The sequence below is a fragment of the Tinamus guttatus genome, unplaced genomic scaffold (genome assembly GCF_059628265.1).
Source record: "Tinamus guttatus ecotype Peru unplaced genomic scaffold, ASM5962826v1 Tinamus_guttatus_pri_ptg000226l, whole genome shotgun sequence".
Classification (NCBI taxonomy): Eukaryota; Metazoa; Chordata; class Aves; order Tinamiformes; family Tinamidae; genus Tinamus; species Tinamus guttatus.
Genome location: NW_028288760.1, coordinates 4,946,661 through 5,089,885, shown reverse-complemented (window position 1 = coordinate 5,089,885; position 143,225 = coordinate 4,946,661). Strand labels below are relative to the sequence as shown.

Sequence of the window (143,225 nt, the reverse complement as noted above, 5' to 3'; positions counted from 1 at the left end):
AGGAAAGATGTGATCCAATGAGATAAACAAGCATTTCTTATTCTTTGTGATTGGGCTGACACGAACCCCTCATCTTGAGCAAACATCCTGCTGATAACAAAGCTCATGGGGTACCTTGGACAAGCGGTGGCAGAGAGCAAATTGCCTGAATCTAAAACCCTTGGATTTATATAGTGAGTGAGCTCTGTAATGTCTGTGTATGTCTGGGATATAAAAGCTCCATCTTGTGAAGATACCTAGTAAGATTAGTGGTCTCACAGGACTGGGTCCAAAATCTTTATAAAAATCTATTCTGAGAAACCTAATAACAGCATCATCACCGTCAGGTGCTGTGCTTGTGTGTCTGACATTATTGAGGACCAGCATGTATAACGAAATTACAGTTCTCTTTTGCAGTGTTTTTAGGAATGAGGCTTTTGAGGCCAGATCAATAGGATACATCCAGCAGATCCATTTTATGTTACTGGTTTATAATATTGATGTAGAAAGGAAATAAGGAAGTACCACTGTTTTTCAGGTGTATCAGCTCAGGAACTGAGACCCAAGTACAGTATAGATCTGGAGGTTTTCAGATCCCCTGTGTTAGGGGGATCAACATACCTTCTAATGTTATGACTTTATTTCTGTATATCTAAATATAGACTTTTAAACTTATTTGTTGGTAGAAGTATGAAAATGTTCCCATTGTGGTGGAACAGGAGGATCCCTGAGGAAGGGATCCCTTTCCCCGGAGAGGATACATTCCCCCAGGAGTGTCTAGGTAGATGTAATCTCCAGGGATTCTCATTTTGGAAACTGAATGGTTGGCTTTATAACAGGTCCTGAGGGGATTCCATGTGCTTGGGTCCAGCTAAGGAGATGAAATTAAGCGATGAAGACCCCTCTGTTTCTATCTCTGTTTAGAGCGGGTCCTATCCAGGTGCAGTTACAGGGTAAGGGACACTTTATTCAGTTCCTACAGCTCCATCTGGATAGACACCTCCTACATTGGAGATTCCTGCTTGTTCTTGGTATACTGCATCTAGTTGCTTTCCCCAGCCCACAAAATAAAGCACAAATATTCTTGGTGTTACTTTCTGGAGTCTTTTTTTTTTCCCCCCCCCCCCTTCATCATTGCCATGGGGTCAATTACCAGCAATCAGTAAGAGAAACCTCTGTGCCCTCTTTGAGACATTTTGTGTTGCTATTGCTGAAGTTGCTGTGGGTGGAGGGACCTGGCCAAGCACCAGCAGCATCTGCAGCATGGTTTCTGCTGAGAAGGTCAGCGGAAGACGGACTTCTGGATGTAAAAGCTGACTGAGAACCCCATAGTGACAGACTTGTTTTGCAGATATCAAGATATTTTCATTCCTAACCAAAAGCAAAAATTTCATAAAAGGTTGTTTGAATTGGTAATTCTGTTTTATTCAGAAGTGCTAGGAATTTTAGGTAGATTAGGCACCATCAGAACCATCAACCTAATCTGTCCTTCTAATCCATATCTCTCGATCTACTTTAACCCCTGACTTCTCCTAGTGTTTCCTCCAGAAAAGCTGCTGGTTGCAATCAGCATTTTAGAAACAGTGATGTCAGATTTCCCTTTCTGCTGCTCTGTACTTCTCGAGCCACAAATACTTATAAATTACTGGAAATATCTGAGCAGTGCTGGGGAAATCACTTTGTAGGTGCCAATTGGTTTCAGTACCTATCCTGGTCAATATTAAAAGAAAAAATAGGGAAAATGGAGAAAAAAAAATAAATAAAAACCAGTAAGGTCCTTGGACGTTTCTCCTCACTTGATGAGGTGCAGGGGACAAAGACCAGAGCCAGGCCCAGACACACTGGAGATTCAGTCTTTAAAAGTGTTTTCTTTGCTTGCAGCTAACTGACAAGAGCCACAGGTCAGCAGGTATAACCGTACTTTGAAAACAAGAGGAGGAGCAATGGTGACTTAGTTTTCTCAGCTGCATCTGGTCTCAGGCTGGAATAGCTCTGCTGGGTTGCATCCAGGCTGGCTCCACTTTGGTATTGCTGTGCATGCGAACTGGATCCTACCTGGACCCAGGGAGCACATGGACGAGGGCAATTTCTTTAGAATTTTCCCAGCTGTTTCCCAGGCTCTTGTCTGACCTGAGAGGGCTCACTGGGGATTTGCTTGTCTGCAGCCACCTCCGCTTGGGCGGGATCACGGGCCCTGCGATGACAATCCAGCCCGGCAAACCCCACAGCGGGCGGCCACAGTGAGGTAGGGGCACAAAGCTTTGCAGCGCTGGAGAGCGTGAGCTTTCTTCAGGTGAAGCCCCACAGGTGTCTTGATCAACAGTGCAGCCAGTGACCAACCATGGGAGTCTGGTCACTGTGTGGTGCATTGCAGTGAGGTGAAAATGCAGAGTACAGGCTGGGGACTGATCTTCTGGAGAGCAGCTCTGCAGAGAGGGACCTGGGTGTCATGGTGGATGACAAGGTGACCATGAGGCAGCAGTTGCCCCCGTGGCCAAGAAGGCCAAGGGGATCCTGGGGTGCGTTAAGAGGAGCGTCTCCAGCAGGTCGAGGGAGGTGATCCTGCCCCTCTACTCAGCCCTGGTGAGGCCGCATCTGGAGAATTGTGTCCAGTTCTGGGCTCCACAGGACAAGAGGGATGTGGAGCTGCTGGAGAGAGTCCAGCGCAGGGCCACAAGGATGATCAGGGGCCTGGAACATCTGCCCTATGAGGAGAGGCTGAGGGAGCTGGGCCTGTTCAGCCTGGAGAAGAGAAGGCTGAGAGGGGACATGAGCAGTGTCTAGAAGTACCTCAAGGGAGGCAGTGAGGAGGATGGTGTTCGCCTTTTTTCACTGGTGGCCACCGACACAACTAGAGGTAATGGCCACAAACTGAAGCACCAAAAGTTCCCCAGGAACTTAAAGAAAAAGCAGTGAGGGTGACAGAGCCCTGGAACAGGCTGCCCAGAGAGCTTGTGGAGTCTCCTTCTCTGGAGATCTTCAAACCCGCTTGGACGCAGTCCTGTGCCACGTGCTCTAGGTGACCCTGCGTGTGCAGGGGGTTGGACTAGATGATCTCTAGAGGTCCCTTCCAATTTTAATGATTCTATGACTCTATGAAAAAGCTGCAATGCTCATGGAGGGAGTTACTAAGCTATTTGGTGTCCCTAATTATCGGGTGGTCTCCAGGACCATGCAATTATTCTGGATTCACTCTCTAATTTCATATTAGATAGGAGGTTAAGTGGGTACCTGTTATAAAGTGATACCCTACTTCTGATGCTTGTGTAGTGGAACTCAAGCTAGAAATAAACATATCCAATGGAATTACTTGGCTTTTAGGACAGGAGGAATGACAAACCCTTTTGTGCTCTCACTTGGCAGCAGGATTGCTTGCTTTTCCTGACAGCACTGAGTTGTTTCTCCATGGTGTTTTTAATGCAGCAGCAGACCTGGGAACCTGGGAAGCGCTCGTCAGCAGTTGGTGCTGCCCAGGAGCACTTCCCTCGTCCTTGGCCATAGCACAGGAGGGCAGAGCATGGACAGGCGCTATCTGTAGTTTTGTTTTGGGTATTTACTGTGATCCCAACCGTTTTTAGTGACCTGGTGAGGTGGGGTGTCCACATTCTGGCCACAATGTCATGCAAGGATGGCTCTCCTTGGCAGGGCAGTGCACCCCATGTTTGCAGGTTTCCAAAAAATCAGCTGTGCGGGAAGGAGTTGGTCCATCTACAGGATATACTGGGTGGTGCCGAACTAATTTGCTGAAGTCGTTCATCAAAGCCTTGTCCAGGCAGTACCGATCAGGGTCGTATGGAGCATCCTGGTGGTGAGAAGAAGCGGGTCTGTCCCCCCAGCACCATGGATTTAGCGGGAATGCTGTGGCTGCCTGGGAATGAGTATGTGAGACCTGTTCATCCTCTGAGCAGGAGAGTGAGCAGGTCTCAGAGCGGGCACTGGTGGCAGGTCAGAATGTTTGTCTCCAACAAAGTGTCTGAACTTGCTCCTTGACAGATATTTTACCTTCTGCAACAAAAACATACTTGATAATTGCCGAATATCCTCGGAGGTCAAGCAAGAGAGAGGGTTTTGTCTGAAAGTGTCTCGTCTTTCTCCATCTCCTGCTCTCCACTTTCCAGCATCTCACTTTCAAATGCAGATGCAATGGAGAAAAAAGCATTTTTTGGTTGCAGACAGCAAAACAAGACTATTTTCCAGCAATTCAGGGCTGTTCACACGAGTGTTTAGCATATCCATCTGGACACTGTCGCCGTTCTCCTGCGCTCCCTTGAAATATATGGTTAGTGTTAGCACAGCACGCAAAGCCCCTGAGCCTGGCTGCAGCCCCGGGCAGCTGATGGCAGCAGTGGAGCCGCTGGCCCGTAACCTGCACTCGCTTCTGGATCTGCTGCTCTGCGCGATGCCTTCCAAGAGGCCCGTGATCCGCATCAGTTCTGCAGTGGCTGGAGCCTGGCTTCGGAGCGCTGCAGAGCTCTGCTGTGCCCGGCACCTCTCAGGTTGCCATGGGGATGGACACCAGGAACACAACTCCAGAAATGCTGCTTTTTTGGAGTGCATTTTGAAAAGGATCGTATTGCAAACTACTCTCTGTGGTCTATACTAGAATAAGCAGTATTATCCTCTACTAATACGAATTATCTGGGACCTGCCCTTTGCCCAGAGGCACACAGAGGCAGGTCACAATGTGCTATATGCATTTTACCCTGCATTTAAATTAAGTGGGTGGATATGTCCCTTGTTTCCCTTCTGAGTGTCATGCCCATTTCTGCTTTGGAGGTGTCTCCAGTTTCCTGCAAGGAACAGGAGGTGCTGAGTCACCGCTGCCCTTGCTGCGCCGTTTGTCCCATTCCCACAGAGCATCCTGTCTTAGCCATGGATGTGGAAGATGCACAGAGGTGTTGAGAGCTGGCGAATGTCAAGGATGGGGCTCTGCAGCCTGCAGCACCTGGCTCTGGAAAGGGGGCTGGAGGTACCAAGCAGGATAGAGGTGGGCACCGGCAGCAGACCGGACATTTGCAGCAGTGCTGGGGCCCCTGATCCAGAGAGAGCAGGGAAGATCGAACGCCCTGGGAAAGGGGCTCTTTTGGCTCCATGCGGGTGCACCTGCAGCCCAGGGCGCAGGGCCCGTTCTGCTCCTCGCTGCGGAGGAGGCCGCAGGGCGGCTGGGGCCGCAGCTCGTTCCCCTGGCGACAGCAGCCGCGTCGCTGCCGGCAGCCGAGCTGTGGGCCGGGGGAGGCCGCGATGGCGCCCGGCCCAGGCCGCGCCACGGCTGCCGAACCCGCGCGAGGAGCCCGGGAGCACCGGGCCAAGGGAGGGCTTAAAGGCACCAAAGGAGAGCAAACCGCTGCGCAGCTTTGATGCGCGAGAGGAGGGAATAAATCATTTGTGGGTGATCGGCAAAATAATGGCATGAAAATAACCAGCAGGGTGACCACAAAACCAGACATGTGCAGAGGGTGAGGCTCAGCGCAGCAGCATCGCAGCGTTTGATCAATAGTAGTGCTGAAGTTGGGAATTGCATGCAAAGCTGTCAGGGCACATACAAACCATAAAATCCTGTCTCTGGTTACAAAGTGACAATTGGCAATTTTATTTATTTATTTATTGCACCTTACTCTGACTGTGAAATGTCAACAAGTTAGCACAAGAACATCAGAGGACCTAGAAATCATTAATCAACAATACCTCCAAGCTATTATGCTTATCAAGTGTCAACATAAAAAACGTGAGTAATGATTTTCTACAAAGCACTTCCACAAATGGTTTTAAAAAATGCTTAGGAAATCTCAGTTTTTCTGGAGTTCATATTTTCTCTAGGTGAAAGACTAAAAAATATTAAAGAAAACAGGGCATAGTGATTTTTTTAGTGAAGAGAATGTAAAACACAAGGAAGGGATAGAAGATCTGGGGAGAAAGTCTTTTCCTAGAGCTGAATGACAGAGAGAAATCAATATGACATGTTAGCTGCAAACCAGGGAAGGTTTTCTGCATTTATTTGCCAGGTTCTGAAGCATCTTAAGAATTAAGTTCTGGCTTTGTACGTATGTTCCAACTTCCCAGAGCCTTTGCTAACCTGAAATTTGGTGCACAACTGCAGCAAGAACTTTTACTTTTCCATGCATTCTTAGTGAATTGTGTTTTGTCTAATTTAAGAACATCTTTCAGCTCTTCTGGCCAGGAAATCTAACAGAAGGCATGCATGCATCTGATATTTTCCTGTCACCTAGGGTAATTGCAATATGATGGATGAACATTCAGTGCTTTGCATACATTCTGCTTCTGTTATTCCCTTTTTATGATCTGAAAGTAGGAATTCTTATTAAAATTTTCCACATCAGGAATTTCTTCATTGCATTTGAGATGAACAAATGCCTCAGGAGGAATGGTATGATCACGAAAGGTCAGGGTGTAGTAGCTCTATACAGTATTATCTTAAAAAAAAAAAAAAAAAAAAATAGAGGTCAGGCAAACTTTTCCAAATTCAGATCCCTAGGTAGCCTGTTTCAATAATTTATCTTATGTTTACATTAGCAGTTGAAATTGCACTTGGTTATTAGTGTGCTGTGGCTGTTGAAGCCTGCCCGTTCACGCTCTGAAGGCGCAGCGCAGGAGGGAGCAGCGTGGCTCAGGTTGGTCTCCGCGGCAGAGCGGTGGCCGCGCGTCGCCGTGTCCGCCGGCTGTGCCCTGGGACGCTCCTGCCGTCCGATCCCGTGGGACGGGGCTCCGCGGGAGCAGGGACACGGCTCCGTGCGGCCGGTGTTCGCGATGCCCGCGTGGTGCAGGCGGGTTATTCCCAACGTCCGAGGAGACGCCAGTGCTCCACACTGCAGGACAGTCGGGGATCCTGAGTTCTTATCCTGACATTAAAGAAATGGATTTAATTGTCAGTGCTCTTAAACAAGCGTTTAATTCTGTTCTGTGGGGAATAGAGACACTCTTAAATAATTGAGCGGCCAAGAGATTGGTTATTCCTGTTTTCATTGCCTGTATTGATTTAAGTGTAGTTAATCCTCTCAAATACCCGTGTCACACAAGCCTTGATGGCTCTCTTTAGGGCAATATCGCTCCTCCAGCTAGATTATGTGACATCAAGCATTGTAATGTCACAATAAATTCTTCATGTGGGCTGCTCTTCTCCAGGCCAAGTACCAGATGGGGACTTTGCCTCTCACATTACACTCTTGGTTTTACTAGTCAGAAGTTGGGCTTGTGAATAATTTTCATTAAATTTTCTTTTGTGCCTCATAAAAGCTACCTCTGCCACAGTGACATTAAATAATCAGAAGCCCAATTAAACAAGTATGTGGACATAAAATAAACCAAGGTGTTCCCCTCACTGCAATTTAAATATAGTTGTGTGTAAAATAATCTCATCTGGGACATAACCCAATGCAGGGCTGGTGGAATGGCTTTTACAGGCAGAAGTGAAGATGGTGAAGGAAGAACTAACATATGCATTTTAAAAGCCAGCAGAATTTTCCTCTCCTCTAGTTACCTCCTAGGTCCATCTCTGCCTTGAGTTGCGCCCCGTTGGCCAAGTGAAATTCCACATGTCACTTACAAATGGATCCGAATGGATCCCGTAAATGTCTGTTTTCTGAAACTTCTCTTGGCCATTGTAATAATCTTTCTTTCCTTACTGTGCATTTTTCATGACTGCAAAGCCTTCATGATTTGGCACAGGAGAAGGGGAAATCAGAGTAACAGAGTTCCCTTGAAGCGGAAGATTTGGTACCTGTGTCCATGTCTGCATTTCTGTGGGTTCACATGTGGGTGATTGCTCTGGAAAGGAGCTATTGATTGCTTTGCTTTGCCTGTCTTGTCTTCATTTGCAGTTATCTGTCTTGTGGGTTCCTCTTTTATATGGTTTAGACTTGTTGTGAGAATAATGGTAATAGTCAGCTGGCAAAGAGTTTGCATGATGTCTTTTTTATGAAACTTTGCTCTTTCTCCAAAGAATTTACTGTCTAAATACAGAAACTAATAGCAGGAATCACAGAGTAGTAGAGGTTGGGATGGACACCTGGAGATCATCCAGCCCACTCCTCCTACAGCAGGGACAGTTGGGCAGGCTGCCCAGGACTGTGTCCACTCCGGGTCTGAGTATCTCCAAGGATGACAACTCTAGAGCTTCTGTGGGCAGCCTACCCCAGTGCTTACTCACCTGCACAGTAAAAATAAAGCCTTTTTTTTTTCTTTTCTTTCTTTCTGTCTGTCTGTCTGTCTGTTTTTGTAGCTGCAGGTGGCCCATCCTTTCCCTTTATCTTCATAACAGTGATTAACCAGCAGTAGGAAAACTCTTGTCAAAGTGGTTTTGATCGCTTTTTTGTATCTGAGTTGCACTGGAAAAGTTGCACTAGCCTTCTCTCTACTAGTTCTTCTGCATGGGAGTGGAGAGGTGGGCCTGGACGCCCAAACAAGTGTGGTGTGGGCTCTGCTTGCGTGCGCAGCTGTGCAGATGAACATTGCACTCGTGTGTTTCACCAAGCCCAAGTCAAGTCCGTATTCTGTAGTGACAGACTGTGTGAAGAGTTGATGTCTGTTGCTTATGTGATATGGCTGTTTGCAGCATACTACTACACACAAAGCTTTTCTTACTTATTGACTGCCTCTCTTCTGTGTGCTTGCTACAGTAGTGCCCTATCTCCTCCTGGGTGGTCATAGCAGATTGAGGATCTAATTGCAGATTAATGCGTAGTTCAGATTATTCTTTTCAATGTACATTCAGTCACTCTTCTCCACAATCAATTTTAAGGAATACATGTTGCTGTCAGGTCGTGTCCTTCTTAAGTAAGAGTGTACATACTTGATGCATTTTTAAATGGCATTTTAAAGTAGTTTTCTTAAGATTATGATGGAGACAGCCTGTCAAGAATGCAGTGAGCGCAAGCGAGGGGAACATTCCTGCGGCATTACCAGGCCCGCTGCAGCCGCACACCCAACGCGCAGGCTTTGCTTCATTATGCCTAGAGGTGTAAGAATAGCTGTGAACAGCTAATAAGAATCAATGCTATTGGCGACATCTGTTTTGGTTTTCATTTTTCAGTGTTATTAGTGCTTATTGGTACAAGGCTCAGGAATGCAGCCAATCCCTTTGAAGTAAAGTGCATTGTAAGGCTAGAGGCATTGTGTGCCTTGCTGATGACCCTGTGCGTAACCTTTCATTACAGAGCCCTAATGCATGCGATGGGAGAGGAAGGGCCTTTCTTAGCAGAGAAGACTGCTATTCTGAAAATCCCATTTACCGGCATTTTAGTAATCACTTTGGATTTTAAAGAGTAACCTCAAAACAAATTCTTCACTTCTTTAATTCTTTCAGTGGAAAAAAAAACCTTAGAATGATCATGTGAATATGCCGCTATTCTTTTGGTTATTAATATGTAATAAAAATCCTTAGTCTCTGCATAGTGTGAGTAACCAGACAAAAGATGTATATTTTCCATTAAAAGGGCAAATGTGTGGTATGGCATGTGAATAATGGCAGTGGTACTTCCACCGGTGTCCAGTGCCTCTCCTTAGCAGTGGGAAGGATCATCTCAGATCCTCCAGCCAATGAGGGGAAGCTCTACCTCTTTTTTTTTTTTTTTTTTTTTTCGGAGTGATTAATACAATTACTTAATTGTACTTAAATGGAAAGAATTACAAATATTAGCAAAAATCAAAATTAAAAAAAAAAAATGGGCAAAGAGGGAGATGAGAAAAGTGGCAGTAGTTAGTTGGCCTCAGAGAAGAAACATTAAAGTCTGCATGTAAGTGGAGAAGGATTGTTTAGGATCGTAAAAGATGGAATGATGGAAGGAATGAATAATGGTAAAGCTTAGGCTGGCAATGAACTCCAATGTGAGAAAGTCTAAGGAAAGGGTGGAGAACATCACTAAGGACACTTAGATCAGCTGGAACAAGGTAGAGTAGGAATCATCTGCAAAAATGCCTGTCTTTGTCCACGGGACATGGGAGGTTGCAGCGCCCATAAGCTCCACCTTTGTTGTAGAGCAGGCCACTAAGTACTCCCTGGGGACACAGCTTGGCCTCTGCTGCAGGGAGGATATAATTGCTCCTTGGGAAGCACAAAGCAAGACTTTTTATCATAACCCATGAATTTTGTCAAATTCATGAAAGTGGGTAAATGGAGAAAGTAACAAATTATTTTTAGGAAGTCCTTATGATATTTATATAATTAGGTGTTTAGCATCATGTGAGGCTACACGTGCACAATTCAGCTGGTTAGTCGCCACGCCACGTCTCTATGTCATGTGAGTGTCTGCTGGCCTGTATGTATGCGCTGTAGAAAGTGCTAGGAGATACAGGGAAAAAGGAACAGAGTTGTGTTTGCAAGAGTGTTTGCTAAATGAAAAGATTATATTTCAGTTGCAGAAAATGGACTGGGGGAGAAAATGCAAACTGCAGAGTTCTTATGGTGCCTCCTAGCGTGGTTCACGCAAAATGAAAGTAGCGTTTTTTTTTTATCATTTGCATATGTTACCACTGAGGAAAAAAAAAAAAAAAGGAACCACAATAACAATGGTAATTTTTAAAGAAACAGAACTGTCCTGATTATTTTTTAAAAATTAGATACGCAAGAACATATCCAATATTGAAACATCCTGACACCAGGAGTGGAAGCATTTCTTCTTCTAATAACAATAACAGATGTTTCTGAAAACAAAATTTTGCTCAAACACTCCACAGAGAACATTTTGTTCCTTTTAAGTGACAGAATAGAAATATACCATAGGAGCTGTAAACTTTTCTTAATGGATCATTGCATTCAAATTTCTTCAGAAAAGATGCAGTCATAGCGAAAAATAAACTGTGTACTTTTATAGTTCTTAACAGAACAACCAATATAAAGAGGGAAGCATTGTTCTTATGAGAAGAACTCGTACATACTGGAGCATCATTTGCAGAAAAACATTTGTAAATTCTTTACCCAGCATCTGAAAGATATTTAGAAGGACCTCATCTTCCAAAATACTGGGGATGTCTATGTCCTTTCATCTTGTACGAGACACCCTCTCTATGGCTTTTTGACATAAAGCTGGGCATGGGGGAAGAGGGTTTTTTTAATTTTCAGAATGCTTTGGCCAAATTTGATGACTCCATTTTTGACCTTATATATCTGATATATATCTTATATATCACACGAATAGAGTGACTACCTGATGATTCTTCCATACTTGAAGGATAAAATAGCATATAGAGATTGTTAGAATTGCACAAGAGCACAGAAAATATTTATATTATGCTGAAGAAATACAGATTTATTTAAAAGTTGTTCCCATTAATGAGGGATTCCCAGAATGTCTGAGCAGAAACAACAACAGCAATAAATCCAGGAAGATACTAAGAGTCATCTAAAAGGTTTTTTTATTATTATTATTGTTTTGGGGACACTAACGTATTCCTGTTTCCTAAGACAGGTAGCAAGATTATGGGCCAATATGGATTTGATAATCCGTACAAGAATGCACTTAGATTTTCATCACTTGATGAGTTTAAGGAGAAAAAAAAAAAAAAAAAAAAAAAAGATGGCACATTAGGACAGTGGGTAGAAACGTGGAACAAAAAAAAACTAGCCCACCGTGAAAGTGGAAGTAAGAAAACTGCACATTCTTGTGCCTAGGGCTTCTTCACACCTCAGTATCCTTAATTACGTTCCAGAGTATTTTGGCACTCCTTATATTTGCATTCAGATCTTTCATCAGGAAGTTAATGTTCTCAGAGCAAGTAAGATCTCAAACCCCATAAATCCTAATGTTTAATACGTTAACGATATAGAGATAAGTATTTAATTTTACTTTATGCATGACAGAGAAGCCAATGACAAATAGCACTGAGTAATATTTATGAGTTCCATGCCTGGAGGAATAATAAGCACCTTAAATTATTGTAAATTCTGACAAGGCACACACATTGAAGACTTTATAAAACTTTATACCACGCATGTAACTACAACTCTGTAGTTCTTCCTCTTGCAGTTCAGCTCCCAGTTTTGTCAGCTGGTGCAATCACAAACCAGCATCTGCCCAAGCTGAAACACTTTGTCGGGATGTCTCAATCTCATGTGTGATGTCACCCTGGCCTGCAGATTCCAACTATACATACATATATATATACACTTATACACACACACACGTACCGAAGTGTGCCATGAGGAGAGCAGTCAGGGAATACCAGTTCACCTCGAGCTGCTGCATCTGGCCGTGACGATGATGGTGAAGTGAAGCTTAGGTGAAAGCAAAGCAAAGACTTTTAGCTGTTGGTGATGCCTCTTCAGACCCGCTGAGCACCGGGACCGGGCGCCCCAAGGAAGCTGTCTGGATGTTGCCAGATGTAAAAGGTGTTTCTCGATGCCCTCTTTTAAGAGCATTGTTTTCGGGAAGAACTGCCTGAAGGAATGGGAAGGAACTTGCTGCATAAATTAAGGCTGATTTTTGTTTTTTTTCTTTTGTTCTGAATAGGAGGAGTGCACTGCCCACTTTATTTCAAGTATTCTTTACAATGCAAGCCTGGACCCCCGGCAGTAGCCAACTTGTGGCTGCAGACTGGGACTATGAGACTCGGTTTACGGACACCCCTGCAATGACGCAACAAGGCAGAGGGTTGGGAAGCCTCCGTCCGGAGCCGAGTCCGCACGGATGAGGAGGATGGGCCTCGCCTGGGAGGCACCGCTGTGCTGGTGTTGGGCTCTGCTGGCCCTGCGAGGCACCCGAGGAGCCGTCAGCAGAACTGGGGACGTGGTCCTGCTCTCAATAACTCTCTCTTCCCTCAAGCTATTTGTTAGGGGAAAAAAAAAAAAAAAAGGAAAAAAGAAAAAAAGAAAGGAAGGAAAACAAACCGACGCCCTCCTGGAACAAGTGCTCTTTTCCCTCTCTCCCTTAAGAGCAAGTTGCAAAACCTATGTCTTGGATGGGACCTTTTCCAGCAGGAGCTGAGTTTTGTTTTCTCTCTGTTAATCAGGCGTGGCAGGAAACTGTTACCAGTTGTGCACAACGCATCCAGTTTCTTTCCTTCTCTGTTCCAAAAGTGCTTGGATTTATTAAGGTGCAAAAGACTTTGAGAAATGGGATGTTGAAAGCTTGCCAAAATAAACCACAAGCGATGATGAAGCAATAATGTATTTAACAAAGTGTCATGGAGAAGACAGGCTGCAAAATCTATTTTTTGCGCTATCTAGACTGCACTGTCTGCAGCTGTGTTAAGCAAGAATCCTGAGTATTTACTGAAAATGTACAGAAAAACTCCATGAATTTACCCGTATTTATTTGTTTCACCTAGATTCTGGTCTTGGTTATAGTCCTTTAAATTCTGATGCTAAATCTTAAAAAATATGTTGGACAGATCATCCCGGAGAGCTTGCTGTCTCCTGGTGTCTCTTGGATGAGCCGTTCTGGGCCTTTGGTGGTCCCTGCAGGAGAGGTTCCTGCAGTCCTGCTGCTCGGTGCATGCAGCCTGCACTGCACCGCATGCAGCAAAGCACTTTTTCGGTGGACTCAGTGCAAATGCAGCAGCAATAGTACAGGTGTCACTTCTATCACCTATGACATGCTTCATGATGCTCTTCCGAACCCCAGATGTCCCCAGATTTATGAATAAGCTTTAGAGTGTAATTTCCCATATTTGAAGTAGCATTGGCCACCATTTCAAATGTCTCACTGTGTTCTACTTATTTGTCTCCCAGCCATTTGTATGCTGTTCTTAAAATGTGTCTAATTTAATTTCTCAAGACCTTAGAGGAAGGTTCATTAATTTCCGCTGTGTTTGCAATCTGCAGTGCTGCAGAAATAACAGCCATGTTGGTGGCAGCTGCTCTCTAAAAGCTGCAGTGAGGGAGCTGATGCCGTGGACCTCACAGCTGCACATGATGCCAACATTCCTGTACAGTGTATCCTCTGGATTCTCCTACGTGCAACTTCCCTCCCGAGACTGAATTTCGAAAAATCAAATATAAGTATCAAATAAGTATATAAGTATATAATATATATTGATATATAAGTATCAAAATATAAGTAATCAAATATCAATTTTATCAATATATTTTCTATTCAATTTTTCTAAGTGAGCTGTGGAGACTGTCCCTTGCCAGCTCTTGCTGCATTCTGTATTTTGGGTGGCACATGCACATAACAGCTCTTAGGCAAAGAGCAGCATTCTGTGGTGCCCATCTGCAGCTCGTTGCCGGGCTGAGGACACGCACAACAAAAATAACTGCCAAGTTCAGAGGTTTGTGCAGTGCTCTCTTTATTGGCCCGGGAAGAGGCCCAGGCTGCAGCAGGGAGGTGCCGGGCACAGCAGAAAGGGGACGAAGGCAGCGAATGAGCAGAACGAGCACGGCACGAGCAGAACGAGCAGAATGAGCACGGCACGAGCACAAGGAGCAGAATCAGCACGGCACGAGCACAATGAGCAGAATGAGCACGGCACGAGCACAATGAGCAGAATGAGCACGGCACGAGGCAGCGCGGCGCGCGTCGACGGAGGGACCGGCGCGCTGACGGCAGGACCTGGGGTGCCGCGGCCTGCGAAACCCTGGAAATGCAGCCGAGGGTGGGAAGGACCAGAGCCTTCCCGCTAGCAGGGAACACCGCCACCTGCACGCCACGTCGCGCCGCTCGGCCCCGCGCGCGCGTGCTGTACAGCAGATTATTGCAATTAACACCTAACTCATACAGACAGCAACGCTGATGGCTTAAATTTAATAATACCACTAAATGAATGAGTCTTAACATAGTTGGGGATCTATACTACAGAAGCAATGGTAAATATGAAATGTAGTAATCCAATTAATAACAATAACTTTGATCTGTGCATGAGGGCAAGATGACCTTCACTCAGCGTGTGGATTTGAGGAGGTGCTAAGGAATTTGCTAGAGATCACATAGATCCAGGAGACCCGAATCTGAGTTACCACTTGCTCTTTCAAAGAGCATTTAGAAATTTGCTGATATATTATTGCTCATATTATTAGGTTTTATTATCTTTTGCCAACTTCTTATTTAGCAAAATTACTTTGCCATCCTCTTCCACTTCTGGTGCGTTGGAATCAATGGACATTGCAAAAGCAATAGAAAAGTCAGGACTTTCTTTCTTTTTCTCTTTTTTTAGTATCAGGGCTGTATTTTTCTTTTTTCATGATGAGTTTTGCTTTAGCTTAGTATTTGCGAATGATGAGCTGCTATGTAGGAGGACAGGAATGAAAAAGCTATTGAAAAATGAAAAATTTTCATGAAAAAAAATTGAAGCAGGATTGTGGAGGAAATGGATGAGAGAGCAAACAACAGTTATTTTCAAGGCCTCAGCAGGAGGAGTTGAAGGATCTTCTGTGCTTGGGTTGGTAGAATACTTGCAGCAAAAAGATTTTTAAAGTGTCTTTCAAGGTTTTATTTAATACATGTGTGTGTTTCCTCCTGGTTTGCCAGGAGGAGGAGGATGCTGGCCCTCTTCAGCCTCTCAGGATGATGAGTTTTTGCAGCAGAGGAGGGCTTTTAAAGAGCTTGGGGTGGGCAGCAGTTGGTAGCTGAAAAAAATGTTTAACAAGGCTTTATTTCTTGCTCTCCAACTAATGAAAGTGGTTTTTTTGGAAAGAGAGTTTTCCTGCGCTCCCAAACAAGTGTTGCAAGAGAGTATTTAAAGCGCTGCTGTCGGTGCTTCTAGCTGCAGAGCTAATTAAGTTGCTTTCATGTCTCGGAGGACTCGTGCGCCTGTTCCAGGACGGTGCCAGCGCGGCGCTGCCAAGTCCCGGTGTCAGCGCGTGGGGTGCCGCTCCGCTGAGGGGTAAACGACACTCGGGCGCTGGTAGCTGTTGCTTGTAGCGCAGACCCAAAAAGCTAAGATTGACGTTTCCTGGCAGCAGTTTTGTTGTGGTTAAGTATCTTTTTTTCTGTAGCCAAGGAGAAATGCTCACACAGAATTTGCTTGATCCGCAGCAGTAGAACAGGACTAAGTGTTGGAGGGTGCGGGCAGCAGCCCCTCGATGGCCCTGAGCGGAGCGCGCTCTTCCCGTGCGCGGGCACCGCTCCGTCCTCGCCGCGCTGCCCTCTGCCCCTCTGCTGGGCCACGAGCCCGCGCAGAAACCAGGTGCTGCTGTTATTGTAGTGATTTCAGCACGCCGAGCGGATGGAGTGGATGGCTGCGGGGACCTGCTGCAGACGGACAATGAGTGAATCCTCCCGGGCAGTCGCACCCAGGCTGGGGAGGCTGGTCCCGCTGCATGTGGGGACAAAAGTCTTTTCTTCTGCTCTTTGTTGTGGTAACAAAGCTGGTGGGATGCAGCTGGGATCAGGCCCAGCTGATGCTGGCCGCCCCAGGCCGCGCGCTGGGCCCAGCTGGCGCCCCGCACAAAGCCGGGCCGCGTCGCCGCGGTGCGCTCACCACGGACGTGCGGGCCTGGGTGCGTCTTTGTTTGCTTTGCTCTATTGAAAGCAGAACGGAAGACAGGATAATGCCCCTGCCTGGAAACAGACATGCAGGTGACATAAAAAGGACTATAAAGTGAGTCCGCAGTCCCGGGTCTCTGCTCTGCTCTTGCTCTGCTCCCGTGTTCTGTGATCTCCGTGGGGCCAGGGGGCTATTGCAGCGGCTGTGCTGCCTCGCTGCAAGTTACCACAGAACACATTCATTTCCCTCAAGGAAAGCCCTGGCGTTGCTCAGGTAGCAGACTGCCTTGGCGCAAGGTGTGGAGATCACCCATAGCTCCTGCCTCTGAGCAGGAGAGCAGATAGCTCTGACTCAGCTGCAGATGGAGAAGCCACTCAGGTAAGTTCCTCATGGATCCCCGCACAGGAGCGCTGCTTCCCGCGGTGTTTGATGACGGTGCACTAAGAGCACAGAATAATTTTTTTTGCACAATGTACTTTTGCGGTCACCCTCCTCCCAGCACAGAAGCCAGCAGGCAGATCTCAGCAAGCGCAGTTCTTCCCGATTGTGTCTCAGCTTTAGAGACGTGCAATGTGCTCCTGTCTTGCCAGGACTCACCTTATTGCCTGCTTGCCCACAGGTTGCCCTTTGGGGCTTTGTGACAAACTGCTGAACAGCATCCCCGTTTCCATATAGCATGCTGCTGCCACAAGCTCCCCAGCATCTAGCTGCCTTTCATGCTGTTATCGTATGTGGTGGCTGAACTCCGTTTATTCTGCATAGCAATGTGAGAAACCATCTGTGTGCTCATCGGCACTGATTGCCCAAGATACCATCCCCAGAGCTGCCCTTTCTCAGACCAGAGGAGCTGGAGGAAGGTTGCAATGGTCTTCTTCCATCTTCTCCCTTTTGCTGAATAGCTGTTTTCATGCCTTCAGTGCAGGGTGCAGCAGAGCTTGGTAACCATCCTTAAAGGACTCATTTAAGTTCTATTTACCTATATACATAAATACAATTTGAGATAAATGTTCATTCTAACTTTCCCAGCAGAGATAATCTCAAATTCTGTAACATCTAATGTTAAAGGCATGAATGGTTCCCAGGGCATTTAGTCCCTTAAAATAACACATTTCTTGATTTTTGAGATGTCATTGAATTATTGATAGTTTAGTGAGGTCTATCTGCATATGAATGCTTGTACTCCCTTCATAAGAGATACTCATCTAGGAGCATGGGGAAATTGAATACATATTCAGGGCTCAAAGCAATTCTTGCCTGATATATTCAAACATAGCAGCAGAATTTCATCACCTACCTCACCACTAAATTCTTTTCAGATCTTATCTTTTCCAGTCATAAGCTAAAAAAGATGCATGATACAATATCCTACCAGTGCTGCAGGGGATGTGACTCCATCAGTAATTTGTGAGATAGATGATGGGAGTGTCCCTAACGAAAACTGAGGATGAAATTACTGAGCATAGGGCGAGATGGTGGATCATCCAGTGGCCTAGCCTAGGATTTCCAGAGGGCTCCTAGGACATGGGTGCCAAATAATCCCGAATTCCAGTTAAAATTGTGTGTCTAATTCATCCCCCGAAAAATCATATCTAATCCTTCTAATAGCATGCCTTTCATCTTAGGGGTGGTGACTGCATTAAAAAACTTGATGTTAACTTTGATGTTAACAGAAAAAATGCTATAGGAAAAAATCTGAAATACTTGTATCTGTGCTGACTGGACATACTGAGAAATTCAGTGGCATCCTTGGTGCAGACAGGTTGGCTGGACTTGGCCTGATGGGCTCGTGCTGTATGGCCATGCAGTGAGAGCAGGAATCAGGACATCTGAGGCCATAGGCAATTCTTTTCCACACAGGGTTTTCTGTTACAGCCCTGCTCTTGAGGTTTGTGTTAGTGGTGGCTGAGGAGGGGAGGCTTAAGCTCTGTGGATATAGCTTAGTTTTTTTTCAGTGAAGAGCTGAGCACGTAGTTATTGCAAGAACTAATGTATGCTCTCTCAATGTCTGAATAATGTGAGCTCTGCCTGGCAATCTGACTGACTTTTACAAAAGCCTAGGAAGATTTTGTCCACGGAAGCATTAGAAGAAAGGAAGATATTCTCTGCACAGTAGTAAAACTTTGTGTTGGATTTCCTGGTGAGCTCTACTAAGCACTATATTTTAAAAGTTCCTTTTTCAGGTTAAATGGAACATTATATTTTTAGACTCATGTTCTTCCTGTGGTTCTGTTTGTTACCTAGATGGTGCCTCCTGTTTGTTTGTTTGCCAGCTCCATGGCTAGTGGTTTTTGGTCTCTCTACCATCTTCAGCTTTCAAGTGAGATCACACAGGAGAGTAGGATGTAATTAATGCCATGGTAACATTCTTTATTAAAATTCCATATGTAAAAAAAATATTGGCATTGATTATACAGCATGGTACTTTATAGTTTTTATTGCAACTTAAAACTTTATTTAAAAGACATTTTGAAGGGGACCAACGTTACTACTGTTGTCTAGGCCATCATGTAGTCACACTTTATTACTAGTGAATTATATAAAATGCTTCACAGTGAGTTATTAAAGATAAATTGCTGTCTAATATGAAGTTATTAAACTGTTCAAAATGGAATTTTAGGGTTTTTTTTTTTTTCAAATTAATATCACAGATATCTGCTTTGAACTACATACTACTGCATCTTTTCATTTTGGAGTCAATATTTTTTAAATTTAGATTTTGTTACACCACTGTATGACTTGCTGCTGTCTCGGAGTCCTGTGTAATAGCACGGACTCCCACAGGTGAAGTAAGGCATCAGCAGTGATCAAAGCACACACGCTGCTGCTGCTGGCTCAGCCTCAGTTTTTTGTATCCATGCAGAACCGACAGGAGAACCCACCCCGCGCTTCCTCCCCAGCTCATTGGCCTTGCGCAGAATCCCGTCCCTGAGCAGCACTAATGCTACGTTCGGCTCTGCTAAGCTCCTCCCGAAGCTGTGTCAGGATAAGCCCGCTGCTCGTCGTTCCTCGGGGCAGCGCCGCTCTCCGGAGCGCTTCCCCTGCTCGGCACTTTGTGCGTGGGTGCTGTTGGTGCGGGCAGGCGGCGCCGCTGCCCGTGCGGAGCCTCTGCAGCCCCGCACAGCTCCCCGCTGCTGCGCCCGCTTGGCAGCAGTCTGAGCTAGATGCTGTCCAGACAGACCTGGAGCCGAACGGAGCCAGGGCCGCTGCGCTGAGGAGCAGCGCGAGAGCTGCGGGCGCTGCTGGAGCGCACGGCAAGCGGCCGGCTGGACGGCCACGCGGCTGGGGATGAAACAGACACAGGGGAAAGCCACATGTGTCACCAGCATGTGACATTAGCATATCCACATGTCCGTTTAGCGGCTAGCATGACAGCTCTCGAAAAGTTAGGTATTCTACATGGATGCACATTTCTAATGTGAATTGTTCATCTTGGAACAGACAGTGTAGACTGTATGGTTAATTCTATAAGAACAGAGAGTAACAGAGATGCAGGAGGGCTGCTATGTTCCGGGAAGGGTAATACACAGAAAGGAGGTGCCACCTTGTCCCGCTCTTTGGAACCTGCTCTCCCCTGTGACATGCCCGGTCTGCTTTTGGCCCGGAGGGTGCAGGTCCTGAACGCCTTCCAAAGCGCGTGGGCCTCGGCGCGTCGCCGCAGCCGGGTGAGTCAGCACGGGGCACGGCTGGCGGCTCCAGAGCCGGCGTCCAAGAACAAAACCTTGGCATTGGCAGGGTCAGTAGCTCATGCTGCTGCTGCACAGTCCATTACATTTGAAGATGTTGGGAAGAAGCCGATTAAGGCCTATGATGGTGGAGGACGGGACATTAGCAAATATTTTGCCTGTTTTCGGAAGGGATTCATTACATATAGTCTGATTAGGAGGGTTATGGAAGCCACCTTTGTAGGGGTGCACCATCCAACATGGCTGAGAAGTCCAAGGCTGCTTCTTACCAACAGCACTGTAATATTAATATGAGCAACTTCCTCAGGTCTTGCTAAGCATGTTGAGGAGTTAATGGCTGGATCAAATACCAACTCAGAATTTCCATTCTGAGGCATCAATCTGATGTCCTCGAGATGAGTTATCCTGGAGTCACACTGATTTTTGATGTATGAACAACGGCCAGACTCCCTTACCTTTGCTTTGATGTTTTAGTGCTTTGATACCCACGTCAGTGTGAAATCAAGTTAAAAGAAAAATTTAGAGATGCATATCAGCTTATTATGGCTGCTATTCATAAGAAGCTCTGATAGAAAAGAGTACAGATGTGATGTTTATGCACTTTTTTTAGAAACACCAGCCAAGGGACAAAGGACTCTTGCAAAAATCAAGGTATTAGTGACAAAAAAAAAACAAGATAGGCACCACTATACTTGGAAGTATGACTGTTAGGAGTTGAGTCAGTTTAATAGGACTGGATCACAGATGTCCAGCACACACAGAATGTCCTATTGACTACAGGGAAAATCATAAACAAGTCAGGCTGTGGAGTGGAGCAGGAGGAGCAGTGGAAAAGACTCAGATTGCGAAAGTGCTGGAGGGAAGGCTGCATGGTGGAGGAAGGTCTTGCACTCCCTCCGAACGGTCCAAAGTGTCCCTGGAGACATTACATAGAGATAGAGAGCAGGATTTCCCTTTTACTGGCCACTGTGTTTGTACAAGAAAGACTTGCATGTCTGACCGAGAAGAAAAGAATATTTGTGCTTCATGTATTGGAGAAATTGTTCAGGAACAGTTAATCCTTGTGAAAAGTCTTATCCTGACATGCAGCCAAGCGCAGTGGCTGTGTGGTTATCAGCTGTGTCAGTGCCAGCCTGCAAGCAATAGCATCTTGCCATGTAGCCTGTCATCCAGGCGTCTGACAAAAATCGCAGGGAGTTTCTTCCAAAAGGACCCGGTGGGTCTTAGTGCAGCCCCGTTCCCTGCGTGCCCTGGCCTTCCTCCATGGGACCGTTCGTGTGCGCGCTGCGACGGCTGCGTCACCGTGTCCCGTGGGCAGAGCGCACAGGCAGCGCCTTGGAGCGTGCCAGGCCCGCAGGCCCATGTGCATGCACGGTTTTGTACCTGGCAAGGCAGCCCGTGCCCTGTGCCGGCAAACAGCCGCCCTCCGCATCGCCCAGCCGGGCTCTGCTCAGCCCCTGCTGCCGGCCAGGACCTGCGCAAGTCACGGAATCACGGAATCACGGAATCACGGAATCACGGAATCACAGAGTGCTGGAGGTTGGAAGAGACCTCTAGAGGTCACCTAGCCCACACACCGGGTCACCCAGAGCACGTGGCACAGGGCTGCGTCCAAGCGGGTTTGAAGATCTCCTGCCGTCGGAAACGAGACTCATCACTGAACACAGCCTTGTGCATCCCTTCATGTGTTACTTTTCATGCTCTCAGCAGCAAAGACAAGTCTGAAAGCTAAACCCCGTGAAGACCCAAGTCTACAGGGAAGGATGAGAATCAAAATTCTCATGCAAAATTGGACAAGAAACACCTCCTGATTTCCACATATCTACTACGTTGTTCATGCCATGCCAAGCTCAGGAAGATAAAATGCTGTTTTTTTTTTTTTTTGACATGGTGCTCACATTTTCTTTCCCAAGCCACCCATATAGCCCTTAAATATAAACTTTTCAACAAAAGAATATTTTAGATTCATTAAACATTTCCCTGCCCTTTCTATCTGATTGGAATAACTAGCTCTGCTCTTTGGCAGCTCCTCTGAAAATAAATGTTATTCCGTGAATTGCGGTGCCTATAACACCTTCTCTGATGGGAGCCCACCATGTGGCAGGAAGAGACGTCATCTCTGGAAGCTGCTGCAGGACGTAGCGCCTTGCAAAGTCATAAGATGACCACACTTAGATAATTTTTCTCCAGTTGTATTTACATTTAGCATACAGTAACACTGCATGTGGAACATAGGAACAAATGCCACATGGTATCATGTCAGGGACATCATCTCCATACCAGCATATCACCAGCAGGACCCTGGTATCCAAATAAGTAAGGAGCAGTTGCCACTTGCTATTTAGTGGTAAGATACATGTATGTATATGTATAAATATATATATATATATATATATATGTCTCTAGTCTCCATTCTGCCCAAGATCAGTATCTAGTTCAAACTTGAATCTGGCAAAATGAAAAATGGGTATCTTTTATTTAGCAGGAAATAAAGTGTAAGAGATCCTCAGGTTCTCTGAGCGAGGAAAGGTGATTGCCTTTTCTAATGGCTGTGGGGCAGGAGAGAGACAAAGGAAATCCAGAAAAATGTTTCTGGATGATATTCCTGTTCTGCAAGAGTAATCTGGGGAAATGTTCTTATTCAGATCCTCTTGATTTTATTTTGGAAGTAGTGAAAGAAGTGGTACCCAGTCGGCTCATATAAACATTTTGTTTACTTTTAAATTATATAAAAATATTCAGGTTAGCATTCTACACATTAATAAAGCATTAATGACTGACTTATGTACTTGGTTCAAAACTAACCATTTTTAGAAATTTTTTCCTACCCTTTGGAAACTTGGCTTTTCTTTCCAGTTTGGCAGATTTTTTTTCTCTGGAATAAAAAGTACATTTTCCTTCAGGGTTGCAAGGTATAGTTTGGCAAGCTAAGATAATGATGATTGATAAAATATTATTCCTGTTCATGTTTATCTGCCTAACTTAGTCTGAGGAGGTTTGTTTGAACTCCTATGGTGTAATTCTTGCTTTTGGTACGGAAACACAAATATTCCAGACTTGTGATGCCAGCTGCAGCTTTTGGAAGCTCCTGTCTGGCTGCTCCTTGAGACAATTGCTGCATGGGTCGTTCCAGCAGGAGTGGCACTGTTGTCCTCACCCACATGCAACAATCTCTTTTTAGCTGGATATTTCACTGGTGTAAATGGATAACATAAGGAAAAGTAGTATCCAGTAAAAGTAAGCACTGAAGACTCTGAATGGGTCTGTTTTAGGGTATAGCAATTCTAAGCTGTTCTTCAACCCTGGGCATCTGGAGGGATTGAAGACCGGGTTCTCCCACGTGCTGTTTTAAATGGCTCAACTTTATTGTGTGTTTAGAGCAGATCAGAAAAAAAAAAAAAAAAAAGGGCAGCTTTTTTAATGGAAGATGAAAATCGCTGAAAGTGGTAATAGGTTTGGTGTGCAAATTTAAATAATAGTTTGAACATGTCAGTTAAGGTCCAGAAATGTACTCCGATGCCCTCGGGGGCCCATCTTTGCAGTAGCACTGCACAGAGATAAGGGAGGTACCATGAGAATGAGCTTGTGCTGCGAGACCTGCAGTAATTTGGGATAATTAGGGCAGGCTCTGCACCACCCCGGTGCTCTGCAGACATTCAAAGGAACTAAACTGTCAGCTTCAGTAAGTTCCTCATCCAAAAGACCTTGCTCACGATCACCTATGGAAAAGAGATACTTGCACAGGCAGGTCGTCCTGAAAGCATCCAGATCTATGAAAAAATACTTGAGTACTGAAGAAAAGGAGAATTTTTTAGAACTCCCTGCCAAGCCCCTTGTGATGCAGGCAGGGTGTGGGGCTGTGGACAAGCCTGGCCGCAGCAGAAACGCGTCCCAGACACCCGAGGGCCTTGCAAGCCCAGGGATGGCTCTGCTGGCTGCACGCGTCCCCGGCAGCGCAGTCGGACACTTGGCAGCTCCTCTCCCTGCCCGACACGCAGTGCGGCAGCACCCAAGGGCTCAGGAGCGGCGCTCTGCCCGTGGGGACCACGCTGTCCTCCAGCCAGCCCCGCGAACACGTCAGGGCCCTCTGGGACTGCCCGCGGCATCACTGCAGCACCCGCATCGGACACGTTGCTTTGCAAAACATTTGCTGCTTAATGCTGTCCCCACTCCAGTTCCCGGTTTGTTTGAGTGATGAAACCCTGCACGGTGTCAGCCTGACATGGCTCCTTCCTCCTGGAGAGGACTCACAGGTTGCATTGACGAAGCTGCCAGGTATGTGGAAGGGGAAGGGCTAGGGTTGCGCTCACATGCTCCAAAGGCAGTTGAGAAACCTGAAAACACGGCACAATCTGATGTAAACAAACAAGTTCTGCATATTCTCCTTTCCCAAATATTCAGAAGTCTTAAAAGAATTGGGTGTGTAATTGAAAGTAGCCAAAGGCAGCTTTATCCTGCGCTACCAGCACTTACACAGCCGATCATCCAAGGTTTCACTTGGCAGGTTGACAGGGACTATGCGTTTTCACAGGGGTGAACAATTCTTAAACAAAGCATTGCAGGCTGAGTAACACAAAAAAAACACATTGTCTTGTTGCACTGATTTTTATTTCAACAGGCTGGAAGAGGAATTTCCTTTCTCTTTGTCACGGCCCTGTTGTCAGCCTCTGATATCATACAACAGTTCTCCAGCACCATAAACCTATTCACTTTCACTGTTTGAATCTCACCTACATTTTCTCTGAGAGACATCGGAAATGATCTTTCTCGTGTAAAATCCCTTGTGGTCTTTTCTGTGTCCTCTATAAGCAATTTTAAAGTCATTGTATTGATGTCACAGGACCTCATCACCGGGAGGATCTTGCAGCAGCACTTTGGGGAATGGATGTCCCTTCACTGGAAAATACGGTGCTGGAAGGAGCTGCAAGGATCGAGAAGCGGAGAACGCTTCCCTGCAAACTCGATCACTGAGACCTGCTGCTCCAGGCGGGAGTGCTGGCACAGAGGCCAGAATACCGTGGCGGTTTCCTTGCATGCTAAGACCTGCACTGTTCTCCTACAGGCCAGGGAAGAAAAATCATCCCATGAAAGAAGAGCTCAGGAGGCAACTCAGTAGGCAATGCATTACTGAACACGCTGTTGAAGAAGATGAAGCTTTTATAGTTCTGCAGCTGAAGGAACAGAAAAAAATGTCCTGTGTACCACAGAAATTCAATAGCTCGCTTCAAAAAGTGTGAATTTCTCATCTTTTGAGGGAAAAAAAAAAAAAAGTTGCATTTACTGGCTTCATTCCAGGCTAAAAAATCAAGCTTTTTTTTTTTTAATCCAAATATAACCAGATAAACTGAAACCCCCACAGTACCAGTCGACCCTGTGTCCCGTGCTCTGGGTGTCCCTGCTGGTGCAGGGAGTTGGACTCGAGGATCTCTAGAGGTCCCTTCGACCTCAACCATTCTGTGATTCTGTGAAAGTGCATCTAGTTCACAAGATTTTGCTTTTTCTACCACTATGGCCATTTTGAATCATGCATCTGCATCTTCCTACTCCAAATAATTTAGAGAGAGCGCTCCATCCTCAAGAAACCGTGTGAGATGCTGAGCTTGGCGAGAAAAGGAAATTATCCTGACTAGCCTCATAATGAGCTGGCATTTACCTCAAAAAAAAAAAAAAAAAGGAAAATAAAAAAGAAGGAGAGAGAGGAGAAAAGAAGGACAAAAAAAGGCTCTTCACACAGTCGGCTTGTGTTATGCAGGAAAAAAAAAAAGTGCTTTTCTCCATCATCACTCTTGTGAGCGACAGAGAAGCACACCGACAATCCAAACCATATCATTTACCAACACCACAAATGAATGCATTTCTGGTTCCTTCTGTGGCAAACTTTGACGTCAAGTGGCATTCCCAGCAAGGAGACAAATTTATTTATTCATTAATTTAATATATTCAATAAACCAACCAGCACACAGACTTATTCTTTACAAGTAATTAGAATGTATTACAAGCATACAAATGTGCCTAAGATTGAGAACTTGGGTTATAATCTAATGAAAATATTGTCGCGGAATTAATTTCCTATGTGGTGCCAGAGCCATGGAATAAAAAGTATATTGAAAGCCTTTGGAGACCTACTGTCAACAGGCTAGCACTACCTCTATTTGCAGTTGGAGAAGATTAGATTTCAAAAGCCTGTTCTTTTTCATGCACATTCTAGTTGTCTTACAGGAACCTTCCAATCTTGAAAGATGCCTTGAAAATTTCTGAGTTCAAGAAAGTGAAGAAAAAGGCAATTTCTGTTGCAAATGTCATTAAAATGCATTAGGCTTGCAGAAATGCAATTCACGTGGATTTTTCAGGAACTTGAAGCGCCTCTCCGTGCCAAGCTGCATTCTGTTAACTGCTGCTGATTACATCATTGCAGCGACTGAGCATTACAGTGCGTCTCACTGCTCTTGGCTGTGCTCTTGGCTCCTTTTTATCAGGACTGCAGCAATACAGTGCACCCGCTGTGTGGGGAAGGTCACTGCTGCCTCAGCCCTTCTAAAAATGACATTTCATACTTGCCTAGCATTTTCTTTTTCTTTTAAGAACGGGACACATAATTGCCGTAACTCAAATATAAAGTGTTTGGAGTGAACTGGGACACTGACCAAGGCTATGTTTGCTGTTTCTTTCAGAAGAATAATTGCAAACTGGGGGACAAAATGATCGAGTTGCAGCAACTGCGGCTCAGCCTTTCCCTTGCTGTTGGAAGGACAGACATCGAGAGGAAATTCATATGGGACACTGGCTTTCTAGTTCAATCCACTGATATGGAGGCTCACGCCAGTCCAGCAGAAATGGCCTGGTCTGGATGAATGGAATTCGGATACAGCTGTATCCCTGTGTGAAGCCATGTTTCCAAAGTATCCGTGGATTTGGAGCTGCTTGCCTCCGAACGCACCGAGTGTGGAGGTCCTGGCATTTCTCCGTCTTTAATGGTAATGAGCAAAGGAGATCAAGTTATCCAGGTCATGAGAGCAACTTCTTTAACGCCCAGACACAGGCAAAGCCCCAGTCAGCAGCGGCTTCCCATCGCTGTGCCCTGCAGGAGCCGATGGCCACCAGGAGCCGATGGCCACCAGGTGAGCGATGGCCACCAGGAGCTGATGGCCACCAGGTGAGCGATGGCCACCAGGTGTGCGATGGCCACCAGGTGTGCGATGGCCACCAGGGGCTGATGGCCACCAGGAGCCGATGGCCACCAGGAACCGATGGCCACCAGGAGCCGATGGCCACCAGGTGAGCGATGGCCACCAGGTGTGCGATGGCCGCCAGGAGCCGATGGCCACCAGGAGCCGATGGCCACCAGGTGAGCGATGCCCTGGTTCCTGCGCCGTGGAGGAGAAGGCTCCGGCGCGGCGCGGGGGGTAGGGACGGCGCGGGGGCGCCGGGGGCGTTTCGAGTGCTGGGCGCCCCGCGCTAGCGCTGCCCCCAGGGACGCACGGGGTCCAGGGCCCTGCGCGCGGCGGGGACGAGGCCAGCGCCGGGCGAGCAGCTCGAGCCGGCATCGCCGCGGGCTGCCGGTCCTGTCCGGGGAGGGAGCCCTGCAAAGGGGATGGGTGCGAGGAGGTCGTTTCTGACCCAGCGTCACCCAGATACAGCCAGGGACCTGCTGTCACTTCATCCAAGTCAGTCACGTTTACTTCTCAACATCTGAGAAAAAAAACATCCAAGAATGCAAACAGAGGCGCTTGCATTCATGGATATGGCAAGCCAGATTCAGCAGTGAGCTTTCTGAGAGAGCTGTTGGTTTTTGGGTTTTTTTTTTTTTCCTATTAGATAGATACAAACAGGGAAATTGTGTTCTTCAGACTCTGTCTGGTATCAGAAAGCATCTGCTGGTTCAAGTGATAAATACCGTGTTTTTTGGAAGGAAAATAGCCCCAAAGAATGTTAACTGCAAAATTTGGTAATGAGATAGGAATGGTTTTCTGACAATATGAAAATGTATTTCCTTCTTACTGACTGGTTTCTTCTTTAATATAAATGAATGAGAAGCTGGAATGCTATTTATTTAATAGCGTTTAATGTATGATCATTTTAAACAATGGGGCCATATTCATGATGTTTCTCCTATGTTATTAAAAATATTGATAAAGCACCAGACATTCATTAGTTACACCATTTCCAAGCACACAGAAAAATGAACAAATGTGTTTTCATTATGAGAGGTAATAATAATTAAGAGTGACAGCACCTTATCCTCAGGATCTGCCTCCCAGCAGCAGTTTGGCTGATAAAAAAACAGAAGTTAAGATAAGGCAGCAATTATTAAGACAAATCTTTTGAAGGGCTGTTTGAACTCCGGTGTCCAGCAGATAATCTGATTTTACAAGGTGCTCGGAGGGCAGGCTGTGCGGGGAGCAGTACCCAGGTGCAGGCCTTCAGCCCTTTGCACCGGCATTTTTACCTCTAGCCATTTCCCTGGTTGCTTCTTCTTTTGTTTGCTACAGCTGTGGAGTATAAATCAGTCTTCATTCTGTCTTGCTGACACCAAAGAGGAACACAACACAAACAATGCAGAACACCAAGCCCCAAATGTATTAATCATCTTTTTTTTTTTTCTTTTTCTTTTTTGCTGATCCCTTTCACCTATCTTTTTGGGGAGATTCAGAAACTGCTATGGGCAACTCAGCAGTAATTCTTCCTTCATAAATATTAGATGCATGCAGAGCATGAATATTTGAGCAGCTAACCCTGACTTAGGTAAAACCAATTGCTACTGGCAATTCATTTTTCCGTGGTGACATTCTTCCAACAACAAGCACGGGGGCGCAGGATGATGCAGCTGGAGCAAGTCTGGCAGCAGGCACCTGAGCAGGAACAAAGCCGCTTTCCTGAGCAGCGGTCGGTCAAACGCTGCAGTGCCTCTTCCCTTGCTTTGGAGAGCGTTTGTCCAGACTGACCGGTGCTCAGCACTTACATATGGTCCCCAGGGACTACAATTTAGTCAGTAGCAAGTATTAAAAGGGAAAGTTAAGTGCTCAAGTGTGATTGCTGCTGTGTCACTGAGCTGCCCCCTCCACATCGTGGCCGCGCACGCGCCACGCGCAGCGACGAGCGCGGGGCAGTCGCCAGCCCCGCCTGGGGCAAGGCTGAGGCTGCCACGGGCACACGGGGTTGCTCTGCCCCAGCCCCGGCCGTCGCCTCCTCCCGCGGGCACCTTTGGCTTCAGCCAGATTAACCAGCTGGTCAGGGCAACACGTCTTCCTTTTGGGCCCTCGTGAACTGCTAATTGAGCAGGATGAAGTCATCTCGCTACGTGATTGCTGCAAGGAAACACTCATACTGCGGTGGGGACATGAGGGTGGGGGGCGGAGGGGGATGTCCCTTTTGGTGATACCAGGTTAAGTGTGAAACTGCACCTTTTCGTTTTCCAAAAGAAATCGTAAATTTATGCCTGAAGCATAGAAAAATGCAGTGACTCCAGACCAGAGAATGGCAACCAGTAATCAGATGTGACCAAATCAAACCACGGCTGACATTTATGGTTACACTCCCCAAAGACACCAGCATTTATCTATCCTCTTTTATTGGTCCCAAATTTGCCATTACGGAGTGAATACCTTGCAGTCCCTGGATGGTATGTATATATGTTTGTCTGCTTTAGATGTGACTCCCTACACACATTTTTCCCCCAGAGAAGATCCCCTAGCAGATTGCTCTGGGATCATTATAACCTCCTTGCCCTGCATTCCTACATATGTGTTGGGGTAAAGCCACGTCTGCTGAGAGGGGTTTCTTTGCAAGCGGCTTTCCCAGCCTGCAGTCGAGCGGAGAGCAGGCCGTGCTGTGCGGGAATGCCCCAATAGCCCCGTCTGCCTGCGTCCCCGCTTATGGCTGCGTTGCCCACCAGCCTCAACGGCCTTTTCTGCAGGGTCAGCTCTGGCAGGGGCCCCGCTCCTTGTTCCACATAGATCTACTTTTATCCATGCATTGCGGGTGCCCTTGGCAGAGGGAGCGCCGCCCCGCGGGGCTGCAGCGCCAGGGTCTCTGCTGAGGCCGCACGCTCTGAACGGCCCCTCCGGAGCTGGCGCTGCCGGTCCCGGGCTGCCGGCCCCGCTCCTGCCGCTCTCCCTGCAAACCCCTCCGGCCGCACAGGCCTCGGAGGCAGCGGATCCCGCGGGGCGGCTGGGCCGCAGGCAGCGGGGCCTGGCCGGGGCTGCGGGGCACGGGGCTCCGCGGCGCTGCCCGCGCGCTCCAGCAGCAGAGCGGACGCTCCGGGTCCAAGCACCGCGGATACTGGTGCTCTGTTCTCCAGAACACGGTGCGGTTGGCCTGCCGGGAGAGGCGGGCGACTGCTGTTTGAGTTGGCTCTCGTTGCCTGTGCACAGCAAGCGGAGATGCAAACCCGGCTCCAGGAGCCACAGCAGCACTGAGCGGGTGCTCTGCTTTCCCTCCTTTTAAGAATGGCTCTCTCAGAAAATGTTATTTTCTCAGAACTGCTGTTGCTAAACTGGCAGGTTTTGGTCAGAAATTTTGCACAGGAGACATTTTAGCACTATCAAAAATCAAAAATGTCTATGGAAAACTATGTCTATTATTTCTGCGAGTGTAAAACATCTTTTAGCTGGAAATCTTAAGTCTCTCTTACTGAAAAATAATTTCAATGAAAAGCTTCCAAGGGAGCCTGTTAGGGTCTGCTTTGCCTTGCAGCACAGCTGGCCGGATGAGATGTTCCGTGCCTCACAAGGCTGCCCGTTGCCAGCAGCGGGTGCTCGAAGCGAGCGGCCCCGCAGCAGAGCGGTGCGGCAGCGGCAGCAGAGCCTGCGCATGGTGCATGGCCACAAGCAGCAATGAACGGCTCTTACCTCTGCAAGCGCCTCCGGCTCTCAGGCGTCCATTTAGACCGTGGTGCTGCACCCAGAGATCCTCCCTTGCAGCTCTTCCCGCAGCAGCAGAGCCACTGCTGTCCTGCAGCCCTCTGCTAGCCAGCAGGTGACACGGACATGGTGCGAGCTGTGTCCAATGTGGGAGCTGTGTGTCCATGGCATCAATCATGTGTCCACGGCATCAATCGTGTCCACGGTGGGATCTGCATGTTCATGGTGGGAGCTGCACATCCATGGTCAGAGCTGCATGTCCGCGGTGGAAGCTGCATCCATGGTGGGAGCTGCATCTCCATTTTGGGAGCTCCAGATCCATGCTGGGAGCTGTGTGACCATGGTGGGAGCCACGTTATTGCAGGGGGCGATAGTTTCACTTCTTCTTCCACAGCCGTCCCAGCCTGGCAGCAGCCAGTGAACGTACCTGGGCTTGTGATGGTCCAGTGCAGTACCAGCCTCACTGTAGTGCCAGGTCTTATCTATGTGCTTGGGGATCAGGCCTGGAAAGCCAGGAGCAGGCACGGGGGGAGATGGTGCTGGCTGCGCAGCAGCTCGTGTGGCTCCTTGGGCTCTGCCTGGCGCAGCAGCTCGTGGCCCTGCAGCCGCGGCGGAACCGACCGACCTCTGCGGCGGCCGCGCCAGAACGGCCGAGGGCCGCAGCAAGACGCCTGCACCCAAGCGAGGAGGGCTCGGCCTACGGGCCAGGACAAGGGCTGCCAGGAGAGCCTGTCACCACCGTTCCCACGTCCCCTTGGAAAACAGGAGAGAGCCAGGGAGCGAATGCTCCGTTCGGCTGCCAGATCCCTAGGCCTCCTGCCTGACAAAGCAGCGCTGCCGCCACCACCCGTGTGCAAGCGCACACGCTGCCCTGCACAGAAAGAACTGCACACCAAAAGAAGTTCCTGCATTGTTTACAGGTTGCTTTTATTTACAAATATACTGAAGTGTAATCTCTCTCTCTCTCTCTTTTTTTTTTTTTTTTTTTTCTATTTTTGGTGGTGGTGGTGTGTGTGTGTGTGTGTGTTTCACGTGCAGTTAGAAGAAGCATAATGCATGAGACTCTCATGTATCTTAGCTGCCAGGCAATGGCGGCTGGAAAAAAAATGCAGTGAAATGAAATTTAAAAACACTAATAAATAATTTAACAATGACAAGTAATTAAATAAAAAAAAAATCCAATCTACATACATTATGGTGGTTTGTTACCAGCACAGAGGGAAAGGGGCAGGAAAGCTACTGTGAAAGGCAGATGGGTACGTATGAGAGAGCATATTCATATTTTTACAAGTTAAACAAATTGTAACAGACAGCTACAAAATACTACATTTTGATAACATAAATACAGAATATATAAATATACAAGTAATACAGCCATACACAGCTAAAAAAATAGGGTGTGCACTTAAAAACAGAGTTCCCAGTGTGGAGCACCCGGCAGCCCCTTCGCAGCCGCAGCCGAGCGGAGCAGCCGCTCCAGGCCGGGCCCGGCCGCGTCCCTCGCGCAGGCAGCGGCGCCGATGGCTGCGGAGGGCCCGTGCCGGCCCTGCCGCAGCCAGGGCTCGGGGACGCGCAGCGGGAGCGGGAGGCACGGCCCTGCGCCCGGGAGCACGGGGCCTGCGCCCGGGAGCCAGGCTGCTCCGGCGGGACCTGTCTGCGCCTGCTGCCCGCGGGCGCCCGTGTCTGCTGGGACACCCTGCCCTGTGCACTGTGGTGCCATGGGCTCTTAACGGGCCGGCTTCCCTCTCCCACTGCGACCAACGTCCGAGGTTGCAAGGCTGCTTCCCTTCCTGTTCACTCTGCTGTTAATTTTGAGTGGGTAGTTGGGACAAGCGGCACTGCCCACCCGCCTGGCCGCCAGTGCTCCCCTGCCCGGGGAGGTGGCCTGGCCGCCGGGGCCTGGAGGGAGGCCCAAGGCCGGGAGGCAACGGGCCGGGCACTGCCCCGAGGCCCTTCCCCAACCCGGGCTGCACCGTGGGGCACCCCGGGCTGCAGGCAGCAGCCAGGACTCCTTAAAGACCTGGAACCCTCCCCAGGCCCGCGGCGAGCCTGCACAGCCATGCAGCGGGCCCAAGGCCACAGCCGGCCATCTTGGCATGCTGGCAGCCATCACGTCTTTGACGACAGCAGTTAAAGAAGAAAACAAGATCACACGTCCCAGGATGATGTTTAAAGCTTAGCAAGGGCAACCGCATATTCTACTTACAGCAACATAATTATCCTCCCCACATTATCTGAACACCCACCTGGCTGTTTAGAGTACAGGTCTTGCCCCCGGTGCCGTGGTGAACCTGGTCCGGGGAGGGCAGTGCCGGGGTCCGTTCCATGCCCGCCTGGCGTGCCGTGGAGACGCGCTCCTACCCAGCGGAGCCGGGCCGCTGGCGGGACCGCTCTCCGCAGCGACCATCTCCACAGGCCTCCATGGTGGCTGCAAACGCACCTGCTAATTGCACGAGGAAGCCCGCCAAGGAAGCTGCTGCTTAGCATATTCACACTGAACTCACAATCATCTTTTTTGAACATTATTGAGCAAACACTGAAACCCAATCAATCATCTTTTACTTAATTGCATCTTGTCACCACTTTAGCTTAACGTGTATTTGTTGCTTAGACAAAACAAGATGATTGAAACACTGTGAAGAGCTCACTTGATGCATTTATATTAGAATGGGGTTAATTTCCTAGGGAAAATGATCACTGTAAGGTGCATGTAATAAACTGCTGTCATGACCTCTAGCCTCCAAGCTCCCATATGTGCAATCATTGTTTGTGGTTTCTGTGGAAGTGCCAGATGCTAAGAATTTTTGGCAACAGTATATCAATTTGACTCAGTATAAGATATTACTGTGATATGGCCCATTAAACATTTTACTTTCACCTGATTGGTGACATTTCCCCTGACAATAGAAGAGTAAAACAGAAATCAAAAAGGTCAGAGGTTGCTATATAATCTTTTACTGCAGGTCCCAGGTTAAAACCACAATGATCACACTCCAGTGGGATAATTCATTCAACAAAGAAAAGTGACATTTATTTTACTTTAATGAACTTTGGCCTTTGCCAGATATCACTGGCCCGCTGGAGGTCACTGGCCATGCATTCCTCCCCTCAGCCAGCAGCCGCCCGAGTGGCACAGGAATCATTCTGCGTTACCAGAGGGCTCAATGCGCAGTGCATGTGGCACCGATGCCAGCAGAATATGGGGACAAACAGCTAAGGCAGCATCCTACAACACACCATGGGGGGAGGCGATGGTATGTACAAGTACACTGGGATACAAGAAAAAAAAGATGGCAAATAACCATCCAAAGAGCAACGAATCATGGCTACTTCAGCTACAAAAAGGGGCATCTGATCCTTTCCTTAGAAAGAGGTAGAGTTGGGACAAGGCAGTTCTCCAAAGGGGGTCACATTACAGGTCTCTCATAAGCACCTGTGTGCACTGAGGAGGCCATGCGGGGCCTGCCAGCAGCGGGGAGGGAGGTGAGGCTGCGACTCTGCAGACCTGGCATGTCTGAGATGGTGAAGATGATGCTGTTCTGTGACTCTAAAGCAGCGCGGGGAAAACGGGAGGGGACTAGGTGAATCCCTTGAGATTGATGCTGGAAATGTTTATAATGTGCCATATAAAATGTGCACGCTGCCTGCCCTGCACGCAGTACAGCTCACCTGAGTTCTTTGTAGAGATTTGTTATTGTGCAGAGGGAAACTAGCATTTATTTGGGAACACAAGAGGAGGGAAAACTAACGGCGGGGGAGGAGCAGTCAGTAAGAAAAGAAAATTATTCCGATTGCAGAACATGTCCAGGGGCTCACAGCCTTCACCTGGAAAAGCCACAGGAGGACAAGGTCATTGCAAAAGCCTACGGGTGCAACGGAGGGGCCAGGGGCCTGCGGCAGCCCGAGGAGGGGAGAGCTGCCCGGACCTGCACAGGGACGCGGGCTCCTTGTGCACAGAGGCCCTGCGCTGAGGGGAGCGTCGCTCCGTCACCGCGCGGCTGCAGGAGGGGTTTCCCTGGAGCGCTGCGTGCCCGCGGCTGCACGTGCAGCCCTCGCTCCTCCCTAGCGCTTCCTCGCGTCACACAGCCAAAACACACGGGCTATCTTGCAGGTGAAGTCTGACTTCTGAAGCAGTCTCTAAAAATCTAGGTCCACATGTCCATCCTGGGCAGGAACATGGTGCATTTCCCCCTCGGAGCTGACATTCCCGGCAGCCCCCGCTCCGCCAGGACACAGGGCTCTGCCGGGGCTCCCCGGGCCACGTGCTGGGGCCTGGCGCTGCCCCGAGCCCCCGCGCGCCGCAGCCCTGACGCCGGCCACGGTCAGCCCGCAGGATTCAGCTAACCAACATTTCAAACCTGTTTTTGGCTATTATAGTCAATATATTAAAGGCATTTATTTAAGAAAGGGCCTATCCTGCCAATCTTTCCCCATGAGCTCTATTTTGAACACACCCTATAATTACTGATATTACCCTGGCAAATTTTGCCCACAAAGTTTTCTCTACTAAGAGCCATGACCATACTTGTCTGCCTCTCCACATTATAATTATCACCAGGCAATATTTATAACTACATTATTATTATTCATGATATTTTGTGCCCTATGAAACCTATATGATATGTTCTCAAGCTTCAGCATCTGAAATGTTCAGCCTTCAGCTGGGACGTTGCCTTCATTTAGTGGACTAGCAAACTTGTTCCTCTTTCAGTTGCACTGCTAATAGGTTAGTTGGAGTATTTACCGTAAATGCAGGCGTCCCTTCAGTGTGAAAGCTGCAGAACTTAGATTAGACTCCAGCTCAACAAATCTAAATCTCCCACTGAGATTTCCCCCATACTTTTTTCCCAATTCGAGCACATTTCAGGACTTGTGATGGCTGAGGCTAGAGCTGTATACCAAGATTCCTGCTGAGGCAAGATAATTAACTAAAGGAGTGCTTAATTATTCCAGATGGACAATGGAACATAGTACATTTATGCCTCATGCAAAACATAAATAAACAGAACAGAATGAACAACACTTTTGCCAATCATAGTCTAGACTTGAAGCTTGGCACTGAAATACGTACAAACAAAAGTAAATGTTTTATTCTCACACTTCAAAAATTAAATAAAACTCTGTCTTGTCAGCACCTTTAGTTTTAATTATTTGAGATCAATACTAACCTAAAAGCCTCTGCCCCTAGCATGCATCACCTCTCCAGGGTCATAGACCTTTCCTATCACGAAATCACTGGCTTTCTCCACAAATGTCACTGTCAACCAGTTTCCTCAGTATCATATGTGTAAGGACTATAAACTAATGAGCAGATCTAGGTTATGTAGAAAAAAGTGTAGAAAGGAAACAAATGTTGAACGTCACATTTACATTAACTTCTCACAGTTCAAATGGCAATTTGTCCACGACATAGTATGAATCATGCAGTAAGAAAAGGGAGGAATCTCCAGTTTCTTTGATTTATTTGTCATATGGTCGACTGATGTCAGTATCAGTGGCTTTAAAAAAAAAAGTAAAAAAAAAAAGTTTAAACATCCAAAAGAAAGGACTAGAGAAAGGAGGAAAAGGTCTAACTTTCTGCAAAATCCATTTCTTTATAATGATGAGCTCAAACCAAACCAAAGGCAGCTGAAGAGCAGGATCTTCTATTCCTTCCATGCTTGTCTCTTGGTCTGGTGCAAGCTGCGTAATCAAGGGGAAGGGACTGCAGGATGTTTTTTGTTTGTTTTATATATATATGTGTGTGTGCGTGTGTGTATGCATTTATATATAATGTGTGTATGCATACACACACACACACACACTCACACACACATATATACAAACATCATCTTCCTAAAAATGCTCTTTGCAGTCCAGAGGCAGCAGGAGTCACTGTGAAGGAAGAGCTGGGCAACATATGGCTGTAGAGTCTGCACTGGAAAAAGTCACGGGCTAAATATGCGCCGACTGTTTGTTTTCTTTTATTTTCATGAGGCGAAATAGGAGCTCTGCATAGAGTACAGCCTGTCAATGGGGTTTCCTACTCTAGCCTGCATGGAGTTAACTTCAGAAGAGGCAAGAAAACAGTCGCTCAAGCTAGTTAAAGAGGTATCACTGTCGATATCATGAAAAATGGAGTCGTTTCCTGCAAATGAAACGCACACGTTAAGACGGAGTCTGCGCAGGGAGAAGGACACAGTACATGGGACGCTGACCCGCCGCACCGCAGCAAGGGGATGCCTCTTGCTGCTGCTTTTGCATGCTCACATCGCGCCACGGCGGGGGCGGCCGAGCGAGCGCGGCCCCACGGCAGCAGTGCCGCTGGTGGGAACGCGCCGATACTTGTTTGCACCCCGGGCCCCAGCACAACGGGGAGCCGGGCTGAGCCACGCGAGGCAGCCCCTGCTGCTCCGCGCGCCGGGCGGCTCCGCGGGACCGCGAGCTGCCACGGACGTGGGAGCTGCTCCAAAGCCCGAGGGGCGGAAGGCGATCTGGGTCCCGCAGCAAATAGGGCCGAGACCCATAGCAAATAAGGGTCTTCACTTACACAAAAGGTGGCAAGAGAAGGATCTAAATGTGAAGGAACCCAGGAAGAGGCCCAGGTTTCCTGAGCTCAAAGGATCTCTAGCTGGAAACAAGTTTTCACTTCAGAAAACTCCACTTTTGGGGCTGGTTTGTAGCAGCACCTTTTATTTCTCTCAGCAACTAAAATTTAACTTACTTCAGCTCTAAAGTCCTTGGAAGGACCTCTCACTCAAGCATTTGAGCACTAAGAAAATGTCCCTCTGGTTCATTTTTTATACATTCATTTAAAATGGCTTTGTGTTATAATCTGAACTGGTTTTGAAACACAGAACATGTCTCCAGAGGAGTTTTGCTTAGGAAGCCAAGCAAATTGCAACAAAATCACAAGCCATCTAGTGCCCACTCAAGCTTCAGATTTACTCATGAAATATGCTTGAAGCCTCAGCTCCTCGCAGCGCTTACCAAGCTGCCTGGTGTGCACTGAGGATGAGCACGGGCACAAACCAAGCCAGCTCTCCATCTGGTCTGTGCATGGCGCTCTCGAGAACGAGATGCACGTAGGCAGCTCTGCACTGAAGTGCTCCTGGTCCACAGAAAGGTCTGATGTAACCCACCATCATGGACCAACCATCGTGGTCTGAGAGATCCTCTTAAATTAAGTTTAAATGCCACAGTGCAATTATCCAGAATTAATTATTAGGCACTTAATGTTTGATATGCACTTGGAACCTATCCACTCTATGTTTTGTGATGTGAAATCGTAAAAGCAAATCATCATCTCAATTTTGGGCAGACTATAAAATCACAGAGGAGAAATGTTCTGTGCTGACACATCTCCAGTAGCTCAAGAATGGCTCTTTAACAAATCCATGCATCCAATTTGAGGGATATTAGATGGATGGATATTTTGGAACCAACAAATTACTTCTCTTTATTAAACCACTTTTCAAGGCACTTTTCCCCCAAAGCTTCTAGGAAAAAAGGAAAAACTTGTGAGGGAGATAGAGAAAAACTAGTAGTGTTTATTTTCAGATGTCCTGGACAGTAGTTTAGAAACTGGAGCTGGAGCACTGATGTTGCTTGCTGTACCAGTTATAAGACTTATACTGTGAAATAATTCGGAAGGGTGTCCAGACGTTGGGATGAACTCTCTTCCACCCACTTATGTGCATATGAAAACACACACACAATATTGACTAATTCAACATATTCCCTGGTAAAAATCCCCCCCAAAATAAAAAAGCAGGTTGCTCTACTGAGCCCTTGGTGTGTGAACCAGCACACAGATCCTGCTATTTCTGATGTGGCAGAATGATGCATGCCTTACCATAAGGGTTCATGTGGTCGCCCGGCATTTGTGGCGGGGTAAGACCCTGCTGAAATGGGTCTGTGCCATAACTGCTTTGATCCATTGCTACAATCTGCTGCTGTGGAGGTGCAAGTGGCGTATAAGATGTCATCATCCCTTCCATGCGGTTGGACATCACTTCTGCAAAGCAAACAGCAGGGCATGGTCACTGCTGGTCAATAAGAGGCTGCAGACAGCAGCCGTGGTGGCTCTTAGGGACTGGCAAGTGTAGCGAGCACAGCCAGGGTGTCCTGTTGCTCAGAGCAGCCCTCCAAACCCCACTTCAAGAGCGCAACCCACAACAGTACGCTGAAAAATTTGTGAGTTCTTATAATATCATTTCTGGAGCTCCAAAGGGCTGGACCCCACCTTCCCCAATTCTGTTCATCCCAGACACAAGCTCTTCTACCTCCAGGGCCTGTCGGTGCCACCTAGCACTGGCAATGCAGCACCAGCACAGTCATTTCCTAAGCTGATGAGGACGCCACGTGGAGCAAGTGGCACCTGGTCCTTGGCGGCAGCACTGCAGGACACAGAGCAGCCCCTGTCCCGCTCGCACGCCCCAAGCTGACACCAAGGACCGGGCCAGCTTTTGTGCTCTGGGCAGGGAGGATGACGTGAGGCTGAGGGCCTTGGCAGGAGAACCTCAAGAGCGGCCATGCAGCAGGACACCTGCAGTGGCACCCGACTGCTCCCTTAGGACCTCCAGGGCCCACCGCAAGGCAGAGGTCTGGGATAACCCAGGCTGGGATTGGACACAGAACCTGTGTGCTTCCACAGATTATGCCACAAATTATACCCAGACTTGCGAACACCATACATGGCCATACACAGATGCTGTGCACCCACACGAGAATGGCACGGCCAGAAATCTTGCAGATCCCTTTCCCCTGGCGTTGCCTGCATTGCAAATGTCTTACCTTGTCCTAGTCGTTGAGAGTTTTGCTGCTCCTGCTGCTGCTGATGCCTTCGTGCTAGTTTTTTCATCTGAATAAAAGAGGAAGAACAGAAAAATATCATGGGTTTTAATGGTACAGTTCTCTTTCCTCATAAAACTCTCTGCAAACATCTAACCAGGTAATACAGACCATGTATATTCATGCACACACCACTGTCAGTTCAGTTTTATTCCCAAACATTTGGGTTTCTAGTTAATATTTGCATGCAAAATCTACTCCAAAGCTCATGCTGCTTTGAACACACTAACTTAATGTCTGTATTTGAAAAAAGCCCTTCTCGTGGATGTAGACAGCAGTGCTTGTAAAACAGGCACAGGAGTGGAGCAAAAATGCATCCAGTTTTTGGAAGGTCAGTCCCTGGTGTCTGTGTGATACACACTGCATCTGAAGGGACGGGAAGTCTCTGTGTTGGAGGATGATTTGTGTTTCACATTCGAGAACTTGACAAACAACCTACCTTTGCTCTTTGGTTTTGAAACCAGACCTGGACAACTCGCACACTGAGTCCTGTTTCAGCTGCTAGTGTTTCTCTGACCTACAGAAGGAAACGTTTAATGATATAACTTAAAAAAAAAAAAACCCTGGCATCTAACAAGTTATGTTCAGAAGAAGATGTCTTTATTTACAATAAAATTCACACAGACAGAATTAATTTTTAAAATCCTTGGATTTTTTCAAATACAATTTCATACTTTAGAAAGGCACAATATATTGTCCCAAGAAATACACTTTCCAGATGGGCAGGTGCATGCCACTTTTTGCAATGAGATAAGTGCAGGGTGCAACTCCATCTCTGGGGGCCTAGCCCTTTCCCAGGCCAGGCCGGTGTCAGAGCCACCGGCCTGGGGAAGCACCTACCTTCCTACAGGGCTTGGAAGACACTTCGAAGGACGCTTTGAACGCTCGTCTCTGCTGCGTCGTGAGGATTGTCCTCGGTCGCTTAGGTCTCCTTGGGTCCTTCCCATCATCGCTTCCTTTCCCTTGGGCTACTTGCCCTTTGGTGGGCTTAACATCCCCATCCTCATCATCACTTTTAACTATGGAAAAAATAAACAGGCTATAAAATTATACATGTCCCGCTGAGACATGAGGGCCTTCTCCTTCTTGATAAATACAAACAAATATGTATATACATGTGTAGAGCAAATAGATTATTTGCATTTTTTGAGTTAGGGTCTGCATAACTTACGATTCGGTGATATTACGTGTGTGAGTACCTTGCACTGAAAATCTCAATCTCAGTGTCAAAGATTGACAAGTAAGTGCATATTTAATTCCTAAAAATAACTTTTCAGCTCATTGCTTTTTATTTCATCAGACTATTGATTTTTCTTTCAAAAAACATTAATATAGTATTCTGGAGAATTTCAACATTAAGAAACACACTGTAATTTTGGTATACTCAAAGGCTACATTTGGGGAATTAGCAAATTAGACTTTTAATTCATTTTAGGGTCTGATTATTATGCACCTAGCAATCTAATCACCTTTTACTTTAATAAGCATCTTTTGCATAATGATTAAAGGGAAGTTCAGTCATTTTAATAACCATGACATTATTAACTTTCCAGCATGCCATTTCTAAGGAAAGGTTTGTGAGGATTAATATTGCTCATTGGAGAGTTACTTTTGTGTCCAGTGGATAAATATTTGATTGGAAAAGGACACATCCTCAGCCAGAGCTGTGAAATGGCTTGTGCTCACACAGGCTTTGGGGAGATCTGTGCTTTCACTGCATTAGACAACAGGAGACAAAACATCCCATTTAATTTGTCAACTTGTTTTTCAGGTTTGAGTTTGGCTAAGACAGAGAATAATGAGAAAAAAAAAAAAAAGAAAAAAAAAAGTATCTTCAAGAGCAAGAAACTACTCCTGATGCCAAGGGAGACTGAAACTGAAACCTGTGTTACTTGGTGCTGCTCTGGCAGCTTTCAGAGCAGCTGATCCCGAAACCCACGCAGCAGCGGGGAGCGGGGGGAGCGCGTCCACGGCAAAGAGCCCACGGGTGCCGAGCGGGCCCAGGGCACCCCATGGCCGCGGAGCAGGGCGCGCGGCTGCCGGCGCCCAGGGGCAAGGACGGAGACCACCCGGCACACGGCGCCGTTCCAGGGGTGTCTGCACCCAGCCTGGGCACGGATGGGCTGGCGGCTGCTGGACTCAGCTTGGGCATGGACTGACTGGGGCTCGGGACGGCGGTGAGGTGCAGAGAGCCGTATGCTGCAGGGCACAAGGGACGTTGCACGCCTCAGACAGACTCACAAAGAGCCCAAAGCCTGCAAGATGAGGTGTGAGAGCAAAGGGGTCCTGCAAGCAGAGCATGGCAATAAATAACGCTCTGCTCTGAGAAGGGCTGCGGGAGCTGTGCGTCCTGCTGAGTGAGCAGCGACCTTTGTCTTGCTGCATTCTTGACATGAAAATGTGAGCTTGAGCAACATGGTGAACATGGTTCTCAGATTAGAGATTAGGAACAATTACCATTCCTAGTTAAACTGAGAATAATATATTTTCCTGCAAACAAGAAGTGAACGTTCATGCCATTTGCCCACTTAGTAGAATAGTAATTGTTGATTTTCTTAGACATTTTCTAGGGAAATAAGGAGCAATTATGAGGCTGGCAGCTAACTTTGCACATGCTGTCTCTAGTCCCTGAGTCTCCAGCTCCAGCGAGGTGGAGCAAGGACATGGCAAAGGAGGGTCATGTGCGGAGCCACACCAAGTGTCCCAGCGGCTCCCTCTGCACTGCACTTGCCATGGCAAGAACCAAAACCCATGTGTCTTTCTCTCAAATTCACGCCTGCAGCTTTTCTTAGAGTTATCATTTGTGATTGGCATAGAGACATGCACCTAGAAGACCATACTGCCACTTTGCCATTTTCCTATCTCACTGCTCAAAGTGCAGATGCCTGGACTAGAAGCAAAAAAATACCAGAGTGGATGGGAGGATGCTTATGGATGACAACGCACTTTTGATGCCTAAAGGAGACAGCATGCTTTGATCTGATCCAGCTAACAGAAATCAGTCAGACTCACTCCCTATAATTTTATAGAAAACCATAATCTCGACAGCTTGTTAAAAGCTTTTGTCCTTTACCAAGACAGCAGCAAACTAAGGAAGGGAGAAAGGTTATGGAGGAGAGTGAAGCAGGGGTTTTACTGTGCCTGCTAGGAGCTGCAATCTGCCCCAGCGGGGTGTGCATGCAGGCAGACGGTGTGCAAATGGGAATGCTTTCTGCCAAAAGCTCTGCAAGCCCTTGTGGCTTTTCTAGTTGGGAGAGATGTGGGAGAAGCTCACCTGAGTCTGAGTCATCCGGGCTGACCGAGCTCAACAAATCTTTCTCTTTCTCATAATCACTTTTGCAGAGCAACTGTCCTTCCTTAAGAACAAACTCGTCCCCTTTCCTTAGCTGCCGCTCACAGACGCAGCAGCAGAAGCAGCTCAGGTGGTAGACACACTCCAGGGCTCTCATCACAAACTCTGTCGGGGCGATTTTCTCCATGCAGCCGCTGCACTTGGCAGCAAACAGCCTGCAAGAGGAAGTCAGAGACAACATCAGATCATCCACCACCTGTTTTTAAATACAATAAACTGTTCAATTTCACCACCGACACACATACTAGCACACTGGAGACTTGCGCCCAGAGTCTTGGTGACATCCAAGCACGCGAGTCACCCGAGTCCCAGACCCTCAGAGTCCCAAGCCACCTCTGCCTCAACCGTGAGCAGCACCAAGTTTTTCTATACCTCACTGCTTTGTTCCCCTTCAAAAAGAGGAATAAAAAGCAGCTCTCAACCTGGACAATGTTGTTCAAATTAATATTAATTCACATTTCAGAGGAAAGGATGAGTCACAATTTTTTTTTTCTTTCTTTTTTTTTTTAATCAAGCGCGCTGATACCATCTCTTACAAGCCACCCTGAGCTGATATCATGACTCGCTGTCCCAGCACCTTCTGTCTCCAGGGAGGTGCAGGGATGAGCAGTGAACCGGCGCTCATGCCGAGGAGGGGATGACGCACACAGTGCGGGGAGTGGATAAGAGGGCTTTTCTGTGGATGGTGGGTTATTCCAGAACAACCTGTCCCCGAAGACAGCACAGTGCATTTTAAATGGTGTGAAACATCCTTTGGCAGAAATAGGCTGTGATACAATCAGCCAAATTACCACTATAATCACGGGCTCTCGAATACGCGCTGTAATCCAGACTAGCTCTTATTAAACCTTCACAAACCCCTCTTTCATCTATCATTAATTTTCTAAGATAAAGTTTGAACGATGCAGGTTAATTTTATTTTGCTTTTCTAATGGCAATGGGGAATCTCCCTAAGCGAGGTTGCAAGAGGAGCTGTTCCAAGTAAAGATGAACAGTGAAGATATATCCCCGCATCACAAATGGGCTTGGTGATTTGAAATTCTGAGTCTCTTATGACAATACATCAAAGTGCAAGGTGCATTAGTATTTACATTTCTGCAACACAGTGAACCCGGCTGCACCGCTGTGCCTTTAGGATGAGGTTCTCTGACATTTTTGTGCTCAGAACAGTCGCTTTTAGAGAAAAGGCCGACACGGCCTGTTTGGGAGCGCACAGCCTGTGGTGCCATGTCCCCAGAGGCGCCATTTTGTCTGCCGAGCAGGAGCAGCAAGATGGCGGCCACCGCGTGCCGGGAGGGCTGTGGCGTCGCGGGCAGCAGGAGGGAAAGGCCTCCGTTTGCATACGGAATATAAGGAAAGGCCAAATGCCCAAGAGCCTGTTTTTTTCTGCCTGTACCTTTGACCTAATAGCAGTGATCTGCACTGTTGCCCGGTGGCTGGGACACGTCTTGCACCATCCCCGCACACCAGAGCTGCTGCTCCTGGCACACAGGCCATCAAACAAGATGAGGCCTTTGGGCACTCACAGTCACCACAGGGAAAGAGAACATTTTATTTCCGGCTGTCTACTGCATTTGTCTACTTTTTTTTTTTTTCTTTGCAAACTTTAAGAGAAAGGAAAATGTGTTCTTTATACTACAACTTGCAAAGTTCACAAAAATATTACAATGCTTTAGCTAGAAAATTCCAACGCAGCAAATATTTTTATGTATACATAATAACATATCTGATAGGATTAAAGCACCAAGGGGAAGAAAAGAGCAAGCATTTTAACCACTTTGAAATGTTGTTTCTATTTAACTGCTTCAACCTATTTGAACGAGCTTAATTAAGCCTGCATCTTTTGCCTGAGGAGCGCTGTTATGATGGAGCACACTCAGAGAAGCTGAAGATCAGCAAATCCGGTGCGGGATATCCGCCTCTCCAGCGCTGCCAGCTCCTTCCCAGCCGGGCAGGGGGACCAGCCGGGCAGGAGCCGCCGCTGGTGCCAGCAGGGCCTGGACTGGCAGCTCCTCCGGCCTCGCTGCAGCGAGGACAAGGGCGGTTTGCCTGGAAACGGGGCCAGGGCCAGGGCCAGGTCTGCGGCACACGGGTACACGGGAGGCTCTGAGAAGAGCGGGCCGGACCCCTCATGGACAGGGACACAGACCGGGGGCATGGCATTAGCCGAGACCACTGCTGTCCCCATCTTCTCCCAGGCAAAACTGTCCCCAAGCCAACCACAAAATCTGCCATCCACCAGGAAAGTCAAAGCACAAATGCACTATGGTTAACGGAGGAAAGCACACGGCTTCCCCGCTTTCACATTTCTTCAGTTTTTTCAGTTGGGACCAGGAACACAATTTCTTCAACTGACACAAGGAACAGACTACCTTCTTTCTCCTCAAGCTGGTGCTGGGGAGGGCAGTGTTTACCTCAGCAGCATCTTCTGCGCATACTGCTTTATCAAGTGTTTTTTTCCTCAAAATAAAAAGTGTAATTTTTTGGCAATTGAATACAGCCAGAAAGATGATGCTTTCCTAGCAACGCTATCAAAGGCAGTCTTTTAGCTATAAAGAACTACATTGCCATCAATGCAGTGTTAACTTGTTCAAGTTAGCAGCTGTATTTCTGATGATACCGCACAAACGTCTTATTGTTAATTTGTCCTTTGTTAACACAACAAAATGCCATAATCCACACTCAGATGCTCACAGCACTACAACATGCACTTACAGCACACACTGACAGTGCTAAGTGGGGGTCTAATTCTCAGATTATGAAATCTTCATTAAACGTATCTTATAAAGTGTTTATTGTCTCTTTTTCAGCTTCCAGAGAGTAACCCAGGGTTATGCACTTTTTTTGCACAAGGCAATCTCACAACAGGAAACTAATCTTGACAAATGACCAGACTTTGATATCTGTGATCTAAACCACTGCTCATTAGACTGTTCATTTTATAAACGAATGGTAATAAACCTGTTGAGAAGTGTAGGATAGCAGGAATACTTTACAGATCACCCCTTTGCAGGTTTCAATCAAAGCAATAAATTTGAAGGGGAGCATGCAGATATTCTGTGCTGAGACAAAGACTCTGTCTCACACCAACCACATTTAAAGAAACATTTTTTTTTGCTTTCTATACATTTTACAAATAATTTGCATAACTCTGCCTTTTTGCCCCCATGGCTGATTATCTCCAGCTCTCTTAAGTTAATGTCAAGCCTCAAAATCCTTGGACTTGTTAAAGTATGCAGAGAGTGGAAATCAAATGCCTTTATTAGAAGCCCCGGGAAATCTCTGACTCCTAAGCACAACGAAAACATTCCAAAGAAAATTGTTCAAAGAGGACAAAGGAGAAAAGCAGAACAAGAAAACCTTGTTTTGAATCAATGATTGCAAGAGTTTTATAAATAAATTCTGTTGCCTGGACAATTCTGAAAGACAACTCAATAGGTTTAGGATTTTTTAAGTGTGTTTGCCTCTATGCCTTAAACACTTAGGGGATTCAGCTGAGCTTGGAACAATGGGCTGCTTTGTTCATTTGAGTATTTGTAACGATCCCTGCAAAGCAACGTTACAGTACTAGGGAGCAAAAAATATGCACCACTTAAAAACGGGTGAGCTTACCAAATTATTTTTGCATATATTTTAGAGACAATGAAATCACTAAGACATGTGGTCCTGTCTTTAAACAGTAGATGAAAACGTTCGCTAGCGGAAAAGGCCATAAAGATTTTATTTGTTAGGATATCCCTGTGAAGTCAGGCTGCATCAGTAATCCTTGCAAACACAACCACAGCTACATGATCCGTCGTGCCTTCCTGCATGGGCACAACCATCTGGTGTTTAATATGTACTACTGATTTATTATCTCCAGCGCAGTTATCTTGCTGCAAGCTTGACCCTGCGCTGCTCCAGAGAACCGCTGCTCTGCTGTTTACTCGACAAGGTCCTGACAACCGCCCTTACCTCTGCTGCTTGCCCACGTCCTTCATTTCCTCCTGTTTGCAGGCAGATAGATTCTAATTGTTTTATTATAACTAATTTAATCTGTGCTGAGAGATCTCGATGTGCAGTGTGAAATTTGCTGTTCATATTAAGTGTGGTTCAAGAGGTTTGTTAACACAGGACAGAGGTATAAAAATAGACCAATTCAGTCAATTTCTTTATTTACTGGACTTCTGCAGCGAATCAGTAAATAGGAGGTTATTAAGCCATGCTTGATATACGCTGGAGGACAGATGCTGCTGTCTAATCTCAGTGATGTTTTTGTGCTCTCTTCTGTGCAATTCTGACATTTGGTGCTGCAAGAAACCACAGTAAATACCTGGTTTTCCTGTACGTGTGCGATATGCAGAGATGGTGGCACCAGCTCTGGTAAATCTCGTGAGCAATCTGAGGTCTGACACTTTCCTTCCTGTCACTGTCCTGTACATAATGTCCCTCTCATGCCCGCGTGTCCCGCAGGCAGCCCGCTCGGCGCTTGCCCAGTACAGAGCATTACTGAGGTAAAATATATCATGCTTTTCACACAACTGAGTTTTATTAGGAAAAGAAATTATTACTAACAAATGACATCTGTTACTTGTTCTTCAGGAGAAATTTGGAAACTTCCATGTTCTTTAGATGACACAGAATGGATAAAACACTGTGCATGTTTTTGTTTTTTTGGGTTTGGGGTTTTTTTTTCCAGTATAGGATTTTTGCAGTATTTTACAGCTCATGGGTGCATATAAAAAAGAAAAACTGTTGCCTGGTTACACTAAATTCTGAACATTCAAAACATCTCAAATGCACCAAAGCAAAACAGAAATATTATAATTTTATGGTTTTCAAAAAGAAGAAACCCTAAAATAAGAAACAATTCATTTTAAATATTTTCCCTGCAGAAAAAAAAATTACATACTTTATTAAAGCCAATTTTATAGCTGAAACTTCAGTAAAAGCCAGCTAATTCTCTTCCACAGCGTGTTAATAAAACACGCACAAAAATCAAAAGTTTCTGTAAAAGAAATGGAACACGCAGAGCGGGGCCCAAGCCAACCCCGTTGTGCCTCGAGGTCCCGGGTGTTTCCCAGCTTCCCGAGGACGCGGCCGCCCGGGGAGGCTCCGCGCGGACCCTGCCGGGACGGGCGCGAGGCCGAGGCCGCCGCGCGAGGCCGGGGGCAACGACGGCACGAGCCGGCCCGTGTCTGCCCGAACAACCCGGGAAACGGGAAACGCAAAGTGCGGAGGAGTTCTTTGCTTCGAGCAGAATGTGACAGAGCGGATTCTCTTCTTTGCTTAATTTTCAGCCCCTAATTGACCGCTTTGTTCAACCATCTTCCATCACTGCCATGCAGCTCTATTTTATAGCATTTTTTCTTACAACACTTTGATGGAAAAATTTATGAAGAATCGAATTATTGCTGTTAGAAGGGAATTAAAACAATTTTTCATTTACAAAGTCACTGATATTGCTCTACTGTGCTCCACCTTTGGGAATCCAATTGCTCTTCCCAGCTACTCCCATTCCTCTTTATAGCATGGCAATTGCACTATACAGATTATGGCTGCAATTTTCTCCTAATCTGTTCTGGAGCACAGAAACTGCTGTAGAAGTTAAGGGCTCCAATTGCATTGATAAAGTCAGGGCTGCAATTAGGAACTCCAGTGAATTAACAAAATATTATTTTTGTTTGTTTGTTTGTTGTTTTAGAATTATATTTTTAGGCACTGTAAACATTTGGGAAATCAAGTTATTTTGTTCGTAAATTAAAACTTAAGGGGGGAGTGGAGGGTGGAAGCATGCTTCTACCATTGCTGCTTCTGTATTGCTTTAAATTGCATCCAAGTTTCATAAAAACATAACACATGATGGGCAGTTTCCACTTCTGCTGGAGAAACTCTGATGGGCAAGTTCACTCCCCTATCGAAACCCCATTTTTAAATGTTTCTTTCTTTGTGTTTATATCCAGTTACTTACACGTGTTGCACCGAGTCCATCTCGGTTCCCCCCTCGCCGCCGGCGGCCCCGTGGACGTCCAGGGGCTGATGAGGAATCCCATCCTTCTTGTTTGCTACGTGCCACGCTGCATTTAAAGTCGCCTTTAACTTCATGTTGTCAACAACCCAGTGAGATTCTCCTAATATAATTTTTATATGAAAATTCCCCCCTAAAGGCCCTGTAAGTGGGGAAATTGTGCCGTTTGTGATGCACTGTTTGGACTTCACTTTTAAAGAAAAAAATAATTGCGTGTCGCAGCAATTCAAATGCAATTTCTAGGTTATTTCTCGGTTGGCAAGAATGACTTAGGGAAAGAATTTATACAGGGCCTTTCTGCTCAACCAGGAACATTAAGAAGAAGAAACGTTATTTGCTGGTATAAAACAAAATAACTTCCTGTGCCTGCTGCAGTCGCTGTGCGAGAGCCGGTGCCCAAACCCATCAGCACAGCCAATTTAGCAACTGATTTGCAAGGAAAAGATACCTTAGTCCTGTGGTGTTAATGTCTTTGCAGTGGGGGGTCTATTGCCAGCTTCTCCAAACTCATCAACACAATCTATTATTAATACCCAGAAAGGCTTTATAGTATCTTTATTGCACGAGGCAATGAAAGCTCTGTGGTGTAATCTGTTATCTATATTGCAAAAACATGTGAAATAAAACAAAACATAGACACTTCATAAACAAAATGTTTCATCTGTTACATCTCCCCGTCTCTCCTATATATAAAGCAGTAGGGTGCAGGAAAAGCATTCAGAGAGATTTGCTGTTAGATGTGGGACCATCTTCTTTCTAATTTTATTTGTAATGTGACGAACTTTAGACTGGGAATGAGAGTTTTTGCTGCTTTTCTCAGAGATGAGAAAGTTTGGGTCTCTGCATAATTAGGCCACATTTAATTTGCACAGCCGAGGGGTTTAGCAGCAAAACGCAGCACAGAGGACTCCCAAGGTCTCGCTCCCAAGGGAACACCGATGGCACGGGTCAGGCTCCAGGCGGATCCGCCCCGCATTGCCGGGGTGAGAAACGGAGAATTTGTCTTCCCCTAAGCAGGAGCAAATACGAGCGCCCACTGGCATTTCCCTGAAGGCAGCTATTTCTTTGAAAACCATTCAAGAACAGGATTTGAGCGAGAGCTGGGTCCAAAAGCCAACACTGCACAGGGAAAGCCCAGAAGCGCCCGCACTTAGTCCCCAGGAATAAAATAGCACCGCCAGAAATACGACTTAATAGCAAATAAGCAACCACACATTTTAAAACCCACGCTGCTTTTGTTTTGAATAACCCGATTGTACAAAGGTGGAAGTGAGAAGGGGCAAAGAGAGCAGTTTTGTTTAATATTTGAGGTTCATGTTTGCAGTGCAGCCAGAATAAAAATAAAAAAAAGAGCTAACACCCTGCCCTGTGTCTTATTTCCCAAATGCCCTTTTATTTTCTCTGCCTGCTGAAAATAAATTGTTCTTTTGTAGCACTTCTCTTTTCAGTCGGACTGTCAGCTATTATTTTTCTATTTCCTCTTTTTGTCACTTTGCATTATTTTTGGTGCTGTAATTCCCATTTGTTCCCACTCCTATCTTCCTGTCTCCCATTGTTCCGCTTTTTAATCCCCCGTTTTACTCTCCTTGGGCCCTTTCTGGCCGGCCCGCGGGGCTGGGGCGCATACCCCGGCGCGGCGCCCTGCTATAGCAACCACCCTCCCCGGGAGAGCACCGCAGCCTCCTGGGCGCAAAGGCCTTTCACAGGCCGGCAGCAAAGGCAAATCCTTCTTCAAGGAACAAGGAGGATTAGCAGCGAGCAGTGGGCTGCAGACTTAACCCTACCCCTCATTTCTTTGGAGCACCAGCCGCTCAGAGCCCTGCTGTGATGTACAATTAAACAGAACCAAAAAAATCCTGAATGACACAAGAGCCGGATTGTGTGGAGGTTTAATTCCACTTTAATACCTTTCCAAGTTCAGAACTCAAAGATAGCAATTTAACCCATGAATCCCCATCTGAGCATGAAAAGTTGTTGTTTGTCCTACAAAGGTCCCTGCTATACTCTGCAGCAAATCATGGTCTATTAGCCTGACTTTTAATGGATGAAAACTTCTTTTTTCTCCCCAGTCCTCTCACATAGCCTCTCTCTACCGTCCTTCCCCCACAAAGTTGGCTCTTCTTGCAGCCAAAGAGCCATCGGAGGCACGGGCCTTTGGGCAATGCTGGGATGCCCTTCCCATAGCAGGAAAAGGGACACTGAAAGCAAGGAGAGCAGGAGAAACGCAGGCAACTGCGTGAGCCTGGCAGTGTCAAGAAATGGATGTTTATCCTTGTGACGTGGATGCTAATGCCAATGTTATTAGCATTATGTCAATTATGCATTATTAATTCTATGATTCCAAATACATAACTCTCTTTATATAGACTTCTTAGAAGACTCCAGACATGAGATTCATCCTTTTTATGTTAATGACCAGACTAGACTATTTATTCTAGTGTGGACTAATATGATATTTGCTCTGCAAATTGAATTCTTAGATTAATGGGAAAATGCCAAAATCTGCAAACTTCAGTAAGGCCAAATATGGATGACAGAGTGCTAAAGACTTCGCTATCAACATCCGTGTTTGCATTCAGGATTTGGTACACTAAACCCATAAAGATTTATCAACAAGCAAGGCTCTATAGCATGTCCAGACCCTCCCTGCTGCCTGGAACATTAGCATAGGTTTCAAGTTATTTCAGCAATTAAACATATATCACACAAGGCACTTCCACATTTGTGAAAATGAAATCCCATTAGACACCAACAACATTATTAGCCATGCAAAGAGGATTATTCCCTTAAGCTTACAAGACTGAAAGGTTTTTCTAAACATTTTATTAACTTTTTCAGGCTTTTTTTTAATTAGACAAAAACTTGTAAGTAGGTCAAAGCTGCAAAATACTACTTAGTTTTTGACTATATTATATATATTTTATATGAACGGGCATAGAAAAAAAATAGAGATGCCTGGTGTAGAGAAAGTGTAGAAAATCCTCAGTACATCATATCAGTACATGATTTCTTTCTTCTGATAAGAAAATTTGTACTGCTTAGCATTGCTCTATAAAAGCACAGAAATATTTCATGGAATTCCTGAGAGTTGCATTAACATTTCAAAAAGTGAGGTGTGTTGTTCAGTATCAGGCTAAAAAAAATCCTGCTCTGATCACCCTATCCTTTCTTCAGCATTCATGCAAACACTTGCTTGTTTTGTACGGCTGGTGCAAGAATACTTGCTGGATCGGAATGAAGTTTGCTCACCAGCAGCTCTGAGGTTCATGAGATCATCTACTCACATAAACGTAGGAGGAGAAGCTGCGTCAGATTTTGCCTCAGATAAGTAAAATGAAGAACTCCCTCTCATCCCATCTGGAATAGGACTGGGCCCTTGTTCACAGACAAGAACACTAAAAAATGCCTGGCTCCACTGGGACGACTGTCCTAGACCTATTTTCTACTATTTGGTTTAAGGATCCCCACCTCGCACTTTTCAAGTGGTGTCAGCAGTTTCTCAATTTGCTGTTGAAAGCAAACGATTCCTTTTTGGATCTCACGTCCGCACGACATCGCGGCTGAGGAAGGCGCTCGCGCTGCGGATCCTGGGCGCAGGCAGGGCTGCGGCTCCCGGCTCACGGCCACCTGCGCCGTGCGCTGGCCAGCCAGGCGGTCACACGCACGGGACATGGGCACTTTATACATTTCTCTTGTGCTCATTTCACTTACAATAGGCATTAAAATATTTAACATTGCTTCTAGCACTGCACAAACGGGCAGGAAATGTAGAGCTCGGTGTACAAGTTAATGAAATATGGTTGGGTGAACATAAGCTCTTCATTGAGACAGTAGCTGTTACTGCTGCCGTTTCTTTGTACCACTTTATGAAAGTCATAAACTCTCCAAAGGATGGCGTGAGCTGTTTCACCCGGACAGTCTTTGACTCTCTCTCACTACCTGCTGGTGCAGTTAGAAAGTATGAACTGCCTTTGAACAGATTAGGACCAAGTTAAAGTGTGACAACATCTTAAGCTTTCTCCACATGTTGCCAATGATTTCCAACTAAAGATGTTACCCTCATCACTTCTGCCACAGTGATAAGGATCTATAGCCCTCTCCTTGAGGAGATAAAAGCGGTTTAGCTGAAGCATAAAGTGCTCTGACTTGCTAAGCTGAGCGGCTGGCTGTCCTGACCAAGCTGAATTTTTCCTCTACAAAGCACAAAATCCTTATCATTAGGGACTTAAGCTGCTTTTTATTTTGAGACAAAAAGAATACTGTTTATTGGCATCCAACTCAAACCAGCTGTAAACAGTTGCTTTGATGAAGAAGCAGCTACAACCCCAGTATGCCTGGAGGCACATACCCACTGAGTGTCAATCATTAAAGGAAGAATGTAAGGTGTATACAGGGTCACAAGGAGGCCAGGGGACATTTAAAAGACCTCAGGGATCCCGCATAGCCCTGTTTTCCTTTAGAATCAAAAGGAGTTTTTTCAGGCTATTCTGCTGCATGACCTCTGTGGTGGCCAGGCTCAGCCCCAGCCCCTCTGCCGGGAGCTGCAGCGCCAGGTTTGTCTCCCCGGCACCACTGTGGAGATGGCACTTGGATTTGGCCTAAATGCCTCTGGCTCGAGAACGCTGCACTTCCTTATCTATTATCTTTATACATGTACATTATTATTTATGTATATTAGAATATACATATTTATATTATTTTATTCATATTTTGCATTCTTTCACCAAGAAGCCCTTTACCGGCTGTACTTCCTATGCAAGTTAGGGATGCCCCCCAAGCTATTTTGGTGTGAGAAGTGCGAGGTTGCTATGGTATTAAAAAAGAAACAGCAGGAAGATAAAAATAGTTAAAAGAATAAAATCAATTTGAGAATCAACGGTAGCTTTGTCTTGAAACACGTCTCTACATTTATAAATCCTACTATAATCAGGTATGTGCCAGGTAAATACCCAAATCTGAGGACAAGAGTCTCAACACTGCTCGGACAATTCATGGATTCTGATTACAGAGGAAACATACAAATCCTGGCCTCAGAAAAGTAAGTTTAAAAAAGGAGTAGCCTTGGCAGATGAAATAGCTCTGTTGTTCATGGGTCCTTAACTTTTTGGTTGCAATAAATAAATAAATAAATAAATAAGAGCGCACTTGCCCCAAGCAGCAGTGCAGGCCCCGCTGCCTCGTCCACAGCGTCCCCCGGGGCAGGGGACACGGCGCTTACAGCTCTGCCGGCACGAGGGCTCCGGCTGCCTTGGCACGCGGGGCAGAGGGAAGGGGCCGCTCCACAGGACGTGCTGAGGATCTCCACGGCCCCTCGCAAGCGCGCAGGCCGCAGGCCGCGTCCCCGGGCCGAAGCGGGGCCTGCAGGAGGCCGGGTCTGCGCAGGCGGCACGGGGACGCTCGCCATGCCGGGCGAGGGCTGCGCCGTGAGCACGGACAGGCCGGCCGCTCGGGCGGGCGACGCGCTGCGAGCCCCGGGCTCGGACGGGCGCCGCACTCAGCACGCGCCCCGGCCACAGGACCCCGCGGCACCTGCGAGCCGAGCCCTGGTCACCGAGCGGCACCTGCAGCGCCCACCGCTGCCATTCAAGAAAAGCAAGTGACCTCTCCGTTCACGGGAAAGAGCTCTTCAAATCCACATCAAAAGAGGACATAAAGCCCCTGCCCCGGCCTCCTCGGGTTTCCCTGAAGAATCTGAGGTTTGTGTGTACTTAGGGCCAGGTGGTTCAAACAGCTCCAGGCGCTGTTTAGTTGTCAAGCGCCTGTTCTCCACCCAAAGATGACATTTTCAGAGCAGCCTTAATTCCAGCTGCCTCTAATGCTTCTAAGGGAAAGAGCATCTTCCACCAGGGATATCAGGAGAGGAGACTGGGTACGCATAATATTAGACCCAGATACAGTAAAGGATCTTCATGTCCCAAATGCCTAAACTTGAAACAAGAGGAACATTCTCATCCACATTTGAAAGTCGATTTTGGAAACACAGAAAAAGAATTTGAACCAAGTTCTTCCACCCACTTAAAAGCCTTACACTGACCTCAGTGTTTTGTGCTAGATGCTGGTGCCCAGAACCGCAATGGTTTTTAGCGCTCAAAGTCCCAGTGATTTCAGCCTCTCAAAGGGTCCGAAGCTTCAGACCCAGGTCTGATGCCTGCAGCCTGCACGTGTGCAGAAGCCCCACGGCCCCGCACCAACCTCACTGCTCTCTGGCCCAGGAGCTCCCCACGGCCTCTCCGTCTCCTGCGGCGAGGGACACGCAACGCCTGCTCCTCAGCATGCCGGAGAGCATTCACAGTCACCTGGCTCCAACGGCAGCGTTAGCGCTAGTGAGCGCCGGTGTCACCACACAGTCACCTAGCTCCAACGGCAGCGTTAGCGCTAGTGAGCGCCAGTGGCATCACACTGTCACCTAGCTCCAACGGCAGCGTTAGCGCTAGTGAGCGCCAGTGGCATCACACGGTCACCTGGCTCCAACGGCAGCGTTAGCGCTAGTGAGCGCCCATGTCACCACACAGTCACCTGGCTCCAACGGCAGCGTTAGCGCTAGTGAGCGTCGGTGCCATCACACGGTCACCTGGCTCCAACGGCAGCGTTAGCGCTAGTGAGCGCCAGTGTCACCACACAGTCACCTGGCTCCAACGGCAGCGTTAGCGCTAGTGAGCGTCGGTGCCATCACACGGTCACCTGGCTCCAACGGCAGCGTTAGCGCTAGTGAGCGCCAGTGTCACCACACAGTCACCTGGCTCCAACGGCAGCGTTAGCGCTAGTGAGCGTCGGTGCCATCACACGGTCACCTGGCTCCAACGGCAGCGTTAGCGCTAGTGAGCGCCAGTGTCACCACACAGTCACCTGGCTCCAACGGCAGCGTTAGCGCTAGTGAGCGTCGGTGCCATCACACGGTCACCTGGCTCCAACGGCTGCGTTAGCGCTAGTGAGCGCCGGTGTCACCACACGGTCACCTGGCTCCAACGGCAGCGTTAGCGCTAGTGAGCGCCGTGTCACCGGAGAGCTGGCGCTCGCACCGCCCTGCCCTGGCTCCGAGCTGCCTGCTCCATCTCTGCTCCACCCCAGGACACTCCAGCTGCTTTAACTACTTACAGTACTTTGTGTTACACTTTGAATGGAAGACAAAACACAGCAGAAGTTTACAGGATTGTAAGGCTGCACAACATATGAACAACGCTTAAATAGATAATATGAAAAAATGCATCTCCGCAATTCATCCTGTTAAGAAATTTTCCTTCATAAAGCCTCATAAAATCTTTTTAAGAAGAGACAGTAGTTCATCTTTATTGTCACATTGATATCTTTATAAACTTACTCCAGTGATCCATAGGAAAGGCAAACCAGACAGCTCTGTATTTATGTGCATATTTTAAAAGCCTCTTATATTTAACAACTGCATTTAGCTGTGTTAACTGCAAGTTGCAGTAATAAAGGCTCTGCACACTTAGATGCTAAATTAAAAAAAAAAAGTTCTGCTGTTCAATAATACATAGATGCTGTTTTTTTCATTACTCTTTAATATCATTTCCATTTAGTTTATAAATAATTGTAGCTAGCTAATGAAACGAAATAAAACCTGCCTGCAACCCATTCCCTAGAGCAAACTAAACTCCTCTTTTTAAAGCTTCTTAATCACCGCCCAGTTCTTACAAAATTAGCATAGTAATGGGCTTTAAATTGAGCCTCTTTGTTTTTTAATTAAGCTCCCAGCAGGTAAAAATAAAACAGATTATTGAAGAATATGCCAACACTAATAGCCTGAAACTCTTTTGACAATTAAAAAGATCCCATGTTAACCCTTTTGAGGAATCCTACATGCTAATTAGTCACTTCGAGGCCCAAATTCATCAATATTCCTTCTGAAAGCCTTGCAGAGTTGAGAGACGCAAGGACGCGCGCGCCTCCCGCGCCAGCTCTGCAGCCCTGTCCCGGAGCAGGCGGGAAGCGCTCGCGGGGCCTTGGCGGCACCTCCAACACAGGACGGGGCTGGAAGGCCCTGCCGCGGAGCCAGGGATGGGGATGGTGGTGGGGAGAGGGACGATGGCGATGACCACGCACGGACGGCGCGGCCACGGGCCCCTTCCTGCAGCAAGGAGCGGGCGCCCGGCCTGCTGACAGGCCCGACGCGCCTGTTCCCCTCCCGCAGCAACCCCGGTGCGGAGGCAGAGCCAGGGCGGCGCGAGGGGCCGGGAGCCCCTCGGAAGCCCCAGCACGGCGGCAGCGGCTCTCCGGGAAAAGGCACCGGGCCGCAGGGGCAGGCTGCAGAGGACAGAGCACCGCTGCTTAGCTTTCGGCCAGCATTTGGAAAGCGCTTCCCCAGCCCTGGTTTTCTTCCCAGCCGGCTCGGGAGGCGGCGTGGAAGCACTGGCTGCAAGCCGCTCGCTCCCAGGCCGCTCCTGCAGGAGCGCCGTGTCCATTCCGGAAAACAGGATCAACAACGTGAAAAGGCCGTGCACTTCTGAGATCGCTGATGGCTCCACCACCTCCGGAGACCAGCAATACGTGGTGGTGAAGGCTCCTGCGTCGCTCCGGAAGCTGCCAAGCCTCAGGCAGCCGCAGTAACCACTGTCAGTCTGTGCTTCCAGCTCAGCCTGTGCTGCCGGGGTCGGTGATGGGATCTGAGAATGCGGTGGGACTTAGGGCCAGGCTCAGCCATGGGCATCTCCCACCTTCTTTCATAGAAGCACTGGGGACACATCCCTTAGGTTTTCATTTCTGAACATAAATGACATTTCTTGCGTGTTCTTTTTAACTTTTTTCTTTTTAATGGAGAAGGGACACACTTTGCTCATATTAGGATATAAATTCACTAGACAAAACCACGGTTTGCCCCCTGCGCACTGACCCCATGCAGCATCTCTGCACAAATAAGTGTCACCAGCAGAATTGCTCAGAACCATGCAAGTCCATCCCCAATGGACTATCCTCAATGAAACACTCCAGAGGGGATGGGATGCAATTTGTACGGGAATCAGGGAAGGGGGTCTGCAGGACGGTGAAGATGATGCCTTAGTTTCCCAGCAGCTCCTGGGTCCGGCAGAGCCTCTGCTGGGCCTGAAGGAGAGACATGGAGTGCGGGAAAGGCGGTTCCCCTGGGACGGTCTTGGTGACCTTCAGGGAGATCTTCCCTTTAAAGCAGGAAGCTGCAGTGCTGAGAGCAGCTTGGGGCACTTTGAGCGCATGTGGCCGAGAGCAGCTGGAACGGCAGCACTCGGCACCGGCTCCTCCGCGAGGTCCGACAGCCCTGGCCGGGCCGCGGGCTGGGGAGCGCCCCGCGCTGCGGACGAGGGGCCGCTGCGGAACGGCGGCAGCGCCTGCGGCAGCTCCGACCCGCTCCGCACCAGAACGGCCCTGCAGACCGTGGGTGCCGATTCCCTGCTCCGCTCAGTGCGGCCCGGGAGCTGCCAGGTTGAAACGTGTGCGTGCTGCTGGCATTGCTCGCCGTGTGCCGTGCCACACGAAGCAAGCTCTCCTAGGAACCCTCACTAGTGCAGCGTTTTAAACACCTGGGTCCCCACAGCACGTCCTGAGATCGTGGAAATACCAAACCAGCCCGACACCATGGTACATTGGAAAATACTGCTCCCATTTTGACCCTTTTTCCAGTCCCAGGGGCTTTACTTCCCATATGAATATTTGTCCTCTGTCATGGTAACAGTCAGAATAGCAGAAACTTTCTTACATGATCCCTAGCTGGTTTTCAGCTATTGCTGCAGACCAGACTGCTGAGAACCTCTCGGCTCAAGCTCTGTGTGCTCAGGCTGGTATCTCCACCAGCGCCTGACCTTTTACAAACGGGATCCAAGGTGACCTTTTACTATTATTGCAGCAGTAAATGCAGTTTTTCAAGGAATTCTCACTAGAGCATGTTTTACATTAGCAGTTGGTATGCATCCGGAAATCCACCTTCTCTGCTGCGCGGGTTTATTAACGCAGCTATCTCTATAGAGATGTACGATTTTATACGAAGCTTGCACGAAGGCAGCGCCGTGGCCGCTGCGGCCAGCGCAGCTGTCCAAACAGCGCCCGTACCTGCGCGGGGCCGGCGCCTGTTTACCCGCTGCCAGCAGAATACACAGCGGTAATTCTTCTGGATTTCATCACTACCCCTTGTTTTATGCTTCACATTCAACCTCCCAGGAAATCAGAGAAAGGCATTATTTCCTAACAAAAATATCTGTCATCCGATCACTGCTAGCAGCTTCCACTTTTTCTTTTCCGAGTAAGCGCTTTTGTTTAACACCTCCTCATCGGCAGTGTGCTTCATGCTAGAAAACCAGCAACGTGCAATGTGGTTTCCTTGGACAAGGACTACCCAGCACTTGTGTTGCTGCACCGTCCTTTGTCTCATAATGAAGCTCAACTTAATGGCTGCTCAGCAGATAAAAATAAAGGCTGCACAGGGACTTCTCCTTTGCAAATTAAGACACTCAACACATCAAAGTGTCCGTCAGGATCCAACTCTCCTGGCGAGCGAAGGAAGGGGCGTGCAGGAGCCCATTCAGGAGCTACCAAACCAAACAATAAAAACAACATGAAAATACTGACCCTTGGATTGTAGCAGGCTTTCCAGCGTCCAGGTATTGGGAAAGAAAAGTCTAAAGCAGATGGTGATCAGAAACCAGCTAACTGTGCCACAGATTTCACTTCTTCACCACATCTTTCCTCCTGAACCTATTTTGTTCACTAAAAAACACGTCCATGCTAATCCACACACTCAAAAGGGGGCAGAGAATTTATTTCTGCACCGTGCATGTTTCTATCGTTTCTGGACACCAGCTGTGAAGCCTCGTGGGATCCCAGAAGCGCCAGCACCGCTTTGCTTCGCTCCTGCTCCACCAAGCAGGGGTGACAAAAGCCATTTCCCCTGCCACGTGGGGATGAGCGGGTTCCCCCGGCTGGAGGGGCCTGCTGGGCGCGCGGCTGCAGACAGGCGGCAGGTAAGAGACATCCTACACCTTCGGCAACTGCAACTCGTTTGCTCGCCCAGCAGTGAATGAAACCTGACAGCGGCAGGGACACGGAGCGCTCGGGGCCGGCCGCGAGCTGCCTGCGCTCGCCGCTCTGCCCCACGTGCTGCCCTGGCGCCGCTCGGCCCGTGGGGACCCCCGGGACGGGGGCGCCGGGGGCACCTGCAGCTGCTCCTCCGCAGGGCGCCCTGCCGTAACGCGTGGCCACATCCACGGGACGGCCAGGGACAGCGCGCCAGCTCTCCTGGCCAGGAGACCTCGTCCCAGGGCTGCACACCGTGGCAGCCTGCGCTGGTTGACGGAAGCAGAATTTCACCGTTGACTAAATTTATGAGCTTTGATGAAGCTTTCATGAGGAAATCCATACAGTCAAAAGAATTTGGCATGAAAACGCTAGGAACAATTGCTGTTAGCCACTCTTCCCTGCTCGCTGAGCCCCAGGAAGGACTGTACAGGAATGGGTGTTGGCAACAGCCTAAGCCACCACTTCCCCAGCACAGGAGATGCTGGAGGACAAGGACTGTGGGCAGCAGCGCCAGGGCTGCCTGGGGAAGCTCGTGCACCCTGTGAACACGTGAACAGCTTAACAGCGCGCTGCTCCAAACGCGCCCGTCCTGACAAGCGCTGCTGGGTTTAAGAGAACTCCTCCCTGGAAGCCACCAGCCAGCACGAGCGCTGAAATCAAACGTTCCGATGTGCACCGAGAAGCCTCGCTGATGATCAGACAGGGCTGGAGGGGAAGGGGAGCACCCGGCTGCCATCCCACAACCACACGAGCCCCCAGCTCGTCACAGCTGATGGGGCGTGCACGAGAACAGCCTGTTTCCTCTTGTTTGTAGATTCATGAAAACTTTGCAAAATTTTTCCAATAAATTTGATCAACAACAAAAAAGGCAAAATCCCTAGCCTTTCTTGATAAGGTTCTGCCCCGGGTTCATTAAATCACGCTGCAGGGGGATTAGCAGCACAAACGAGAAAGGTGCCGAGCGGCGGCGGCGGCTCCTGCGGGAGCGGGGGGCCGCGGAGGCCGGGCCGGGGCTGCCGTCCCGCTGGCTGCGGCTCCGCGGTGGAAGAGGGCCCCGCGCAGCCCCTGCAGCGGCTGCTGGGCTCTAACTACACTGCACAGGGCCACCGCGCGACCTTGCAGGCTTCTGCTGCATGGATCTATTCAGAAGGAACCTCAAACTCCTTATTGCCACATCAGACTCTCCCTTCTCCTCTCCTTTCCAGCTATGCTCCAGCCCGTACAACACGGACCCTGACGCAGCGCTGCCCGCGGGTGGCTGCGCTCTTTCCCTTCCCCGCTCCCACCGTTTCGGTTGTCTCCCGCTCTCCAGGGCTGCCCGGTGCCCAGCACAGCGAGCCAGGGGGTCAGTGCACCGTAACAGGCCGAACCGTCGCTCAGGTTTCGGCAGGCAGCGAGCACGAGAAAGCAGCGATTGCTGCACGGGCTCTTGGAAGAGCACCCGGCGCCGCCGCAGGGCCAGCCCCGGCAGGGACACCCGCACCGCGCTGAGCCTGCGCCAGGCTCCCTCCCCTGCCTCTCCTGCCACGATCCAGCTTTGGCCGCCGGCTCTGGATGTCTTCTGAGCAGCTGCTCCAGCCCTGCTACTTGGAAACGTGAATTAGAGCACCTAAGTGCAAGCACAGCCCTGCAGTTACCAGCTAAATATCCCTCTGAATGCAAAAGCGAAAGAAACAAGAAAGTATTTTTTAGGGATCTTATTAAATGATTATTAGTTGCAGTGCTCAGTGTATTTGCAAATACCAAACAGATTGGGCTGGATGAATCTCCAGGCTCGTCTTTCTGCTACCCACCAGAATTAGAAGTATGATATACCTAATATAAACCATATTTCTCAAACCCCGAAGTGGTCTAACAGAGCAGAGAAGCTTGTCATCCTTTAGAAAACATTTCTTTTTGTCTTTTATTTCTATCAAAATTCACAAGCTCTAATAAACAAACTGAAAAATAAAATGCAAATGTGCTCTTGGTAACACATCTATTTGCCTCTAACACACATTTTCTGAAGCTCACAGCAGCCTTGTTGTCCTGCATATTGCAGAGATGTGTTTGCTACAGGTATGTAACCTAAAACTGTTTGCGAGAAACATCCTAAACTTGTCCCTTGCTGTAAATGTGACATCTTTACAGCACATGCTTAGCAAATGAAAGCCCTGGGAAAAGGAGGAAAGTCAGGATACCTCCCATATAACTGATTGTAAATTCTTGGGCACCAGGTTTATATTCTTAATAACCTACTAGTTAGACTTAGTGTGTCTGTTCCATCTAAGTCAATTTAAATGAGGTGTACCAGATACAGTACATAAAGTGTTTCATACTTGTGGAGATATGTTTAACTATTGTTTCTTTAGGAAAATCTAATAGCTAGCTCCATTTAATCACTGTCAGATGTTCTGCATGTTGCAAGTGGTAACTTCCCTGACACAAACTGCTTTTAATCAGGAATCTCCAACATCTCTCACATATATCTTGGTCTGCCTTTTGTGAGACATTAAAATGTTTTTGCAGTATTTATTTTTTGCTCATGCTACCCCTGGTTTACTTTTTGCTTTACTGGGTACTTGGAGGAAAACCCTACAAGGTAACTCCTCTTTTTCCTGAAAAAGTCCATGTATTCCATGGGGTTTTATAAAAATTGACTAAAAAGGGCACGGCAGCAGCGCTCTGCATCCCCTGCAAGGGCACTGAGGCTCCCGCTCGGAGCCCGCCTGGCTGCGGCGGCTCCGGCCCCGAGCGCGGGAGCCTCCGGACGCAGCGCTCGACTTCCCCGGCTCCAAAAAGGCAATCAAAGCCGCCCCCCAACGCGTGATTAAATACACGCAGGGGATAATCCTGCCTCCGAAAAGCTGGAGAAAAGGTGGTGCCGAGGCGGGTTTGAAGTGGCCTCCATAATAGAAAAGGACGGTCCCTCTCTGTGCGCGCCATGATTTGCTCTGGGATTTCTGCAGTGCCCCGTAAGCCTACAGGATATTGCAGCAGCTTTTGTGTCGCTGGTGACCCAGCTGCTCGTTATTGAAAAATTCCTAGGCGAGATGCGGAGGGCAGGAGGCTGACCCCGCGCCGTGCGGATGATACTGTCTTTCAAAAGATATGGGATTAAAGGCCGGGCAAAATCTGGAGGAAAGCTATGTCTGGTTTTCTGTGTTTTCGTTGTCTTTTGCTATATTGGCCCAGAGAGGGATGTTTGTACAGGATTTAATTAGTTGGAATCAGGCTGAGATTATTGTTGAGACTATTTACTCAGCAAAGCTCCAGTCTGAGCCAGAGCTCGCAACGAGTCTGAATGCGAACGCCGGCGCGCTGGGCCCCGCCGCCGCGGCCGCCCCGGGGCTGCTCCTCGTGCCCGCGGACGCCGGCGCTCCGAGCGGCCCCAGAGCAGGTGGCCATCGCCCGCAGGAGGCGGCGGAGGGTCCCGGCGGTGCAGGGGCTGCGTGGGCAGCTCCTCCGCCAGGGCAGCCCTCACGGACAAACCGCTCCTCGGGATCCTCCGCAGGCACCGGGGGTCCCGCTGCCCGGGGAGCTGCTGCTCCAGCACTGACTTCTACCCGTCTTGAGCAAGCTCCTGGCTTGGCTCAAAAGCCTCTTTGTGAGCAAGCATACTGTCAGCATTTTTCCTTTAAAGACACATAACCCGAAGAATAAAGAGAGGTCAAGATTTATGCCTTTTTGGCACACACGTGGTCCTGGAGGCTGCAGGCAGATGTGCTGCGAGTCAGAAGCCGATGGCAGCACCAGGACCATGGTCATTTTGTGTGACCTGTTGGCAGAGCCACCGTGCCGGCACGCAGACCAGCTGAAGGGCTCAGGAGCAGGGCAGGACATCTGAACAACGGGAGGACAGCAGACAACGCACGGGAACCTCTTTCACTGGCGATGCTGCCGCACGCCCGCATCTGTGCGGCACCTTCACGGGGACCACGTGCCCGTGCAGCGCGCTCACCGAGGGCGGACACCTCCCTGGCAGGGGCTGCGGGGAGCCCCGTCCGAGGCTCCGCTGCGGAGCCGTCAGAGCGCAGCTCATCCCCCCGGGCACGGCCACCAGGGCCAATGCTTTCCGTGATTACTATAAAGAAAATTGTTTTTGCAGACAGGACATGAAAGACGCGAGCTGCAGATTACCACCCAGATTAGCATACAAAAATGTATATGAATTTCTGATCAGCAGGAGGCTTCAAAGGGACCGGGGCAGATTAGCAGGTGTTACGTGAAAAAAGAAAGGGAGCTTTTGTGCTACAAAGTTGCGCTGGCAAAACAAATATGTCTTTCACTTTGAAGAGCAGCAGGAATTTGTGGTCATCGCCATGGAAACGCAGGGCTGCGGCGCGCAGCGCGTGCGCAGCCGGGACCCGCTCCCAGGAGCGCTCCTTGCTCCCCGGAACGCTCCTTGCTCCCAAGAGCTGGCGAGCGGAGGAGCCGCACGAGACCCTCCCAGACGTTCCCAACCTCCGCAGCTCCCTTCTGGGAATACCTGGTTTCACAGGTGCCCTGGGACGTGGGGACCAGCGCTACCGTCACTGGCGTCACTGTACCTGCACGTGGGCACCGGGAAGCCCCGGCCAGCAGGACCCCGGCTCCATCCAGGAACGAGGGCTGCGGGATGCTCTACCCCGCTCAGCCACATCCCCATCCCAGAGGAGCGCCCAGCGCAGCCTCCTCAACGCACCATTTCCTTGTGGTTTTCTTTCCGCTGGAAAACCCACGTGCTGTCAAACCCCTCTGTTGGTGCTCAAGTCAGAGCGGCCCTCGCACGGTGCCGCAAAGCGAGCACGGAGGCGCCGGCGGTGCCACGTCTGCTCCAGCGCCACCAAGGAGGCGCGAGCACAGCAAGGCCACCGAGCACCCCGCGCCTGCCGAAACACCCGCCCCGGCCGCGCGTCTCGCCTCAGCTTCCACTGCTGCTCCCACGGGAACTCCGGCTTGCTCCCAGCCCTGCCCACCTCGGCCTGCTCCCTTTGGAGCCGCAAGCACGTAGCAAACTCAGCAAAGCTGAAGCGCTGCCCTTTCTGCTTGTTGGGCACTTAGGAAAAGCAGCACGGTGCTGAAACTCAGAGAATTGGTTCTACCAAATGAGCTAAAACTGAGCTAAAAACACAGGATTTGCCACAGATATGGACTGAGATTTGATAGCATTTAGTTTAGAGAGAGAAAAGACTGTTTCAATCACAAACTAGTCACATGCCTGCATACAATCAGTAAAGGCAAGTCACACCTGCAGCATGCTTTAAAATAACAGTCTTGGAAGGGTATTTCACATAGGCCATGCACTTTTAAATAAGTAAGTCATATCCAGGTAATCTGGGGAAGTTTGGTGGGGAATATTTCTCCACACCACGGCTCCTTCAATGATGAGCATATAGGAAGTGTAAGAAAACATGGTTTGTTTAAGTGCAGGAAAAGTATCCCTATGTCCATACTCTGTTTGCATTCCTGGTATAAAAATGCTTAATTTTGCACTTAATTCTAGGCTAGATCTGACATAATAAAGCCAACCAACTCCAAACAAGTGTGCATCACTTCAAAGCATAGGTTAGAGATGCCCAGCCAAGATTATGCTGAACAAATAAAGATATTTTATGGCTTAGATCTGGAAATGGGGGGAATAACTTGCAGTTGGACACTGGTCTTACACCGTCAGTTATGTAAAGCAGCCCAAGACGAGGCAGCTGAATCTGTAACACACAGAACACAGACAAGTGCGGTCAATCTCCCGAAAGCATTAATTTATTATCAGAGATGTCACGCCTACACAATGGCCCTATTGTGGCTTCATTAGGTAATTTCCCTTGAAGACCAGCTGTTTGCGGCCGGTGGGATGAATAATGGGGAAGAGGCTGAAGCGGCCGGGCCGGGCGCCCCGGGGCAGCCGCCTGCGCCCAGGTGCCGCGCGGGGACGGCCACCAGCGGGGACGGGGACGGCCACCAGCGCGGGCCAGGGCGCCCGCGGCCGCGCTCCGGGCAAGCCGTTATCCCTCCCTCCAGAAGGGCCGCTCCGCCCGCAGCCAGCACCATCCCGATGACAATTATTTAACTATAACCGACTATGGCAGATTATCTGCTAGCCTGTTGTCTTATTTTTTTTTTAATTTTACGCAAATACACCATTCCCCTCTCAAATGATTCCTCTGAGGGCTACATCTCCGTCACACAAGTAACGCTGCAATTAAAGTGAGTTAAATTCACCAATAAGCAGACATGCACCATGTGCTGCATGGTTGCTGCTCATTATGTTCGGGACATTAATGTTCACAGTTTGTCAAGGCTTTTTATGCCGCAGCCACCTAGGCTGGAAAAAGGGAAAAAAAACAAAACCAGAAACAGAAAGGGAAGAGCCTTGTGTTGGCTGTGCCCTTTGAAGCACATCCCCAGGGGGAAGGGCAGGTGGGCCAGGTCCAGGGCAGGGACCGCGCGGGCGCTGCCGGAGCGGGGCCGGCCGCGGGAGCCGCCGCTTTTGTTGCCGTTTCTAAAGGAGTCGGGGCCCACGGGCAGCTCTGCTGCGGATCCGATCAGCCCAACTGCGGAGCTGGTGCGCGTGGGCTGACAGAAGGCATGAAATTCATGGAGATTTGGAGGAAAAAAAAAAAAAAAAGAAAAAAAAAAAAAAAAAGAGCTCCTTTGCCTAGTGATTACTCGGGCTTTGAGGGAGGCAAAGAGCAATTCCTGATCTAACAAATTGTCTTCTGCAAAAGTTCCTGTTGCTGCTGTAATTCTCTTTAAGCTGTGATTATATTAACATTTTTAATTAGAATCAATTTCACAAAAACAACAAGTCAATGAATATACTTTAAATAATATTTTCTATAATGAGGGTGACCTACATGGCACTCGAGGTGATCTGATATTAGAACTGCTAATTATTAAATATATTGTTTTCTAGGGGGAGCCTCATGCAAAGCAAATATTTTAGGAGGTGTCTTCTACTTTATCAATGGAGCGTGTGGCTGCGATCAGGACATTGTCCTCATCTGCCCGCAGAGAGATTGGTGTGTGCTGAAAACCTGCAAACACCTGCGGGCTCCGTGAACATTGTGTGTGTTTGAGCATTGCCCCAAGCATCCTGATCTCCAGAGCAGGGGTCCTGCTTCCCCCAGCCACCTCCGAGAGCTGCACACCTCTGCACTTCCACTTCAGAACAAGGCACGGGAGCCGCTATCAGGATCGCTACTTCCCTGCCTCGCTCCTGTGCTCCGGGGCTGGGCGACTTCAGCCTTTAGCCGAAGCGTTAGAAATGAAACGCCACGGAGGCCGAGCAGGACCAGGGCTGGCAGACGGGCGGACAGCAGCTTCCCAGAGCCATGGGGTAACTCCCTGGCGCCGCGCTCCGCTCCGCCGCCCCACGGAGCGCGCGGGACAGGCCCCGCGCTTGAGATTTTCGCCTGCGGAAGCGTCCAGGCAATTAACAAAACCTTGTCCAGGGTTTAGTTGCAGAATCTGATTATTATTCTACATTTATCTTAACCGAAGTAGCTGACAAATAACTGCAAAATAATGTGATAAAAGCCATTTATAATGCCAGGGTATTCCGGGTCCTTCTCCCTAACTAGTTATGACAAGGTAATAATGCTGGTTATGCATTTGTCTGACTTTAAATTGGTTACTTACAGCCATGATGGATGAGGGGAAAGAACGCCTTATTTTGAAAAGCAGCTCTTGATTTCTGATCTTATTTTTGCAGATAATGAATTATATCTAATTAGTAGGTTCCAAATCTAATCAAGAGGTTGAGATGTTGACCCAGAGAAAACCAAAGCGGGTGAGGAGAGCTGCTTTTTTGTTTGTTGGTTTATCTTAAGCAAAGAACGTTTCATAAGCGCAGCGTCGAGAGGGTCCTGACTACACCACAAAGATGGAACCAATTTTAAAATTCACTGTCTGTTCCCGTTAGCAGTTTATTGAAACTCGTCTCCACAAATGCATCCTTGCATTGCAAACTCCCTGTCCACCATTACACGCTATTTATTTTATTTTATTAGCAAAAGTATGGAAAACTATTGTTGTTGTAAGCAATTTCAGGATCTGAGTGAAAGGTGTCATCTCAAATGCCATGAAATAGTCCATGAGTTAAGAAAAATTTCCACCAGAATTCCTGAGAAATAAATGATTCTCGAAACCAAGGAGCCTGAGTGGAGAAGCACTACCCGAAACAGATCACCAAATGTTTTCCAGTTTTGCGTGGCAGAAGCTGCTAAGCCAAGCAAACAGGAGAGTCACATCTCTACTCAATCCACTACTACCGAGACCAGAGTATCCGAGCACAAAACCCATTCCAGGAAACACTGGATTAGCGGGTCTTGCTTGTTATTTCTCTGTCCTTTGCCCTACACCTGAAGCTGCAGTGTCTTTACCCCACAGCGTGACCCATCCTCGCAGTGCTGAGGGGCACGGGCAGAACGCGCCGTGTCCCACGGCCCGCACGAGGCGGCAGCGCTTGGTGCGCCCGAGCGGCCGCGCTGCGTCCCGAGCCCGGCCCTTCTCCCAAGGGGGCAGCTGCTTCCCCGCACCCAGCGCCCAGGCACTGCCCCAGCAGCTGCGCGGCTGCCTCGAGGTTTGCGATGCCCTTGTCCAGTTCTTCAGATCCCCGCACAGAACGCGGGATGAAGGAGCATCGCTGCAACTCGTGAGCGCGCCCTGCACTGCAGCAGCAGCCACGATGTCGCTTACTGGGATTTCTTAACTGAGGGCCTTAAATGAACTCTACAGCATCACGGGGTAGGCCACAGCAGCTCAGGTCTTCAGGAACCAAAGCAAAGGGATGTCACTACAAGGGACTACGTTGCTGCATTGCTCAGCTTTTTATTCTAAGAGGGGCACCTTCAAAAACCCTGCCCGTTATCTGTGAACGCTCCCTAAAGCTGCACAAGCAGCGCGGTTTGGCTCCTGGCACCGTGCGCAGCTCGGCTGAGCGCTTGAGGGCAGCCCCGGGCGGGCAGCGAAACGACAGGTCCTGCACCGCGTCCTTCATCCAGGGAGCAGAGCGACCAGCTCCAGCCCTGTCCCTTCCTCAGGCAGTTCCAGTTTCAAGGAGTTCGCTTTTAAAGCCAGACGGCTCTGTTCAGCACATTTATCTACTTATTTATGTATTTCCAAAGATTGCCACAATATTTACTCTGTTATTACACTCCATGTGTCAGGTGCTAATGGTCTGTAATTATCTTTGAAACTGGATTTGGTGTCTCCGAGTCACCCAGTGCAGACACGTCCCGGTGATGCATGCCCGTGTCAGGGCAGCTGCTAGGATCTCAGACAAGAAGCATCCTTCTGCTCCTGCAATTTGCTTGGAAAACACCTGCCACGGAGACTCTGCAAAAGCAGAGCAATAGTGAGCAGCACCTAAAAGCAAACCAACCCCCAGCATCTCAGAACATATGCAAATCAACTTCAAAATATTTTGGAAAACTAGCGCAGAAAAGCTGTCGTTAATAACACTTACATTCAGCAGCTCGCACTGGACTGCATTAGCCTACATGAAGTACTAGAGCTGCTGCTTCTTCCACAAAATAATTTACTTCCCAAGTCCGCAAAACCAGAGGTTCCTGAGCAGAACAGCCCGTGTCCCCCGAGCGCCCACGGCCGGTCCCCGCGGTCCTCGCAGGAGCACGCGGCCGCGCACGCGGGCACCGGGGCTCTCGACGGGGCTCGGCGCTGCCTCCCCGCAGACGGATGCGGAGGGCGCTCGAGAAAGGCAGCTCAGGCTGAAGGCAGCAATTAAATGGTAATTAGGGCTTTACTTCATCTTGTGATCGATAGAGGCTTACCGGCCCGGACTGCATCTTGTCATACTCTAATAGGCTAGAGGAGATCCTCCACTCGAGTCTGGAGGATTTTGTCTTATCCCAGGGGAGATAACCTACTCATCAAGTCATGTCCTGCCCGCGGAAGAGCCGTGCCACGTTGCAGCCCGGGATGCTTCCCGGCTCGGCTCTGCTCGTGCCTGGGGCTTCCTGGGAGCAGGGGATGGCGGGGGCTTTTCCTTGGCGCTTTCAGCCCTCCAGCACCTCCTCGCCCAGCGCAGGGGCCGGCCGCTCCGTCCCCCCCTCGCACCCAGCACGGACGCACGAGAGCGTCTCGGGGATGAAGACTCTCGCACCGTTAACCGCTCTCTGCTCCCGAGCCCTGATGAGCGTCACCAAGAGGGTGCAACCCCCGAGCGCAGCTTCCAGCGCTCGGCCTGCAGCTCCCTGAGCTCCTGCGCTCGTCACTGTCACCTGGGCCTTTGCAGCCCCAATTACTTATTATAAACAATTCAGTTTATCTTTATCAGAATCATTATCTAAATTGGTTACATGACACACACCGTTTTCCTAACTGCACCCTTGGGAAGAGCTGCTATAAAACCTGTGATTTTGTCCTTTGTAATTACCCCTCCATGGGCTATAAAACATCGCACTGGCGTTTAACCCAGGTACAGCCGGCACATCCCACTGCTCTGAGCGGGAACGGGGAGCTCGGGGGCGCAGAGACGCGGCGCGCGCGGGGCCTGCGCCGCGCTGGGCTCCGAATGCGCCGGCGAGCTCGTCGGGACTGCCCTTTCCTTGTGCAACGCGGTGACCCGGCAGCGCCGGGTGAAGCGCAGCCCGCGCGGGCATTCGGGCTGGAAACGATGAGGTGTCACAACAGCAGCTGGCACAACCATACTCCCCATGCCGTTAATTTTCTCTTTCCCGTATCCTCCACATTTCCTGCTCTAAAAATGCTGGCCAAAGCTCCCCTGTTGCTGACTCTTGTTTTCCTTGCTGTTGTAAGAATTCCTCCATGCACGGGATCCCTGGCCCGCCTCGCGCGGTGCCGAGCCAGCAGCTCTGCCCATGATAAAACAAAACAGCGGGCAGCGAGGAGCGGAACGCGAGCGCCCGGCCCGGCCCGCGCGGCTCTGCGGCCGAGGCGCTCGCTGGGCTCGCCGGCACCGGCTCCGCTTTGCCCCGCGCTGCCGCTCGTCACGCCTGCCACGCGTGGCTGGTGCCCGGTGCCTGCGGCGGGTCAGCGCGGGGGCCGCACAGGGGTGTTGCGTTACGCGACCCCGAGGCTTCGGTTACAGAGTGCACATTGTCCCTGCCGGGGGCGCGCGGCACGGTATCGAGTTCGCCACATTCTCATTTGGGGACTTTGATCCTTCCTGCTGGAAAGGAGCTGCCTGGAATTACGCTGCGGAGCAGCGGATCGGCACAGCGGGTCCGCGCGGAGGAACGCCAACGTCGCTGCTGGCCGCCCGCTGCTGGAGAGCCGCGCGGGCACAGGGGGCTGCAGCCCACGCGCGGCCGGCACCCGCACCCGCAGGGCCCGGCCCTGGGCTCGGGACGCGGCGCCGCTGCCCCCCTGCTGGTACTGCTGCCACCGCCACCTCGGCGGCTCTCCCGGCTCACCCCAACCAGGCGGGATTTGTGCCCCATGGGACAGGGCCATCCACAGCATCATCACGGCCACGGCCTCTGCCACCAACCTGCCCGCCTCGCCAGAAAGGGCTGGAGCCCCCCTCAAAACTGTTATCACCCCTCATGAAGTATCACATCCCTAACTGACTTTTCCTATAGGAGCCCCTACATTTGCTGCCTGGAATATATTTGAAAAATGCATTTTCCACTTTTTTTTTTTTGCATTTACATCTTTGCAACATTATTCAGTAACCTTCATAAAATAGTTTTTATGGTCTGACAAGCCATGATGTGCACACCAGCATATTCTTCCCCACTGCTAAATCAGGAAGAGTTTATATATAAATCTTGCTTGTTTGTAGCTTATCAAAGAGTAGAGATACTCAAAGCCAGCAGGTATCAATGGTTCCAAATTTAGGCTTTTATCATGATTGTAGAACCCAGTCATAATCCAGACTGGACCCTTAGAAGCTGCTGCAACACAAATAGCAGGAGGAGTGATGGAAACCGGCTTTCCTTTTGCTGTGTAACCGGTATTTTATTACTTAATGACTGCCAGCCTCACTCCTGGTTAGTGCAACGCTGCAGGTCAGCTCCCAACGCAAAGGGCAGCTTTTTGCCCACGCAGCATAAAAACCGCACGACGCAGCGCGAGCGCAGCGCGAACGCAGCCGGCTGCGGTGCCCGCGGGGGCTGCCCCGGCCCCAGTGCGGTTCACCGGCGCAGGGCGACGCGCGGCAGCGGCGCGGGGCAGCGCGGCTCCTCCAGCTGGCCCGAAAGCCACCGCGAGGAACGACGAGGCCTTCGCTGATTTTCGAGCGGCTCCACTTCGCTGCACTAGCGATTTTCTGCATGCAGCAGTTTCCCGGTGCACTGCCCCGCGCCGCCTGCAGCGGGCAGGGAGCAGCCCTGGCCCGGGCCAACGCGCCGGGCAGCCGTGACACGGTGCAGCTCCCTGCGGCACCGCCGGGGACCGGGAGCCTTTCGGGTGCCGCGGACACGGCGGGTCCACGGGAAGGAGACACTGGCATGACATCCCATTCAATCTGCATTTTCATCCTCTTTCCTCCTTCTTCCCTTTTATCTTTAAACCTTCTCTTCTCCCCACTCCTTTCCATAATTAAACCGGGGATAATAATGGCCGCACTGATCTCAGAGCAGTTTAAATAACTTTGGGGTCAAGAACAGGCTTTTTGCACAGAATATGAAAGACAGGTATTTCAGTGACTGCTGTCCCTCTTCTCCCTCCCAGTCACACACGAGGAAGCCCAGACCACCGGCCTGTGCGCGGCACATGGAGGGTCCTCACACGGCCATGGGGTTTTTTCCAGGGTAAGGAACGGGGTCAGGCACGAGCAAGGGGAGGGATCAGGGAAAGGCCTGGTGCCACACAAGCTGCATCGCACGGGCGGTACCAACGGCCTGTAAAACAAACCTCGGGACAATGTGCTCTATCCCACTTAATTTTTTATGATTATTATTAAAAAAATACAATAATACAAATGCATTATTCGTCACTGGAATATTTCTCCTTAACTATTAAATTAGACCCCCTAGATTAAGTCACGTGCAATTTTCAAAGCACTAGAGCCCCCTTGGACTAGAGCCCCCCACCAAGCAGCCCTGCGCCTCCGCCGAGGGATCCGTCCGGCGGCTCCGCAGGTGCCTGGGGGAGCCGCGCGGAGGCGGCGGGAGCCCCCGTCCCGGTTCTGTCCTGGTTCTGTCCCGGTTCTGGCGTTCAGCCCACCCGCCGCGCTCAGCAGAGCCTTGGCCACCGTGCAGGGAGCCGAGGAGCCCATGGCCAGCGAGCCAGGAGCCGTGGAGCATGCGGGGCTGGGGGGCCTTTCTGGGCTCTCCCCTCCGAGCCATTTATTCCAACTGCGCTTCCCTTAATACTGCTGCTTCCTCTCTCAATTTCTCCCCAAGATGCAGGATACACCTCCAGACAACAAATCCTCCATTTCTTGTCATCTTGTACTAGACAACTTGACTGTACAGCTAATTAACCAGAACCTAACTACTATAGTGGAGGATGTGAAGGCTGCCTTTATTATATACATAAAAATGCCCCTTCTGCAAGATTTTAACAGGCCACCTCCCCTTTGCAGCAAGATAAGGTTCGGGCCCAGGAGCACCCGAAAGGGAGACAAAAGCGCACACGTGAGCAAAGAGCTGCTGGCTGGGAGCAGCCGCAGATAAAAATCCCTGGAAATGTCATCGCGCACCATGTGTAGATACAGCTGCACCCATATCTCTAAATTACAAATGATAATGAGGTGTAAAGATTTTATCAGACACCTCGCCTCCTTGAGAGGCCTTTGTGTGCTGGCCAGTGCAGTCTCGTATTAGGTGGCAGGAATTTTGTTTTCTTTCCTAAGTGGAACATCAGATTACACAGGTCTTATTTCACTGCTGATTGCGGTCGTCCACTTAACATCTTGACAGATACTCCGGCGTGGAGCAAGGCTGGTGGCGCTGCCGGTGAGGTGCACATCCATCTATCATCCGCTAACAGATCACTTGGAGGGCTCGGCCTTATGTCATTAGCTTGCCTCACTCCACAACTTGGTGCCTCTCCTAACTCCTGCTAACTAGGTTTCTCGACAATTTTGCAGCAGAACGTTAGCTCGAGTTGCTACAAACAAAAGCATCAACCAAAAACCCCGAGACTGGCTTTCTCGTAGGCCAAAGCTGGAAAAACCTGGTTGTTTTCTGGCACATGCACGGGCGAGGTGTGGTTTTGGTGCTGGCCTGTTTGCAGAGCGCTCCTCCGAAGCGGCCGCCGGCAGCTTGGCCTGCGCGCGGGGCCCCAGCCCGGACGGGATTTGGGATTCGAGCTTTGGGGCACCATCTGGCCAGGTTTCTGCGCAGGCTCCGCGCGCCCAGCGCCGACGCGCTGCAGAGCGGCGCTGCAGCCGGGGCACCCGCGCGGCCGAGCCCGGCGCGATCCGCGATCCGCAGGGAGACGCGGCCCCTGCGCGGAGCAGCCGCCCGCGGAGGCAGCCGCGCTCTCCACCTCCCTGCGGCGCTTTGGCACCTCGCTCCAGCTCTGCTCCGACTTATCTTTGGTCAGCTTTTCTACTCGGTTACATTAAATGAGCAGCTTTCAAACCTCTCTAATCTTCCTCAACTCCTAACCACAAAGCAAGCTTGAGCATCAGTAGTCACCAAGATTTACAACGCGATGGGCCTGGCATTCGCGTCTCTGCTGCGAGACGGAGCCGGCGAGTCCCCTCCTCACCGCGGTGCCTGCAAAGGGGCCGGCGCGACGCTACCTGCGCACGCCGGCCCCGCCGCACCGCTCCGCGCCGGAACGCGCCTGCTCCTGTTTGGAAAGCACTCGCTAAAATCATTAAAAGCTACAGATGAAACCCTATAAAATAGATTTGTGTTTCCTTGTCTCAGCGTACTCCATCTAATGAAGGGCATATACTTCTTAATGTAAATAGATCACACTTACACAACGCTATTCTAAATAAATCTGGGGCTAATGTAGTTTATGAGATACACTGAGGAGGTTAAATTGTTTCTGACTAGGTGGTTAATTAAAGGATTTATTTTGCAATTGCAGAGGACCCATAACTCATGAGTTACTGCACAATAAAAGCGTTGTAGATGTGTAAAATAACACCAGGATTAACTCCCCCAAGCCACCCAGCCCCGCGCAGCTCGGATGTGCCCCTTGTTTGTGCCAACAGCCAAAAGTCGGGAAATTCCACCAAAATCTGGCTTTAAAAAACACAAATGGATGTGTCTGACAAAGCGGCTGGCTCAGGGCTTCCCCAGCTACGTCTGAGGAAGGAAATATATGGAGGATTAATTATCGAGTGAAAGGGGTCTGGCACAGAGCACAGAAAGTCTGATAAGAGTTTTTTATGGATGTTTCTCATTCTGTTTCTCTGTCAGAGGCTCCGGAGGATCTCTGAGCTCCGCAGCAAAGCCGGCACCAGAAGACATATAGTGCTTGCATTTGGCTTGGCAAGATCTCACATTTGTTTTGCCATTTCCGCAAAGCAATCTTAATGTTTAATGGAAAGTGACAAAGAGGAAGTGTGAAAAAAATAGAACATGGATTTCCTTTTAGTTAAAACTCAGATTGTTTTGGTCCTTATTAAAAAAATGATTTTCCTATATATTTAGCCCTCTAAAATCCATGCCATCCGGCTACCAGCATTAATGATGTTAGGGTGAATTATAAAGAGAAATCAAATTTTCCATAGCATTTGAACGCCATTAAAATGCCAAACAATAAACTACCAGACTGCAATTAGATCAGTGGAAATATCAAACACATTGCGGTATAAAATCCATAATTACATTTAGTGCCTCGGCTCCCAGGGGACAGGCTGCTAAAGATCATCACCGTGCCACATATGAGAAGCTATTGACAGAACGATAAAAATCGACAGGCTAACCAAATAAACACCGCAGGCTTCATTAAATATTCAGCAACTGAAATTTGACTGTGGCGTGGCCGGAGGGCCGCGCGGCAGGCGGGGACGGTCCCCCGCGCCGGTGCTGCAGGCGGGCGCCGCGCTGGGACATCAATAACGTCCCTGCGCCGACAGCGCCGTCCTTCCCGCACGCGGGATCGGCCTCGGCCCGGGGAGCCGCCTCCGCGGCCCCAGCTGCGGAAGTGCCATTCCCGCCACAGCGCGCGTTTTCCAGCGAGGGCGCGAACATCCTGCCCCGGCGGTGACGGAGCCGCGCGCCTCGTGCTCAGGAGAGGCAGGTGTGCTCGGAGCGCCCGCGCGCGCTGGGATGGCCGTACTGGGCATGGAGCTCGGAGCGCCCGCGTGCCGGGACGGCCACGCCGAGCGTCGGGCACAGCGCGCATCGGAGCGCCCGCGCACACTGGGACAGCCACGGTGTGCTCGAAGCACACACGTGCCGGGTGGCCATGCTGGACATGGAGCACGGCGCGCTCAGAGCACCCGCACGCCGGGGTGGCCACGCTGGGCATAGAGCTCGGCACGCTTGGAGCGCACGCCGAGCAGTGGGTACGGCGCGCTCGGCTTGGGCGCGCTGCCGGCGGGGCTCGACAAGGCGCCCCAGCGCCACGGGCAGCAGTGCCGGGCGGCCCAGCCCTGCACATGGGGCTGGTGTGGAGGGACCAGAGAGGACAAGACATCTGGGCAGAGCTCAGTATTCCCAATATCCCCCTTTTATTTTTTAAACAATATAGGCCTATTTCCTAAAATTCCAAATTCCAGAAATAATTCCCTACATCCCCTCTGGACACCCTTCAGCCCATCTGCAGGATCATGCACTTGGTCTGTCACACTTACTGCTACAGTGGGAAGAACAAGGAAAATCCGCACATTTCCTCTCCCTGTTCCTACAGGCCTTGAGCCTAAAATTAGAGCAAATAAAATGTATAATGCATGCTCTGGAAGCACCCAATAGGGTTATAAGCAGCCATTCCCTCTTCATGGAGAAAAAGTTTATGTAAATGACTGATGACAGTGTTATTGTGTGAGGAATATCAATGGAGTAATTACAGTTACATAGCTTGCTGCTGCACTGCTGCTCCAAGCCTGTGTTAATTTTTCACACCGCTCCCTTGGGAAAGATCCGAGTGTGCTCCTAAGAGCAGAGCTAATAATCGGAGCTCTGAGCCACTGCCGCGGAAACTAGCCCCAAGGTCTTTCTGAGCAGACTGCTAAACACTGACTGTCTCCCCGGAGAGGGGAGAACAGAGATAAAATGATTAAAAACTGCCAAATTGGACTGGCAATCACTTGGCTGCACTGTCAGCCCAAGACAAGACAAATCTCAGTTATTTTTCCTTTTGTGAGCTGGAAGCAGGCAGCACAAAGCAGGGTGGCTGCAAGCAGCGCCGCATCCCAGGTCCTCGGGAGCACCGGCATCGCCCGCGCGGACGCCACGGCAGCACCGGCTTGGACACCGGAGAATCCAACAAAAACCCTTCTAGCTAGGTCTTCCGAGACCCTTAGGAGCCAATTCCGCTTGTTTGAGCGCAGAAATAATTTTAGGACTCATCAGATCAGACTCAATAGCTATGTCTCATCTATAGGAGCAGTTGCTATAGTTTAAATGCTCCTGGTACTCTTGCCCCTAACACTTGGGATGCCTGACATACCCTGACCAGTCCTATACGGTGAAAGGCAGCATAGGGTTAGGTAGTGGTAATCACAAATTAGGTAATCACACCTAAAACTGACATATGGCATCGAAAACATACTTTAAAGAAGTCAGCTGAGAGATACCTCGCGTGTGTGCGCCGAGAGGATACCCCAGGCCACATCTAATGGTCACTAGAACAAAGTATCACTCCTATTGGGTTGCGAGAAATGCCCCAAACTGAACAGAAAAGGGAGCCGCAGGCAGCAAACAGCAGCAAACAGTGGCTGCAGAGCAGGCTTGGTGCTGCAGCAAACACCTCGAAAACAGGGATGTCAGCGCTTCCCGGTGAGGGGATGCAGAGCTCTTCCGCCGTCCAACAACGTGTGAACGCGCGTCAGCGTGGCAAGGTCACAGGGCAAGGGCCAACGCGCGCTTGGCCACCTGCCCAAGCGCCCGACGAGGCTGCACCAGGAAACCCTGCGTTTTCCCCGCGTGCAGCGAGAGCCCTTGTCACATCTGCTCCCGCAGGACGGCTCTTGGAAGCCTCTGCTGCAGTGGCACCACCGTAGGGGTTTCGGTGCTGATCTCAGCTCCGACGCTCCCTGCACGGGTCCGTGTCACCGCGTGGGGCTGCCAGGGACAGCGGAGCCTCCTGCCTCCGCGCGGCGCTGCTCCTCCATGGGCCCAACTGCTCCCTCTGCGCGGTGTCTGCCGGCTCCTCAGGGCCCTGCACAGAACCGGCCTCCTGCATGGACGGCAGCTGAGACCAGGCTCAGCCTTCACGGCCAGCAGAGACGTGGCTCCTGCGAGCGCGCTGCTTCGGGAGGGCGCACGCCAGGGCAGGGAGGCAGCAGCCCGGCACGAGGGCGCTTGGCTGCTCCGTCCAAGGACAGCCCGGAGAGGACCGAGCCCAGAGCGCTGTCCGGAGGTGACAACACGGGGCTGCAGGGACCGCGGCCGGAGACAGCGTGGGGGATGCGTCCCCTGGGCTCCCCAGGCTGGGGCAGAACAACCACGGACACGTCCAGGGCAGAGCACCCTGCAGGGATGTGATAAGCTTTGATTTGTTTCACTGATGTCTCATTTTTAACAGACTTCTGAACCATCTTGGTGCCTCGTGTGACATGTTCTGCAGTTTCAGGCCCTGCAGGACCGCCCCAGCTTTACTGGGGATGTGTTGAAAGGGAGTGTCCACCCCTAGACCCTGCTTTTCACGAGGGCACAGCGGCCCAAACCCTCCCCAGCTATCTCACAGTGCATCTGGCACAAAGCAGCAGCAAAGTCACCGACGGCTCTGCAAGGCACCGTTGCTGCATCCCAGCCACGTGCCAGGCAGAGCCGCACTTGCTCCTGCTGCGGAGCTGCAGGGGAAGCCGCTAGCAGAGGCTCAGGAGAGCCGGGGCCGCACGCACAGCCCCTTGCCACCCCGCAGCTCTGCGCCCACGTTACTCGGCTAAAGGCACCTGAACAGCCAAAGCTGCGTCCCGGGAAGGCCCAAGGGAGGAGTCCTCTCCTAGGGAAGCACAGGGGCACCTCGGCGGCTGCAGCCCTGGCTGGCACACCGGGATGCGGCCTTGTGCTTCCAGCAGAACAGAGACAGCCGCCTTGGAGATCACGACCTTCCGCACCCAACACACACGTTCCGCTCACTGCATTTGTTTGGCCATTTCAACCCTCCCAAAAAGAGTCACTAGAATTTTAACAACTTTCACACATAAAATATTCCCTTTTCACACACTGAACGTACAGAATCTACACGCACACAAGACTCACGCTTCGAGAATAAGTTCACGAGCGGAGTTACACTGTAAACAGAAAAACAACTTTCCACGTCAGCTGCTCCAGGTCCAGATGCGTTCCCTGTTCTGCAGCACACCAGACACATATGATTAGAAGGAACATACCAGGTATTGCAACTATTAAACTGTTAGATACAATTTACAATGGCCATAACCCACTTGTCGTTGGTCTTTGCTAAAGTTAACCAGAGGTTTGTCCGGTATTTAACAGCCGGGGGAACGAACTGGCTTCAAGACTTGTTGCACAAGAGTTTGCACTGTTGTTTTGCTCACTCGTAAGCTTTTCTTTTAACTTGGTTTGCTCAAGGTAAGAAAAATTGGAGGCTGACCGAGACGGGGCTTCCTGGCTTTGCTCCCTTTGGTACCAACTGCCCAACTGAACCATTTTGTTCACACTTGGAGGTGCCTGGACCCAGTAGGGATCTGTTCTGCAGAGCTGGGGCCTGCAAGCCTCCCGGGGCCGCGTTATGCATCGCTTCTCGAGGCCGCCCGTGCGCTGCAGCTCTCGCCCGGGGCCGCGGCAGCCGGCGCGCAGCGTCCGGGTTGCGGCGCGCGGCCGACGCGCTCCTGGCGCAGCTGCACATCCCGCGGCCCCGCCGCCCCGTGCCCTGCCGAAGCACTGCCCGTGCATGCGCTATCCTCCTTGCGACGCCGTTTGGCTGGGCCGCTTGGGGACCGGGCGGGGAGGTGCCGACCTGGTGGCACCAAGGCGGGAGGAGCGCTGCAGCCCGCGCACCAGGGCCAGGCCGCGCGTGCAGGAAAGGGGCCACGCGGCCCCGGGGAGCGGGTGCCGCCGTGCCCGGCCCTGCCGCCCATGGATGCTGCTTCCCGACTCCTCCGCGCGCACGGCGCCCGCTGCGACGCCGCCGGCCGCCCCCGGCCCTGCCGGGCTCCGGCTGCACGTGCCGAGCAGCTCGGGTCTTCCAGGAAAAATGCCATTATTAAAATGAGCTTAGTAAACAATAATCATAGGAATAGTTAATAAGCACAGCCTTTCTGTGCTAAGTAGGAAATTAGATCCACTGCCCCATTACTGTTTTGAGTGAGAAAGCAATGATGCCTTTAATTATGCATGGTCTGCTTTATTTGAACTGTGCTGGCTGTTGTGAGGGAAATAATCAATGCAAACGCCTCCCGAGGTCGCTCCCGAGGCGGGCGCAAAATGAACTAAGTGAGCAGAGCACTGCCTATAATCATATCAAGCAAATCCCCAGGTACCAGCCCTGGAATCACACACATATGATTTATACACTCTCAACAACTCAACACTGACACCCCGAGCCATTTTAACAGCAGAGCTTGCATATTGCTTTAAATTCTGATCTCCACATGACAAGTCAAATTTCTGAAGTTGGAATGAATTCTGTGCATCTTTAAAGTGAATAGAACCTATACCAAACTCAGTGGGAACCTTGCTTAATTACAGAACACAGGATTCAACCCATTTTTTTTAAAAACAGTTCCTGTTGTATGGTTTTTAAGCAGGGCTTCCAGATGCAGCTCTTCAGACTAAAGATGCTCCTAGCAGAAGGTCAACAAAAAAAAAAAAAAAAAAAAAAAAAAGAAAGCAAGAACCAAACCACGGTCTAGTGAGATGGAAGTCCAGTCTGGAGGTGTTTTCCTTTAATTTCTGCACTGCCAGAGTATTTAGCCTATCAACTTTGATATGAATTTGTTTGTGAAGCTCCCCATTTTTATTTTCCCCCCCCGTCAGGGCTCACCTTTGTAGACATGTTTTATCGCTGCAGGAATACCAAGAATATTCGAGGCCTCTGCAGGAGCCCCGTCCTGCCCCGCGCTCCCGGCTCCGTGCCAGCGGCGCTGCCCGAGGCCTTGCCATCACCGTGCCACCCCCGGCACGCGCCGCCGGCACCGAGCAGTCCTATGGATCAGGAGGGGACAAATCCCCACTGCTTTACATCCCCGTGAACCCAATTGCTTCAGTTTGCAGCCTGTACATCACACCTGCCAGGGAAATAGCCCTGCCGCTCCCTCACACGCAGCCCCGGTCCGTGACGGATTTGGCAGCCAGACTCGGGTATCCAAGTCCCGGTTGGCGCACCGGGGCACACACACGGAGGCGGCACAGCGCTCCTGCACGCTGCCATTCCTCACAGCCGCTGCCTGCAGGAATTCCTCAGGTGCAGCCCAAGGAGCACAATTGCTCCCAGCCCATCTGCTGCAGCACGAAACCAGGGCTCTGCACTGGACATTACCTCCACTGCCATGGAGGTGGCAAGTCCCCAGCAGACCCAGGGCCCTCTGGAAAGGTAAACGTCTGCAGGGCAGGACCTGCAAAGGAACAACGCTCTGCACATGCACGGGTCGGCCCTGCGTGGCCACCGGCGCTGGGTTCACAGCCACGTCCACGCTCTCCTGAGCGGGAATGGCCGTGTTGGAGCAGGCCTGGTCGCCAGCACGCAGGTGTCCTCCTCACCGCACGTGCATGCGGCACAGGACGCTACGGCAGCAGTTTTCTGCTGCTCACACCGCCCGTCTCCCAGCGCTGCGCTTCGCTGACCTGCAGGCGCGCAAAGCGAGGAGGCTTCTGCCCTGTCGTATGTTTTCCTTCGGCAACAGCTGCCTCCCCAAATAACTTAAAAACTGCTGAGCTACAAAGTTTGCATAAATTTCTCTCCACAAAAATCTTCCTAAGCTGTCCCATGCAAGACACTGCTCCAAAATGCACAGTAAGATTTTTTTTTTGCTCACATCTGAACTACCACCGTGTTTGTTCTGCAGAGTTTTCTGAAATCAAGACACTGCTAGTGAAGTTACCAAGACAGGCTTATAAAGAAGTTCCTTAGTACACATCTTGGATGTTTGTGCAAGGACATCTGCTCTGCACTCCAAACACAAGATTTCTGCAGGTCCTTCATCCATCTGTTAAAAGGAGTTTGATCTTCCACAGAGACGTGCACTGGCGTGAACTTCACCCTAAGGAGTTAAATCAGCTTTTGTGATGGAAGCTCTCATGATAAAAATAGATCCTCCTGGTCTCAAGGATTTGTTTAGTGCATGATTTAAGGAGGCTTATTGAACTGTTCTGAGCAGTTTGTTTTGTTGCACAGAAAAAGTATTTGTCAAAAAAATTCTTTCTTTCACCAAGATTCATTTGAATAGGCTCTGCTGTGCTGGCCACGTATGGGAAAATGCTAAGGTCTCCTTTTCATACTGAAAAGCAAGCTTGTACTCAGCATTTCTGCTAAAAATAAGTAGTTGCCTGTACTAAGAGCAGATGTTGATCTATAATTACTGTACAGAATCCTGTAACTGATCTCTGAGCATGTTACCATAAATCTTTAACGGTAAATAAGTCAGAATAGAGGTATCTGGGATCACGAAGAGGCGGCATTTCACGCAACTTCAAACTTTTCCATTCTACAAGCGGAGCAGCTAGCTCCAGCCCGTGCCAAGAAATCCAACAACAGGCTGTGGTTATTATCTGTGTTCACGGCTGGATCTGACTATTTAATGCTCTTGAAGCTGAAGTGCTGTAAACCCGATGCTAGAAAAATACATCCATCACCATGATTTCTGTGAGCTGGGCAGAGTTGCCTATCAGGTAGTTCAAGATTATTTGACTGTGGAAACACTACTGTATTTATTGATGTTTATGGTGGCCGTTCCTGGTCATCTAGAAATAAATTGCAAACAGGATTGACAGCGAGTGGCCAGGAGCTTGGCGACCCTAGAAGCGGTGATGGGTGCCAGCCCTGAGCAATGCAGGAAGGCAGTGGTGACCTCCTGCCCACCCGGCGGCACCAGCACAGAGGATGCAACGCTTCCCATCGGGGGCACTGCCCCAACAGCAGCTTCTCCGAGATGGACCTCACGGGAAAGCACCATCAGCAGTTTAGGGCTGATCACCAGCACAAGCAACCACCACCCAAGGCGGAGACAGTCCAGGAGCTCTAACAGGACCTGCACCCTCCCCTTGCCCGACACAGCGCGAGGCCAGCGGAGCAGCCCACCCGTGACAGCGTCTCCTCGGGCAGGATCCGGGGTCGCCCAGCCACACACACGTGCACACACACACACACACATCTGCACATGCTCACGTTCTCCGGTTCTTTAAAGAAAATACAGGATTGCACAAGCGTCATGTATTTTAAGCTGATACACTGGGGAATTTTCAGACCAAAAATGCCTTAACCAGAAAACTGCATTTTCCTTGCTCTAAAGAACTCAGAAGAATTCATATACAAATGATGACAAATACTTCATTCAAAGAGCCAGTGACTCCCCGAGCAGAGGGAAGAGGGCCAGCGCGAGCAGCCAGCGCGGCTGCATGCAGCTCGCCCCTCTGCTTCGAGACCACAGGAATTGTTTATCACGGAGACTCTCCCAGCCTAATTGAAACCAGCCCTGACTTTTGAACCTGCAAGCACTAAAGAAACTTTAAGTGTTTTCTCCCACTGAGATTTAGCCTATGGGGACTGCTCATTGCTCACCCCTCAGTCATTTTCAGTTCATTTTATCTCCACCTTGAAGGAAACCTTAGTCTAAAAGATGTCTTAACAATTCTCCGATAAAACATTATATTCATAGGAAAATAACATTCAAGACTCTATTGCCCATATTGCATCTTTCTAGGGTTATTGATACTAAGTTTGAATCTATACTTCAACAGCCCATGTTGAATAGGATCTTGGTGGTTCACACTTGTAACTTGCAGCTTAGGGACTTCAGCAACATGCAGCCTGTTCTCACTTATGACTTTCCCAAGCACCTAGAAACAGGAATTTGCACAAGGAATTGGAAAGAGAGAGGTCAGCTCACCCTTGAGCTGGTTTAACCTTTACAAAAGGTAGCCAAGTCCGTGCAGTCCCGGGCAGGTATGCTGCCTGCCCTACACACCGGCAGGAAGGATTTTTTTTCAGTACACAGCAGCATTTGGATGCTGCAGCAGGACACCAACGCATAATACCCTCCACAGAAAAACAGGCTGGAAAAACAAGACAAGAAACACGGGCTACTGCCAACACGCAGCCCAGAGCCTCCTCGCGATGGCACCGAGATGCTGCCGTCACTGGCCCTGGCAGCCTGACACCCCCAGCTCCTCGCAGCCCCCGGGACACCACGCGGTGCACTGCGGATTAAGTCAGGACAAGCAGGCAGGCAGCAGCACATTTATCTTCTCTGCAAACATCAGTTCCAGGAGAGATTCCACAGATAAGACAAGTTCATTCAAATTCATTCATCTGAGAATAGAAACCTGAGCCAAAACTAACATACATTTTATGCTTATTTACAGACCACCAGAGACTAAAGGATTCACCAAGAAGCTCACAGGTACCTTCTCCGCGGCGGCAGGGAGACACCAAAGGCTCCTCGTCTGGGAGGTCGCTCCACCCGCCGTGCCGGGGCGCCCGTCCCTCGCCGGAGCCGCCTATGCCATGGAGCATCCAGCAGCAAGGCAGGCGCTGCCTGGACGGGCGGCTCATGTCGCTGCAACAGCAGTCAAGTAGCCACCGGCTCGCAAGCCAGGAGAAGGGCTTGCTGCCCAAGCAAACAGAAACCTTCCCCGTGTTCCTGGAACGCAGCACCCCATGGAGACAGCCGCAGCATCCCACACTGATGCTGCCAAACGCTCTGCGGAGGAGCCAGGGCTGCGCACAGATCCTTTTTAAACCTCTGCAGAGCCCAGGTGAAGCCCATGACGAGCAGCTGCAGCCTCAGCTGCGCCCGGGCAGCCCGGCAAGAGGCACGAGTGCCTTGGGAGCTTGGCTCGAGGGCAGCCCTGTGCTGCAGCCACGATAACCTGCATCTCCCCTGCCTATGCTCTGCTCTTGGCGAAGGTCAGCTCCTTCCTCCCCGTCCCGTAGGTAAGAATGCATGCAGCCATGTCTCTGCTGGAGCCGGTGGCACCATCTGTGGTTTGCAATAAGACATTTCCAGCTTCCTCTGGTGCCATCCCCAGAACCGTGTCTTGGTGCCGCGGCTTGTGGACAGGTCATGCCACACGTGAATGAGATAGCAGTGATGTTCTTGAGCGAAGGAAGGAAGGAGCAGGGACTCGCTCAGCAACCCTGTACAAGGAACCCCTCTAGAAAGAAAGGGCTGACTCCCTTTTCTACTCCAAATGTGACACACTTTTTCACGGCATCGCCTCTTCCAAGCCCTGTCCAGTCCCAGGACCTCTCCAGGGGTCCCGGCTGCCATGCGGGAGAACACAGGGGGATGAGCAGCATGTGGCGGCTGCTGGCCTGGGTGCTCACACACGGGTATGCGGCCGGTCTCCAAACACACGGATACGGCTGGGACGGGGCCATCACGGACGCCACGGTCCCGCTCGTGGCACACGCACGGGGATAGCGAGGCCCAGGGCCATCCCCGGCGCCCACGGGCGGCAGCGCCGCGTCCTCCGCCCCGGTCCGCGGGAGCCCCGCGGCACCGCTCCGCTGCCTCCCCTGCTCGCAGGCTGCGGGTGCTCCCTGTGGTGGAGCGGGAAGGCTTGGGGGCTTTGGATGAGCTCCCGGCACGGGAAGAGCCGTGTCAGCACGGCACCGTGCCCGGGCTGCGCAAGGAGTCAAGCTCACCTGGAAGTGGGATGGGGGCAGAACTGCTTGGGAACTGCTTATGGCGGCAGCCAGGCCGGAGCCCGTCCCGTCGTCGCTCGTACGACGGGGTCGGCCCAGCACCACGACATGGCGGCAGTGCCTGCGTCACGCACGCAGGGCAGCCCCGCTGGGCACCGATGCCCCGGCACAGGCCGGCGCGCGCCACCCGCCCGCCGCGGCCCCGCTCCGGTGGCTGGGGGGACGAGGCGCTCGCTGCCCTGTGCCCGAACGCGCGACGTGTGCGTGCCCGCCACGACCGCGGCCCCAAGGCCTCCTCAGCCGGGGCGGCCCTGCGGCTGGAGCCGGGAAGCACTCTCCATTTATTAACATCATCTTCTTCACCGGGCCTTACAAAGCTCGTGCCCCCCACGGCCGCTCCCCAGAGGTCTGTGCTGGACCGCGCTCCATAAACTTTGCACGGGTCTTGCCTTCTGTGGAAGTGTTGTGGATCTACCCTGACGTGAGGCAAAAATTTGGCTAGGAGATGTGAAATTAGGAATCTAACCTCTACAAAGTCCCGGCATAACACAAACCAAATTCAAACACCAGACACAAAATATTTTCTTTTGAAAATTCTTGCATTTTTAAAGCTCAAATTCATTCCAGCCCATGTGACTCTCGTTGGCAGCCAGCTTAGCACTGCTCCCTACTGTCAGTACTAAAACAAACAGAAATTTACAGCCCTTTCTCCTTTCAGAATCGTCACAGAGCAAATTACTCAAAACAAATAATATATATGTTGATTTACCCCTTTCCTGTGGGTCTGGGGGTCTCCATTTATCCGTGAGGGTGGCCATAGCACACGCACCTCTTGGCGATCTCTGTTGCTTATAAGACTTTTCTGTATTACCCTTTTCTTGTGCAGTTTTTGAATTCTAACCCCAATATCTGTACCACGTCACAGAATTCTGTGCCAGTACCTTGCTCTGCACAGCTCTGCTCCTAGCAGTACTAACACACACTGAAAAATGTGTCCTGAAGAATAAACAAAAGTTAGTTTACTTGCTTTTTCACAAATTTGTGCACAAGTGAAGTTTAACTGCCAGGTCTGTTCAGAAATGAGATGCAAGACCATAAGCAACAGATAAAAAGCTTAACAATATGAGAAAAAAAAAAGATTTTTTCAGAGGAATATTCAGTCATTCAGGATGAACGTCCCACCATTTCGAAGGAGTCACTTCTGCTTATTGGCCAATACTGGCGATATATATTTTTGTTGGGAGCGGCAGGATCGAGGTCCTCCTCCCCAGTGCACGTTGTGGTGCTCAGCAGCTCCGGACCCAGCTGCTATCCGATCACCCCGGCAGGAACGCGGCCACGTGCATGGCCCAGGACAGCGCTGGCTCCGAACAGGAACTGACCCCTCACTGACAGTCCTGCTTTTTTATGAGAATGAGTTCATAAAAGATCCCGCAGATCCACCTAAAGCTCCTTCCTCTCCGAATTTCCTCCTGACGCAGCTCATTGAAGTCCCAGGATGGCCTTTATTAGAGCATGTGCTGGGGCTTCAGATGCGGAGCGAGATTTTGAAAGGCAGCATCTGTCTCCGCAGGCAGGAAAGCCCTTTTGTTCACATATTGCCCTGCCGCACATAGCAAGGCGCTCAGCTCCAGCCGTAAACGCTTGATCTTCCCTAGAAAGTCTCTACTTTCACTTATCAGCCTGACATCTCACAGCGGGGCCACCGGCCCGGCCGCGGCGCTGGCTCCAGGGCTCGCAGGCTGGAAGCAGAGCGGGGCGGCAAGGTGGCCGGCTCCCTGGGACCCTCCAGCGCAGTTCAAAGTGACATGTTTCAAACAGCCCTCTCCTCCCTACCCAGCGCCTTCAAAGCGCACGCGGCTTTATTGCCTGGAGCACGTCAAGTTTTCATCCCGGGACTCGCGGCGGTTGCTCCCAGCCGAGGACAGAGTGCAGCCCTGCACACACATCGGCATCCTGCTCCTCCATGGCTCTTTTTTTAAGAAGAGTTTAAAGCCGATCCAGTTGCTCGAGTCCATGCTTTGATTTTTACCATGCTGTTCATCCTTGCAGCTCTGCTGCCAGAGCTCTCATACAAGTAATTTTAAGCAGAAATGCGGCAGCCCAGAAAATGAAAAAGGAAAGAAAAGCTCCCCAGCGCTTGGACTCCGCAGCATAAGACAAAACTTCTCTGAACTAGAAAATGAGTTAGCACATAATTAGGGGGTTTCCCAAAGAGACTGAATAATTCATGGAAAGTTCCTGACATGTTCCCGGCATGTTTGGTCCAGTCACGCCTTTGTGCAATGCTCACTCTGACATCACAGCGCCAGGAGACGACGTTTTCAAAGAAAAAACACTTACTGTGAAGCCAGCAGAGTGGGAGCTCCAGAAACTGCTAAACTTGGAGCGTTTTCCTACATCGTTACTTTATAAAAGGAAAAGGAAAACATTCCTGGCTGTGTGCAATGTGTGCTGGAGTCACAGGATCCTGCTTGTAACAACTCCCCGTCCCCTCGTCGCCGCTGGGATGAGCCGCGCTCGCGAGGAGGGAGCAGCGGCGTGCGGGGAGCGAGGCCCGCGGCAGCCCCCGGCGGAACCGGCCTCGTCCGTCACGGCGCTGCGGCCCCGCGCGCGGAGCCGCGGACAGCGCCGGCCCGGGCAGAGAGCGAGGGGCTTCGCGCGGCGCGAAGATGCGGGCCCTGTTTATCTAATGGTTGGAAAGTTTACAAGAAAACAGCAAACTTCGTGCTGTGGTTGTTGAACTGGAGTAGTGCTTTACTAGAACCAGGTTTTTTCGGTAATTTTGCGGTTGTAACAACTATTTTCTTTACATACTGCTATAGAAAAGGGACTCTTTTTAACTTAATTGAAGACACTATCAAGAGTAAATATACTGGGGCTTTTAATAGAAACAGTATGAGGAGAACATTCAAAGCTAAATAATCAGAAGCAATTTGTGTTCATGAGCAGAATGATGTGTCATTTTTTTCCCTTGCAGCGCTCTGTACTGAATCCGTTTTGAGACTGTGGCAAACTTTAAACCTATCTTAAAATAATGAACAGCAGTGAGGGTTGAAGATAGTTTGAAAAATACGCTGGAAAGAGAAAACATATGCCACAGAGTGTGGTGCAAAAGTCATATTTCATGCATGACTTTAGAGAATGTTAATAAGGATTAGAACCATACTTCACCAGAATAACAATCAGTCAAAGAAGTGTAATTAATTTTTCTTTAGATCTCTGTTAGACAAAAATACAGGAGAGATAGCGTTGTTGCCTATAGATTTCACTCTCGCTAAGAAATATAGCCGCTACACACACGTCATAATTGCACACTTAACTGGAGTGTAGTACAAGACTCATTTGCTTTATAGTTGCTGGTTTTATAATATTATGAATCCAAAAATATTTTAAACTTCAATTTTTTGCTTTGGCCAATAAATATGATTAAGATAATACATCCAAAAACATATGTAAGCTGTGTACGCAAGACATATGGAAAACAGATGTGTTCTTAATTTACATATGACCTAAAAAACCAGCTGATTACCAGAGATGGCACTCGGGGCCGCCTGGCGCTCTGCTGCCAGCTCAGCACCCTTCCCCGGCCCGCGGATCGCTCCGAGCGAGAGGCCGCGTCCCCGGCACGGCGGCGCGAGCGGACATGGAGACCGCTCGTCTCCAAGGCGGTTGTTTGGAGCGCTCTCTGCAGAGCTCCACGCGTGCGCGCCGGCACGGCCACGGCGCCCGCACAGCCCCGCTCGCTGCCGCTGCGCCAGTCCCGCCGAGCCCGTGTCGCTTCTCCTCCAAAACCACAATGGAACCAGCAAGGGCCTTCTTAACTGCGCCCTCAAGATTCAGCTTCTCTAGAGACCGTGCTCTCATCTTTTTTTTTTTTTTTTTTTAGTATAACTGATAAGAAAACAGTAACTTAGCACCGCTTATAAAAGGCAATGAAAACCTTAGCGTACGAGGCTGCTTTGAGGAATAAGCAAGCAAGGCGCAAAGTAATCATGTTAGTTACTAACATCAAAATTGGGCTGCAAAGGGGACCACAGAAAGAGGAGATTCCTAATCCATTTTTAAAAGAAAAAAATAATTTTCTAGCTGTTTGCTGGGAAGAGATGGTTCAAGTCATGGGGGAGAGCGTCAGAGGGACACGATAGCTGTTCCAAAACAGCTAATTGAGCAAAACGTTTGTAAATAAAAATGCGTCTTTTTTTAGGCAGACGTTTGTCACAGCTAGGAAATCCTGCTCTCGCGCCAGGCTGCCGCTGGCAGCAGCCCCGGGCAGGACTCCAGCGCGTCCCACACCGCGATGCGGCGCGTACGGGGCTGCCGCTGCCCTCGCGGTTCACTGCGGCCTCTCCCGTCCATCCCCGCCCTGCTGCCCGTGGTGGATCCTCATCCGCTCGGAGCAGGACCAGGAGGTCCCGTCCCGCTCCATCCCGCGCAGGACGTGGGTGCTCTCCTGGGCACAGCACTGGGAGAAGGCGGCACGTGGAAGGGAGCACGGATGAACTGCAGGGTTAGGATGCTGAGCAGTTCCTCTGCCTCCTCTCCTTCCCCAGGATTCTCCTTCCTGCATCCCAGCATCCCTCCTCTTCTCAGGAGATGCGTTCCCATCAGACGAGGCAATGGGGCACGCAGCTCCGGGACCCGCAGCGCTGGCTCCGCTCCTGCACGGCAGCGCTCCCGCAGTCCGGCTCTGCCCGCAGTGCTCATCTCCCTTCTCGCAGCTGGCCAGGATCCCACCTTGCAAACCTACCCAGCAGGACAAGTAGTTCTCTCTGCGATAAACCCTAAAGACGTGACCCTGGGAGAGGGGGCCCCCGTATCGAGGAAAAGAAATAAAGAACAATCTATGGGAAAGAAGCCAGGCTGTGGGCTGGTGGGGGCACTTCCTCGGCCTCGTGATCCAAACCATCTGCACCGCCTCGCTGGCCACGCGGACCCCGCGTCCCTCCGAGCCGGCGTTCCCCGGCCGCGGCCTCGCCGGGTCACAGCCCTCGCACACAAATCACGGAGCCCAGGGAGGAGGCCGAGGGCCCCGCAGGAAGATCTGAAATCCAATCCCCCCAGGGCTTTTCTTTCTTTCCCCTTCTTTGGCCCAAACAAGAGCTATTTTTCTTTCAATGAGCACGTGTTGGCATCCGCTGCTGCTAGCACGGAGCAGCTCTGGTGCTGGGATGCGGCTGTGTGTGCTGGATTGTGGCCGAGGTGTGTCCCAGTGCGGTCCCGGAGCGTCCTGGAGCATCCTGGAGCACACGCTGCATCGCACGGCGCCCAGGAACACAGACCGGCTGGTTTACGCTGCGTGATACCTGCCTGGGAGCCTGTTTTTAACTGTGCTATTGCCCCTTACACACAGAAGGTGGAACCCAGGAGATTGGCGCTCTCCAGAACTGCTTTCCAAAGTCGTTTTCTCTGAAATACCCCTGGCCGCTCTGGTTTGCACGTAGTCCTTCTGCAGTGCTAAACGCAGCCCGACTCCTGCTCCGCCGTGGGGATTTCTTTACCGGTTTGATGCATCCGGGGCTGCTCGCTGCCCACCAAGGCCTTGAGCCCAGTCACGCTCCAATGTCTCGCCCTCTGCCGTAGCTCGGCCGATCCATAACTGACCTTAAAAGTCTGCAGATACTTCAGTTGCCCCTTCCCCAGCCGCATGGATCGTGCGGGCATTTCAAACTGCCTTCAGTTCGCTGTGCGCAGCCCCGTCCTCACCGCAGACCGACGTCAAAGCGAACACGATGTGTGACGGGGCTCCGGCCGACGGCGTCCTGCGGAGGAGCAGCTCTGTGGATGGGTGGATGGAGCACCGGCTCCCGGGGGCTCGTCCCGCCGCGGGGTTTGCAGAGGCACCGCGGCCGCACGTCCAGGCACCGGGGCTGCGCGTCCAGCACTGCACGTCCTTGCTCCTGCTGCATGGCCGTGGCCACCAAGGCTATGGGGGACACGAGCAGGACCGGGGCGCAGACGGGCCTGGCCACAGCACCCCAGCACCAGCCTGGGAAAGGGCCACGGAGACGCAACCGTCCCCGGAGAGAGACCCATGCACCAGGGAGGAGCACGAGGACGCCAGGAGCCAGGGTGGGAAAGGGGAATTCCAGAGAGATAATTTCTTGAAACACTTAATTAGCACTGGCTTCTAACATTAAAATTACTAAAAAAAAAAAAAAAAGAAAAGAAAAGAAAGAAAAAAAAGTAAAGATGAAAATAAAGAGGTGCTGGACGCACCTTGCTGCCGAGAAGCGCCTGTTGAGCTGGCTCCTTGAAAATGACTTTAAGGAAGTTTGAAGCACTATCACTCCCAATAATGCCAGGCTGGATGAAAGGAAAATAATCTTAAGACTTTCCCCTTCCCTTGCTCTTGATTACAGCTTGGGAAAATATTTAACATGAGAAAAAAGTAATTAGTCTGTCTCCCAGGATGCAGCACTCTCCCGCAATTGCCCCGACTCTGTTCCAAAAATTGGAGCAACCAGTACAAACTCCATGAATCCACCAAGGAGGCAACTCTTCAAATACTTGTGGTTTCCCACATTTTCCAAGAAAAATAAAAAGATTTATAGTTTCTCATGTTAAATCTGAGAGGCTAAACTTCGAGGGACATACTTGCCCACCTGCTGCATGTGTATTAGTTCTAGCTGAAGAGAAGTCAATAAAAATGGAGAAAGAAGAATTTGCAGGGCTGGTTAAAGTAATAAGATTTGTTTCAGAGCATCTGATCTTTAGACTAACAGACTTCCAAACAGTTGGACAAGTAAATAAAGCACCGCAGGGAACCGCTAGTTGAAATAGGTTTCCGCAGGGACAGGCACAAAGGAATTCCTGCAGCTAAGAAAGGGCTGTGGCTATGAAACTAAAATACCAACTATCAGGGTGAACGGCTGACTTGTACAGCACTTAAGAGTAAATTCTGTAGGTATCCAGGCATCAGGGGCTGCGTAAAGTTCTGTCCGGAGCTTCAGAGAATATTAAACCCATTAATAATTACCACTGAACAACAACAATATTTTGCACTTCACGGTGATCCTGCGCTTCTGAAAAGGGAGGTTGTTTTTAGTACCACTTGCTTCATTTTATGGATGGAAGACTCGAAAAAAAATAGTGCCATATTTCACTGTATAGTGCAGAAGACATGAAGCAAAGAGAAATATCTGCTTTAAGAACCTTATTTTCTTTAGAGAAATAAGAGAGAACCCCAAACAAAAGCAGTTGAAGCCCAGACTGAGCGGCACGTACGCGGCCCGCCCGGAGCGCGGCAGGGCGGCCAACGGCAGCGAGCGCGCGGCGCGGGCGCGCGGGGACGCGTACAGTAGGCAGCGCGTTCCGCTCCAGCAGAGCAGAGCGCGGACGTGAACAAAGCAGGAGATGTCCCATGTTCATCCCGCTGCCAGGGGGTGGAGGTGACACTGTTGTAAGGTGCCATCTGACCAGGGCTTCTTTTCTGTGCTTGACATGAATAAGGGGATTAGGACGGGAGTTTCCGCGAGCTCACTCCACGGGACAAAGGGCCCCGCGGTTTAGTGTCACAGTGCCTGATAAAAGTACAGGAGGCTGTCAATCAGCCGCACCACGGCACTTGTGTCCGTGACATAATCTTATTAGAAGATAAACCAGCGAAATCCTTTTCATGATGAAAAGTTACATTTAATTGCTCCTTTGCTCTGCTTTCCTTTCTCTTGTTCATTTGTCCATTGAGCCCGGTTAACGCGGCACAGGGGCAGGGAGATGCGAGCCCGCGGACCGACACCGTGTTCATAACGAATCAGCGCCCTTGCAGCTGCCAATGGATGCCTTGGAGGTGCAGCGAGAGTCACTTGCAATCCTTTAAACACAGGGTCAGAAGAATTACTGCATTAATTAGCAGGCGTTCTCATGCACCAGGATAAAGTTAAATGTTGTGTCACTTTTTTTAATGCATAAGCAACTTGACAAAAAGAGGCAAAAATTGCCAAGCTCGGTCTCTGCGCAACAGACTAAAGGGGAATTTTTTTGTTAAGGCTTGCTAAGGAAACAATCCATATTAACTGCCTAAAAAGGATTGTTTCACTTGTGACTAACTTCAGGTTTGCTTCCTTTCTGTCCCACAAAGCTGATGCCCTTCTGTTCCACAAAGCTGAGCCGCTGCCCCAGGGAAGCTGAGGGAAACCACCCGGCCTTGGCTCAGCAGCGCCGGTGTCCCTGGGGACGCAGCCAGCCCTCGGGAGCCCCGTGCCCGGTGAGGCAGGAAGGGACCGTGAGGTTGGCACAAGGCTTTGGGACAGCGCGGTGCGTCGGGAGAGCTGGACGCCCGGACACGAGCAGCCCTGCACGGTGCCGGGACGTCCTCTCCTGGGATGCTGCAGGTGCAGGGCGCACACGTGCACGCATGCGCACGACGGCGTGCACGCATGCACAAGTGCATGCCCACGAGCGCAGGCACATGCCCTGCCGTGCGCACACAGGCACACGTGCGCGTCCTTGCCCAGGCGCAGCAGGGACGCGCATGTCCTCGAGCTGCAGCCGCGGGGCCTGGCCCAGGCCTGCAGGGCCAGCTGCAGCTCGGTGCATGCGGCACCCTGCCGCAGCCCTGCAGCCTGACATCCAGGCTGCCACGGACAAACCAGGGCGACGGCTCCCTCACTGCCATTAAACACCCCCAAAACCTCTGCCTGCAGCACTGAGGATGGCTCTGTCCATGCTGGATCAGCCGACAGGGAGCAGCAATCCCAACACCTGGCAACGCCCAGAGCAGTGGATGGGTAGTAAGCTCAGAAAAGTTCTAAAGCTATTTTCCAAGTATTTTTCAATTTGGGAAAGGAAGTTTGGATTTGATCTTCTTTCAATAGGATGGATCCAGCAAGGGCTGAATTTAAGGTCAAGAAACTTGTTCTGCAAATACCAGGGTGGACATACAGACAAATCCGGTCTGTCATTAATGGCATAGGTGTATTCTCCATAGCCCCAGAGCGCAGGTGACTTCACCTTGCTGACAGCTACTGAAGAGACCTGCTATAGCAAGGAAATCCACCACCTTGCTCCAGCGGGATCACTGCCCAGCCTGGCAGCTTTGCTTCTCAAAATATGCATACACTTGAAAATCATCATATGACTGTTACAATTAATAAGTGACAAATTTACATTCTCAGTAAACTACTGGTGTCATTGAGTGGCTCTATGGAGCTCCACCAAAGCCAGCTTTGCATCAAGCACCTGAGTGCACACATTACCCGAGAAACGTAGCCCCACAAACGTGAAATGCTGAAGGAAAAAACAAATTCCATTCATTTTGAACATGCTGTTCTGTATTCTGTCCAACTGCCTATTTGCAAACAAACCATCAGTTTAAAACAAGCTGAAATGTTTGGAGAAGTTAAATATCTAACTATTTCCCTTAACTCATTTGTTTTCTTGGAGAAAACAAATCTTACAAAATTCTTGAAGATAAAACCATTATCATGTAAGGTCTAAGAAAAATTCTGACAAGTGTCCTAATCTGCTTTCTTAATTAGGAATTTGGATGCAGCATCATAGCAGAGGAGGAACAGAATAGTTGATAGTAGAACAAAAGCACTGACATATAGGATTTTAGATTGGCTAAATCACTGGTAGCTGGTAAATTAGTGAAAGGACTACTGCTGGATTTCCAGGTTGCTATTGATATGTCTCTTAACATACCACGACACTTTAGCCATGGAAATCCAACTCCAGCTTCCAGGAGACAATTTCCAGACATTTCATATTTCTTTATTTTTCATATTTCTTTTCAAGGGGGAAAAAAAAGTTAATTTACCTGAATTACTATTTTCTCTAAAAACAACACTTTTTGTATTATGCATATTTACAAAGCCTGCATTATGCTTTCCAATCAGTAATCACACCCAAGGACCACTCCATACCTGCAGGTTCTGCATTAGAATCTGGAGACTCCCATAGCTAGATGGAGGAAACCAGGCTAGAACATCTGCACACAGGCTACTTGCTGCAAATCTGAATTTCCCGTGAATTTCCCCCAAAGCCCCGTGCTCAGCTCCCGGCTGGCTACTGGCGAGACGCGTCGGCTGCAAACCTGCGCTCATGGGACCCGGCAGCAGCAGCCAGGGAACAATGGCGAGAGAAACACGAATTTATTTTTACTGATCAAGCTTGCTCAGATGCAAGGAGCCATGAGGAAGTGCTGTCAGCTGCTGCCGAAATCTAAGAAAGTGGCCATTCAAGCACAGTAGGCCCTTGCAAACAGCTAATCCACGCAGCTGCAGTAGTTAAAGCAAACACAGCACCCTTCACTGCCCCATCAATTACACCTCCCCGAAAAAATTACACAAACTTTGCAGAATTTTTCAGAGAGAAGATGAATTCTTTTGGAGGCTTGAGGTCAAGACTGGGCTGTTTAAAGTATATTATTAACAAATAAACATTTATTGCAAAAAAACCCTATAGGCCTTTGGGGAGGAAAACGGTGTTATTTTTGGCATCAAATGACACAAGCCATTTATGACATGAATGGCTATCACCAACAGACTGATGAAATGGCAAATGTCTCCCACTTAACTTCCCCTGGCTTCCTGAATAAACTTTTTCAAATACTTTTTTCCTTCTGAAATGGCAATAAACTCCATGTAATTTTGGTTTTCTCCCTGTTCCAGCTACTTCAGGATCCGTCGCTGGGAAGGGCTGGCAGAGCTTCCAGAAGGAAGCCGAACCTCCCCGGAGCCGGGCCGACGAGCACGCCGGGGCCGGACCCGCAGCGCTGCCGGGCCGCAGCGCCGGCCTCCCGAGCGCCGGGTGAAAAGCTGACGTTTCACCACAAATGCACTAAATTGGATGTTACCACCCTTGCCACTGAACACACCCGCCCGGCCCACATGTGAGCTGAATTTCTAGGGAAAACACTTCAGCGGGAGCGGGTCCAGCTGCGCCGAGCACGGCCCTGTCCATCTGCGACGCTGGTGCTGCCTCCGGTGGGACCGTCCCCACCGCAGCTCCGGGAGGAGGCTGGGAGGAGGCCGCGGCCGGGCAAGGCGTTCCCGGGAATTGCCTGGGATCCCCGGGCTTCTCCCACGTGAAATTAATGCAGGCGCCGTCGAGGCTCATTTTCTCCACACCCACAGAGCGCGGCCGGGGACAGGCCCGGGCGCGGGCAGCAGCCTGACGCCGGGACGGGGCGCGCGGGGCCGCCGCGCCGGGGACACCGCGGCCGGGCTGACCTCTGCTGCACCCGCAATTCCGCACCGCTTCACACCCTGAAATGAAAGAACCCCCATCTTCTGCATCTTCCCTGCTCTCCTGTCCCCTTGCGGGTGCACGACCCACCAGACGCACGTGTGGGACACGCTGCAAACACGGGAGCCGGCGCAGCAGCACGTGGCCACGGCAGTGCTCGTCAGCCCCGCGCCACGTTCCAGCACGGGCAGGTGGGAGCCTTTGCGCGCAGGTCAGGAAACACCGATAAATGCAACATTGCAGTAAATCATTTCTAAAAAATGAAAGCGAAAAGATCATTAAAACTATGAAAAGACGTATGTATATCCTCCTGAGTGCCGAGTCTCCCGTTTGCATGTAATAAAAAACAGACTTTGACATGCTATAAAATTAGTAACCATACAATCGCTCCAGTACTTTTCCTCCTAAGATTTTGGGTGACGCGGTCACAAGGCACACAACGTGCACACCGGGACCTTGGACACCCTGGCTTGCACCGATCTCTGCTCGGAGGATTTTGCTCACTGTTTCTTGTCTTTCTTTTTCCTTTTCCTTCCTCACTCTGGACTCTAATCATTACACATCAGATGCTGGCCGTGGAGGAGTGACAATGAAATGTCTGTGCATCCTCAGCACGGTCACCAGTGTGGAGAAGCCAAGTGGCTCACAGGGGACCCCGCGTGCTCCGTCAGCAGAGCAAGGACACGTGCTCGCTCGCACCGAGGACCCGTGTGTCGCTGTTGTGGAGCCAGGACACGTGCTGCTTCCTGCAGGGCTGACGGATGGAGCAGGACCCCATGGCGCGCGCAGGGCCCCCGCGGCGGGGAGGGAGCTGACCTGGGCTCCCCGTGTCCCACCGCGCGGTCCACGCAGAGGAGAGCCCGGCCTGGCGGCCGCCCTCGCTACAGGGCTCACGGAGCAGCCGGCCCGTGCGCCACGGACGAGCTCCCGCAGCTCCCGCGCGCCAGCCGACCTCGCGCGGCACCGCGGCACGCCGGGGAGGCGGCTCCACGGCCCTCCCCGCGGGAGCCAGGATCTGCCGCTCGGCTAACGGGCCGGGTACCGGCGCGGACGGTGCCGGCTGCCCTGCAGCCCAGGCTGCGCCTGCTCCCACCTGAGGGCACCACGACGATGCTGCGCAGATCGCGAGAGCCGCGAGCAGCCGCCACGACACCGACAAACGCCTCCAAAGAGCAGCTCAAAAAGAGTATCACTCTTTCCTTCTCCAAATGCAAACTAGCTATCATAAAAATAACCACCCATAAAAGTTACAATTACAAAAAAAACCTTACCCATTTAAACTCTTTTTTAAAGACCTTTACTCGTGCTTGTTTTGTTGTTGTATTCAGTCCATGCAGATTCAGGCTGCGCAAAGGGCCAAACCCGGGAAGCCAACCTTGAGCAAACACCGGGGGGTCTGGTCCCCAGCACGTGCACACAAATGCCACCCGCGCTTCCTGGGCGCGCGCATGTGCGCTCTTGTACGTTATAAATAACACACTGATTGCAGTCAAACCAGGAGCCAAATCCTATCCTTTGATGAGCAGGGATGACTCCCATTGAAGTCAACAGGAATTGCATGTTCACAAGTTCATGTCAACATTTGCAGAGGGTGATTTTGTGCATATTAAAAGGCATGGTATGTTCTGGAGCAAACTAAATGACCTCCATGCCAAGGGTTGTCTGTAAACATGGCGACTTGCTATAGAGGTGTCACACACAAACCTCAAAGAGTCCTCAGCCGTATATCATTCCTTTTGTGTTATGCTGATATTGGAAGGCATTTGATCAATTTGTGCAGTAACAGTCCTGCCTTATCTATGCTGCAGATCAGTGTACAGTTTCAAAATGAACAAAAATACCAAACTAGAATTAATCACATTAGCAGTTCTTCTACTGCAGTGCAACCTTGCAAATGTCTACTTGCTCAGTCGCCCACGGCAAATAGTTTTTGAAAGGTGAGTAAAATACCCTAAGTTCTATGTGAGCATTGCGATAAGAAGCGCACAGGGAGGTTTTAGTCGGCTAGTAGATTCCCATCTCAGTCCTGAAAAGCTGTTGAAACAGATCCTAGGTTCCCTGGTAACACTGATCTCAACGTTTTATCTTCTAAAGACACCGTATACTTAATGTTGCATACATTCATTTTAAGTGTTTTACTTCTACATAATCTGCATTAAAATTGCATAATTTGCCACACATGGTGCTTTCTGCTTATAAGGTATATTGGCAGCCTATTTAACATCCAATAAATGGCAACGGCTACACATAGAATCTGTTCGCTTGGAAGCAGAAAACACTTGTTGTCATTAACTTGCCCAGGAGAAGCAGCACCTACGCTGCCAAATGGCTGTTTTGAGACGTGCTGGTCGCGTCGCGGGGACGGACCCCGTCCCTCCCGCGCGGCAGCAGCCTGCCCTTGCTTCCCATAACGCTGCGCGATGCCCGTGGCTGCTCCGCGCTCCGCGACTGCATTAGTCATAGTGATTGGACAAGTTTGTCAGGATACGTTCAAAGCAATTTCAGACATACCGAAAAGTAAAGCAATATTTCACGAGTGGAGTATCAGTCTAGCCAAAGCAAGTCCAGGAACTTGGAGTGAATGTAAGGTTAGTAGTTAATAATGAAAAAAGACAATGGCAAAGATCTGCCTCAAATTTATCTTGAATTTAAAGAAGCATCCAGAAACAGTGAATAATTTGCCTGAACAAGGCAAGCAAGATTTAGATCTATATTAGCATGTGTGTTATGAACACCAAAAAGCATTATGTCTAAACGAAAGAATGCTTGTTCCACCTTTAAATTATTATAATTTCTTTTTATCTCTTATGCTGCTTTAACTCAGAATTCTAACCTTTCTTTCAACATGCATCTTAATTGATATAAAGTTATTCACAAAATTTTCACATAGCTACTAATAGAGAAATGTGGTGCTTTTTCTTTCCCTCAATATTGTCAATGTTGTTACAGCTCCCACTGTTGTAAAATAAACTTATTTCTCAATAAATTTTTAAAAATACCTTAATTGAGAAAACACTTCTGCCTTCTACAAAATCTGACATTTTTAATCAGAGATCAAGTTTTAGCTAGCAGTTCTAGATAAAGCATACCACAACCATAAAATCTGTAAAGTCAGTGTTCAATAATCATTCCCTGCCCACTTGATACAGTTATTACAGTTCACTTACAGCAAGGAAATTTCCGTTCTTAATTGCACCCACCTAAATCAAAGTAACTCTCTTGATTTCAGAATCTGCTTGCCAGCTAACTTAGCTGTCAAGGTTCACGTCACATTGTTATACGTAACTAATCTTATCCTTTGTTTCAGAATAAATGTGGGGGTTTTATATTTTGTAATGAACAAGAAACTGTCATTTCATTATGAGTCAATCTCTGCCTCATGAGTAATACAATCATCCCCAAATCATGCCAAAAAAACTTTCTACCACACAAAACCGTCCAAGAGTAATGCTTGTAATGCTTGGTTTGTTTACCTTTGCTGGAGATCACTGTGCAATTCACTTCAGAGTTTTTTTATTTACTGACTTGCTTTCTTAGCGCACTTGAGCAGTAACATGACATACCACACAAAAGAAGAAAAAAAAAAAAGTGATCAAAAATAATTGCTTGCCCTGCTTGTTCTGTCCTTACGACCTGATACATCCGTGAGGGAGGATATCAATATAGGCTTTTTCCGTTATGCACTAGAGTTTAAAATTCACAGTCTTTTTGTGAGTTTGCATCTTATGCAACTCGCAAAATGGTCGGTGAGCCTAAGCAACAGAAAATCACTTTCTAATATTATCATGAAATCCTCCTAGTATATTTGCACACCACATTCCTACAAAACTGCCATGAACACTGAACCGAACAGGGATTGTGCAAACCAGGCACAAAATGTACGTGTCTATTTTCCAGCCTAATAATGATAAGAACAAAACGAAGCGTTTCTGTGACCCTCCTTCCCCCGCACGCTGCGCTGAGCGGTGAGCAGAGCTCCGGGAGGGCCTTTGCGCGCCCGGGGGCGCCGTGTCCCCGCACGCACCTCCGCGCCCGTCCCACGGCGCGGTTTTAAGAACATAAGTCATTACACGGCCGGCCCCGGCCCCTTCCTCGCGCGCTCCAGCCTCCCAGGCTTGCACAGGGAGCGTGGAGGAGACCACGCTCGGCCTCGGGATTTACAGTGTCTCTCTATTCCTCATTCCAGCACAAGGAGATATTTAAATAAATTGAAGCAAATTCTTGTTACAACAAGAAGAACATTAGCGAAGAAAAGCAGACTGAGTATAAATAGTATTCTTGTGAATTTTGTCTGGGGTAAAAAATAAAAATCTTTTTTTCAATTGGGGTCATAGCTCCATTACATAAAGAATATTCCTTTTTCCCTTGAACATTTCTTCCCAACTATCTTGACTAAATTAGGGCAGCCTCCAATCATTACTAAACGCCCCCCAGTTTTCAAGGCCACAACGGCCATCAGCATTTTAAGATGCATCTTGCTCTACAAGCTACCCCACATGGAAAGCAAGCAAGAACAGTATGTAGTCATAACTGAAATGCAGTAATAACATAATTAGTCTAAGTAGATACATTGCAATTCATCCATTTTATCACAATACATTATTTTTTTTAACAGGAAAAAAAAATGTGATGGATGCTTTTGAATTGGTTCAAAAGTTTAGGCCAAGAAATAATAAACACAGTTTCCTAACAGAATACAAAATGTTCCTGTTCTTTATACATCTCAGTGAATAATATTTTCAGAGCATATTTCACATTTATTGGTTATTCTTTCTAAGGTTGGTAGTTAAGGATTATAAATTATCCTCATATTAATATAATTGCATATTGTCTACATTGTGCAAAGGTCCTCCCTATCATTTTCTGTCACGGATTGGTGCAAATCGTATTTTGCTATTGTAACTGCTCTGCGCAGCAAGGTCTCGGTGCAGCCTGCACGAACCAGAGGGTTTCCTCGGTCCGGCCGCGCCGCGGGCAGCGCTCCCGCCGCGCAGCCCCTGTCCCCGCCGCGCCGCTGCGCCGTGGCCGTCCCCCTCGGCAGCGCTGCCGTCCCCGCGGCCGCCTCGAGGGCCTCGTGGGGCTGGGGAGCGCGGGGCTGCGCGGGGCTGCGTGGGGCTGCAGCAAGAAGTGCCAGCACGCTTCAGACACTTCTGAAAGCATTTTTAGTGGATGACATAACTCTGATCATTACTCCATGTCCTGGGCATGTGCTCGTGCTGCTCCCCTCTCTGTTCCAGGCAGCGCTGGGCTGTTCCCAGTGGCACGAGTCCCGGGGCCAGCAGGAGTGACGGGCAGGCGGGTACCCGGGCCCGGCGCCGCCGCGGGCGCTGCAGGGGCTGGCGCTTCCCCTTGGAGAGCTGCAAGGAAAGCTGAGCTCCGGTGGGCAGGGAGCCCCGCTCCGCGCGGCCGCGCGCTCCGCCGCCTCCCGCATTCCTCAGCCTGCTCCCGCGGCCCCAGCGGCCACCGAAATCACACACGTCCACCAAGAGCAACCTCTTGTTTCGTCCTGGGTGTAAAGCTAATGCAACTGAGATCCAGCAATCACTATTTTACTGATGTGAAAGGATTTCCAAAATGTGAAGAGGCAAAAATCTCCATGCTGCAACAAGACTTCCCAACACTGCCTCTGCTTTTTGCTAGGTAAACGCTGCTCCTGGCTGACTGCATGCAAAAAATAAGTTCAATCTCTAACAAGGAAAGGCTCAAGGATCAGGACAGTGCAAACAAATACCAGAAATACATAGAAACTTACTGCTCATAGCATGCCATATTAACGCTAAAACAATGTCTAACATATCCTGAAACTTTTAACAAAAAGCTATATATTCCTCTTTCTTGCCCTAAGCAAAACTTAAAATTAATTTATGAAAAATTATGAAATATTAAGAGTAATTCTTTGCTATCTTATTCCTTGAATAAATGATACTTTATAGTCTTTATTTTGAAAGCTACATTAAGAATATAGATCTTTTTACAAATTATATATTTCTTACATATGAAATATGTAACCTGAAACAGTTATCATTCTCAGCACATATTTTTTAAAAACATCAGCAAGAACTAGGGCAAATGGTTATATAACACTAAGTAGCCAGATAAAAACGAAGTAGAAAAGTATAACTGAAAAAGAGAGAGAGAGAGAGAGAGAATATACAGATGGGAAAGAAAAGTAGTATTTGTAATTACTAATGTTTTATACCAGAAGGCACTGCTTAGAGTGCTACAATAAATAAACTCATTTAAGCAAATAACATGAATATTACTACTGCAACCCCCCTATTTTTGATAAGCATTCATTCAAAAGATTTCAGTTCAACAGAAGGAAAATTTCTTTTAAAGAAGTGAGTGCAAGTGTAAGGTGCCAAACACCTTACAGCAATGTGGCAAAACCCTCATTAATGTAAAAGAGTCTCTGTGTGAGTTAAGATTTAGGGTCTTGGTGCCATTGTATTACACACAAAAACCTTGCAATCAAATATACCTGCGACCCTCAATATCTACAATTTTAGCAAAATAAATTCCTTTCTGTAAGATGAAAGATCAGTATCTTCTCGCACAGAGATTTGTTCAATTGCCTTGTGCAGCAAGAGTCTCAAATACATGCACACGGAGACGCTGGTCCCACTGATGCAGCGATGATATTTTTGTGATAAATTGCATTTATCAGGCACCTCTGACTACTTCAAACTGAGCTTGGGCCACTAATCCATCTCCCCCAGGATTTATTCTAACATTCCGAGCACAGGACTAGTTTCAAACAGCTAACGTTTTTTATTAAAAAAAAAAAAATAGAAAAATGTTTTCACCCTTCCCCCTAATGTGAAATGCCCTCATCCTAGGATGGGCAGTAATCACTCCTGACCCAGTGAAAGGTTTAAGGTCTGATATCTGACCCATCAGGAGCTTGCTTTCATTAGAAAGACGAGACATCGGTTTTCCAAAGATATACACACAGCACTTGATTATAGTCCTGGGAGTTCTGGAGAAATCTGACCTTTAAATTACATTACTGCACACAGAAAAATCTATTTAAAGCAAATTTCAGTAACTAAGATATTTAAGTAATATTCTGAAATCTCCTTGTTATTTTTTTTTCAGAGATCTGGACCCCCGATAACAAAAACGCATCTAGTTTTCCTGATGCTGCTCGTCAGTCTGCACTGGGACGGCTCCATCCCCGAGTTTCGAAGCCCCCTCACTCAGCACAGAGGCGTTTCACAGCCGGCGCGCGGCGGCGAGGGCCGAGGGCTGCCCGGCGCGCTGGGAGCGCTCGCTCGGCTGCGCCGCGGCTCCTGCGCCCTCCGCGCCGAGCCCCCGCGCTGCATGTGCGCGCGGAGCTGCCTTCTACCTGCGCGGCCATAGAGGAGCATTTCGCTACGTCCCAAACTTGGCGGCTGGGGAAAGCACACGAGCAAACACCGTGAGCCCAGCTTCACGTGTTTTCTCTTTCAGGTTAATAAAATTTCAAAGAAAACAAATTCTGGTTTCCCGCGGCTGCTGCAGTCCCGGGCCGCAGGGCTGTCAGTCGCGGGGCATGCACAGCAGGTTGCCATGTCATGTCACGCGAGGTGCTGCGATGCAACAAAGCCGAACATGGTGATATCTTTTTATTGCTCGTCAGCCTGGTTACCCCACTTCCCCCTACTGACGGGCACCTTTGATACTGCAGGACATTCGGCAGAGGTTACAATTCTACCCTGAGTCACAAAAGTACTTTTTTTTTTTAACAAAGCAATAGGCTATTTTGTTGCCTTCTGAGGCACAACAGGGCTTCCTTTATTTTACAGAAGCTAAAGGGAACACCTAAGGGCTACACATATTTGCAAAAGGCATAAATATTTGCAATTCCAAATAATGCTTTTTGGGGTGTGCTAAAGACTATCCAAAATTCTTTCATAATTAACCAAAACACCTAAGTTACCCCTAGCCATTTGAGAAGTTTCACTGATTTACCACTATAACTACTAAAGGGAGACTTATTTTATGTAAAAGTAAAACATGGAGAATGTGGAAATGCTCCATGCACTGGTGTGTGTGAGGAAGCACAAACACAGCTCCCGCCACGGCCTCGCGACGCAGGACGGCAGCAGCCCGTGAAGCCGGACTCACTCCATTTCCGTGCGCGGCGCCCAGCCGGGGAGGGTTCCCGAGCGGCATGCTGGTCAGGGCTGCAGCACGAAATAACACGTTTTGTTTTAATTCCTAAACAGGGGGACATTTATCTAGGCCACTTATACAAGAGTTATAACCCTAACAATATTTATACTCAGCATGTCATGTTAGCATTTACTACCAGTTTCCATGGAGATGGATTTTCATGCTGTAGCTATGAAATGCACATTGTTGCCACTAAGCCACTTCAGGCCTTTCTGGAGCCTGCTGAATGCCTGACAAAAGTTGATGCAAACCAATAGTTGTTGTTCTTTGTTTGTTGCCAGACTTCTAGCAGAGCCACATTATGTCGCAGTGATTGAAGTGCCCGTGTTCGCCCCCCGCCTGGCACAAAAAGGCTCCTCAATCTCGGTGACAAGCATGCAGCGACCTTCGCGGGGAGGCCAGGCCGGCGCGGGGCAGCGGCTCCGTCTCGGCCCGGGGCGGGCGCAGCGCCGTGTCCCCGGGCAGGGCCCCGCGGATCCTGCGCGCCCCGCTCCGACGGCGGCCCTGGGGCTGGGGGCGCCCGCGGCAGCGCGGCGCGGGCGGGCGCGCAGGGGCCGCGGCTCCCCGCGCTGGGGCCAGCCCCGCTCCGCGGCTGCGGGCCGCGGCTCCCCGAGCCCCAGGGCCCGGGCCGGCCCTGGGGAGGCCGTGTATGCACCTCCGGCCTGCTGCGCGGCGAGCCGGGCCGCGCCGCGGCCCCCCGACGGCGCTGCGGGACCCCGGCGCGGCTCGCTTTTCGGGAAGGACATTTCGACCCTCGGCGTTATGTCACTCCCGCGCCGGCACCGCTCCTCCCGCATCCACGGCGCCCGGGCAGCCCCGGGCCCGCAGCGGGGCCTGTCCCACCCCGCGGGGCTTGGGGCACCTTGGCGGGGGCAGCTGGGCAGCCCGCCCCGCTCAGGAAGGCGCCCGAGGCGCGCGGAGCGGCGCGGCGCTGCCGGGGCTTCTCCGCCGCCGGGCCGGGCGGAGCGGCGCGGGGCCGGGCCGGGCCGGGCCGGGTGCACCGAGGGGCTCTTACTGTTGGTAGTCCTGCTTGCAGTACAGCTTGCGGTCCCGGAAGTAGCAGCTGGTGGTGAGGGCTTGTTGACACACCGCGCACTGCAAACACTCTTCGTGCCAGGACGACTCGTTCACTCTCATCAGAAAGCGATCCGAGATGGGCCGCTGGCAGCCTTCGCACACGGCCTGGTGCTGACACTCCGAGCCTGGGAACGGCAAAGCGCGCTCTGAGCGCCGGCACGGGGCCCGCCGCCTCCCCGGCCCGCGCCCGCCCCGCTCCCGGCTCCGCTCCCCGCGCCAGGCCCCGCTCCGGGCCCCGCTCCGCTCCCGGCTCCGCTCCCTCGCGCCCGGCTCCCGGCCCCTCTCTGCTCGCGGCTCCTCGCCCAGCCCGGCGCCTCTCCCGGCCCCGCTCCCCGACCCGCCGAGCGCCCGGAGCCGGCGCCGGCCCCGCGTTTCGGCGGGACGAGCTCCGCCGTCTCTCCCAAGTCGGCACCCCGCAAGTGCCGGTCAGGAAGGTCCCCACGGCGCCCGCTGCCCGCGGCAGGAGCGGCGGCCGAGCAACCCACGCGGGCTCCGTCCACGGAGGCGCCGCGGGCAGCGCTCGCAGCACGAAGCTCTGCTCGGACAGAGCCGAGAACCGAGTAGCAACTCACCCAGTAACACTCCTAACGTGGCCGGCCCCGAGCGCAGAGGGTGATCTTCCATTTTAATACCGTCCAGCATCTTTGAGCAGTCCGACGAGCCCCGCGAGAAGCACCTTTCCAGGGACTCGGGACCTGTTGCGATATCCATGGGGCGGGCGGCGGCCGGGCGGCGGCGGGAGCGCTCAGCCCCGCGCCGGGCCGCGCGCTGGGACACTCTGCGGCGGGGAGGAGGGAGTCGCTTTTATTTTTATCTGGGAGACATGAGGAGCGTTTCCTGCCTGCACTTCCAGAGACGGGGGGCAGAGGAAGGAGCCGGCGCCGCTGCCCATGGGGGCAGTCCGCGCTACACAGGCGCGCACATGCCGCGCACACGACGCAGGGCAGCCCGCGGTGTCACCTGCTCGCCGAGGAGCGCCGGCGCCCCACGCCCTGCGCGGGGCCCTCCCGGGGCCGGGCGGAGCGGCGGGCCGGGCCGGGCCGGGCAGGCGGCGGGGCTCCCCGGCGCTCCGCAGCCGCTGTGCCATGCGGCGTCCCGAGGAGCCGCGCCGTTTAGAGCAGGGGCCGCGGCGGAGGAACACACCCCCCGGCGCCTCACCCCTCCTCAAACTTGCTGACATTTGAACTCCATTGGTGCGCGCCGTATCGCTGCGCCGCGGTGATCCGTCTCCTCGACGTCAAATAGTGCCCTGGCCCCGGCGGGCCCCCGCAGCCCCCGGAGCACGGCGGCGCCCGCGGCGCGTCGGGGCGGCCCCGGCCCCGGCCCGCGGCGGCGCCCCCGGCCGCTCCGCACCGCTCCGCGCCTCTCCGCACGGCTCCGCGCGGCCCCGCACGGCCCGGGCAGGGCGAGGAACGCGGGGCCCGCGGGCAGCGGCGCGCGGCCCCGATCCGCTCCCGCCGCGGGTGCCGCTCGGCGGCCGCCCCGCGCCGACGCCCGACGGGGCGGCGGCGGCCCCGGCCCGACGGCGGCTCCTGGCTCCCGCCCCGGGGTACGTAGCTGCTCCGCTTCCCCGCCGCGTCGCGGGCAGGTGGCGGCGGGGCCCGCGCCCGCGGAGCCGGCCCCGCGCCGCTCGCTTTGTCCCGCGCTCGACGGCGCGGCCGCAGCACCTGGCGCGGAGCGGCCGCGCCACGGGTGCGGGGGGGCCCTGCGCGCCCTCTGCCCCGCGCGCGAGCGGCCCCGGGGCGCGTCAGGGGCTCCGCGCTGCCCACGGGGACGCGGGGGGCTCCGGCGGGGACCCTGGAGGCGCCCTCTAAGCCCCGCTGAAGGCGGGGGAGTGCGGAGGGGATGAGATGGGCTCTACGGTCGGTAGCCCTCCCTGCATCTGTATTTGAGCGTGGAGGTGCTGGATGTGTGCGTATCTGGATTTATGTGAGCAATTTGCATGTGCAGAAATATAGAGATTTGAATCTGTGGCGCTCTTTTATTTGCTACTTAGGAAACAGAACAAAACTAAAAAACCATTACTCGCCGATTTCACGTGCTCGAAGCAGAGTCCCTCAATCCCGCATCCAAGTCTTTCCTTTCGTTTCACTTTTCTTGCCGATTCCGTTTTAAATTTAAATCTAGAGAAAAAAATCTGGAAGGGTTCACTGAGGAGTTTCTTAATGTTACCCATGAAGTGCTGTTACCGTGCCGAAGGAAGAAGTTTATTTTGTATTGCTCCCAAAATATTGATATTAAATAGGCAGGACAAGTGTTCACTTGAGTTACTTAACGCTACTATTTTTTTCCTCTCTCTTTCTGTCTTTTAAGATAATATTTACTTCAATGCTTTTTCATACTAAAACGTCCCTGAAAGAAATTCATTATTATGTTTTAGCTAAATATTTTGGAAAGAGTTTTCAGTAATATAGATTATTATTATTATTATTTGTTCTGGACCATGTAACACTGAAATACTTCGTAGGTAATACTGAAAAAATAATATATGATTATTTAATTCTGAGATCAAGATAAATGTTGCTTAGATTTCAGAGTTTAATCGGTGGACAAAAAGCTTCTCGTTTGCATTAAATTTTTATGTCCTGTTCATATTTTCATGTAAAGATTCAGTGTACTCCATCACACAGAACTTATTTCAAATTATCTTCTACAATTGCGAGGATAATTAGATCTCCTCTTTCCTCGGTGCAATCATTTTCGTAATTTCCCGTTAAAAAGGAAAAAAAAAAAGAAAGTAAAAAAAAAGAAAGAAAGGAAGGAAAAAAAAAGACAACCCTGTGCGAGGGGGCAGTTGAGAGGAGCAGGAACCCGCCCAAACTCGCGCCCACAGCAATATTTCAATCTGTGTTCGTGGGCTTTTATTCACAAATATCACACCAAAGATTTGTTGCGTCTTGCCGTGTCTGTGTACGAGCACTGCCCGGATAATTACCATCCCTGCCTCTTACCGGCAACAATTCGATGAGGTGTTACAGTCGGTTTATAAAATGCTTTTAACGAAAAACAAAATACAATTAAAACACCCACGCGCAAAACCATCACAGAAAAAAAACCAAAGCAAGGCGAACGCAACCCCACCGCCCCGCGGCGTGATTCTAATTCTGTATTTATTTGCAAGACAAGTCTTTTTGTTTCGAGGTGTTTTGTTTTAATTTTGAGACCTGAGCAAAAAAATGCGTCCGGTCAAAATCCTCTCCCTCCCGACCGACGCGAGGCGGTCTGGAGTGGGGGAATAAACAAGGCGCGATGTGTTCGGCCGGGGAGCTCCTCTGCGGTGAGGTTGTGCCCGGCGCCCGCGCCAGTCCGCCCGCTGGGGACGAGGGGACGAGGGGCGGCTGCGCCGCGACGCTCTCGCTCTGCTCCGTGTGTCCGACCGAGCCGCACCGGGGAGCACGGCGGGGGCTCGCCTGGGAGACCCCCCCTCTGTGGGTCTCGAGTCGTGTGCGTGGAAAAGGCCCCCTCCGCGTGTGTGTATGTGCGCGCTTGGGACAACGAGAGGCCTCGGGCTGCCCGAAAGAGACAAGAGGAAGGCGAGAAACTCCGCGCCCTGTGCGCGCGCGGTGCCCCCCGCTCCGCTCCTGCGTGGCACTGCCGTCGGGTGCACGCACGCAGTCCTCACTGCGCGCACACTGTGCGCTCCGCGAAGCGCCAGCGCGCAGCCCCGGGCGCAGGACGCAGCCTGTGTCCCCATGCACAGCGCACACGCCCGCGTCGCGCAGCGCCTGCGGTGCCGGGTGCTGTGTGCGCAGCCCGCGGGGTGCGGAGCTCGCTCCCTGGGGCGCGTATCCTGCGCTGGGCAGTAGTGCCAGCGGCCCCGGGTACGTGCAGGGAGCTTCCGCGCTGGGACGCGGAGCAGTGCAGTGCGTGCAGCGCTGGGCGCGCAGAAGCTGTAGCCCTGCGGGGAGCAGCGCCTGCTGCCCCGGCGCGATGTGCGCGGACGCTCTGGATGCGCTGTGCCCTCCTCTGCGCGGTGCGCGCTAGGTCGGTTGCGGAGCTCGCTGCGCCGGGCAGTGCGTCCCGCGGGTGCGGAGAGAGCCGTCCCGCGGGGTGCGGGGTCCCCGGGAGCGGGCGCGGGGCGCTGCGCCGGGGAGAGGCGCTGCGCCTTGGTCCGCGGCGCTGCGCGCTGCTGCGCGGCGGAGCGGGCGCATCCTGCCCCCTGCCGGTGCTCCGCGGCAGGGCCGGGGGCCGCGCAGGGAGCGGGCCGGGTCAGGCGGGGCGAGAGGAGCCCGCGGGCCCGAGCACCGCGGGTACCGGGCGCGCCGCGGCTCCGCAGGGCCTGCGGGATTTTCCTGTGGGCAGCGGCCCCCGGCGCGGGAACCCTCCGCGCACAGCGGCTCCGGGAGCCGCGGCCGAGGACGAGCGACTCCGGTCCCGCCTGCGGAGCCGCACCCTGACGTGCAGCCGTCGGGGGCACCTATTCACTTTGTCCTGTTTTGTGTCCATCCACAGCTCGCCTCTAAGAACCGACTTCTTCGCAGAGGCCGAGGCACTCCTCGTTCGCCAGCGGCCACGGCGAAACGAGCGCTGCTTGGGGACTAGAGCCGCCCAGGCCTGAGACACGAGCGCCGCGACCTGCCCCGGCGGAGAGAGGCCGGGCTGGGCCGGGCACAGCGACGGCGACCGAGACGGGCGGCCTCGCCCTGCAGCCCTGCGCGGCCCAGCCCGGCCCCGCACTGTCCCCGACCGGCTGCAGACCCCGCGCGCTCCGGCTGAGGCCGCGCGGCTTCGCCCGCCCATCGGGCGCAGGAGCGGAGAGCTCCTGTCGGGGCGCTCGGCGATGAGTGACTGAGCCTGCGCTCTCCCTACCTCGGAAGGACAAATGTAAGCGGGCTGCAAAGTGTAGTTACTAATAACAATAACAATAAATTATTGGGCTGTTGTTCGGTAGCGCAAACAAACGAGCGCGGCGAACCGCGCGCTGCCGCCCCGCGCCTCGAGCCTCTCCCGCGGGGGCCGGGCCGGCGGCGCAGGTGCCGGTAGCAGCGCGGCCGGGCCGCGGAGGAGCCTGCGCGGGCGCTGCCCCCCGGAGCCGCCGCCGACCTCCAAGGGCCCGAGCGGCGACGGGCGCCCCGGGAAGCCCCGAGCCGGCCCGAGGGCGCGGGCCGGCAGAGCGCGGTCGGAGGCCGGGCCGCGCCGAGGGCGGCGAGCACAGAGCCGGTATTTTAATTAAGCAGGGTCTCTTTGATATAGGCGGCCTGATGCTATCTCTGCGCGCTGTTCTCTCCACGGCAGCTTTTGGGTAGGAAAAGTGCTGAGAAAGCTGGATCTGCCGGGCTGAACGAGCGGCGCGGCGCAGCGCAGCGCCAGAAAGCCCCGGGGAGCCGGGTGCGTTGGGCCTGTGCGCGGCGCGCTGGGAGAGCCCGCCCTGCCGCGCGGCGCTGCGCGCCGGGGAGGTTTTCGGGGGGCCTGAAGGAACTAGAGTCAATTTACCATGATTAAAGGCACAAGCAAGGAGGCGCCACGCATTTACATGCGCCTTCATCTTTTTTTTTTAAGTGGATATTTGAGGGCAGAGCGGCAGACTGAATAGACTCCGCGTCCTCTGGAACGTCCCACGAGCAGCGCCACGGAGTGAAGGTCCCCGACCCTTCACCGCGGTCGCTTCGAACACTGTGCGATGGGCTGCGCGGGCCGGAGCGGAGCCGCCTCGCCGCCGCGGCCTCCCTGCGGGCGCTGAGTCGGCCCCGCGGAGGCGCCGGGCTGGGCGCGGACGGTGCCGCGCAGACGGCGCGCACCGCTGCCCTCCCTCCGCGGGGAGCCCCGCGCCGCCACCACCCGGCACGGCCGAGCCCTCTGGGCCTGGGGTCTCTGGTGCGCTCGCTGCGTGCAGCCCCTTCCCGGGCGCGCGGTACCTCCGCTGCCAAGGCCCTGGCCTGGGTGGGGGCTTCAGTCTAAACCGGGATACGCGCAGTCCCCGCGGCCCCGCGTCCCTCGCCCGTGTTGCTGCTCTCGCCCCCGCAGTGCTGCGCGCACGGGCCGAGGGAGCGGGGCGGGCAGGGCCTGCGCGGCGGGAGCGCGCTGCCGGCCGGGGACAGGGACAGGGACACAAACAGGGACAAGAGCACGGACACGGGCCCGCCGGAGCCGCTCCCCAGGGCGGCCGGGTGGGCGGGCTGGCAGCGGCGTGGCGCGCACATGTGTCCCCGGCGGCGCCCCGGTGCCAGGTGCAGGGCTGGGGGCAGTGACCGCCGGGCTCTGGAGGCTCCGCGGGCTCACCAGCCCGGTGGGGGCGGGAGTCCTTCCCCAGTTCAGGGCAAATACCTTCATTTCACTGGGAAATTTAACCTCTCCTTGGAGTTGGATCCATTATACGGGTTTAATATCCGCTCTTTTACAGCTCAGCGTTGTAAAGGCAGCAGCCAGGTCTGTGAACTCTGACATGTGCACCCGGGGGGTGGGGGAGCGGGGCGCGCCGCGAGCGCAGCCTTTCATCTGGGGGCCGACAGCGCTGGGGAGGGGACGCGCTGCCCCCGCAACCCTCCCGCGCCGCGGGGCCGCGGGGATGGTCCCCGCGCTGCCCGCTCCTCCCCCGGAGCGCCCGGGCCGGGGCTCCCCGCGCGGGGCAGGCGCGGCCGGGGCGGCTCCTGCGGGAGCGGCTCGGCACGGCCCCGCTCGCGGCCCGGAGCTGTCTGTGCTGAAGGTTCCCTCGCGCAGGGACGCGCTCGCAGCGAGCCAGGCACGGACGGGGCGGCCGCCTGCGCGGAACCCCGAAGCCAGAGCCGGGCGCTCGTCAGGGTGGCCCGCGGCAGGACACAAGGGCCAAGGTGGCGCCGGCTCCCCCGCTCCTCTCCCGAAGCCGGCAGGTGCGTGTGGCCACCCGGGCAGGCCGCGCCGTGCCGTGCCGGGCCGCGTTAGCCCCGAGCAGCGGCCGCTCCTCTGCGCGGCGGCCCCGGCTGCGCGGGCGGGCGCGCAGGGGCGACCCCCGCGAAGGGCAGGACAGTCGCCGGCTCCTCCACGCGCGACAGCCTTTCTACAACTTTAACTGAGAAACGACAGCAAAGCCGCCTCTGCAGGACCAAACCCACCACGCCGAGCGAGCGGGAGCTCCCCGGGCCGCGCGGCCACGAGCGGGAGAGCGACGTCCCTTCCCCTTCCAGCCAAACACCGAACCGCGAGCGGCCCCGCAGCCCCGCGCGGGCCCGGGCGCTGGGCACGTCCCGCCGGTCCCGATCCTCAGCGGCAGCCCCTCGTTACGGGCAAAGGTTCGTTCCCGCCGCTCGTTGTACCGCAGCGGACGGAGCTGCCCCCTTACGCGGCCGCAAGTGCCAGCTCTGGCCGCCCCTTCGCAGAGTGAGAAAAGAAAAATAAAGTTGTGGATAGAATTTTGCATGCAAAATGGTAAACTTTTTTTTAAAAATCCTTTTCTTTTGGACTGAAGATATTAATAGTAACAAGAAAATAATCAGAAGGTGATTGTGTTATATTACCTGCTTGAATTCTGTCCTCTGTGGCTGTCCTTAACTACCTTTGTAAATAAGAAATAACACCAGGAAGTATGAAAAATATCAAAAATTGTTCAAATAAATAGTGCCATGAACCTTGCTGGTGAGGGCTGCCTTGAAGAGCAGGGCCGAGGGCTCCTCTCTGGTTTGTATTAGTGATTATTGCACTGTCATTAAGGAATGCAGGAGGAGAAGCATTTGCTTCAGGACTCTTGGCACACAGCACGCGGTGAGTGGGGAGCAGCACGGAGCACAAAATAATGCTAAACCAACTTGGGGGGGTGGATCCCAAAGCAAGGGGAAGCACCTTATTCCCCATTTCTCTCATCTCTCCTGGGCCCCTCCTGTCTCTTAGTCGGTTCGACTTGGAGCAGTCTGTTTCCAAACCCATAGCACACAGGGCATGCCTGGCAATTTGTCACCAAGACTGGCCATGTGATGTAATTCCACAGCCTGACATGTTCTCACCTGGTGCCAGCTGATCACACTAGAGATGCACACAAAGCTGCGGGCTCTTCTGGCAGCACTTTCTTGTCCTCTCTCTCCCTTGCATGTCTGTGTTTTTATCCAACATGCTGGATGCTGGCAAGACACAGCTTGGAGCAGCCCTCAGAGGTCTTTATGAGCAGCAAGGGCTTTGATCACCAAGGAGCAGGACTACTCTTTATTGAAACCAACTGTCCTTGCCCTGTTCCTCCCAACTATCTACCCATAATCCTGCCCCACTCCAGACAACCGTGAGGAACATGAGCACACGGCCATTTTTTTCCTTCCATTATCAATAAGCCCAAAGCTTACTGTTTCTTGTTATCTCAGAGTGTAAGTGTATCTAAGCTCCATCGTGGCAGCTGATTAAAGAGCAACCCCTTCCAAAGGTGTTTTCCTTAAAGAAATCCTCTGATCCCAGGGCATGAAGGTTATCAGGAACAATAAACACTTGCACCTTTAGCCTCATTTGGACAGTGACAGATGAGCCAGTTCAACGCTTTCCTGCACTACAGATTTGCTCCTCTAATTATTTTATCATTCTTACTTTTGGTCAGCACAGAGGGCTGCTAAGGCCTCACGTTGCTCTGGGCAGAGCTGCAGGGCCTGGGCTTCAGCTCCACTGCTCGCTCTGGTCGTGGGTATCTCACCTGTGTGATAACATGGAGAAGTCAGCGCACAACAGAGCTGGTTTGGCCACTTCTAGCCCGAGCCTCTTTTCCATTGTTCCTAGACACAAGTGTCCCCCTAGAAATTTCTGAGATATTTTTGAAGTGCAGTGTTTGTTAAAAAAGCTGGGGGAGAATCCATGCCCTGGTGTGCAATGCTTTCTTTGCTCTCTTCTCAAGGTTCTTTTTCTTCCACTGTGTGTGGAAGAGTGCTATCAAAAAGCCTAAGAAAATAATTGACTAATTAGTAAAATATGGTTCTAGGAAGAATAAAATACTGCTGCTAAAGTTAGGAAGAGGCAGCTGTGGAGTCTGAGAGAGTTCGACCTTTTAAGCACTAGTTGCTGAAGAGAAGATGAAGCGCTGCACGCTGCGGGCGTCCTGCAGCCAGGCCCTGCAGCCATCTCCGCTGTCGGATCAGCCGCTTCCCCCAAAGCGGCCGCTGTTCTTTTGGTGCCCAAGGATCCCTCACCTGAGGGGTCATGTTGGCACTGGGTTCCTCGCAGCCTTGCATGGGCTCTGGGCACAGCTCTGCAGGGAGCAGAGGGGGGCAGAGGTGGCCAAAACGCCAGGGAAAGGCTGGGAGAGCCAGGAAACAGGGTCTATAAAGGACAAACGACGGGTAAAGAGAAATTTCCAGGATATTTGTTTTCTTCTAGCAGGCGAGACGCACGCGGCAGCAACTGATGCTGAGCAGAGCTCATGACACACCAAAATCCACAACCAAAACCATCCTCTGCCACTTCTCAGATATAATTACCTTAGGAAAATGAGCATTTCCATTTCAATTACAATTGTTCTATGAGAGACAGATGTGAACTGTTAAAATGTTTATAACATGGTTTAACAGTAAAAACAACAAATATTAATGAAATGTTTTTCACTGATGGGATTTGAGTGGCATGCTGTATTAATTACAGGCCTTTCACCTCTGAAATGGCTGCTCTAATCCTGCCAGGGCCCAGGGAAAACAATTCAAAACTGGTTTATGTATTTTACAATGATATAAGCTTTTTTTTTGGGGGGGGGGGCTGAATTACAGTATTGATTCCCATACAGTAAAGTACTTTTACAGGGACCATCTGCCAGCACACTGACTCTGGGTAGCATCCTGCCTTTCCAATGCACTAGAATATCTGTGAGCACACCTATGCACACAGAACATCAGTCCGACCCTTAATTCACAGCAAAAACTACAACAGTGACCACATTTGTACAGCCTTACTCACCCAAGGCCTGTAGCTTCTTCTCTCTTTACCAGCAGGTGGAGACAAGAACTCTGGAGTCCTTGCTACTTTAGCAAAAATAATGAAGAAAAATAAATAAATAAGTAAATAAAATCAGTGGAGTGCAATTCATTTCAGTATCTCTAAGGTGAGGTGCTCAAAACGCATAATTGAAAAATAAAAATAAAGACACAAGAGTGGTTTAAACTATGTAATTCTAAACCAGCCTCTTTTTTTTTTTTTTTTTTTAATTTAAAAAGATTTTTTTTGGATCAAGCAGAAGGCTCAAGAGCTTTTGCAGTGCCAGGGCAGGGCGCTGGTCCGAGGTGCCCACAGGAGCCCAGGGAGAGCCCTGCTCCCCGCAGCAGGGCATCCCCAAGGAGCCGGTGGTGCCGGAGGAGCCGACAGCCACACGCGCACCCGGAGGACACGCGTGCGCCTGCACCGTGGAGCGGCTCCGGCAGCGCGAGCCGGGCGCTCCTGCCCGGCGGGCCCAGCACAGCCGGCACCGGCACCGCGGCAGCACCCAGCACCGCAGGGACTGTCCCGCACGGAGCCCCCAGCCCTCCCTGGAAGGGGGAACGGAGCAGAGACACCTGCATTTGGGTCGGTACGTGAGCAAGGGGCAGCACCTCCAGCCCCCCTAGCCCCCAGGATCCACCAAGCTAATACTCAACTCCTTACCTGAAACAAGGCAGCAGGAAGAACAAACACATTAATTAGCAAGAACAAGAAAAAAAGGAAGGGGGGAAGGTAAGCACAACAACAGAGACAAATAATTAAAAAATAAACCCCACAACCCCTCCTCACATCCCAGGGCTGGCTCTTATATAAGGAGGACTGCACAGGTGACACTGTTTGCCCATGCTTAGAGCAGAGGAAGCCAAGGTGGGGCCTGATGCGATCGGCACAACCTGTGCCCCGGCTGAGTTAAAGGAAATACTCTGACAAAGCGGATAATGAGGAGGTCCAGGTCTTCCACTGATGTAGACACACTAACATTCAAAACACCATAGCATATCAAGTAATCTAGCCCTAGTGTTAAAATGTAAGTGAGGAGAACAAGAAAGATAAAAGGATAATATTTTGAACCATAAAACACATTTCAGTCTATTCTGCGTGGTCTATGGCAGGGCATTTTATGTGATTTGGATGTATCTCCACTAGTACATTAAAGTTTATTGGCCTTGAAATAATGGATGCATCACTGATGATAGGAGACTTGGTGTTATACTGTCAATGCATACTTTATTTGATGTCTGCCTTAAATATGCTTCAAACTTCTGAGCTTCATACAGAGTCGGACTGTAGGCTTTTCCTGTAATTATTTGGTGTCTTGTTAACATTTTATGAGCATGTCTGTTTAAATAAACTTATTTGATGTGCATTTATTTTGGCTGTAGTTGGCTGCATAGGATGGATGTGCTTGCTTTTCTCCTTGTCTTTTAAAACAAATCAAAGCAGCTGAACAATGCAATGGCAATGGAATAGATTGAAATATACACTTTATTTCATATAACAACAATACAGTTGAAATCAAATAGGCATTGTTTATGAACATTTACTATTTATTAGTTATGAGTAGAGCATTTGGATAATTACAGCTATAAAGAATGGGTATTTTTGCTAGTTACATTGATTGAATGTTGTATTTCAGCACTACAGGTGTAACTTGTTTGCAGTACTGGACTGGGGAAAAAGCCTGGAGTTTTAAGGTTTTTTTTTTTAATGCCCTTCTATACCACTTTTATTTGTCTCCTTTTAGAGAAATAGAATATCTTCAGAATTTCTTAACTATTTGCATGAAAAGACATTATTTATTCTGAATCACACCACCAGCCTCAGTCGAGAATGAGGACCAGACACGAGTGCAGGAGTTGGTGCCTCCCTCCCATTACCTGCACTGAAGTGGTCCATTCTCAGCCCACTCTGGGCAGGTAACAGCAGAAGATGCTTGCAATAATATTGGGATATTTTATTTCTCTGTTCTTTGAATGCGGGTGTTCCTGGGGAAGTTTTCAATACTTGATCTTGAAAACAAAATAAATACATAAATAATACGGAATCACAGAAATTGGCATTCTGCCTTTCTTGCTCTCCTCGCAGTGCAGGACACCAACAAAGGATTAACACAGGCGCAGGTGTTCTCACTGACCACTAGGACGTACCAGCCTCCAAAATGAACCGCGGCCACCGAGAGCCACATTCAGGAAGGGCTAAAAATCAAGACATTAAACACGGAAATATTCTCTGCGTATTGGAAGCACAGGGAGTGTTTAACACCATCTCCTCTGCCTGCTGCCACTTTGGCTCCAGGAACAGCACTGCACACAAAGACTTTTGTGAGAACATGGGGATTTTCCTAGGTTTGGTCCCAGAAACAGGGAGATGATGTAGTGCAAGGAAGATACATATTCTCACATATGCCTTGGGCAGAATGTTACTGTTTTGCCAGGTCTCTCCATAAAGCAGGCTGAGTGTCGATGCGGACGTGCCCTTTGGCTCTGGTGCGGATGGTTTGATGTGCAGGCTCTCCAGGCAGGGAGCTGTACTGTGCCAAGTCTTCGCTTTCCCAAAAGTCAGTTTTTCACTGTCTAGCGCTGTCAGAGCTAACCCAGCGATTCCCTGTGTTACTTTCCGAGGAAGCAAATGAGGGATTTTGCCGATGAGGTCAAAGCCAGAGCCAGCGCTGCGTGCGGAGGCCGCGCGTCGCCTTTCCCTTCCCCGCAGCTCCATCTGCTGATGCTGCAGCGGATTGCACGGGGCTGCGTCGCTGCGCGCGCGAGTCGGCTGCTGCGGCCGCCGGTGCTCGCTTCGGGGATGTTCCTTCGAGAGCCTAGAAAAGAAGCTGCCATGCAGGACAGAGAAGTGCTGGGCATGTTGCCCCAGGGGCGTTTGCATCTTGAGCGTGGAGGGAATGCCAGGGATGATGAACGGGGACAGTCAGCATCTCACTGGCAAAACACATCCTGCAGCCATTCAATACCCGTCACAGGTCCACATCCTACGGGAAAAAAGTCTGTCCTTGTTTGAACTTGAGCAAGTATCTGGGGACAAAATACTGGAATGCTTATTCAGCAAAAAGTTTTAAAGCCAGGTTCCTAAAAGTTCACTCAATTCTCTTAAAATTGTGAGATCAAAAAAGTGATGTTTCCATTTACCTCCCGCACTCAGAGCACTGAGTCACACCTGCACTAAACCCCCAGCATTGCACATGGGTCATGTTCACTCTTGTGAGAAAGGATAAATAAGACCAGAGTGGGCTGACAAACAGCTGCAATTTTGCCTTTCATTTTCACTATGGAGGTGGTGCTTTGAGCTCAGATTTTGCAGAACCCAGTTAGAAAAACATCGTTGTTACAGGGTAGGGGAAACAGCTTCAACGGGCGCAGGCCCCATTGACCTCCCGCTCCGCTGTGGTCCCCTGCTCCGGGCGTTGGGCACATGCTGCAAGGTGAAACTGGCCCTGCTCATGTTGCACTGATAGCATAAATAGCAAAGTCTTTTCCCTTTTGGTTTAAATGAATCCTTGCCACTTAAGTTCATGTTTATTTTTATAATATGGACTCTATGTCGTTTATTGCTCCCAAAGGGACCCCAAATACCACAACGGTTATGAGTGAACCTGGGAATATGACTTCTGAATTACTTGTGATTTATCCTGCTTTGGATGCGCATAATAACCCAGCTCTTGCAAAGCCTGCTTAAGGCTTTTAATTATTAATTCCTGTACTTTGTGTGGCACCGTGTGACAGTAATTGCTGCTGTGGGTGGGGATTGCTGTATCTGTGCTTCCTGGTCGCAGGAGCATCACTGGGAATTTCATATTTCAGGCTAACTGCTAAAAGCTCTGGGATGGCCTGACCCCTCCCCAGAAATGGACCAGGCGTCGTTGAAAAGCAGAGCGTTTGCAGCAGTGTCCGGGTTTGGGCACGGGACGTTCTGGCCCTGCTCCGAGGAAGCTGTGCGCGGCGCATGGGAGCGGGAGCGCTCGGGAGCGGCGCTGCGGGAGCCGCTGCGGGAGCCGCTGCGGGAGCCGCTGCAGGCGCCGTGCTGGGCCCCGCTGCAGGAGCCGCTGCAGGAGCCACTGCGGGAGCCGCTGCAGGAGCGCTCAGGAGCTGCTGCAGGAGCCACTGCAGGCACATGGGAGCGGGATCGCTTGGGAGTGGTGCTGCGGGAGCTGCTGCAGGAGCCACTGCAGGCGCATGGGAGCGGGATCGCTTGGGAGCGGCGCTGCGGGAGCCGCTGCAGGAGCCGCTGCAGGAGCCGCTGCAGGCGCCGTGCTGGGTCCCGCTGCAGGCGCCGTGCTGGGCCCCGCTGCAGGCGCCGTGCTGGGCACCGCTGCAGGCGCCGTGCTGGGCCCCGCTGCAGGTGCCGTGCTGGGTCCCACTGCAGCACCGTGCTGGACCCCGCTGCAGGTGCCGTGCTGGGCCCCGCTGCAGCACCGTGCTGGGCCCCGCTGCGGCGCCGGGCGCCCGGGGTCGCTGCTGCAGTGGGGAGCCGGCTGCGGGGCCCTGTGAGCCGGGCAGGCTTCGTGCAGCCCCGACCGGCAGAGCCGGGTCCAGCCGGAGCGGCTGCCGGAGCAGCTCTGCCTCCCTCCTCTCCCTCCCTCCCTCCATCCTTCCCGGTTACGAAATCTGTTTGAACTAGGGAGAGAGGTGAGGAAGTGAGACCTTTCGGAGAAGCCACATAGATGTTTGTTTTCCTTGGGGGTTTATATCAACACTGGTCTTGACATTTTGCCTCTTATTATGTGTGGCTCTTTAAAGGGTGAAATAATATTTTCTTTTGCTTGAGAAAAGGACAAAGTTCAGGCAAAGCGCTCAACCCAAAATGATTTTCCCCTTTCCCAGCAGTTTACACGTCTGCGCGGTGGCCCGCGCAGGGCACCGCTCTGCAAGCCCGTGGAGCGCGAGGGGACCTGCTGCCACCGCTGCCCGCGGGGACCGGGGAGCTGCCCTGGTCCCGCGCCGCCCTGGCCAGACCCACGCTGAAGCGCAGCACGTGGGAGCCTGTGCTGGCATGAGGAGCATGAGGAGCAGGAGCACAGGCAGGAGCGTGAGGAGCATGAACACGAGCACAGGCAGGAGCATGAACATGAGCACAGGCTGGAGCACGAGGAGCACGAACATGAGCGCAAGCAGGAGCATGAGGAGCATGAACATGAGCACATGGAGGAGTGCTAGGAGCATGAACATGAGCACAGGCCGGAGCACAGGCTCGGATGCGAGGCGCGTGCTGGAGCCCTTCCCTGGCGCCGCCTCCGTGTGCGAGACCTTTGCAGCGCTGCATGGGTTTTGGTGGCTTTGTGCTCTCCAGCTCTACCTGGAGCTCGGTGGTGCCGACGCTCGGGGAAACAAAATATTTTTCAACTCGAGAAGCTTTGGTTGTTCCTTATTGGTGTGAAATTGTCACTCACCTCTGGATTAGGGGAGGTGAGCTGCTTCGACTGCCCTCGGCAGATGGATCCGAAATTGTGAAAGTTCCTGGAATTTGGGTTTGGTTATGCTCATTAGAAAGCTAAATAAAATATTTTAATTGTTAAGCACTAATTACTGCAGATCCAGAGCACTGGATTATAAACTCATTGCATTACCCACTTGCAGAATTATTTTACGTCAATATTTCTCAGCAACCTCGCAAATCTGCATAGGGCGAAATCAAGTCAAAACAGACCCAAATAATAACCTGCAAACCTCTGATAGTGATTTTTTATTTTTTCTTTCCTGCAGCTGGTGCATTTCCATTTTGGATATGTGTCCTATTCGCTGTTCTCCCTGGGATCACGTCTCCCAGCAGGGCCGGCAGCGACGCGGGCAGGACGCGCGGACGAGGGTCGGGGCAGCGCCGGGCAGAGCGGGCGCGCGGGCACCGCGGCCGGCCCCGGGACGGCAGCCTGCGCCGCGCCGGGGCTGCCAAGCAGCGCCGCGTCCCCCCTTTCCCTGCATCCACGGGGAGCAGGCGAAAAAAGGGCATTTTAAGAAATGAGGGGCTTGAAGGACACCCTGAACCGAGAGGGAAGCAGGGAGGGAGGCAATACGGCCCTGGTCTCCCCCGACCATATGGCTTTCACCCTGAATATTTGCTATGGAGAGTATAAATAACGAGGACTTGCTCTTTTAGGGGTTACCCTGTGTTTCCTAACTTTCTAAAACCCCCTCCAGGAAGAAATTGGAACCGACAGGGCTGAATTGTCCGATAATAAATTTATCGAGATGTTAATGATCATCAGCCGCTCTGTGTCCTGCCTGGCAAAATCACGACAGCTCTTCCTATTAGCCGGAGCTGCTACCCATTTAGGGCTTGCTTTGAAATTTTATCTTTCCATCTTGTTTTCTGTTTCCTCCTTTTTTTCCTCTTTTGGAGACCTCATCTGTTTGCCAGCGTTCTCTGATCAACATCGCCCATGTGGTTCCTATTAGGGCCTGATGTGTCTAGCCGCTTTGCTTCTCCTGCCCTTTTAAGTGGTGTCAGTCTCTTTGCTCTGCTACCAGTTGCCTTTTATCTCCGCAGTCCCCGGCGCTCAGTGCACATCATTACCCAGCGCTTGAACCGCGCGGGCCGGGCCGCGGGGCAGCGCGCCGGGGCGGCCGCAGCACGGGTGGCTCCTGCGGGTGCCGGTGGCTCCTGCGGGTGCCCGTGACGCGGCCGTTCCCCGCGCGTTTCCTGCATCCCACGAGCTCTCCTCGGGCATGAGAATTTGCTGGACTTCAAACATGTCGTGTCCTTCGCTGCCACGGGTTTCCTCCCAAGCTCTTCCCCTTCCAGCTATTCCTGCCCCACATGCTGGAGGCGTCCGAGCTGTTGAGCTGTATTTCGCACTGTGTTTAACTCAAACGAGGATGTTGGCAGAGCAGCACCAGAGCTTGATCCATTCCCAGCCACCAGTGCCTTTATCCCACAGGGCCCAACGTACACCTGAAGTTGGGCTGAGGCCACTGCCTCTGGTGCCATAAAGGTTTAATTCCCATAATGGGAATGTTATTACCAAAGAATGCTTTTGGCAGCACACCTTCCTACAGTGCCCCTCCATGTGCAATAGCTGGTTTTGGACAGAGACGGCAGTGAGCACACACGTGCCCTTTCTGCCTGTTCCCGGCTGCTCCTGGCAGCAACCGGATACGGCTCCCGGGTCGGCGGCTGCTTGCAGGGTCTCAGGGAGCAAAGCAGGAGCTGGGGGGCGGCCGGTGCTCCTGCTGCAGCCGGGCACAGCTGTCCTCTCCTCTCGGGCACGCCGACGGGCGCTGTGTCTGCAGTGCAGGCACTGGAGCCCCTCGGCTCGCGGGCGCCCGCGCGGGCGAAGCCGCCGGCGTTCGTCACGACGTGCCATGGGCAGGCGGTGCGCGGCGGCACCGGCTCTGCGGACACGTCGCGGGACCGTCCTCATTTCTCGAGTGCAAAGTGAGTGATAATTGCACAAGAATTCAGCCCCATAGGCTGCAGCGGAGAGGTGTTCCCACTGGTTTTCCAAGGGTATGGAAAGGATTTCCTGCAGTACGGTTCACTCAACTCGCTTTTCATAAACTGGTTTTCAACAGCATCATCCAAAAGCCATTAGTTTCATTGTACGCATTGTGCAGAGTTATTTAGTAGGTCAGAAGGAAAAATCTAAATGGGCAGGTGCTTTAAATTACAAGACGGTGGAGGTGGCTAATGAGAAGTATTGGAAACACAGGTAACCTCACTTTGGGCTGGCAGCGGGTGCTGCAGCAATGGGGCAGGAGACACCAAGACCCCTCAGGAGCGGGAGGACCAGGGGCTGCTCCTGGACGCCGCGCGCTTCGGAGCCACTTGCTCCCTCTTAGGTACCTGTAGCACGGGAACAACTAATTCCATGATGAAACTGTCCTGTTCGTGTGACACGGGGGAAACCCTGATGCACACATAGCTCTGTGGAGGTGCAACGGTTGTCCCGTGGACACCACGACATTGCTTATTGCAGTCTATGGGACACAGGTGGGCACTGGCGTACGCAGCGTGCACAGAGACAGCCTGGCTGGTCCTGAAAGCCCAGCGGGAATTTCCTCCGTGCTTTGTTAGAGCCTGACCCTGCGCGATGGGCGCTGGGCAGCGTGACTTACAGTCACTGCAGATTCCAGCTTGTTTTCTTCTTCCTCCGCATCTCCTCCCGGTGTGCATAGTTTGCATGCCAGGGGATCATCTTTTTCGCCTGCGTAATTTTCTGTTGTTTGCTTTGCAGACTCCTTGCGGACATGAAAAGATTGAACAACTTGTGCCCATGTGCCAGGACCCAGTGAAGCGAGTGCTGTGGGAGCAGGAGGTACCGCGGACCTCAGCCCAGCCCGGCACATGGACCCGTGTGCAGATGCTGTGGTATCCACGGCACGTCCCGGGTCCTCCTATTTCTAGCAGGGAATAACTGGAAGAGTCTCTAGGATGACTCTGGTTTGTGGAGCACAGCATTGATGCCACCTGCTAATGAGGTGCACTTGGAAGCAGATATTGAGCCCAGGAAAAGCAACAACCTGTGGCATCAAATGCATTGAGGCAGAATCTGACCTGGAGTCTGAGATTCTTAAATCTAAAGGATCTTAGATACAGCAAAACAAAACTGGCCTTTTAAATTAGGGAACCACACTGAAACGCCTTTTCCTTTCCATTGGGCTCCTGATCCTGCCCCCATTTCTATCCCAGGAGAAACAGACCTGGTCGCTGCTGTCCGGGAGAATCTGCAGTGCAGTCTGGTACCACATTCCCCCTGAGGAAAGCCAAAAACCACATTTCCTTCCTAGCAGCTAACTCTGCAAACACCTTTCTTGCCCTAAGATTTGAAGATTCCTAAAAGGCCCTTCGAACAACTTTCCCGTTTGCATTTCCAAGCGAAGCGTACTCCAGATCCTGCGGGATCTCCAGCTTTGCACCATGTGTCCGGTGCCACCGCAGGGACTCGGCCCCCTCGGCCGCGGGCGCCAGCAGGTTTCCATTACACCGTGCGCCAGCGAAATGCGGGAGATTACGGCCGGCCCCGACGCTGCCCCGAGCGGCATCCCGACATGTCTCGCACTGAGCCTAAACCAACACGGGATCATACATGTGGTTCAAATGTTTTTGGCATTTCTCTTGCGTGCTCGCAATGTTTGTACTACTAAACCACAGCTTCCTTCGTGGGGAAAATAAGAGGAGCTGGAGAAATATCTAATAAACACAAGCAGAAAAAGCGCAACCTATCTCACAGCCTGCTGGTATGCAACTTAAGCACTTAAGCTGTCTGGGAGAGCCAAGTTCTGAATGTCTGCGCTGGTCAGCCCCCAAGCTTCCCTTGCTTTTACTAATGTTTTTATTAATTTATCATTTGCATCTCTGCAGGTTTACAGAAGGGAGCTCAGTTTGCTCCTACATGCATGCATCGTGCCACTTGAAGAGACAAGTGATGGGATAACACTTTTCTTCATGGAAAATGTAGAACATCTCAGCAAATTAGCTGGCTGTTTGCAACACGCCAGCTGCAATGCGCAGAGGAGGACGCTGCTGCGGCGGCGTCCCCGAGCTGCGCAGGCTTCACGGCAAGCAGCTCCGAGCCGTGGCAGCTCTCTCCTTTCCTTTCCTTCTCTCCTCTCCCTGAAGGAGGGGAGAGGTGCCAGGGGCTGAGGGAGCCGCGGCTGGAGAACAGGGGGTCCTCTTGCCTGGGCTCACTGCGACTTTGGCAGGCGGCTTGGCTAGTTTGTTATTAAACACTGCATTATCATATTGATTTTACTGCAGGAAAGCACTTAGTTTTTAATAAAACATTGATCTATTTATAAGTGAACTTAACAACTAACATCCCTTAAACACTGCTGTCACTTCTGGTTTGCATTTTCACACACCCAGCCTCACTTTTTCAGTTCTCCCATCCCACTCTGGCAAAGGCGGAACTGGGAGCTCCCAGAAGCAGATGCAGGAGTGACTGTTCTCCCCTACGATGAACTAAGAAAGGAGAAAAGCAGGGAAGATGCAGGGAAAAAATGAAGCTCTGCAGCAGGGAGGATGCAGCGCCATTAGGCTTTGCCCTCATGCAACCTCTCCGGCCGGGCTGCCGCGACCCTGCTCCGTGTCCGGGCGCTATCCGGGCGGGAGCTCAGGCCAGGGCAGCGCTGCTTCCCACTCGCTCCAGGGAGGCTTTTCCCAGGCTGCCGAGGAGCCGGGAACGCGGTCCCGCTGCTGCTGCGAGCACGAGGGAGGCCGCGCAAGAAAGCGGCCGCAAGGGTCACCAAGTCTCGCACACCGGCAGCACTCTGCTGCGAAAGTCACACCTACAAAATTTTATATTCAAAGGATTAAGAGGAATTCACGTCCGTGAAACTCCAGGAGAGCCAATCTTGCTGCTTTATGGCATTTAAGCGTGAGTTTTCCATTCTCGTGATGACTTTTTCTTGTTTGCAACCAGATCTTGAGCCTGCACTGAGCTGCTCCGTGACCATGTAGAAACGTCACCGGCACGTTGGGACTTAGCGTGGGAGCTGGCCAAGGGACATGCGGCAGCTCCGGCCCCAGGTCGCTGCTTCTCCATGTGCCTTGTTCCAGAAGGCCCCAAAACAGAGAACTGCTCATTGCCTCTAGACTGCAAAAACTGGTGTAGCTTTTGGGCTGTGTTCAGAGCCCTCAGATGGGGTTTTGCACATGAAGCTAAAGTAAACCTCAGTTCCTAAAAAAGGATCAGCTGAAATTGATGAATTTTGCCTGGTTTCTATCCAAAACCTCAGAGCAACTCAGGTTGTCCTGAAACCCATGCAGGTTGCCCAGCAGCTCACCTGGTTTCCAGTTTCACTCCTGGCTTTGCAGGAATTCCCATTAAACCTGCAGTGGATCCCTTGTAATGCGCTATGTATAATACTTCTGCATTTTGCCCTTTTTATGTCTATCCCTTGCCAAATTGAAGCATCTATAAGTACTGGAAACACTTCAATTATTTAAGAATAAATGCACAGTGGAGAGTCAATTAAACCAATGACGTGTTTTTTGTGTGTGTGTGTTGTAAGTGTTACCATTTGGAAGCAATTCAACCAAAATTCTAGCAAAGCCCTTCAGAGCATATTGAACTGATTTGAAGAGTTTGCATCCCAAAAATTTGAAATTTAAACAATGAAAAAAAGAGGTTAAAAGGCGCATTAATCGTTGTTTATAAATCACGCCCTCAAATGTTAAGCAAACACAGCGCCTTCCTCGCTGGCAGGGGAAGAGGATCCGCGCGGCCGAGGCACCGGAGAGGGTCCCCGGCCCGGCCGCGCCGGGGGGATCCCAGTGCCGCCGGGACGGGCGCCGAGGAGAGGGCTCCTTGCCCCGCTCCCCGCTGCTGTCTCGCTCTCCAAACCCGCCCGGTGCGGGCAGCGCGGCGCACCTGGGCACACGCGTCTTCCCTCGCGTGCGCTCAAGGAAAAGCGAGGGCTCGGCTCTCATCCGTCTGAAAACAACAATTTCCGATGGAAGATCCCAGCCCTTGGGGCCGCTGCCCCTCCCCGGCAATTTTCTCCTGCTTGCACAAATGGAAAAAATTGGGGCAGCCCGCAGGCTACTCATACTTCTCCAAAGGTTCTCTTAAAATAAAACAAAAAGCAAAGGAATAATCCCCCCAGGGACACTGCACATTGAACATGGAAAACCCATCAGTGCCTCCGTTCTCAGCAGGGCTCCACCAGGCGCATCCCAAGGGAAGGGGCCAGCGCAGAGGGCAGGGAGAAGCGGTGGCACCTGGAGCTGGCGGCCGAGGGCTGGCACGGCAGCCCCATGGCACAAGCTCCCAGCCGGGAACGGCCACGTGTGCTCCCCAAATCCCCCTCTCCAAGACGCCGGCCTGGGCTGCATTCCCAGGTCCCGAAGCTTTGCCTCTCCATGGGGCTCCTGCATCAGGGCTAGCACCAAGCGCAATGCACGGGCTGCAGCTGCTCTCACCTAACAGGAGCGCTCGTAAACCCGAAACGCCCGGCTCTCCCGCGGTTTTGCCGCGCAGGGACTGGCCTAGGCTTGCAGCCGTCGCCAGAAGTCGCGCGCAGCCTGCAGAGCCACCGTGCCGGCCAGCTGCTCCTCTACGGGCTGCAGCACAGCCCGAGCCGGACTGGGCCCTGCCATCCCCCTTGCCGTCAGTAACGGCTGCTAACGGGCCCGCGGAGCCCTGTCTGTAGAGGGCCTGGCCCTTTGGTGGTGCCCTGGATCCGTCCCCTCGGCTCCCGGCGGAGCGCGGCGCCCCGCTCTGCCCGAGGCCGGCCGCGGTCCCGACCGTGGGGCAGGGGCTGTGGGGACGCAGCCGGCCTTGGCGGAGCGTCCCCGAGCGCTGCCAGCCGGGCACACGGCTGGCCCGCGGATGGGCCGCTCCGGAGCGCGCGGCCACGCGGCAGCGGCACACGCAGAGCCACCCTCGCCGTGCTGACCCGGGGCAACACACCCAGCTTCGCGACACAACCGTTTGTACCTCCCAGCTCCCTTGTCCACAACGAGGAACTCTGTCCCTTATTGCAGCAGTCCTTGTGGAGCCCCGGAGGCCCCCGGACACGTCCCCAAGGCCCACGGGGACAGGAGCTCGCGGCGGGCAGAGGAGGACGGGGCTCTCCTGCTGCACGTGCCCCAGCACACTCCCTCGTGGTGCATCCCGAGCCATAACTCTTCACGCTGGAGCACGCAATAAAAACCCAACTGCAAAGTGCTTACAGTTGTAATATTCTGTAAATCATGAAAGAAAGAGAAAAGAATCAAGCAAGGGTTTTCCAGGAGTTATGAGTAATGGATTGTCAGCCCAGCTCAGAGCCATGCTAAAGATCTTCCTAACTAATGCATTAACTCTTTCCCTGCCTCTGCAGATGAAAGCGCCGAGGTCACAAGATGTCACAGCTTCGACATCCTGCTCCAATTCATTCCGATGTATCGGAGATGCTGCCAGACCAGCTCCCCTTCCTGCCAGGCGAGAATTGTGCTCAAAGGTGCTGGGAGAGTTAAGTGCAGGGAACACAGGAGCTCCCTCGCCCTCGAGAGCTGCCAAAAGCCGCTACGTGCAGGAGCTACAAGGAAGGCGAAGGAAAGGAACCTCTGGAGAGCCCTGGCAACGACCCTGCGATCTGTGCCCCGGGATCCCAGGGGAGCGGCGCTCCGGCCGCCTCCCGCAGCCCATCCTCCCGCGGCTCCTCCGGGCCGCTCCATGCGCAGGGCCCGCTCTGTGCGCGCCGCGGGACGGACGTGCGGGACCGAGCGGGAAGGGCGCCGCGCGCAGAATCGCTTTCCAGAACGAGAAGAAAAACTCACAATAAGTCATAGGCGATCCCAAATCCACCCAAAACAAAGGTGCACCAAGGCGTTCAATGCCTCTGTTTCAGCAGCATTTCCACCCTTTGCACGTTCGGGGGTTGTGAATTCCCAGCGGCAGGCAGGTTTACCCAGGTGCTGCCTCTGCCCCTTGCTTGGAGCAGTGAAAGTAGAAACAGCAGAGAAGCAGAAAAAGCAGAAAAGTTCCTATCTCTAGAGAGGCACAGAAGCATTCTCCACCACCGCTCCCCATGAGTATATCCGTTAGCAATCGCTCATTGCGGAGACTCATCCCTGCCGCCGGGCGAGCCGAGCGGCTCCGTGCTCCTCGGCAGGGCTGAGCGCTCCGGGAGCCCTCGGCGTTGGCTCCCGGTGGAGGCGGCATCGCAGCCTGCAGGTCAGCGCTACGCAGAGCTCCTAGAACATCACACGTGCAGCCCCCAAACCGATACACATTCCAAAACAAGCCCTGCGCGATGCCGGCAGCTGGCCGCAGCCACGCAGCTCTGCTGCTAATTTCCGCGTGACGCATTGGGCATTTTTATTCATTGTGATGTTCATTAGTGCCCAGGGAATTCTTCACTAAACGTATACAGGTTACCTGCACTGCAGCTACTGGAAGAAATAGGCACTTCTGTCCTCAGTTATATAGTTTACAACTGTAATGACATCACTGGAAAGCATTTTTGGATCAGATTTAAAACTGCTTGAAAAGCCAGGGCAGAGCTGAGGTGCTGCAGTTGCAAGGCACTGCTGCAAATACCTTCAGCAGAGCTGGATATTAAAACTCTGAAGCCTGTTTGGTCAGAGCAAAGCAATAAACCCCGCGGTTCAATCACATTGGAATGCAAGCGCTGCAGCGAGCGTGGCCGTGCCGCTCGCGCGCCTCCTCCTCCGGCTCCTTTGCACAAACACTGCAGGAAGAAATCGGAGAAGTAAATTCTGATGTGGAGAATACACAAAAAAATACCACAAAGGGCAGCAATGACCAAAAACTAATCATCATGACACTTCAGCATATTTGACTGAAGAACAAGGGACCTGTTGCTGAGAGGCAAAGGGCAGCTGGGCTAAATTAGCTGAGCAAGTTTGAGTCTGGATAGTGTCATTAGGAGAAAAGCAGAACTATGCCATAAACTCTAATGAATGCATTAATGGATGGCTTGTGCCTCTCAAAAGGGGAAAAAACGGTTTAAATAAAGTTATTAACACAGCCCACCTGTGTTTGGCTCTTGGACTATGTTGTTTAAATAGCCCATTAACTCTTGAAGTAACTAATCTTGAAAGTGAATATAGCCTTTCTGAAGTAGACATTTAACTACATTCATATAATTCAATTAGATTGAGCATTCTTAGTCCAAAGCCCATATTCAATGCTTTCATCTCTAATAATGGTGCACAGACAAACCTGGTTAATACGGTGTTAAAAAAAGAATTTTCAACCAAAAATAAATTGCTGTGCCAAACCCTAAAATATACCATGTAATTTATGTGATGTAAGTTAATATTATTATAATAATGCAGAATTGTCATCTTATATCTAATACTTAAATCAGTATTACAAGAGTGAACTGAGTTTGCCTTAAGTCACAACGGAAAATTATTGTTTTTTTTTTTTTAAGCTGATGTTGGGGCAAAGTTTCTTTGAGCAGAGCTCAGCTCAGTGCGGACTGCTTTTGCTTTTCATTTTGTTTTGTTGGGAAGAGGCATGAGGGAGAGGGAAAAACTAATCTTGGTCTGAACAAGTTCATCCAGTTAATAAATAGTTAAAGCAAATTCATTAGGAAACAGGAATTTTATAGATTTAGTTAAAGGTTTCTTCCTATTTATGTCACTGAGAAATGATAAAATTCCTTTTATCACTCTACAACTTGTTAATGTTTTACCCCAGGACCACTTCATCTGTAATAAACATCTTAACAAAATATGCATCCCTAGGGAGGAACTGTTAATTTCCTTAAGGCCTCACACATGTAATAGCTTTTTATTGCATGCAGGTGCTTTGTGAAATTGCATTGACTTGTAATAAACGTCCAGTAAAGAGCAGGTAGCACCTAAAAGGGGGAAGTGTTTGTGCACCTGTCCGAGGAGAGACTTAGCACACCCTAATCCTCCACGGGCTGCTCGTCGCCGGCACAGGGACACCGCGCCGCCGCCTCTAATCACAGCAAGGTAAATGCCTGCGCTCTTAGAGTAGCATTTGGCCAGCTTAAAAAATAATGCTAGGTGAATTTATTATATATTTAAATATATTTATTACTGCATTAGCTAAAATTGCATTGGTTAAGATACAATTAATCACATTCAAAAATATAGGGGAAAATAACGTACGGCAGTCTTTCCTTTTCTTTAGGAAGCAGCTATCCATGCAAGACTCTTCATGAAAATGATAAGTATTATTAATTTGCTTAGAATTAAAAGTAGATGAAATTTAGCATAATTCTTATGAGCTAATAACATGCCGTAGACATTTCATATCTGATAGCTTTAAGTGTTCTCATTTTTAAGTACATTGTTTTTAAAAATTCCTTGAATGAAGGTATGTCTATAGCCTTCCATGGAAGTTTGTTTAAGAATGTTATTTTGCTCATTACAGTGATTAAGGGCAATGAAAGCTCTGCATTTCAGGAGAATCCCAACCTAAGCAGCAGGATTATGCACGTTTCCTAAACCCCTTTCACTGCTGTTCAAGCAATTGCTTTGCTGATTCTTCTTATTGTGCTGGAGCTCTTACAACTGCAGCAAGCTTGGGATTACCTCCCGCTTGAGGGAAAGGGATCACTGAAGGAAACTATCTACAGAAAACTGGGGATCTGTTCATAATCTGTATTGCCATCTGAGGCAAAACTGAGTCTTTTGTGTCTTTGATGGATTTCAAAGTTTAGCTACAAAGTCCAGAACCTAGGGAAGTTCTTCAGTGTCAGACGCCTTGCTCCATAACCGCCTGCACTTCCCTAAATCCAGGAAGTGTTCAAAGGTTCCCAGGACTCTTGAAAAAACAAGTTTGCTTAAAATTGTTACCCAAATGCCAAGGGGAGTCTTCTGATCTTTAATGGAACTTTATTTTTTCAAAACACCTAAGATGCTTTTGAATATCAAATCTGGATATTCAGAAAAAAAAATCACATACAAGATTAAAAAATTAAATGTTTTGACTAGTAAAGAAAAAAAGACATAAACTTCATAGTCAAAAATATCACCTGAAATATTTATGAATGACTGCACAACTGAAGCATTAAAACTCAGTAAGATGCTGTAAGCCTTTTAGAAATGTGTTAAAAATTAAATGCACACCTCAAATATATTTACTTTTCATTGGTGCCTTCCTGAACTGGGCATACCATGCAAACCCAGTTGCACTACTACTGAAGTCATGAGTAACAGCAAATATTTATACTAAAATTACTTTTCTTAGGGGGCAAAAGGTAAATAATTAATTACTGAATAATTAAGAAAATGGTTCCTAACAGCGTGTGAAAAATCTTCAAGTATTTATTCAGATAGTACTCTAAACTTTTTATGTGAAGAAAAAGAGATGACCCATGGTTAGATGGGATTTTGAATTCCAGAGGAAATCTCTCTCGAGCTAGAAAAGAGGCTAAAGAAAGAACCAGCCCCTGCACCAAGACGGGGCAGAACCGAGGAGCACGCGGGTGCCAGGACAGGGCGAAGGCCGCGGCCGCGCTGGGTTCGAGCACGTCGCCGCGCTCACGCTCGGCCCGCGAGGCGCCGCAGCCCGCGCGGGGCCCGGCTCCCGCCAGCGCCTACATGGAAGAGCCCTAGGGAAAACCCGCGGGGCCGGACGGCCGCAGCGCGGCGCCCACGGGAGGGCCGGAGCGCTTTCTGGGCAATGCTGCCCACACCGGGCCCGTGCTGGCACCAGCGTGGAGACCGTCACTCTTGTGAGCGCAGCGAGAAGGCCACGGCAGCCCGCGGAGGCTGCGGGACCCGCGCTGGCCCCTGTGGTAGCCAAAGCAGCAGCTCTGGAGGACTGTAGTGGCCCTGGCTGGTCCCCATGGCGGCTCTGAAGAGTCGCTGGGGCCAGGAGGAATGGGACACATTGCACCCTGAACGGACCAGTAGGAATTGACCAAAAAATTGCAACGACGACAACTTTTATTGTTGTTGTCATTTGCCCAAAATGGCCGTATTGTCACGTGCTGCTACCACGGGTTTCCTATGGAGGCCTCCGGGCCAAGCGTGTCCCGGGCAGGGGCCACGCGGCTGCTCCACGAGGGGAGACCGGAGTCCCCTGGGAGCCGCGGGAAGGGCCGGACGCAGCCAGCGCCTCCAGGGCAGGATCTACGGGCTCGGCCGCGCGGGGCCGCTCCGGCCGGCACGGGCTCCCCGGCACCGCTGCTGGCTTCGCCCCTGCCCGGTGTCCCCCCAAAACCTCGACAAAGTGAATTTTTAAAAAAAGAACAACAAAAATTGGCTCTCTTAGTACTAGGGGAAAAAAAAAAAAAGGAGACGGGAGTCATAGAGGCAAATGTAATTAGGAAACATATGAGAAGATTCAAAAAAGTTCAAAAGAATATAAGAAAGGAAATGTATAAAAAGTAAATAAAACACATTGTTTAAAAATGTTTCATATTAGACTTCCCCTATAAACATTTTACTTTTTATTTTATAGATTTCATGCTATTCTAATCAACTTTATTTTTGTAACTTCACAACTGAAACTGCAAACCTTACAGCCTGTTTTCACATTTCTGGTGTGTCCTGTCAGTCTTTTATATCTCTCTGGATGGGGGGAAAATAAAGTAAATGAAGTGAGCCAAAAAATTCTAATTTCAAAACTTTTATAGAAATTTCTCCCAAAGAAACTCAGGCACCACATCATGGAAAGATCATAAAGGTTTGGTGCAAACAGTTCCAACTCTCCGACAAATCAAAGACTAAATAGTTTACTATTGCTTATGAAGAGTATGTAAACTTGTAAAGGATATTAATGAAGGCGTAAACTCTTACTGAGGAAAACCGAGTCTTTGCTGTAGAGGACTGGGGATTAAATAAAGCAAACACAACACCTCATCTGCTGCGTTTTACTCAGTGCCAGAACGTCAGAATTAGAGGAACCAGGTAATCTAAAAATCAATTTAGAGATGCAAGGCTTCGGCTGGCCTGCAGTCATCTGGGGGAAGGTCCCATCTCATCTTTACAATCAAAGAGTTAACTCTGATGTCCCAGCACACAAATAAGTAAATGTGGGATAATTAGGAAACAAATTCTGCAAACATCTTGAAAGGGGCTGGAGACCTTTGATCTTTATAGAAAAGAAAACATTACAATACAGTCTAGCTTTTGGGGTCTGCACACATTTTATACCAAGGCAGAGGATGGTATCTTTCTTAAAAATCAAGTAACACCTAATTCCATCATACCCTAATTATCTTAACTGATTTCATATGTCTAAAGGTATTTCACCAAAAGATTAGAGTAGAAAGAGGGACTGACAAAATAATTAAATATGCAATTTGCCAAGCTTGGGCAATATGGCTTTGAAATCACCTTTTCAGGAAGTTTTACAGCTTGTTCATTGACATATATATTGCAGCCTTCAGATTCTTATTTAAGCTCTTTTGATTACTTTAATGGATTAATACCCGAGTACCATCAATGTAAGGTCTAATACTCAAGCCTGTTTCTAATTTGCCAAAAGTTGCACTAGTTTCCTTTTGGTATTATGGTAAAAAAAAAAAATAAAACAAACAAACAAAACAACAGCAAAAAGAACACCCCGCCCTCGAACCTGTATTCTGAAATATAAATGTATAGATACATACATATATATATATATATATATTTCTTAAATCACAAAAATCCCTTTTCCAAAACAGCCATATGGATACAGGGATAGTCTAATTCCTAGTGGCTCTTCTGGAAACGCTTCCATGTTTCCCAGGGCTCGGTGACCTGACTAGCGCCCACGAACACACCCAGATTGATCCTGGGCAAGAAACCCGGAGCGCTCTCGTGCCCGGAGCCTTCCCGCTGCACCCCGCAGAGCCACGCGGCGCGTCCTGCGCATGGGGACACCCGCGGGACAGGCGCGTCTGCCCCTTTGAGCCCCAGCTTGGAGCCATCGGGGCAGCAGGGCTTGAGACCCAGGTGTGTTTTAAGCAGTTGGTTCCAGGAGGAGCCTCCAAACTGCATCTGCATTTACCAGTACAACCTAGGGCCGCTCCTGGAGACGCCCGGGCCTTTGCCATGCCCTGCAGGCTCACTCGGCTCGTGCCATCCCTGCGGCTGGTGCATGGCCGGCGGTCCCCGGCCATCGGGAGCTGCTGGCAGCGGCGCCACCAGCCCAGGGCGCTGGTGGAGGTGGCCCTGGCCCTGCTCCCCGCCTGCTGCCGGGAAAAGGCTTTAAAAACAACCAAGCCAACAAACAGGCCCAAAACGAGAGGCGCTGCCGGGGGAGCGACGCGATTTGGCCGCCGCCGCCTGGGAGTCTCCGGCCATGCCCGTGTGCGCCGGACGCGCTGCAGCGCGGAGGGGAAGAGGCAGCGCGACGAGCGGAGCGCTCAGCACCCCGGCCGTTTCAGAGGCTTCTGCTTGGCCCGACCCAGAGACCGGCCTCTGTCCACTGCTCCCTGGGGACGCAGCCTCTCCTTCCAACACTCACTTGGAAAAACCTTCCTGGGCTCTTTGGCTAAGGAGCAACACTTCCACATCCAGGGACCATCCCAGCAAACCCTGACTTCTGCTGCTGCAGACTGCAGCACGCACCCGTTCCATCTGGATTTTACAGACTAAAAGGAAACACAAGGTTTAAGTATCTAAATAGAAAGGAAAGTCAAATTTAAAAATGCACAAAGCTGTAGATACTCGAAAGGGGAAAGATCTTCAGCCATTTCCCTAGGAGTCAACACACATTATTAATGAAGAACAGGTTTTCCGAGACTGAACAAAACAGCCTAACCCCAGCCAGGACAGCCTTTATCTCTTCCCAAAGACTCGCAGCCTGCTTAGAAATGTCCTTCTAAATCCAAGAGGTGCAGCGGGTACTCACGGCTTGGAGGAGCAGAGGCCGACGCTCACAGCAGCTCAGTGCAGCCATCCTGCAAATGGCTGCTAATTGGCTCTGCACCTGAAAGAGATCCTGGGAAAAGGATTTTCCAGCCTTCCTCATGGAGGAAAGGTTTTGCTAGGTCCCTCTTTTATTTCTCATCCCCCAAGCCTGGCTTTGCAGGCTTGCGTGTGCTTGATTTCCTCTATCTGCGATTGCACTGGCTCTGGGGATGCTGTTAGATGTGCTGGATGTTAGCATCTTCCGTCCTCCTTCCTAAACAGATCCAGTTCTGAATCATTTGGGTTGTTTTTCCACTATCTTTGTTCTCTTTTATTTCATGCATCTTCATCTGAAGTCATGAAAAAGTGATCCCAGGTAAAGGAAGGGCACTTGCTGACCACAGACATACACAACATTGCTGTGCAGGGCTGCTCAGCAGGCTGGGGAACGGCCGCGGTTGGGTTCACTCCTCAGGCTGAAACCCTTGAGCATCACTGAACGACACAGGTTAGGATGGAAGGTGCAGGTACAGGGAGCCTGCGGGACCGGGCTCCTCCGAGCCCCCTTTGCGCCCCTTGGTGCCGGGGGACACGTCAGATTGAGCATTGGCCAAACTGAGTAGAGAAACAAAAGAAAAGCAGGTTAACCATCCAAGCATGGGGGTTCAGAGCATGGGAACAGAGCTGGGCAGCTGCTGGACGTGGCGCACAGAGAATTTTTGGAATAAACCCAGGAATGGCGTGGAACGGACTCGTGCGGAGCTGGCCAAAACGGCAGCAAATGGCACCGAAACGGAGCTGTTTCCCCACACACCCCCTTACGGTGCCCTTTGGGATAACACCCACCCGCGCCTGGGCAGCTGCGGCCTTCCAAGAATTAACTGATTAAAGAGCATTTTGCAACCTATAAACCTGATGCCGTTTAAAAGAAATCTTTTAACCTTGGAGGTCTTATTTTCCTTAATAAGATGCTGGGAAACCCCTTGCTTTCCATGGTTTGATCAGCTCATTAACGGACAGGCAATATCTGAGGAGCTGCTGATGCTCCATGCTTTAATAGTAACATCTGCTCACTTCCTTGGGGCCCTTTCAGGAGAAATTAGGCACAGGTTTGTGTGCCCGAGGAGGAGGGATGTCAGGAACCGCGTCCAGCTGGGAGGAGCAGCCGGGGCCGCCGATCCCGCCGCAGCACCCGGATGGTGCCGGTGCCGGGCCCGGCTCCACGCGCAGCCCCACGGGACCTGGCAGCTGCGCTGGGGGTTTAATCCCCTTTCCTATGAAAACAAGGTTCCTGTGATCCCGGCACACTTGTCTGTCTGCCTGTCCTGCCCAATAACTTTGAACTCTTTTAACTGATTTAAACCAGATTTCACGGAGAGGTAGAAGTCTGCAGGATAATTAAGGTCCTAAAAAATTTATATAAATAGGTGTTTGGGTCCAAAAGGGGATTTAGAGCAGTCGAGAAGTTCTGTGATTCTGCTGAATGGCTTCATCTGCTGCCCCGAGAGCTCCAGCCAGGAGCCGCCCAGGGCAGATTCGGGGTCCACGGAATCCGTGCGCTGTTCCCGCTGCGGCTCTGCTGCCGGCCGTGCGCAGCCGCGGGACACGCGGCAGCAGCGGTGGCATCGCCCTCCTTCTAACGGGTGTTCCGAGGCGCTGCTGCTGGCTGTGCTTCCCAGGCAGGGAATGACCTTACGTGACCTGCGGTGTCTTTGGCTCCATTTTCCTGACACTCGGGTGACTCTGCAGCGCATGGCAAACCCAGACATTGAGGAACCTGGATCTCCGGCGCAGGTCCTGGAGCGCCGCGGACGCGGCCGGCCCCGACGGGGCGGCCCCAGTGCACAGCCCTGCAGGAAAGGCCACCTCCACCTCCACCTCCAGCGGGGCAGGGGCAGCGTCCCGGTGTCCTCGGCAGCCGCCCGGCTCCTCCGGGCCATCCGCGGCCCCGCGGGCTCCAGCTCCGGCGCGCTCGGTCCTGGGCGCACCCGGAGACCGGCAGCCCCACACGTGGAAAACCAAGCCCGGGAGAAACGTCCCCGGCCCAAGGGACCCTCTGGAGGCCCCTACGCAGCGAGTCCCGGTGCAACCCGCGCGGCTGCAGGGAGGCTGATCCGCGCGAGAGGGACCGGGTGGGAGCAGAGGGCAGAGGCACCTGCCCAGGAGCACCGAACCCTCCAAAGCGGCTCCTGGACGCCGCGGAGCGGGGCTGCACGGCGAGGCGCCCGCTCCGCCGCCGGGTCCGGCTCCGGCGTGGTCCCGCTCGGAGCGCGCGGGTCCTGGTGCAACCAAGCAAAACTAGAGGTCCAACTTCAGCTCCGGTCCAATCCGTCATTGTCCTTCCAGGGTTGCCAGTGGAAAGGAAAAACAACAACGCAGCCCAGAACCCGTGTCCTCTGGGGAACTGCACTATGATTTCATGGGGACTTTTCTCCTTGACACGTCACCCATTTTATTAACTTCTGCTTTGCTTTAGAAAGAGGCATCTACCGTTTGCTTCCCTGAAGAAGCTCATAATGTTATAATTCAAGTGTCAGGACAGATTAGGTTAAATGCACTGTGTGATTCCCGAAGGAAAACAAACTTCCAAACATACTCTATTTGCCTTGTTACATGTCATGGATTGCATTAGAGCTGAACATGTAATTCTGTCGCCTAATGTGTTAAAGTTGGCATGAATTTTATTCTCTGTGCAAGGTGAGAAATTACTTAGCTAACAAAACATTTCGTTTCCCCCTCTTTGCGTTCTTTCTTTATGAGATTCTGAATGTGACATTTTCACAAAAAATCCCTGCACTTATTTGTGAAAAATGTATATTAAAACCAAAACACATCAAATGGAAAGAAATCACAGATGGTTTTATTCACAACCAGTAGAATTAATGGCCTTCTCTTCTCTTTACAAATATTGGAAGCAGATGAGTTCATTACTATTGCACTCTAATAAAGAAAACCTGCTTTATTTTGACAAGACATCTACTTATCCAGTGTTTCTACTGAATAATAAATCTATTTTCTCTGAAAAATTAAAGATTATCAATAAACAATAACTCGCCTGGAAAATTTGTCAATCAAAAAAAAAAAAAGAAAGAAAGAAAAAAAAAAAACAGAAAAAACCCACACCCAAACATCTTCATTTCTGATAACACAGAAATGGAATTCAAGGGATTTGGAAAATGTTACTAATTTTCAAAATAGAAAGTTTTGAAATGTTTACTTTGTGGTTGTCTTAAATTTTTACATCTTTCAACAAAGCGAGCAGAAAAGTGAAAACATCTGAAAAGGCTTTTGAAAAGCAAAGCGTCAGCACAGGCGGGATGAAGCTGCGGGCTCCTTTATCTCGGGGGATCTGCACACACGGAGCCGCGTCGGGGGCTCCGGCGCTTCCCGGCTCCCCGGCCAAGCGGGTCGCGCTCGCCAGACCTTCCAAGTGCTGCCGGCAGCCTCTCCCGCCCGGGATAGCACATCCTACCCGGGGAAACGGAGCTGAGTCATCTTTAACCCCGAACAACACTCACTGATGGGGTCATCTTGTTAGTCATGGAAATCCTGTGTTATTTCTATTTATGCTTCTTTCAACACTTATTAACCGAGAAGTGAGGAGGTTTCGTTTTGAACGGCAGAAGATGTTTATCCTCCGCGGGCCGCGGCAGTCGGTTACGTGGCCGATCAATCACTGCAAGGGAGCCAAGGAGGCCGCGAAGCTGCCAGGGCCAGTTAATTTTTAAAGCTGTAGGAGGGAGAAGAGGAAAGAAAAACACCAACAGAAAAACCACAGCAAGACAAACCAGCGTGGCCCGGGCGGCCGCTTCCCCGCTGCTCCGGAGCCCGCTGCCGCCACCACGTTTGCAAAGTGGGGCTATCCCAGGGCTGGGAGCAGAGATGTGGTTCCATTTCCACAGGCTGCGGCCAGGGCCGGAGCGCCGGCCTGGGCAGAAGGAGCCTTTGGGGTGCAGATTCATTCACCAAGTTTCCTTGGAAAGGGAATGAATTCTCCACAGGATGCACGAAGCAAGCTGGGGACGGGCAGGCGGGCGGACAGGAGCCGGCCGGCATTCCCGCGCTCCCGACGCGCTCCGGGAGCCGAGCCGGCCGGCACAGGCTCCGTGGGAAGCGGCAGCGACACCGGCACGGGCATTCCCGCTCTTCCTTGTTTGACATTTCACATTTCTGACTACGCGTTCTCTTTAACAGGCATTTTCGATGGATTTTCCATGGCTTTTTATAGATAATCTTCTACACAGAAAAGGAACCCCAAATCGAGTTACCTGGGAGCGGATGGCGCTGCCGCCCCGCGGGCGCTTTGGGGGACGGCGGCCCCTGCGCGGGGTCGTGCAGCTCCGCATGGCCACCGGGGCTTAAAGCTCCGCGTTTAAAACACACACAAACCGCAGGGAATAAACCGATTAAAACAAACTTTACTTAACAAATTATATGAAGAATACAGACTAAGTTATCACACAATGAAACTTCCCTTTGTAAAATACAGGAGAGTCATCTAAAATAAATATAAAAGGTAATAACATTCATAAGATTAATGCACAGTAAATTCACTTTCAATAACCCAACAAAATGCATAGCATCTTAAAAAACACTTTGCAGCTGCATAAGGAGTTTCTCTCCTCCGCTGATGCGGTGACGTTTGGAGCCGCTGCCGCGAGGAGCGACCGGGCCGGGACCCTGCGCGCAGGGAGGCCCCAGGGAGCCGCCCCGGGAGGCGCCGCGGGCCCCGGCTGCCGGGGGAGGTAAGGCTGCAGCGCGGGGCACGCGGCAGCGCGGGGACGAGCCGCCGCCGCCGCCACCGCCACCGCTGCGCCCGGCCGCGCGCGGCTCCTCGCAGCGCGGGACGCCCTGCGGCCCCGGCAGGCACCGCGGGGACTTCGTTCTTTGCGGTTGCAAAGGTGCAACGCGGCGTGTTGCGGGCAGCGCTCGCGCGGTTGTGCCTCGCGGGCCGGGAGGAGGAGAGGAGAGACGGCCGCGGTGTCCCGCAGGGCCCCGCGACGTTCACTCCTGCACACTACACCTAGGGATGCTCCCGCAGGGACGGCATCTGCTACCTACGTCCACACTTGAATTTACCACAAAGTTCACGCGCTACGTTTCTTCCTGGACTAATTCCTTGCCTCTCCGCTACCAACAGCGCAGGCCCCGGGGCCAGGCGGGCACCCGCGCGCTCCGGCTCCCCGCGGCGCGCGGCCCGGGGACAGCGCGTCCCATTGCGCTCCGCTCTCAGCTGCACACACAGGAATCCAGCAGGTAATTCGGCAAACTAACTTCACCAACCACAAGATTAAGCTACACAGTGTCTACTGTTACTCTAGGATCAGAACCAGGCAGCCAAGCTCATGTGCTAAAGCTCTGCAAACCCGCGGCTGCTGCGTTCCACCGACTCGCGCCACAGAGGCTTCTTCACCACCTGGCACAGCAGCATCAGGTCCCTCGATGTCCCTGCCTGCACCAAGGCTCCGCTGGCACACGGGCTCTGGGCAGGGGGGAAGGACGCAGGGGATACTCGAGCCGCAGGGGGCACCCGAGATGCATGGGGCACTCGAGGCGCAGGGGGCACTCGCACTGGCCCCTGCACGCACCGACGGAGGATGAGCTGTGACGATGCAAGGACCAGCCTTGCAACAACTTGCTCCAATTACAGAAATTGCAGAACAGCGAGTGAAACGGGGCCTGCTGAAATGCTGCCCAAGCACCCGCAGGTCTCGGGAGTTCACGAGTGCAAGGAAAAAGCTCCCTATAAGCAGTGGACTGACAAGGAGACAGATACAGCCGATACGCCTGTAACGCAGACGCGCTGCACGTCCTGCTGTGCTTGTGAGTGCTGCCTCTGAGGCCACTCCACTTCGGAAAGGCCCGCAGAGCTTCGAGGAGCTCCTGACTGAAAACGCCTCTGTTGTGCTTATACCGAGAGATCGGCAGCGCCAGGCTCAGGCTCGCAGCACAGGGCGCTTTGCAGTGCCACGCTGTGGAAGCTCCCTGCAAAGATCAGGTTTCTCCACAGATGTATCCCTGCTGCAGGGATGCTGGGCCAGGGGAAGGGAGGGAGCAGTGGGAAACAACTGCGAAGAGATATCCCCAAATTTCTGAGGTGTTTGTCCCAACTGCGTGTCCTCTCAGCGTTTTGAGGCATCCAATGTTTCTGAAAAATCACTGAAGGGAAAGCTGAATCAGTTAACTCTAAGGCAGCTGAAAAAACGTCACTTGCTATAGCTATTAAAGCATCAATTCTACCTACTGATGATCTTTAAGCTAAATCTCACTAAAAGGAAGCAAAGGAAACTTCTCCAACATTTCAGCTGCAGGTTTTTATATCTCGGCCTACCTAACCTGGTGCTGCTGTTTCTGAAACTCCCCCACGCCAGCGAGGGCCACACGTTGGGGCACCCGGGTGCCGGCCGCGCTCGGCACGAAGCCCCTGGCCCTGCCGGACGCCGGCAGCAACGCGCAGGCCGGGCCGGGCAGCTGCGGCGGCGGCACCGCGAGCGCTGCGGCCTCCCCGGCGCGAGGAGACACCGCGCGAGGAGACACCGCGTGAGGAGACACCGCTGGGCGTGGGGCAGCGACACCGTGAGCGCTGCGGCCTCCCCAGCGTGAGGAGAGGCCGCTCGAGGAGACACCGCGCGAGGAGACACCGCGCGAGGAAACACTGCTCGAGGAGACACCGCGCGAGGAGACACCGCGCGAGGAGACACCGCTGGGCGTGGGGCAGCGACACCGTGAGCGCTGCGGCCTCCCCAGCGTGAGGAGAGGCCGCTCGAGGAGACACCGCTGGGCGCAGGGCAGCAACAACGCGAGTGCTGCGGCCTCCTCGGCATGGGGAGACACCGCGCGAGGAGACACCGCGC

General features: G+C 51.1%; 1 protein-coding gene and 1 long non-coding RNA gene across 2 annotated transcripts; one reads left to right on the top strand and one right to left on the bottom strand.

Annotated features, from left to right (window-relative positions):
• Nucleotides 1-5,453: 5,453 nt before the first annotated feature.
• Nucleotides 5,454-6,358, top strand: LOC148594603 (uncharacterized). Its single transcript, XR_015913407.1, has 2 exons — nucleotides 5,454-5,704; nucleotides 6,145-6,358. It is a non-coding gene; the product is annotated as an uncharacterized LOC148594603 (long non-coding RNA).
• Nucleotides 6,359-36,343: 29,985 nt separating this feature from the next.
• Nucleotides 36,344-107,205, bottom strand: LMX1B (LIM homeobox transcription factor 1 beta). The gene is made up of 8 exons (XM_088525424.1): nucleotides 106,878-107,205; nucleotides 106,244-106,430; nucleotides 43,005-43,237; nucleotides 40,571-40,749; nucleotides 40,170-40,247; nucleotides 39,674-39,740; nucleotides 38,733-38,894; nucleotides 36,344-37,025 (listed from the first exon to the last, which is right to left on the bottom strand). Exons 1-8 carry the CDS (start codon nucleotides 107,014-107,016, stop codon nucleotides 36,868-36,870), a joined length of 1,203 nt encoding a protein of 400 aa, XP_088381550.1. The 5' UTR covers nucleotides 107,017-107,205; the 3' UTR covers nucleotides 36,344-36,867.
• Nucleotides 107,206-143,225: the final 36,020 nt, after the last annotated feature.

Excerpts from the sequence above, each read along its gene's own strand:
- LMX1B (XM_088525424.1), bottom strand. The coding sequence starts at position 107,016 with ATGGATATCGCAACAGGTCCCGAGTCCCTGGAAAGGTGCTTCTCGCGG. Across the intron at positions 40,248-40,570 it reads CTTCCAAGCCCTGTAGGAAG|GTCAGAGAAACACTAGCAGC; the intron begins GTAGGTGCTTCC and ends TTCCTTCTGTAG. Across the intron at positions 37,026-38,732 it reads CGACCACATGAACCCTTATG|GAAACGACTCCATTTTTCAT; the intron begins GTAAGGCATGCA and ends TTTCATTTGCAG.